Raw genomic sequence first — 114,579 nt, 5'->3', positions numbered from 1 at the left:
GCTGAGATAATTTTAAATAGAAATGTTTATAAGCACTTTTTGTGTAGAATGACCGCTTTCTCAGAAACAAACGCTTGAAGTGACCGTTGACTTTAAATGTCAGTTTCGCGCGAAATCAATGTTCAATAAAATTGTATCAGTTCGACGGTAAAAATTCGATATCTTTTGATCCATCTGTCCTATCGATAAAACCAAGATGCGTTTTAAAGGTAAAGAGAGCAGCCTACGAGGAAGGTTTTAGGGAAAAGCCCGAGGGTAAAAGTCCGATGGTAAATTTTTTTTCGGTCCCCAAAAATAATATTCTCGTCAAAATTTAGCTTGTTCGTATGATTTTTAGAGTTTCAGTGGGATTTTCGTCTTTGACGACTGGAATAATAACACTATATAGATACTTTTTTGACATGCACATTTTGTTACAGACTTACACTACAAAAATGTACTTCTATTACAGTTACCTAACGAAAGGCATCAAACATATATACGTTTGGCATTCCTTTTCTCAGATAAGTGTAGCTTCTTCCGTAGAGTTGTTGCCCTGGAAGCCATCAGGGTCTTCTAAAACTATGGTGATAAATGGTTCGCATTACTCCTGTAGTGATCCCTTTTTCAAGTTAATGTTCTATTCTGACCTATTCGACTTTTCTGCACCGTAATGATGACGACCAAATAGTAATATATATATAGAAATGCCGAATTATCTTTTAAATGAATGGTCCGAATTATACAAAAACCAGGATACGCCTAGTCTGCAATATAAAGATTTTAAATTTAATATTTGCAATGTTGCCAGACTTACATTTTTGTGATATGATATTGTATTAATATTGGAATCTTCAATATAATGGTGGTATATTATATAATAATATAATATAATATAGTGGTGTATTCTTAATAACGGAAAATATAGTGTTGTGGTCAAAAATTGTAATGCAATGTCAGAACTATTGCAAGAGGACTATAATAACCAAGAAGCCGAAACGTATCTTGAACAAGCGGCATACTTTTATTAATTGAATAATAGATATTGGGCGTCAATTAAATGTTTAGAGCAATTTGCAGAAGATGTTTGGGCATCAGATTATGTTAAGGCAATCAAAATCTTCGAAGGAATCGCTTCTTTCGAATTATCTAGCTCAACAAGAAAACACGTATCTAATGAATACTTTTTCAGATGTGCCATATGTGTTCTTTGCGCTGGTGCTAGTGTTACAAAAATAGTACTTACTTACATTTACAATTTCATGAAATGAAATGTGTAATGACAAGGTGACATAAAATATAAATTAGTTTATTTTGTTTTCATTTGCACAAGATATTCAACTGATAAAACAGTTGTTAGAATTCCATTTTGAACAACCCACCATCCCGAGGGAACAGCTCATGCAGGATCGGCAATCATAGTCAGATCATCTATTAAACATAACATTTTACAAAGTTATTCCACACCTAAAATTCAGAGCTCTTTCAATAGAGTACTAATGCACTTTCACTGCGACAATCAAGATAGCCTAGTTTTAACCTAAGTTTGGACCATATCGCCATAATAATAACATTAAGCATTAACTATAATATACAATCAACAGCCATTAAGACTATCTAACAAAAGAACAAACTGGGAACAATTTGAAAACACCATTAACCAGAATATAACGTTAGATAATTGAATAAAAGAATCTGATAAGCAGGAATTTGCAGTACAAAAGCTATCGGCTGTAATACAAAACGCTGCTTGAGAATCTACTCCTATAAGTAAAAAGGGTTATTCTGAAGACAACAATGTGTCATTACATATCAAACAAATTCTAATCGAAAAAAGGAGAGTGCATGAAAAATGGCAAAGTTCCCGAAATCCACTCGACAAGACACAGCTAAAGAGACCAACAGAAGCGAAAGAGACACAAGCTAACGTCAGCGCTAAATCAAGCTTGTAATGACACTTTCAATTTTTATATTAACAATCTAACTCCAGATGACCATTGTATATGAAGATTCCTGACAATGAAAAAGCTAATGTATTTGCAGAATATTTAGAAAATATTTTCACTTCAAATTTAGGTCAAAACATAAATGATGATGTAGTTAGCGAATATCTAGATGCACCCTGCCAACTATCACCTCCAATACAAGCATTCTCCCTCCCCCCCCCCCCATTCGAGGTTTGCAGAATATTAATTTGTACCAACTCTCACAAAGCTCCACGATACGATTTAATCGATGGGAGAATCCTAAAACGTCTACCCAATAAAGTAGTTCTCATGCTTACTTTTATTTATAATAGAATGCTGCAGGCAATAGCTGCAAGCTATTTTCCAATCCAGTGAAAATATGCTCATATTATAATGATGGAAAAGTCAGGTAAATTGCCTACCGAACCTTCTTCCTATAGTATTTCTCGATATTTAGCAGGCTATTAATAATGTCTGGTACAATGGTTTGCTATATAAATTAAAATCTTTACTGCCTAGCGATATGTACCTTATCCTAAAGTTCTATATTAACGAACGTTCGATCCAAGTAAAAATCGGTAATAATTTCTCAACCTATCGCTCAATCCAATCCGGAGTTCCTCTGGATGGTGTCCTCGGTTCCTTCCTGTACCTAATCTTTACTCCTGACTTTTGCCATTAAAACAGCCGTTTTAGTTTTAAACAAAGACCCAGACATAGCATCTGAAAAGGTGCAAAATTACTTATATACATTAGAAAATTGTTTGAAAGAATGGAAAAATTAAAGTCAATAACGAACAAGAAGACGCACTTGTCCACAGGTTAGTCTAAGCAATGCCCCCATTCCTGCTAGAGATGTTGTGAAATATCTTAAGTTACATTTGGACTGAAAGCTCACCTGGAAGCAACACATTAACGCCAAAAAAACTCAAAGTCATATTAAAACCAATATGGACTTACGGCGTAGAACTCTGGGACTGTAGCAAACATTCAAATACAACAATTGTGCAGACCTTCCAATAAAAAATACTGCGTATGATAGCTAACGCCCCTTGGTATGTGAGCAATGCAACCATCACCAATGACCTAGGAACACCAACCGTAAAAGATGTCATATGTCATACAGTGAATTATATCAGCCACCAATAGAGAAACAAAGACTGAAGAGGACTTGTCCAGAAGATCTGGTTACATAGGTAAAAAAAAAAGAAGTGTCGCTGGGCAGTACCCAAATCAAGTCAATATTGTCATTACATTAACTAATTACTCAATGTACTGTTTATGAGTAGATTGTAAATATGCAGTTAAAAATAAAGATGGTTTCCATTTTCATTTCGGAAATGGTTCTCGAAAATTGGTAATTTTAAAATTTTTAATTCGGAAATCCACAACAATTATTAAATAATATAATAAATAATTATTGATGTAAATAATTATTGAAATAAACTCATTTTAAAGTAAAATTGTGGCTTATTCCCAACAATAATAGTAAATTGCATTAAGATGCCACAAGAAAATAGCTTCAGAATAATATTAATAAGGATATAGTTTATTTTGAAGAAATTGTTTGGTAAAAGAAGTATCTGTTTTGCTTTAAACTTTCTCATTAAGTCCTCTTAAGAATTTACAGAACATTGATCCGCTCTAGATTGGATTACGGAAGCATTCTCTACATATCTGCTTCCGATACTCACCTTAAAAGTCTGAATACAATTCACAACACTTCTTTACGCATTAGTCTCGGCGCCTTTAAATCAAGTCCTTCTGAAAGTCTTTATATCGAATCTTTAGAACCTCCACTTTTTATAAGACGGCAACGTTTACGTCTTACTTCTCTAGAATTTCTGCTAGACTAAAAAAGCCAGCAATTAAACTAATTAATACTCCCCACCCTATCCCAGATAATAGTCACCCTCGAGCACATTCTCTCTCACAAATTTTAAAAACTTTGCTGAAAGACACAGATCTAAAACTCACAACTCCGTTTACTACGTCCATAATTCCCCCGTGGACCAAAAAGCTACCTACTGTCCTTACCAGCTTGAACCGATACAAAAAAGAAGAAACGCCCAGAACTCTCTTGGTACAAGCATTTAAGGAACTTATACAGACACAGCGTTATGACAAAATTCCTTACACAGATGCCTCCAAAGAAGAACAGGCCGTCGGTTGTGCTGTCAGTACCTCAAATACAACAGTAGCATCATATCGGCTTTCACCCAGATGCAGTATACACACAGCCGAACTCTATGGAATACTCAAGGCATTAGACTCGCCCATTGCTAATGAGAAATCATTAGCAATATGCTCCATACATCCCATTATACAGTGCATCCACAGTATCTGCCAACAGCAGTCAAAAAATGGTGTTTTAGTAACTATCATCTGGATACCATCCCATGTTGGTATCAATGGAAATGAGAACGCTAATCATGCAGCAAAACTGGCCTGCTCCTTAGAAAATATGGTAAACATACAACTTCACCAAGACCTAAAGGTCAGTATCAAGAACAACGTACTAAGCACTTGACAAACACACTGGAATGTGCAAAATACAAAACCACGCACAATTCAACCAACTCTTACCTCCATCACCATGCTTCAAATGAGCAGAAAAGACAATATTATTATCAGAAGGCTCAGAATAGGTCACACTCGTCAGATGGATATCTGATGTAGTCTGAAAACCATCCTCGCTATGAACATTGTAATGAGTCATTAACAGTCCAGCACATATTACTAGAATGCGTCCACTACAAACCTCAAAGAGACAACTACAACTTTCAAAATAATTTAAGTGATCTACTCGGTTCTACAAACATAGTACAGTGCCATAATTCGTTTCCTTAAAGACTGTCACCTTTACTACTTAGTGTAATTATATTAAAATGTTGTTAATGTATCCTAACTTGTATACAATCATATTGCATATGTATGTAAACATAAACATATTGTCATACACTTGTACCAGTGTCAATGGCCCATAGTTGCCGAGACACTTTAATTTAAAATAAAAATAAAAAATAAAAAAAAAACTTTCTCATTAAATAAATAATAATTAAGTGTGCAAATTTGTAGAATAACAGTCGTTATTAAAACAATCTTTTACAATTTCTGATTTATAAATTTTTTTACATATTAAATGTACTAATATTATGATCTAACATGCACAATATGTACGTAAATTTCATACTATACACAAAAATAGTTGCAAAAAATACCTTTTGATAGTACTTTACCTCCTAATGTGAAATTTACTTGCAAAAATTGACCTTCAAGAACCTTGCAGGATGTTGATATCTGGTAGTTTAATTTGTGAAAGGTTGCAAATTCTATTCCGGGGTGGGACCACCTTAAACACAACAAAAATCATATAAATAACAAACAACTGATCATAAAAATATTCTAAAGTTTTCTAACTAACAAACAAGATGGCAACCAAAGTAAGTGAATTGTTTTATGAACCACCTTTGTTTTGTGCGATAGTGTTTTAGTGAATAAATTAGATTGCAGGCGACTGATACACGAACCATAAAAAGTGTACATCGGTTTTTATTTCTTAAAATACTTATAGAGTAGTGGCTTATATTTTTTTCAATTAAAGTTAATTTGTATGACAAAAAGTTGCGCATAAAACTTTGTCGTACATCAATTAACCTAAAATCTTTTTTTTTATTCTTTTGGTTATCTTTCATAAATAACTAAATTTTTTTAAGCGAATCTTTACTGAGACGTCTTTCTGACTTTATTTAATGTCAACAAGCTGCTATAATAATTATTTTTCAACACACCGAAACTTTTATGTTTCTTAGGTACACCTTTTTCCAAACGAAACTTTGAGTATATTACGCTGTTCCGAAAGTAGATTGACACAACTGTAAAATTTTGAAAAATGACTTTATTATATTGGAGGGATGAAATCTGCATTTTCTTCTTCTTCTTCAGGTACCATCCTTGCTACGGAGGTTGGCAATCATCATAGCTATTTTAATTTTTAAGGCAGTAGCTCTAAAAAGTTGTTTTGAGCTGCATCCAAACCATTCTCTCACGTTCTTGAGCCATGACATTCGTCTTCTTCCGATGCTTCTTCTGCCATCTATCTTTCCTTGCATTATGAGTCGCAGGATGCCATACTTCTCGCCCCGCATCACATGTCCGAGATGCTGTAGCTTTCTTTTTTTAATTGTAAGTTCAACTTCCTTCTCTTTACCTATTCTTTTCAGTACTTCATTATTCGTAACTCTATCTACCCAGGAAACCCTCATAATTCTTCTATAGGTCCACATTTCAAAGGCGTTAAGTCGTCGCATTGTGTCTAAATTTAACGTCCATGATTCCACTTCAAAGTATAGTACACTGTATACGTAACATTTTGTTAGGCGTACTTTAAGAGCTAATGTTAAATCTTTGCCACATAGGACCTTTTTCATTTTTATAAAATTAGAACGTGCTTTTTCGATTCTGACTTTAATTTCTGCAGTGTAGTCATTATTTTCTGTTATAAGTGTTCCTAGGTAAGTGTACTTTTTTACTCTTTCGATCTGCTGGCCTTCTACTGTCAAGATTTCGTTAGTATTATGGTTGTTTTTACAAATTTTCATAAACTTCGTCTTTTTGATATTGAGCGAGAGTCCGTACTCCGTACTACACATTATTATTTTACTTATGAGTCTTTCCAGGTCTTGTAAACTATCGGCTATTATTACTGTATCATCTGCATTTCTGATGTTGTTAACTAAGACTCCATTTACTCTTATGCCGACTGTTTCATCTTCCAGAGTTTCTCGAATTACCTCTTCAGAATAAGCGTTAAATAATAGAGGTGATAGTATGCAGCCTTGCCTGACTCCTCTCTTTATTTCCATTTCTTCAGATGTCTCTTTTTCAATTCGTACTATTGCTCGCTGATTGTAATAAAGGTTTGTTATTAGCCTTAAATCTCTTATATCTAGGTTTTTATTTTTTAGAATTTTCATGAGCCGGTCATGTTTTACTTTATCAAACGCTTTATTGTAGTCTATAAAACAGACGTAAAGAGGACAGTTAACATCCAAACATCTCTGCGTCAGCACGTTGAAGGAGAATGGAGAATTGCATTTTCTACATATTTTTAAATCACCAAAAATGTACTTAGGAATTTCGAAATGAGAGATAATTTCGTAGAAACAATTATGACGATTTACAAATATATAGAATATGCAGTTTTTGAATAATTTTTCAACATTTTACAATTGTGTTAATATACTTCTGGTATAGCGATTACATTTGACTGCATATTTATTAAGTATAGGCTCTCACTTTTTAGAAGATCATTTTTAAATTTTTTAGTTTTCTTCTCAGATATAAGCTATTATTGATATATAATAATTGTTTATATTATTATTATATATTAACTTGAGCTAAATTAAATAATCAACATTTTATAATCTTTCAGTTTTTAGTATTAGCCGCATTGATTGCAGTAGCTAGTGCTGGTTCTTGGGATTCTGGTCTTGGCTACGCCGCGCCAGCTCTAGTTGGTCATGGATCTCACGATGCCATCTCTACCTACTCTACTGTGCAACATCATGCTCCTGCCGTACACTCATATGCTGCACACGCCCCTCTTGTCCATGCTCCAGTTGCCCATTCCTACGCAGCTCCCTTAGCTCACGCTCCAGTCGCTCACGCTTACGCTGCTCCCGTTGCTCACGTTGCTGAACCCTCTGCACCTGCCCACTACGATTTCGCATATGGTGTAAGTGACCCCCACACCGGAGATACTAAGAGCCAACACGAATCTCGTCGCGGAGATGTTGTTCACGGAAGTTACTCACTCTTGGAATCCGATGGAACCAAACGTACCGTCGACTACTCTGCTGATCCACACAGTGGATTTAACGCCGTTGTACATAAAGAACCAGCTGTACATGCTGTTGCTCCAGTTGTTGCCAAAATCGCAGCCCCAGTAGCTTACGCTGCTCCAGTAGCTCATGCCGGTTATGCTGCTCCATCAGTCCATGCCGCCTACAGTGCTCCAGTTGCCCATGCTGCTTATGCTGCTCCAGTTGCCCATGCTGCTTATGCTGCTCCAGTTGCCCACGCCGCTTATTCAGCACCGGCTGTTCATGGATACGCTAGTTCAGTTGCCCATGGTTACGCTGCTCCTTTGGTACATGGCCATCATGGTTATGCTGCTCATGCTCCAGTCCTTTCACACAACTTATGGTAATCTAAGAATCAAACAATTGTAGATTTTGTATATAACTTATTTATACTGCTTGCAATACAATAAAAGGTTGTCGAAAAATAATAATTTTCGTTATTACTTTTAGTGATACATTTCAATTATTATTATCCAATATACTAGTGTCTAATTGAATCTAATGTCTTTAGTTGGAATATACGCAACCAGTTACTTACGCATTATTCCTATAATGGACCTTAACATATAGACCGAGAAATTGAAACGTCTTAAAAACACGAAGCAGAAAACTAAAATAAAACTTAATTAAACAGGAAGAGAAAAAATTAAATTTTCACAAACCTGGCAAAAATTCTGACATAAAAAATAACTGGCCTAATGGTTTAGGAAATTATCTATTTCTGAGCTACGAAGGCTAAACATAGTATAAAGCTTCGCATGAAGATGACATTGATGACATTAAAACGGTTGGAAAGTTTACATATCTGGGACTAGAGATATATGCCAAAGGATCAGAAGATGGAGAAATACGGAAGAGAATAACGCAGGCAAACAGAGCTTATTTTGCCCTCTCACATATATTTCGGTCTAAAAATGTCCACCGAAATACAAAGATGAGAATTTATAAAACCTTAATTCGACCAATAGCATGCTATGGCAGTGAAGCATGGGTCCTGAAAGAAACCTCAAAAAGCAAACTCGACACATTCAAAAGGAAAGTACTGGGTAGAATACTAGGACCTGTGCTTCAGAAGTCGATGCAACAAGGAGCTTTATTAACTTTATAAGTAAGCATCACTGTCAGACTTCATTAGAATACAAAGATTGCAATGGACAGGGCATGTGATAAAAATGGGAGAGGATAGGCTACCAAAAAGAGCACTAAATACTAGAATGCAGGAAAAGGGACCGGCTGGAAAGCCAACAAAGCGCTGGGAAGACACAGTAAACGGCGACGCACAAGCCCTTTTAGGAGTCCGTGTATGGAGAAGATCAGCTACAGAAAAGCAAGGGTGGAGGCAAAAATAAAGGAGGCCAAGGGTCAATTTGGCCTGTGGTGCCGTAGAAGAAGAATATAAAGCTTCGAGCTAGTCTACAGTACCGCCTAGTGTACCACTTATTTTATAGCATGTCTCCACAGGGTACATAAAATTGTAAATGCTACCTCATAGGTTTTTGTTTGATTTGTAAAAAATGTGGGTTTAATATGGATTTTTAAAGATTACTTAATGTTCCAATCATTTAATAATCCTGCTAATGAGCTACTTGTTAAAGGTATTAAATTGGCATATAAAATCATTCATAAGTGCACTTTTTAGTAATTAGAACATATGAACAGCGATACAAAGACGGGATTCAAAAAAGAGTTCGGTACTAGGTAGGCTAATGTCTGGATGTTAATCAAAAGATACACGCTAGTTTCGTAGACTTTGAAAATGCTTTCGACAAGCTAGGTTGACAAAATTATCAACGAAGAAGTTCTGCGTTGATTGAATTAAAATCCTAATAATAAATACTATCAAAAAACAATTAGAGTATTGGGGCCGTGTCATGAAGAGAGAAAGATAGAGACTACGGCAAAATATATTGCAAGGAAAGATCAAAGGTGGACGGAATCCAGGCCATAGAAGGATGTCCTGGATGAGAAATTTAAGGGATTGCTTTGGCTGTACAACAAACGAGTTATTTAGAACAGCTGTAAACAAATATTGTTAGGCATAACAATTCATCACCAAGAGTGCTCAGTTTAGTTCAAATATTAGAAGTGAACTAGGTTGCTCTTTTAGTTCACTAGTTCAATAACACATAGTGACAGGAGAGATTAATTTACATATAATGAGCAAAAAGTAATATGGTTTTATCGTTTTTGCATAAGAAGTTTATTTTTGATAATGCTGATTTAAATTTAAATTAACTTTAAAAATATTTTATTACAAAATGTATTCATTTTGCTTCAAAGCTCAACATAAAATATATAAATTCGCAGCGTAGATTCACCACTCACCGTTCATGAGTCGTCGAAGATGATCTACGTAGTTCATAGTTCTTTAGTTAAATCACGCTCTCTCCCCACCCGCTCCAGCTCCAATGCTCACGTTTGTTTTGTTGTTCGTCACGTATTGACTCGAAGATTCAAACTGAACCGCTCCTGAACGATGAACGACTTGCTGAGCGGTTTAAAAAGTCAGCTCTGGCGAACTAATTCATTTAGTTCACACATCGGAGCCTGTTTTTTAATCTATGTATTTCGCTCATGAACTACACAAGCCTATAAACAAAATTAGAATAAAAAAACAGTTAATCCCAATAGGAGATAAACATAAAAAACAAGAAGATAGATTCTTTAGTATGGATTCCTGTATTATGTCTGCGCTTCCGCTCTTTGTAGCATTCTCCAGATGGATCTTATCATCACATAACCTTGCCGCCGCTCCCTTCACCAGATTGCCTTCTTGATTTATCGAGAAAAGTGTTTTTATTGTTACTTGTTTCGTCTATACTATATACATATAAACCGTCAACTGTTTTATCTTGTATAATACCCAAAGCATTTAGAGCATGTCCTCACCTCTATCAAAGCTGGGAATAGGCATATTTACAGTTTTTCTGTAACGCTTGTCTGCAATTGGCGGAAATTTTTGTTTATTTAATTGTTGTATAAAATTAGTCTGAGCATGAAGATCTTCCATCGAGTTTTCTATATTTATTCTTATATTTTCTGTCTGTGCACACCGCATGCATGAAACTTTACTTTTGAAACCTTCATAGTATACATCAAGTGTGCTGTCATCGAAAACATCTATCAAAACAACAAAATGAAAGTCAGAATAGATGAACAACTTACAGAACCTATAGTAGAAATAGGCCGCGGAATAAGACAGGGGCACTCATTGAGCCCTATGCTTTTTAATTTAATCCTGGGTGAAATCATCAAAAGTGTTAACAAAGAATGGGAAACAAAGAAATAAAAATACTCTGTTACGCAGACGACGCAATATTGATGCCCAAGATGAAAGTAGTCTGCAAAGACCTGTCCATAGATTTAACATAAAAACAAAAGGATTTAATATGGCAATCCCATCCCCTAAAACTAAAACAATAGTAATCAGCAAAGAACCAACCATCAGGGAGCTACAAATGTGATGAATAAATTGTTGGCGTTGGTATAAATAATTAAAAAATTCACTACTTACAAACTTAATGAGGTTGTATCAACGAAGATGTATTATAATGTTGATAAAATTTATCACAGTCTCTCATCTTTTTTTTAATATACAAAACCTATTTTTATGTTTAAAAATTTTAAAAATTACTGTACATCCAAAAACACTTAATTATTCTAAATACATAAATGACATTCATCATCATCATAAGTGGCTCGACAATCCGTTGTGGATCTTGGCCTGCTCACAAAGAAGTCGCCACTCCTGTCGATTCCTGGCAACTTCCCTCCATCTTCTAACCCCTAGAATCTGTAGGTCTTCTTCCACATCATCAATCCATCTCATTCGTGGTCGTCCTCTGCTTCTTGTGCCCTCTGGTTGTGAAAATGTTAATCTCTTCGTGTATTCGTGATCTGACATCCTAGCAATGTGTCCAGCCCATCTGTCTCTGCACTTTAACGAATTTCACAATATCTGGATCGGTGTATAACTGATACAGTTCAAAGTTGTATCTTCGACGCCATAGCCCATTTTCATTTACGGCCCCAAAAATCTTTCTAAGAATTTTTCTCTCAAAAATACCAAGAAGTCTTTTATCATTTTGAGATAAGATCCACGTTTCAGCCCCATATATCAAAACTGGTCTTATTAAGGTCCTGTATATATTAAGCTTTAGTGCACGTTTTATATTTTTATTATTTAAATGTCTCCGGAGGCCGTGAACAGTTCTGTTTGCTATTGCTATGCGTCTTTTTATTTCGTCGCTTGTCGTGTTTGTTGCACATAAATGACATTATTCTGACAAAATTCTTTGAAATGTCAATTGATAAATTATTGTTTGTGTTACTATTGCATTTATCTAGTAGTAACAAATAGGAGAACATTTCATTTAGATGACCAATATCACTGTTCTATGATTCATTGCATTGTTATTTTATCAAATGTAGGCCATTTCAAGAAAAAGTCTTTTGGTGATGTTACTTTCCTGTTCTACTACTTTGATGTTATTATAATCTATTTGTGAATTGAAAATACCAAATTAATAGATATATCTTTTTTAGATACCAAATTAATACGAAAAGGTACCCATTTACTGGTTGATTGGTATAGAAAACCTCTCAGTTCAGGCAGATATCTCAATTATTGGTCGTACCATAAATATTCAATGAAACTTAATTTAGTTAAAGAAATGAAAAATCGTGTCCTTAAAATCAGCGATACCGCTTTCCATACAAAAAATCTAAAAATCCTTTATAACCTATTCATTGAAAACTCATACCCAAGTATACTACTAAAGAAAATTTTGTTTAACACTCCACAAAATTTAACTAGTCATTTAAGAAACGAAGAAAATCTGTCTGTATCACAAGATAGAATTGGACCTGTAGATCCTTTACCAAACCAAACTACAATTAGATATGTATCTCTTCCATACATTAAGGACATGAGACAGAAACTAAGTAGAATTTTTTCATCAATTAATAATATCAAAATTGCACATAAAACGGTACTAACAGTTAACAAAGTTTTTTCTAAACTTAAAGACCAATCCGCACTCTTGTCTTTAACGGATGGTGTTTACTGTATACCGTGCGGATCAAGTGAACAAGTATACTATGGTCAAACATCAAGATGCCTTAAAGACCGCATTAAATCCCACAAGTCAGATAATAGACTGCATCCTGAAAAAAGTGCATTGGGTGAACATGCATTTAAAAATGGGCATCAAATAGATTATAATAACATCAAAGTAGTAGAACAGTAAAGAAACATCACCAAAAGACTTTTTCTTGAAATAGCCTACATTTGCCAAAATAACAATGCAATGAATCATAGAACAGATATTGGTCATCTAAATGAAATGTTCTCCTATTTGTTACTACTAGATAAATGCAATAGTAACACAAACAATAATTTATCAATTGACATTTAAAAGAATTTTGTCAGAATAATGCCATTTATGTATTTAGAATAATTAAGTGTTTTTGGATGTACAGTAATTTTTAAAATTTTTAAACATAAAAATAGGTTTTGTATATTAAAAAAAGATGAGAGACTGTGATAAATTTTATCAACATTATAATACATCTTCGTTGATACAACCTCATTAAGTTTGTAAGTAGTGAATTTTTTAATTAATTATACCAACGCCAACAATTTATTCATCACATTTGTAGCTCCCTGATGAAGGACATAACCAATGTCCGAAAGCTTGGAATAAAGATTTAAAAGAATACACGTTTCATTTTTATTGCTGCAAACCCAATATTTAACGTTTACTTCCTTACGTTGTCAGCAAATACTACTGGTTCATTATATATATATATATATATATATATATATATATATATATATATATATATATATATATATATATATATATAAGTAGTTAGGTATTATTGACTGACACGTTATGTAAAATAAAGTTTTATTTTGAGGTTGCAGTCATTAATAGGGCAGGAAAGTAAAACTCTTTGTTCTTTAATCAAGCTTTCGCAAAATTTATTTGCTTCTTCAGGATATGCTAAAATATGGTATCAGTAAATACAACGAAATTAGAACTAAATAGCATTGTATAAAACTAGTAAAAAAACTTACAACATGAGGTTAATCCATTAAATTTTCAAATTGGCAAAACATTAAAACTTAACTTATTTTAAAAATTATACAGTTATGTAAGTACAATATTCCAATTTAATTTAATTTTGTAAAAATTCATTTTGACATTGATTATGTTGATGTTTGATTTATGTCAGAAAGACACTCGTTTCTGTTTATTATATTTTTTTTTGTTGATAACTAGCTCTTGATTGTTATTATGGTTACGTACAAAGTGGCGCCAAATATGAATATTTAAATTTTTTGAAATTCTAATATTTACAGTCAGAAAATATTATATTAGAATATAATAAATATATAATATATAATGACTATAAATATTAGAATTTCAAAAAATTTAAATATTCATATTTGGCGCCACTTTGTACGTAACCATAATAACAATCAAGAGCTAGTTATCAACAACAAAAAATATAATAAACAGAAACGAGTGTCTTTCTGACATAAATCAAACATCAACATAATCAATGTCAAAATGAATTTTTACAAAATTAAATTAAATTCGAATATTGTACTTACATAACTGTATAATTTTTAAAATAAGTTAAGTTTTAATGTTTTGCAAATTTGAAAATTTAATGGATTAACCTCATGTTGTAAGTTTTTTTACTAGTTTTATACAATGCTATTTAGTTCTAATTTCGTTGTATTTACTGATACCATATTTTAGCATATCCTGAAGAAGCAAATAAATTTTGCGAAAGCTTGATTAAAGAACAAAGAGTTTTACTTTCCTGCCCTATTAATGACTGCAACCTCAAAATAAAACTTTATTTATATATATATATATATATATATATATATATATATATATATATATATATATATATATATATATATATATATCTTGGAAGAAAAAAAGATGTTTTTCCTCCAAGACATTGCACGATCTCACAAGACCGTCATGATGGTGAAAATTCATGAGTTGGACTTAGAATTGATTTCTCATCTAACTTCTCATTCTTCTGATTTGGTCTCCTCTACTTATTGGGTATTCTTAAATGTGAAGAGATGGGTCGTCAATAAAAAAGTCAGCTCTAACGAACAGATAATTGACGAAAGAAACACCTATTTTGCAGAGCTTCCAGTATCGTGTTATTCGGTCGGTACAAGCAAGTTGGAACATTGCTGGAATCGTTGTAATCGTTGACAAAATGTATTGATCGAAAAGGAGACTATATCAAATTTTATATATAAATAAAAGAATTTTGTAAAAAAAAGTTCTTCATTTTAAAGGAGGTTACTTCTTATACAACTCTTTATATAAAAATTTTATTTTAAAAACATCCTTGTAGCTGGAGTAAGATCCGCTAAGTAAACATAAAGTTTATTTGCAAGGAAATGTTGGTTTAAAGAAATTATTCATTTTGCGTTAAACCTTGTCATTGAATAAATCATTATCAGGAGACCAAATTTACTAAATCACATTCATATAATGTTAGTATGATTTGCTTGAGTTTCAACGGTTAAGACACCTTGTCAAATCAAAAATCATTTTGGCCTACAATGTATATGTCGAGAATATACAAATTGCCTTATCCATCAACCCCAAGAAGTTTTGGTCGTACGTAAATTCAAAAAATAAAAGTTCAAGAATTCCTGGTGTGATGAAATATAATGACATTACTACCTCCGACCCACAAAATATTGTGAATATGTTTGCAGAATTTTTCAAGAGTGTTTTTCTGTCATCAGATATTAATTTCAAGGCTAACTCTTCCTCAATCAACGCAGATTACTTAAATTTTTATCCTATTTTAGAGTCTGAGATAATTTTAGCTAGTAAGAAATTGAAAGACAAAATGACGTGTGGACCTGATAATATTCCATCCTTTTTGGTTAAGGATTGCATAGGTGCCTTAACTGTGCCACTATTAAAAATTTTTAATTTATGTCTTCTTAACAAGGAATATCCGAGTCTCTGGAAGGAGTCAAAAGTGTGCCCAATATTCAAAACTGGTGAAAAGGGTCAGGTAGAAAACTACAGACCAATTTCCATTATTTGCAATCTATCGAAAGTCTTTGAAATAGTTTTGTATAATCGTATTTACTCACGCACTCGTAATCAGCTGTCTCAATATCAACATGGTTTTGTCTCCAACCGGTCCACTGTGACAAACTTATTAATGGTCACACAATATATCTCAGCGGCCCTAGATAATAGAAGTCAAGTTGACGTCATATATACTGACTTTACGAAGGCGTTCGACAGAATTCACCACGGCGTATTACTTTCTAAATTGTGTCTCTTTGGTCTCTCTGAGGATGCCGTGACTTTTATGATGTCTTACTTGTCAAATAGAACGCAGTTTGTTGCTTATAATGGTAAAAAATCGGAACAAATCGTAAACAAATCGGAAAAGTACCTAGCTTCTTCAGGGGTTCCACAAGGTTCTAATCTAGGTCCATTATTGTTCTTGTTATTTATTAACGATCTGTGTGAATTAATTTCTGGACCATGTTTATGTTATGCCGATGATTTAAAGATTTATTCATTGATAAGTGACCTTAATGATTGTCATTTTTTGCAGAGTGAACTGAATCGTGTACATGAATGGTGTAATGCAAATCATTTGAATCTTAATGCCAATAAGTGCAAAGTAGTTAGTTACTCTAGGAAACAGTCTAATTTATACCATCCTTATATTATCAATGGCAATGAACTTGAACGTTTAAATAAAATTAAAGACCTTGGAGTTACATTTGATTATAAACTCACCTTTGTTGAACATGTAAATTTAAAGGTTAAAGAAGCACTTAAATCCTATGGATTCATAATTAGAAATAGTCGAAATCTCACTAATATTAAGGCAATTAAATTACTTTATTACACTTTTGTACGATGTAAACTGGAATATGCCTCTGTCATTTGGTCACCTTTTTATGATGTACATATCCAACTTATAGAGCAGGTGCAGCGTAAATTTTTAAAATTTTTGTCTTTCAAAATTAACGGCATATATCCCAAGAGGGGCATCAGCAATAGTGAGTTGTGTAGCGATTTGGACGTAGTATCATTAGAATCTAGACGAATTAATGCCTCCCTAATATTCCTGTACAAGCTACTACATAATCTCATTGACTGCCCTGATATTCTTCGACAAATAAATTTTAACGTTCCATCTTATCCAGTGAGAAATTCGATTACGTTCAGAAATACACAAGCTAGAACTAATCTTATGTTAAATTCTCCTCTATTTCTCATGTGCAACTATTATAATTCCTTAAGTGCTTACTGCGATATATTTCACTGCAGTTTAAAGCAGCTTACTAGGATGGCTGAGATCTACCTAGGTGATTGAGTAGTTTCTTTATGTTAAGGTAAAATACTCGAAAAATGTTTTATTTAGTTAGTACTTATGAATTATTAATATATCATTTAATTTTAGTATTGTATTTTGTCCTATAAATGGATTCTGTTGAACAATAAACGCTATTATTATTATTATTATTATTATTATTATTATGATTAGATGTATGTTAGACATATTTGTATCTTCTCGTTAATATACACAAACTGTAATTTTATATTATATACAAAAATATTTTCAAAAATATCACCTTTTAATTAACCGTTATCTGCTAAAATGAAACATACTTGCAAAAATTGACCTTCAAGAACCTTGCAGGATGTTAATATTTGGTAGTTTAATTTGTGAAAGGTTGTAAATTCTATTCCGGGGTGGGACCACCTTACACACGCAACAAAAATCATATAAATAACAAACAACTGATAATAAAAATATTCTAAAGTTTACGAACTAACAAACAAGATGGCAACCAAAGTAAGTGAATTACTAGTGCTTTATTAACAAAAAACCTTTGTTTTGTGCGATAGTGTCTTAGTGAATACATTAGGTTGTGATCAAATAATTCGCGAATCAAAAATTGTACATCGTTCCTCAGTTCTTAAAATACTTATACAGCAGTGACTTCCATTTGTCCAAGTTTAAGTTAATGTTAATGAAAAAAACTAGTACTTTACTACTAGTAGTAGTATTTGTCAATACGTTATTTACTTCAATTTTAAATTCATTGTTTATCTCTTAGAAATAGTTTTGAAAACTCTATATTATAGTCCGCTCTATTTTCTATGCAAAAACTGTATTCATACTATTTCTAATTAATTTTAACAAATCTTTAGACACATCTACCTGAGTTTACTGCATTTAAAAAAAGAAAAGTATGTTCCCACATATTAAAAATTGTTTGTTTATAAAATAAACTTTTTTACAAAAGAAACTTTAAAGAAATTTTTAGTATAATAAATTCAACTAGTTATTTTTATACTAAGAATAACTTTTTTTCATTTTGTATTATTTCTTCTCCAATCTGAGCTAATAATTAATTTATGTTACATTAAATAACTAATATTTTATTAACTTTTTCGTCCAGTTTTTAGTTTTCGCTGCATTCGCTGCAGTAGCTCATGCTGGTTCTTGGAACTCAGGTCTTGGCTACGCAGCACCAGCTCTAGTTGCTCATGGATCCCACGATGCCATCTCCACCTACTCCACTGTGCAACACCATGCTCCAGCCGTACACTCCTATGCTGCTCACGCTCCTCTCGTTCATGCTCCAGTTGCCCATTCCTACGCAGCTCCTTTGGTTCACGCTCCAGTCGCTCACGCTTACACTGCTCCAGTTGCTCATGTTCACGCTGCTCCAGTAGTCAAAACTGTCATTGCTGAACCATCTGCACCAGCCCACTACGATTTTGCATATGGCGTAAGTGACCCCCACACCGGAGATGCTAAGAGCCAACACGAATCTCGTCGCGGTGATGTTGTTCACGGAAGTTACTCACTCTTGGAATCCGACGGAACCAAACGTACCGTCGACTACACTGCTGATTCACATAATGGATTCAACGCTGTTGTACACAAAGAACCTGCCGTACATGCTGTTGCTCCAGTTGTTGCCAAAATCGCAGCTCCAGTAGCTTATGCTGCTCCAGTCGCTCATGCAGCTTACTCTGCTCCATCAGTCCATGCCTCTTATGTTGCTCCAGTTGCCCATGCCGCTTATTCTGCTCCAGTTGCCCACGCCGCTTATGCTGCACCAGCTGTTCATGGGTACTCTGGTTCAGTTGCTCATGGTTACGCTGCTCCTTTGGCCTATGGTCATCATGGTTATGCTGCTCATGCTCCAGTTCTCTCACATAACTTATGGTAATGGTGAAAAGAATGTCGTACGTCTTGTATATAACTTATTTATGATCCTTAAAATACAATAAAATGTTGTCCAAAAAAATATTTTTAAGTTATTTTTAAAATTTTTCTATTTACTTTATTATATAAGGTAAAACAGTGATTATGGCAAGCTCTAACAAACAACTTAAAGTAATAATATAATGCACTTCATTATTGAATTTTTGCGATCACTACAATAAAATTTTCTGTCTTGTTCAAACTCTCATTTTAAGAAGCCATAACATTGCTCTTCTGCCTATCGCTCTGCGGTCTACTATCTTCTGGCTCAGATTCAGTGTTAGAGTTTTCAGGTCGCGAAAGTGCGTCTAAAGCATAGTGACGCCTTAGTTAACTCAGAAATTAAAATATTTCTGATGTTAATAATGGAGTTATCCTTGTTAGCATCACATAGTTATCTCCAGGTTCTAAACTTAGTAAACGTAGTTTGCGGTTGCAGGTAATTTGTTTTTATGTGGTGTACATGTTTTTTTATTTTGTGTTTTTATTACTATATGTGAATCCCACTTGTCATTAACTTATTTTATAAACATGCAATTTCTATGTATGGTCAGGATTTTTTAACTCCTAAACGTCTGCTTAGCTGTATAATAAAATCCCAATAGACACTGAAGCCCTCCAAAAGAGCAAAAAATCCACACAAGTAACAAGAATCTGACTGTCACCAGCCGAACAGACCACACCCAAATCTCTCCTGAAAGCCGCTGTACCCCTACAGGTACAACCTCATACATCATAACCCACAACCCCTTCTAAGATACAAAATAGAAGATATCCCTATTTGCCAGCACCAAAAATTCTTACTAATCATAAAATCCAATGAGCTATTGTCAAATAATATCGCATTACTAAAAGTCTACACGTCAGACAAAATAGCCAATGTTAAAACCTTCTAATACATTAATGTTCACTAATTCCGATTAAAACTCCGCAACATCATCGATGACGACATAAACGCCATAGCCCTTCCACACAAAATCATCCACAATCCAATCCTCATATCTAAAAAGCTCCAAACAAAGTTCCATGTAGTAATGACCGGCGTGAACAAAGACCTATCTTAAACTGAAATCAAGGGCATTTTGTCCGAAATCTACTTCTCATATACCAAAATCGTCCTCATAATTGCCGGTTCCAGTAACATTCCATCCAATTTCGTATGAGTCTTCACAGGCTCATAACCCAGATTCGAACAACGTAATCACAGTGCGTCTGAAGTATTGCTCAAAATGTTGCAAACGCGGACATTTTTAAACAGAATTCACCTAAAAAAGATTATATGCGCCAATTAAATACAACACAAATTCCGTGGCAATCATCTCGCCTCTTCTCACAAATGTCCTAACTTGGAAGCTTCACACTAGTCCGCATTAAACTCAACCTGTAACTACATCCAAACAAACTCCAATACATGATCTCACCTATCTGCCGTGGCAGACGTGAGGTCCTTAATTAATTTTAAGTGTATGCTCCTTTTTGACATCTTTCCAGAAAAAAAAAAAGAAGGACGTCGCCCGTCTCTGCAACATACTTTCAGAAAAATGCACGGTCACGACATATCGATGACGATGTACAATAATACTATACATCAAACATTCATCCAAACTCGAAATTAATTCTTGTGATCCAGTCTCTAAATACAGAGCTTTAAAACTCGATTTTACTCGTCAACCATCTCATAAAATCCTAAAACACACATAACCTTGAATTCACACGTTGGAAAGTAAACAAACTCACCACATTCCCTTGGAGTCGATTCAACACACAAGGGATCGGGGAAGATAGGTTTTCTGTAGTTCGGATATTTCAAAACGATATCAGCCATAGGCGATAACCTAACCACAGCTAACCTTTACGCGTTTACTAAAGAAAGCTCTAACAATTCCGAAAGGAATCGTTTGTTTTTGTGATATGCAGTACCGGTGTTTTTATCGACTGACCACCGACCCGTTAATAGGAAGCCCATCACTAGAAGTTGACGACTAACCGCCTTCTCCTCGGATCCTGCTATGTTTTTCTTTCCAGCAAATCCCAGTCTAAACCACAATCCCATTCCTTGAAGAAACACAAGCCTGAAAGAAGGGTCTCTGGGAGGGGTATACTCCCCTCTAGAGTAAATTAAGTTAGCAATAACAGCCAGGTAAACCAGTTCTTCACTGATTCGTCCAAAGTCACCTAGTCTTTCAGTTCATTCCGCTTTGGCTCTACCCGCTTCTCATCGACTTTGCGGCTAGTTGCCATTTTACCAGCTACCTGTGGTTTTATTTCTATCAAAGAAAAGCTCCTTATCACAGTAAGCTCATTTTCAAAGCCTACGTTTATTTTTGTTGACGAAATGACAGTATCTCATCAGCCAAGATAAAAAATTTAGGGTTTTGTAATAACAGTGTAATCCGAGACTGGTAGCGGATTGTTCCGTAACGAATAATGATCGCGAGTCTTGGTCACCTAACGCTCTCATCAATTGCGAGCTTCTTTTGAATCTTTTACTTATACGAATACAGTTGTAAGTAGCACTTCTTCATTCTGATAATTTTGATTTAATTTAGTGTAGTAATGAATGGTGCTGTTCACTACATTTTGCACGTTTATGAGAGGAATAACATGGTACTCTCCTTTGATATAGTAGGCATCCATCGCATCATTGCTTTTCCTTTAATTTTTGTTTGTTTCATGTATTTATAGACTTAGAAACTTTGTATATTTAAACAGTTTATATTCTTTATGATATACCACACAGGTTATCTTCTTCTTTGGCTGTTATCTATGCTCTACACTTTTTCTTTCATTTTACAATATTTATAATGCTTGGAACCTTCTTTGCAGACATATCTACGTTGGCTTATATATCGGCAGACTGACCGTGCTATTTTGACGTTTCATATATTCGTCTGGTTTCCGTATTCTACCTTATCCTTTTTATCCTTGCTATAAGGGGGCCCCAGAAATCTGCCATTACATTAATCCACTAATCGCTTTTAAGTATTCATGAAGACTAGGATGCAATATTTTCAGTGCATTTGCTGATGTTTTTTTATCTCTGCAGCCAAGTATCTTGTGTATTAATATAAATAAAATCATCTTTGGGTTTTCATACATATCTTGCAATATTTTTGTCAGTACTTAAGTTTGAGAACACGCATTGAAATAGCACGTGCATCATTCATTAAACTTAAAAAGTTTCTTTGTTGTCGGGATATAAGGTTAGAACTACGCCTGAGAATGCTTCGATGTTACGTGTTCTTTATGGCTTGGAAGCGTGGACACTAAAACAAGTCCATCTGAATAAGTTGGCTGCCTTTGAATTTTGGTGTTACAGAAGAATACTACGAATATCATGGATTCAAAGAATGTTAAACCTGGAAGTAACTAGAAGGATAGGAAATGAGGCGGAAATAATAATAACTATCAAAAGACGAAAACTTGAGTACTTAGGACATGTGATGAGAGGGCAAAAATACGCATTATTACAACTTATTATGCAAGGCAAAATCCGAGGAAAGCGAAATGTGGGAAGATGAAGAATATCCTGGCTTAAGAACTTAAGGAATAGTTTGAATGCAGTAAAACTTTTTAGAGCGGCAGTCAACAGAATCCTTCGATAGAAGATGGAACTTAAAGAAGAAGACTTAAGTTTGCTTCTGTAGTGTGGAAATGTTATATTATTGTACTAAATCATGGAACGTTACCCATGATTCATATTTATCCATAAAGGTTGGTATTTTTACTTGACGCAATACATTTTTCCTGTCTTTTAAAACTTTTGCCTCTAATCTCTTATTTTTTCTTATGATCGACCGAACGTATTTTTCTCATTATATAAAATTTTTCTATATCCCCTTCTTCTAGCGCAACCTATTCATTCTCTAGGGTTAGTTTCATTAATATTGCGTCTATTTTTTGTAGCTCTTCTTTTAAATTACCTCGTATACCTTCATCACTTTCGTCATCTTTCAATAATTGATCCTGATTTTTATTACTCCAATTTTAATTGAAGACTTGTATAAAACTTTAATAAATACTTCTAATGACTTATTATCTTCTTTTGATGTTGAATATAGTCTCTTTTTTTATTTCTGTAATGAAACTGGACCTGGTAATCTCTGAACACTGCTAGCTTGTTCAACCTCCAAACAGTTGGAGCAGTAGACCCAAGTACTGCTGTTCCGTTTCTCTGGTGCTTAGTTGGATAAAAAGCTTGACTTGCAAGGCTTCTAGTAATTTAATTGCAGTGCTTGTTAGCCTTCTTTATTTATGTTCTTTCCTCCACACTTCAAATGTAATCGCCGATCTTTTACAGAAGTGGATAACAGCTATTTAAGTGGCTATAGGTTGTTTTCTTAAAAGTTCTAATCTTTCTTAACTTTAATGCCCTTTTGGTGTTGTTTTGTATAAAGGACCAATATATAATTCGAATGCTGTATGTTCTTCTTGTTCGACTATATGAAATAACACTTAGTCGAATGTTGTGGAGTAAATGACTTTATGGTAACTTAAAATCGGTACACTTTAAGATGACGTACACAAAAGAGTTCAACCCCAATTTAAAAGAATACAATTATAAAGCAACAATTCAACCTTTGGCCCTAGGTGCTTACATACATAAAATATTTTTTATGAAATTATTGTTATAGTATTGTAATGTATATTTAAATGATCTCGTTTTACCCACAGACATTATATGTCTGTGCGTTTCACCAGACGCGACTCTATGGCAGCAGTAAATCTATTTGTATTTCCGGCAAACTGAAAGATATTGAGACTCGTGCTACTCCCAAAGGGCTCGACCTCTTTTTCTTCTATCATACATAGGTAAATTATACGAGAGTCTTCTAAGAGGGCGAATAGACACAGTGATTGAAGAGGCGGGCTGTCACCCAGGCAGTACGGTTTCAGAAAGAACAGGAGCACGATGGATGCGCTGATGGAAGTCTTTTTGGATTTTCGCGGGGTGGGGTTAACCAAAGGTGAGCAATCCTACTGTTGCTTAACGTCCATAATGCTTTCAACAAATTAAAATGGAAAGAGGTAATGAAGGCTTTACGAGAGAGAAGGACTCCGACTATCTGTTAGAGAGGAAAATTCTGATAAAAAAAAGGGAGCTATGCTACTATGCTATGCTAGTATTGGCGCGGGACAGGGAGGACCTTATCTTTAATGCACAGCGTACGTGTGACCAAGTTGCCCAAAATGCATGGCCTAGAATTGGCTGTTGGTAAGATCCAGGCTATAGTTCTCAAGGGACCAAGGAAAAGGGACGGGATAATATTCGAATGTGCAGGAAAGAGAGTGGTTCCAAAGAAATGCGTGAGGGATTTAGGGGTGATTCTGAGTCAAAACGGAAGGTGGGGGAACACGTAAATGCGGTGACTGAAAGAGCTGCGGGGAGATCCGCCGGGTTGAGGGGATCATGCCCAACATCTGAGGGCCCAAAACTGAGAGGAGGAGGGCCCTTCATTCTGTTGTGCAATAGATCGTCCTGTACGCTGCGCCTATCTGGAGTACTACAGTTTTAGCAAAGGTGTACAGAAAGCAGCTCACCCGTGTAGATAGGAAGAGTCTATTGCGATGGGCATGTGCATACAAAACAGTCTCTACCGAGGCGTTGAGAGCTATCACCGAGTGTATTCCTATGCACGTGCTAGTGAAGAAAAGAGGAAGAATATACAAGAGAAGCAATGAAGACAACAACATAACGTTTAAAAAAAGTAAAAAAGGAGAGATCCATAATGGTGTGGCAAAAGGAATGGGATGAGATGAGAAGGATGGCGCAGAGAGCAAAGTCGCTGATTCCTAATCTGAGGATTACTTCCTGACGGAGATGCTCACAGGACATGGTTGCTTAAGGGCATACCTTTACAGATTTGGAAAGGCAAAAAAAGACAAATGCCTGTACTGTAAAATATAGGACACTGTCTCACACACTCTATTTGTGTGCGATAGATATATTGGTGAGAGGACCTTGTCTGAGAGAAAGCTAAGAAGTAGCGTGCAATCATTCACGGAACTGGTGGAGAAGATGCTAAGGTGGTTAGATCGGTCGAGAGCATTTTTGCGATATGTGAGGAGAACGCTGAAGAGAAAGGAAGAGGAAGAAAGGCGACCCGAAGAAAGGCAGGGTGCGCAAGAGCAATCAAGAAGATAAGGCAGAATGAGAAGGGGCGAGATTAAAGAGAAGAATTCAGTCGTATTGAGGGAGTGCCAGAAGGTGTGAAAATTGTGCATGAATGAGAGATGGGTGAATGTCATGCCGATGTTGCGTCCCACTCAGGGCGATCCGGCCGGTAATTCACCGCTGAGGAGGGTGTTTTTTAACAGGTAGGTCTCTGGCATTGACGGCGATGGTGTCTGAGCAACCCCTGCGCGCGGTCTAAGATATCATCGTGGCCAGAATTCGTAAAAACGAATCACATGCTATGATTTTTCTGACCCATATTCTCAAGGTGAAGCTGATTTCATCTAATTGAAAGAACTATCTTACAATAAAGTCGTTCCAGAAACTCAACTCAACAATATTCTCAATATCATTTTAAAGTCGTCTTTTAAAATGTATAATATATGTACTTGACGCAATACATTTTTCCTGTCTTTTAAAACTTTTGCCTCTAATCTCTTATTTTTTCTTATGATCGACCGAACGTATTTTTCTCAATATATAAAATTTTTCTATATCCCCTTTTTCTAGCGCAACCTATTCATTCTCTAGGGTTAGTTTCATTAATATTGCTTCTATTTTTTGTAGCTCTTCTTTTAAATTACCTCGTATATCTTCATCACTTTCGTCATCTTCCAATAATTGATCCTAATTTTTATTACCAGTGCCACAGAGGCCGGTCCTAGGACCCACGTTGTGGAACTTGGCAAATGAAGGGTTTGTGGGCAAACAATACGGACAGGGTGTAACCCCTTTCGCATTTGCAGACGACCTTAAGGCGACCCGAAGAAAGGCAGGGTGCGCAAGAGCAATCAAGAAGATAAGGCAGAATGAGAAGGGGCGAGATTGAACATGAACATTAAGAAATAGAGGGAGAGAAGAATTCAGTCGTATTGAGGAAGTGCCAGAAGGTGTGAGAATTGTGCGTGAATGAGAGATGGGTGAATGTCATGCCGATGTTGCGTACCACTCAGGGCGATCCGGCCGGTAATTCACCGCTGAGGAGGGTGTTTTTTAACAGGTAGGTCTCTGGCATTGACGGCGATGGTGTCTGAGCAACCCCTGCGCGCGGTCTCAGATATCATCGTGGCCAGGATTCGTGAAAACGAATTACATGCTATGATTTTTCTGACCCATATATGTCTGAATTGTCAATATAAATGAGTCAGATAAAATTACATTATAAGAAGAATTTTTCAACAAGTAACAAAAACAAAATTTGTTTAATTTATTGTTGTTTCGTATTTTGAGATCGATCTCCAAAGTGGATAAACTTATTTTAAACTAAAATTGTGGCTCATTACCAATACAAATAGTAACTGCTTGAAGATGTTACAAGAAAATAGCTTCAGAACAATATTTATACCTTAATATTTTTCATATAACACGTGAATAATGTAAATAAGTTTTAAATACATTGTCTGCAATAGTTCTTCACTTTGTGTTAATATATTGGTCTTCATAATTATTAAAGTGAAATAGTCTTATTAAAATCGACCTTCAAGAACCTTGCAGGATGTTGATATCTACTAGGTTAATTTGTGAAAGGTTTAAAATTCTGTTCCGGGGTGGGACCACTTAACAAAGACAACAAAAATCATATAAATAACAAAGAACTTTATTAAAAATGTATTGTGAAGTTAACGAACTAATAAACATTATGGCAGCCAAAGTAAGTGATTTGCTAGTGGTTTTTTAACAATCTTTGTTGTGCGATAGTGTGTTAGTGAAGAAATTAGTTTTAAATGAATAATACGGGAACTATATTAACGACTTATTTAATATTAACGACTTATTTTCATTCAAATTTAAAATTATTGTTTCTATAAAAGAAATACAGATTATAAATACTCATAACGAATATATTATCGAGATTATTTTGCTCTGTCTCCAGTTTCTTTTGCTGCTTCGTATGATCAGTTTCGTGAAGCATATTTCTCATTTTATTATTTCCAAAATAACATATTTTTCATGTACTAATATATTTTTCTATAAGGAAACTCTTACATATTTTATTAAATATTTACTATTTTCGGTTTGTAGGTACATTGGTTTATTTTTAAAATGCTGTATAAGTATTTTAAGTATAACATTCTTTGTTACGCGCACAGTTTGACAGGATAAAAGACATTTCTTATGTTTTTAGTATTTCTGCTATTATACAGTGCATTCATAAAGCGTGGAAACAGTCTATTAACTCATGACTTTATTATTTTCACAGTTAAAGCTGCGATAGGTCGATTTTTATTTTTGTTTTTTAACCTTTTTGGAAAAAAAAATTTTCCACCACTGCTTTAGCAGATGTGACGTCATCGATAATTTTTTTTAAATAAAAAGGGCATATTTTTATCTAAAATATTAAAAGCCCATATTTTTCTGAATACAACCGTACCAAACTCATCACATTCAAACTTCAGTATACAAAGTGTAAAGGAAACCAGTGCTCTTATTTCTTAAAATTTACATCAAAATTTATTTTACAAAGAAAATTATTAAATACGTCATTTCATATTAAAGAAAAAAAAAATAACATAATTACAACAAATGCTCGAATTGAGCTCCTTGGTTTAATTGACAGTATCCAAGATATCCAATTAATTCTTGGGTTGTGTTTGATTACATTACTGGTGTAATTTGTTGCATTTCAGTACGAATTCTCTGTTTGAGGTCTACTAAATTGGTAGGGCGGTTTACATATACCTTACTTTTTAAATAGCCCCAAATAGAAAAGTCCATGGGATTTAAATCAGGCAACTTAGCAGGCCATTCAATGTGGCCTCGTCGTCGAATCCAACGATTGCAAAAAGATGCACTTAGAAAATTTTTAACCTCTACAGCATAATGTGGACTTGCTCCATCCTGATGAAACCAAACGGTCGGATCTATTTGACCAGGATTATTGATATCTGTAAATGTTGCGGTTAAAAATGAAACTAGGTATGTTTGCAACATCTCTAAATACCTTTCACCCGTTACAGTACCGTTAAAAAAATACGGTCCTACAATGGTATTTCTAACAATCCCAGCCCATACATTTACTTTTTTGGGATATTGGGTATAAACTACCATTGTTCAATTGGGATTTTCTGCCCAATAATGACAATTTTGCCTATTAACGGTACCATTTAAACAAAAAGTGGCCTTCTCGGAAAACAACATATTATATATTTCGATTACACAATTCTTACATTATTTTGCAAAAACTCCAAAAAAACATTTTTCTTTGTAAAAACTTTTGATTAAATTGTTTTTTATCACTCATAGATTAACCGTTTACTATTTTCATTTTTTCATAATATATTGTGGCTTATTCTGTTAACAGTATTTATAGAAAGCACACAATTTAAAATTTATATATTTTGTTTTTGTTTTAGTTCATAGTCATTGCCGCATTCATTGCAGTAGCTCATGCTGGTTCTTGGAACTCAGGACTCGGCTACGCCGCACCAGCTCTAGTTGCTCATGGATCCCACGATGCTATCTCCACCTACTCCACTGTTCAACACCACGCACCTGCTTTACACTCATATGCTGCACACGCTCCCCTCGTCCATGCTCCAGTTGCCCATTCCTACGCAGCTCCCTTGGTTCACGCTCCAGTCGCTCACGCTTACGCTGCTCCCGTTGCTCACGTTGCTGAACCCTCTGCTCCAGCCCATTACGACTTCGCATATGGAGTAAGCGACCCTCATACCGGAGATGCTAAGAGCCAACACGAATCTCGTCGTGGAGATGTTGTTCACGGAAGCTACTCACTCTTGGAATCCGATGGAACCAAACGTACCGTCGACTACACTGCTGATCCACACAATGGATTCAATGCTGTTGTGCACAAAGAACCTGCCGTGCACGCTGTTGCTCCTGTTGTAGCTAAAGTTGTAGCTCCAGTTGTAGCCAAAATCGCAGCTCCGGTAGCTTACGCTTCTCCAGTAGCTCATGCCGCTTATGCAGCTCCAATTGCCCATGCCGCTTATGCTACTCCAGTTGTCCATAACACCGCTTATGCTGCACCAGCTCTTCATGGATACGCTGGTTCAGTTGCTCATGGTTACGCTGCTCCTTTGGCCTATGGTCATCACGGTTATGCTGCACATGCTCCAGTTCTCTCACACAACTTATGGTAATTGTGAGCAGAAATGATTGTAGATTTTGTATATAACTTATTTATGCTGCTTGCAATATAATAAAAATTGTTAAAAAATATATATCTTTATATGGTTTATTTGGTTTATTTTTCCTTTTTCCGATTTTTCTAAAATTCAAAATCTATTTTAACATAATTTTAGGCTTTCAGTTTGTTGATATAAAATATTGCCAAATTTCATAATTTCCCCAATATTTTTATGAATTAATGGTACTTTTAAAACATTGTTCTTGAAAATATTTTCACCCTTTCATATAATATACTTGAACTTGACAACAATTGTCAAATTATTAATGTTTTCCCCTTTGTATATCGACAATTTTAACCCTTTCGCCTGACAGGTTATTCGGTTTAACCAATTGCACTTTTATCATTTATCGAAATTCTAATGATATCATATTCCATGTATAACGTGTTAAGGAGTGCTCAATGAAAATTAGATTTTATAATTGAAAAAAAAATTAATGATTTGTGAAGAGTATTTTTATTGATGGCCGTATTTTGAGCTTTGTAGGAATATATGTTTATTTTATTTTAATTAAAGTTATTTTTAGCCATTCTTGTGTAGATGAAATTGTAAATATTACCAAAATTGTGTAGATATTGTCTTATGTCGCTTAATCGTTGTGCATTATTACTAGCCAATTTACGCTTTAGTGACAACGAAACGCGTAACAAAGAACTTCGACTGTACTCTAAACTAAACTATCACTTCTTTTAAGGAAGCTGGTATTAATGTTTCAATGAGTGGTAGTGCGGGGGGAAAAACTCTACATTGAAGAAATCGTAGTTCCACTTGAGAGCCGACTATTGTTTAGACAAGAGACAAGTTTGGAGTGAAGGTATACAGACTCTGTTTGGATGGAGGTTATACTTATAATCTACAAATTCATTGTGGAAATGACAAAACCGAAAATAGGTCAGTTTCAGATAGCGTATTGTTTTATTAATATTAACAAAATCGCATCAGCCACATTGGCTATTAGCGAAACAGTAGCAGCGAACAATAATTTGTATTACAGTTTTATGTTTGGATAGTGTTTAGAATGTTAATTGAAGTTAAGAAACTCTTTAGGTTTGAGATATCGCACTGTAGACCTAAAATATCACTTAGTCTGTTGTCTAAATTGTACAACATGCGCTTTGGCGTTAATGCTGGACATTGCTCTAACATATGTTTGATTGTTAACTTTTCTTCACAGTTGTCTCATTTTGGTTCTTGTTTATTGGAAAACACATGGCCATTAGTTAATCGCGTATGATCCAGCCGGAATCGCGTTAATATTATCTGGTCTCTCCGACTTGTTGGCCAGGGTTTTATCGATTTTTTACTATCGCTTAGCTTGACCGATTACACTTTCCACTTTTCCTCCAACATATTATGCAGCTTCTTCTGCAGCGTTGTCTGTCTCTTCATTTCCTTGAATTCCAATATAGGATGGTATCCAGAAGAATATAATATTTTATCCAATCATTTTAGCGGTACGAACGTCTTGTTTTATCATGATGACCAAAAGATTAGTTGGGTAGACATATTGGATTTACTGTACGGAACTGAGAGTCTCTCAGTATAATATAATTGGTATTATTGGATGCATTGACAGCAAGGGCGGTCTGGTATAGAGCGTATAGTTCAGCAGATTAAATGGAGTATTTTGAAGGGAGTTTGTATTTATTTGTCGATGATGGGGTTATGACTGCAGCACCAGTACCTTCATTTGATTTAGATGCATCTGTGTATATATGTGTATAATCCTTGAAGTTGTGAAGCATATCATTGAAGGCGGATTTGATTAACTGTGGGCTTCTTGAATGATTGTCGAAAGAAATGAGGCGGGTTATGCACTGAGAATTCTTTATTTGCAATGGAGGAATTGAGGACGATTGGAAGGGAAAGCAAGCTGGGAACGTGTAGTTTAATTGACCTAAGTAGCTTCTAATCCTGGCATAAAAGGGTTTGGCCGTTCTTGGTTTATTTGTGAAGAGATTTGGGAACTTTTCTGTAAAACAGTTTTGAATAGTAGAGTTTTTTGAGTTAGAATTGATTTTTGTGGCGTATGCTACACTTAAATAGAGTCTTCTCTCTTATAGGGACGGTTCACCTACTTCACAATAAATACCTTCGATTGGTGTTGTGCGAAAAGCTCCAGATATCTATATATATATATAAAAGAAAGTCGTGTTAGTTACACCACTTATAACTCAAGAACGGCAGAACAGATTTGGCTGAAAATTGGTAGGGAGATAGCTTAGAGCCAGAAGATAAACATAGGATACATCCCGTTCGACAGCGTTCCCGTGTGACCTGACATGAAACGTCAGTCACTATAAAACGTGGTATAACAAAAAAGAATCAGACTTGGAATAACAAAACGCAAATGACAGCTATGTAATTGACGTAAAATGACAGCTATGTAATGACGTATGGATGACAATTTGATATTTGTAAGAAATCAATATTAAAACTATTTCTATTAAATAAATAATTAACAAGTGGATTGAAGTGAAGTGAAGTTTAATTAATAATGCCGCGACCAAGACGATTGAATCTTTCCCGACAAAGCCGTAATTGAAGTGAAGTGAAGTTTAATTAATAATGCCGCGACCAAGACGATCGAATCTTTCCCGACAAAGCCGTAATGCAAGAAGAATACAATATACTGCAAATGAAAGGACTGAAGAAGAACAAGAAATTGCACGTGAACAGCGCCGCGATAGTATGGCTCGACTTCGTGCTTCTCAATCACAAGAGCAAAGTGTAGCAGCCCGTGAAACAGCTCGGTTGGCAATGCAGAATCGTCGAGCGAACAACAGAAGGCAACAAATAGATAATTTGCGACGCAGAACAAGATATTTAGCTGATTTGAATCGAGCAGCGTCTCGATACGATTGCAGCAATGATTACAGCTTGCATCCTAGCGTTTGCATTGGGCAAATGGACGTTGTTTGCGAGTATTGTGGTGCATTAAAGTTTTCCGGAGAAACGCCTGGATTATGCTGCCTTAATGGTAAAGTGAAATTGCCAGTGTTGACTCCGCCACATGAGCCATTGTATTCATTGCTTTGTGGCGAAACACAAGAATCAAGCCACTTTCTTGCAAATACTCGAAAATATAATAGTTGTTTCCAAATGACGTTATTTGGGGCAGACATTATCGAAGAAGGAGAATTTAATCCGACATTTAAGGTATTTATTTTTGTACTTACATAGAATGTAGTTAAAGAATAACTTACTTTATCTATTGGTATGTATTATATTTGCTAATACTGAACTCTACTCTCCCACAGAAAAAGTGTTTATAACCCAGTTAATACTGTCTGGTTTTTATTTTGTAGATACAAGGACAGATTCACCATCGAATTGGATCAATACTACCTTTCGAAGATACACAGAATAAATTTTTACAAATATATTTCATGGGCAACATGGAAGAACAACTTGATCGACGCCTAGGGATCAATGCAGGAATGAAGCGAGCAATTATTCAAGACTTGCAGTGTCTGCTTCAGTTGGTCAGGTTGTTTAAGAGTGCTTTAGAGCGCATGCCAAATGATGACTATAAAGTTGTCATCAAAGCAGATAAACGACCATCTGGAACACACGAACGCACATTTAATGCTCCAACAGTAGACGAAGTTGCCATCCTGATTGTTGGTGAACAATTGGAAAAACGCGATATTGTGCTTACACGTTGCGATACTGGGCAACTGCAACAAATATCTGAAACTCATCGATCATATGACGCATTGCAATACCCACTGATGTTTTGGCAAGGAGAAGATGGATATTATTTTAATATTAAAATGATAAATCCATTGAATGGTAAAGTATCAGTATCTTAATAATGGTTAATGTCTGTATTATTTGTCTTTGAAATGGTTAATTATCAAATTTTTAATTTCAGGTGAAGAAACTACAAAGAAAGTTAGCTCAATGAATTATTACACATATCGTTTGATGATTCGTCAAAATGCTGACAACTATTTGCTGCGGTTTCGTCGATTGTTTCAGCAGTATTGCGTTGACATGTATGTAAAAATAGAAACGGAACGTTTAATATTTATTAGGTTGAACCAAGCCAAACTGCGTTCTGAGGAGTACATCCATTTACGTGATGCAGTTAGTACTGAAGGAAATGCAGCTAATATTGGTCGATTAACTATTCTGCCGGCGACGTACATTGGTAGCCCAGTCATATGCATGAATATGCACAAGATGCAATGACATATGTTCGTCATTACGGCCGGCCAGATCTCTTTATGACTTTTACCTGTAATCCAAAATGGATAGAAATTACTCAATTGCTGCTTCCCGGACAAACATCAAATGATAGACACGACATCACAGCACGTATATTCAGGCAAAAAATTCGGTCCCTGATGAACTTTATTGTTAAATAACGCGTCTTTGGAGATACTCGATGTTGGATGTATTCAATCGAATGGCAAAAGCGAGGCCTGCCGCACGCACACATTCCTATTTGGTTAGTGGAAAGAATTCAGCCTGACCAAATAGATGATATCATATGTGCCGAGATTCCTGATCATGAAGTCGATCCAGACCTACATGATGTTGTTACTACTAATATGATTCATGGACCGTGTGGTGCCATCAATCCCCAATCACCTTGCATGGTCGATGGAAAGTGCTCTAAACGATATGAATGATTAATGTAGGTATTTAATTTTTTTTTGTATTTTTTCCAAAAAAAAAACACAATCTGCTTATTTATTGCCATTAAGGCGGAACAAAGTTCGCCGGGTCAGCTAGTTATACATAAAGAGAGATTGTGAAAACAATTAAAGTAAGTAAATAAAGTTGTAACAAAATATATTTTGTATATTTTTGCCTTTGCAAAGATCATTCGCGTAGACTCGTGCTTTCATAGGCGATTTTAGATTTTTGAAAATACAATCGGTTGCCAGTATGAAGTCAGATAGTGTTGTGTTTCGTTTAACTAATCACTTATTAGATGTTGGGCGTATCATATATTCAGATAATTTTTATATAAAGTAAAATAATATAAAGAAAAATACACATTTGGTGGAAAATTTAAAGCAAAACAGAAAACTTATTCCGAAAGAAGTGATGGGTGCTGATTTAAAGGAAAAATAGATTAATAAGATGGAGAGTAACACAGGTTTAGTAGCAACAAAGTGGGAGGACAAACGCGAAGTGTTTATGTTGAGTATAAAGCATACTTGGTATGTTTTAGGCAGACGTCGATCAAAGGGGAGAAATAGTTCAAAGGTCAGTTTGGGATGTCGACTGCAATAAGAGCAAATGATTTATAGATATATCTGAGCAACTAAAGTCCTACTCTACAGCATTACAAAAATCAGTTAAATGGTACCGTAAAATTGCGATAAAGGTTCTTCTAGAGTCTTCAGGCGTATTGTCAACGCCTATATAATTCACCAAAAGTAACCAATAGTAAAATGTCCATCACATCTTTTAAAGAAATATTGGTTTGTCAATTGGTAGATTACTCTAGAGACTAACTACTCCAGCGCAGCAGACGTCACGTATTCATGACGGCCACCATCTAGAGAAAATGCAAAGTTTGGCCAGAAGAAGATGTGTCACATCTTGTTTACATAGATTAAAACTCTCTTTTCTCGTTTCAGTTGCATTCAGTGCAATACATTCTATCATATTACTGCTTTTTAGAGGTTCGTAAATGTAATCCATAGACATTTCTACAAGTGATATATTTTTTCATTTATTTCTTAATTAGAAAAATATTTTGCCAGTTCTAAAGGACATTTATTGATCTTTTGTATACAAATCTTCAAACTAAAACAGTTCATTTGACATTTTGTTCATTTTTTGTTCTTGAAACGATACGGTTAATTTATTGCTAATTCATTCTACGAATTGATGATTCTAATATTGTTAATCAGAAATTTTACTACTTCACAGTAACTACTTTTCTCGCAAAATTGCTAAAGATATAGGTTACTGTAATTGTAAGGTAAGATCAATGACGTACAATATAAATATATTTATTATAATATGTCATTGGCTTTACCAAAATGAAATAAATTTAAAACTAAATAAGATTAAATTAAATTAAATAAAGGTACATAGAATTAAATTAAATTACATAAAAATTAAGTAAAATTAAACAAAATTAAGTAAAAGCTATACCTGTAAAAACGCTGCTATACCGTTTCTGCTTCATTTCCCATGTATAATCCCATACGAAAATGATAAAGTTTATTCTGCTCATTTTTTGAGCCCTTTGTGGTGGATGTAGAATAGTTTGTCGGATCGTGACGTATGATATATCATTGAAAAGAAGAGGGGGGGGGGATATGTTGAGACAGAAAAAACACACATTACGGCATTGCTAAGAGGACATTACCTCCTTTGTTATTGGTCCGATTAGAGCATGTGATACGTTAAATGTAAAAGAAGGATATCACGAATATATTAAGATAGAAAAAACAAGCAAGGCGACAACCAAAAGAGCGCTACAAAGTGTTAAACGTAAAATTACATACGAGATATCATAGGGCACTATAGATAAAAATAGATTTACTAGAAGACAAATTTTGATTTATTGACATAAAAAAGGTCTCTGGCTGAGTACAAAATAAACAACTGAATGAAACCTACCATGCGGCATAGAAAATGAAAGGGGAGGAAATAACGAATATATTAAGTAAGAAAAAACACGAAGCGACTACCAAAAAGTAGTATCTTTATTAATAATGAACGTATTGCGACATACGAGATATCTTAGGGTACTATGAATACAAATAGATTTACTACAAATCACATTTTGATTTATTGACTTCAAGAAGGCCTCTGGCTAAATACAAAATAAACAACTGAACGAATGCTAACATGTGACATAGCAAATCAAAGGGGAGGATATAACGAATATATTTAGATTCTATATCCACTTCTATTATTTTGAGATTTTATTATTCTGAGGAAAGTATATTCGCCAAAATATTTTATGAGTAAAAAACAATAAAAACAATGAGTAAGGAGAAAAAAACAGAAAGTACTTGGACAAAGCATATAGGAGATCGGAAAGAACGGGAAACATTGATAGAAAAAATGAAACGTTAAATGAAGTACACTGAAAAATAAAAGGAATTAATAAACTAAAGTATATCTCAGGGCCGCCGCTACCTTGTGTGCCAAGTGTGCATCGCACACAGGCAGCCAACAATAGGGGCGGCCAAAAGCAGTCCACTGATGATAATACTTTTTTAAAACGAAAATAAATACAAATAATTAAATAGTAATGTGAACTCTAATATTCCAGTCTAGAATCCAGATATCTACAAAAGCTAACATAGAAGAAGATTTCTCTAGCTCCTCCACCGAGCGAATTAGAAGAAGAAAAGTGCATTTTGAGTATGAAGGAGCTGATGAACCTATATTTATTATCTCCTAAATTGTCATATAAAATAAATTTTTATTTTAAGATTTTGGATGCTGCCATAACAGCAATTGAAGAACGGTTCCAATTACTTCAACAGTACACAGACATTTTTAGTGTAATATATGGCATAACCAAAGTTAAAAACGTTGATGAATATAAAACCAATTGTGAGAAAGTAAATCAACCCCTTACAGACGTAAACAGCTCAGAGACTGACATTAGTGCAACCGATTTATATGAAGAAATTAAAGCTATTCAACCATTTGTTTCCGCAGAAAAAATTCCTAGTGATATTCTTGAATATATTTACGAAAATAATCTTGTATCAACATTTCCCAACTTAACTATAATAGTACGTATATTCCTAACTCTACTTGTTACTGTAGCTACGGGTGAGCGGTCGATTTCAAAACTTAAGATTATTAAAAACTATTTACGATCGTCAATGAAGCAAGATAGACTTTCTGCTTTAGCAATGTTATCTATAGAACATGAAGTGTGTGCGACATTGGACATTAAAGATATTGTCAAAAAGTTTTCCGAGACGAAAGCCCGAAAAGTGCGTTTTTAGTTTTTTTATGTGTTTATGTTTCTATTTACGGTTTATTTTAATTAAATGGACGTTTAAATTAGGATATTAGGATATACATATTCTGGACGTTAGATAATGGTTATTAAATTAGGATAAAGGACGTTTAAATTAGGATATTAGGATGGGATATTAGGATATTGGGATATACATTAGGATAATATATGGACGTTGGATCATGGAGATTAGTCTAAATGTTCAAGTAAGTATTTATCTATTTGCAAATTATTATTGATATATTATACATCTGCACATTTCTTTAAATAATAGTATGTATGTCTAAAGTGTTGGAAGGGGGGCGGCAAATATTAAGTTGCACACGGGCGGCCAATACCTTAGCGGCGGCCCTGGTATATCTAATGCCTTTTATAGGGAATAAGAACAAGCTGAAAGAAAAAAAATGAAAATTAAATATTATTTTTTCCTACTACCTTCTTTAGTGGTGTTTTTTTTTTTCTCGATTTCTATATATCGAAAACTAATATTAATATTACAAATCACACAGTAGCTAATAAGTGGCTAAGGTCTTATGTTTAATGCAACAGAATCATTATCAAGATCTTTTAAATGAAATTGAAATACATTTTTTAGGTAACAAAAACAAATGCAATTAATTTGAGCGAATCTGTTAAATGTCAGTCATTGTGATATGCAATTGCACAATATAGACCAACTACCCGACGTTGATAATCAACTGGTAATGATTTTAACAAAATTACTTTCACTGGACAAGTATAGTAGGAGAGCCAGTGATAAATCTATAATATTGGGTCCATCTATAATAAGATATATGAGATTGACACGTTTTTTATATGTTATTTTGATAGATTCTTTAAAAAAGAAAATAAAAACTAGATGAATATAAGTTGCTGTAAGTATGAAATAAGTAAGAGGACAAAGTAATAAGAGAATTCGAACGAGGCAGAAAAAGCTTTCAGTTTCATAATTTGTCCTAGTATAACTTGAATTAAATTTGTCATAAGATTTTCTCTATTTATTACAGTGGCTGCACTAAGACGCGGACGGACTGCAAAACAATAAATGACCTTTTTTTAGTTTCATTTTGTGTCTCAATATTTCTTGACATAGAAAAAGATTTTAATAAAGTCTAGCACACAGGGTTACCATATAAATTTAAAAGTCATTTACCCGCTTAACTATATCTCAGCTTTAAATATTACAGTACGAGCATTAAGTTAAAGTCTATGATGAATTACATGATTACCATAAAATCATGACAGGAGTTATGATTATACTGCCAATACCTCTCTATCCGATGACCAACTAATTCTACATTTTTATCATCATGAGAATTATCTCAACATAATGCAACATTGCAAAAAATCGTGGCCCTCTATGAAAAATAAAAGAACCAAATACCCTACCGAAACTAGTCTGGACATATGGCATAGAACTACGAGGATGCAGTAAACATCCTTCATAAAATAAAAAAAAGATTAAAATGATAACAGGGCAAATGCTGGTAACAGTGAACAATTACTGAGTAAAGCTCTTCCCTTTACATTATATTAACTGGTTTGGCAGGTTGTTTTTGTGCTCTATTGGAATTTATGATACTAACTACCAGTGAATCAAAGCGCTTCTTACAAAGATAATAATGTCAACCAGACTTAATCCTATTCTTTGCAAGAAAAAAGATCCAAACCTCTTCTTTCAAATAAAAATAGGATTACCGCTAAAATAAACCAAATCAGAGATAGGGCATAATCAATATTGCTTGTAATATAAATTAGAATATCGAAATTTTGAAAACAGCGATAATTGACTTACTTAACAGGGATATTATTTCAATTTCTCTAATCATAAAAGCATTTAGGAGAGAGGAGAAAGGAAGGTTGACAAAGATGACGCTCGAAAACACAACAAATATGGTTTACGCAAATGGTCAAAAATCTTAAACTTTTCTAATAAACCAAAGCATGAGACAAGGTGACGTCTTATTGACTACACCATATCATTTAGTTTTAGAAAATATCTAAACATAAGGTAATTTCAAAAAGGTCCACTACAAACATCAAAACAGCAGTGCCTATCCTTCAAGGATGACCTGGTTCTCTTAATAAGATACCTGAAAACTGGAGAAAGCGACAAATAATAGAAGTTTTTAAATCAATGAACTAAACTAACTAAATATTTGATGATAAGTCACTGATCCAGCGAGAAACTATATGAATTCAAGGGCACGGCAAATTTTACTTATCTGGGGGGGTCAACATCAATAATAAAAATAAAAAATCGTAAGAAATATAGAGTAAAGTCAACAAAGGACGTAGAAGTTAGGAGCGTTAAAAGGCAAAATCAGAAGTACGCTCTATAGAAATCTTTATAGGATAAGTAATATTATACGGATGCGAAGTACTATATAAATGAATGGAAATAGGAAAATAAATCTTCTACTTATAATCCGTTATAAGTTTTTATTAAAGTTGGTAAAAGAGAATGGGCTACCGGTTTTGCTGTTTACAAACTTTTACAGCATCTTCGGGCCTTCAAGAAACTAAGGCTAAAATACCTGGTGTATATACACATGTATGTTAGCCTTAGTTTCTTGAGAGTCTGGAGATGCTGACAAAAGTTTGTACACAGCGAAACAGCGAAACCGGTAGCTCATTCTCTTTTACCAACTTTAATAAAAACCAATAACGGATAGTGAGTAGAAGACTAATAACATTCATGAATAAGTGCTCACACCAGCAACCCTTTCATCATCATTACTATATAAATATTCAGAAACGAAGATTAAAATATAAAGGAGAAAAATACTAGGCAAAATATATGTAGAAATCAAAGACGACGGAAAGTGCCGAAGAATAAAAAATAACGAAATAATGGAAATTGTATTCTTACAGTGACGGAACCTAGAAAAAGACAAGTACTTAGAAAACATTGGCTGATAGTAATGGAGAAATATTTAGAGAAGAAAAACGTTAAAAATTTTAACATTATGGCACAGAATAAAAGAAAATAGGAGGGAATCTCTGACTAAGCCCTAGCTAGTTTATATATTATCATATAATATATATTGTCATGATTCTATAATGCTTTGAATGTCCAAATACATTAAAAATAAAAATTTACAGAAAAAAACAAAATGTTTTATGTTTTACTATATATTTAGATAAGTAGTTTCACAGTGTAATTTAGTGATTATTTATTCGGAGAAAAAAAAAGGACAATGTTGTAATGCAAGTTAATAAAACTTTCTCTGTGTGGGTTCTAGGAATATTAATAATATTCTTTAGGCTTCTATTTATTCAATTTAGGTAGGATAAAAAAAGTCTTGGGGGGAGAAAATTGAAGAAGCGGATTAGCTAGGAATTATATAAAAATAGCGGAACAAGACCCTTTTACTCAACATCTACGTTTGCATCTACGGTTCAACCTTGAAAGCATTATCTTCTTCGCTCTTTACGCAGGTTGAACCGTAGGTGCATGACGGGGTAAAAGGTTAGTTCTAGCATCTTTCAACAGCCTCTACTAACAGGATTTGAATTTGCGATTCACCTAATGCTATCAAAGAGAAGAGTCTCTTGACTTGTTGTTACTTCGTATAGATGCCGCTGCTAGCATACCAGACTGTTATTTTAATTATAATGGCCAAATACTACACTGCATTTCATTTGAACTTTTCACACATTTGAAGTGTTCCTGATGAGGAGTTGAATATATATATATATATATATATATATATATATATATATATATATATATATATATATATATATATATATATATTGTTATGATGTGTTTTTTGTTTTGAATGATGAGCAATGAGTATTTTTAATAATATAGGGTTTTTATCGCGGTTCTCAAAGAATTAGTTTGTAAGTACTTTTTTAAATTATCTTTATTATAACTATTATGAAACACACATATATATCTAACCTAGCCAATGTAAATTTAAAATAAACTATCTTTAAATTGATACTCTTATAAAACTAATTAAATTCTATAGACAATGTAAAATTTAAACAAACTATCTTCAAAATTGAAATTGTTATAACACTAACTAAATTATATTAACAAAATTTTGTACCTTTCTTTCACTGAATGCCTAAATGAACTGTTTTCCACTATATATATTCTAATCACCACTGAATGTCTTCGTACTTCGGTTATCCTTGTTTTTGTGAAATTTCTTTTTCCAATTATCAGCTTCTACCAATTTAAGATATATTTTTCTTCACCAGCATTTATACACCACCAAGCAAACCAGCAAACAGCATTTATATTTATTCTTCTTTTCAATATACCAATATCCAATTATTATAAGTTGATTTATACTAATCTCCAACCATAATATAATTTAATTTCTTCCAATATACTTTTTTTAATCTTCAATAATTATTTGTGTATAATTATAAATGTGCATTAAATTATATGCATAATTTTTAATCTTCATTTAACTCACTATATCAAACTATTGGACTATTTGTACTTGATTCACTGACTCCAACTAACTTTCATAATAAACTGGCCTGACTTCTGACTAAAAACTGCCATCTTGAATCCAAATCACGGTTATTTATATCTTTTGGATATTCTAGAACCATCTCGTAAGATATCATGTTCCAATTTGTTCTATTACCTCTATATAGATGTTCTCGAAAAAAATATCTGTTCGATCCACCGCCATAATCATTATTTCGAGAATGTTCGACCGTAAACAATAGTCAAATTCTGCACTCTGGAGAAATCGTTAATGTTCCATTGATAATTTTGTTGACATTTAGGCTTTTCAGATCAGAATAAACATTCAAATTAGTAACTAACACTCTAATTTAATAAAATACACATTTCAAACAATATAACCCCACTTATATTCGTAAAATTCTTAAAATGACACTTAGGAATGGAGGGTATAGTGTGTTGCCTAGTCACATGGCTCACTTAAAAATATCTACAAAATCATAACTACTAAAATACAACTTTTTACAATTATTATATGCTAATTTCTTAAAATGCCCTCACATAAATAATTTTTATAAAATTCTCTAGTATATAACTTATTTAAAACAAGCAAATATCTAATATTATGTAGTATATAACTTATAAATTATTTTCTATAAACCCTAATCGTATCAGTATATATATATATATATATATATATATATATATATATATATATATATATATATATACATCTAGCGGTTAATGTAAGCTCCGTTCTAAAACGGTATTATACTAACTCCAGTAAAATATACACCGTGTATACTATTATCTGAGTAGCGCTTTATGTAGACTCCGACCAACATGTAGGATTAAGTGGACTCCACAAAAGGATAAACCATTTATGGGATCCGTATTTACCATTCTGTGTACATTTCTAAACTCCTGCGATGTTGCCAATAATTGTATTAGTAGTAGATTTTCAAATTTTACAGCAGGTACACTTTGGAACTTGAAATTTATTTAAATATCCATCAATTTAGTCATGGAGGAATTTCAGGATTATTTGGCTAATGAAGTTAAATATAAATTGTTAACCGACACATAACTTTAGTTTACTTTTTAGTTTTAATAAACAAGACGGTAATTTATATTACTTGCTTTATATATTTTCAAAAATAAAGTGTCTATTATAAACTTGGAAAAGTTAAGTTTCCATTTTTATTAATTAGTATTTTTTGTTAAAATGCATTGGCACTGAAACATTTAGTCCATAAATGTACGTACATCGGATAGAGTAATCGTGTAACAGTTTATGAAAGTAGAAGCCCCTTCGGTAGGATTATAATGTTTGTTACCCTATTTATTCAAGAAAACTGTACAACAGGAAGGTCTTTGTAATTTTTCGATTACTGTAGATTATGACATACAATATTTGTTTCATTTCGTAGTTGAATTTAAACTACAATAATTTATAAATCAATCTTTAATGACATAATTTTTTACTGTCTAATTTCAATAGGTATGTCGATTTTTAATTAAAATATTTAATGCATTAAAGTCGCGTAGAGATTTTCACTAAACATTTAATTTTAAAGATATTATTATAAAAGTCCAAAAAAAGTATAAAAGTCTAGGGAATTTAATATCCCACTATAGATTTGTTTTATAGATTATCGTAAAGCGTTCGACAGAGCCAAATGGATACACTTATGACTGATACTAAAAGAATTAGGTGTACAACAACACCTAATTTTGCTTATAACTGAACTGTTCGAATACACTACTGGACCATTTAAACTAATATTAAAAGAAAATTGAACTTCAAATGGTAGATTAGCTAACGAAATATAAGTATCTGGGAAAAATCTCTCAAACGATATTAATATTGAAAGAGACTTTAAAGAGCATCTGACACAGCATGCTAAACCGTAAGGCGCCTTAACCAAACAATATGGATATTTGAGAAAAATTATAGCTCGTTTCAGAAAGAATTGTAAATATAACATTAATCTAGATTAAGAAGAAACGCTGAAGAAAAAAACAGTAGCGGTTAGCCTAAATAAAGAAAGGCAAAAATAGATTATATTTGATGTTTTGAAAAAATCGATCCGAAAACCGTATGAAAAACATGTCATAGTATGGAGATCGTGCGCGGCGATGCCTCTGCCGTCTGCCTATATCGGAAACTTTTACTACCATTTGACTATTTGTGTACGATTTTGTGTAAGGTTAAGTGGCACACCACAAAAAGTGTTTTTATTTTCTCTTTTGTTTAATAATTAAAATGTATTGCTATACTTTTAGATGTTCCAAAAAAAACAAAGGATAATAAACATAAATTATGAGGTACAAAATTCTATTATTTTCTATGCGTAAGTTATTATAGACACATAGGCTATCACACAGTTAAAAACTATGAAACCTACGAAAAAAATACAGTAGACTATGACTACATTTGTGTTTTAGCACTATAGTAAGAACAAGATAAAAATCTAAATACCTACATAATTATATTAACGAGAAGTTAATAAAACTTTTGATAGTTATCAGTAAGAGAAAGCCCATTTCAGACTAGATTATGAAAAATGTTGTTGGTTTTACAATATCAGGTACATTTATATAATGATAGGAATACAAAAATAAAAAAACAACTTGCTTTTTCAAAACAACAATCAATCACTTCATTTTATCACAAAAACTTAAAAAAATTGCAATGTAATTGAACCCATTTTGTGAGCTATAACACTCTTATGCGCTTTAGGAGCACAACTATCAGCTAAATGTTCTTCATGTGGGAGTCCTGAGTAATAGTACTCCAACATGGTTCTCCTGTAAATTGTCAAACTTAGTCTTAGATAACAACGACAACCTTCTTAGTATTTATGTACAAGATACCGTCTACAATTATGTGATTATGTGTACGTGCCAATATTCTTTTAAAAGAGATTAATAAAATTCGCGGGTAGACACCGCGACATCGGTATGTCCCGTAGCGATAAATTTACCATTTTATTGTAATTAGCATTTAAAAATGAAATTTTCATCTTTCATACAAACATCGATAGTTTTTAGCTATGGATGTATTTGGGTCACACAATCCTGTAGCAGATTTAGTCTAAAAAGTTTTATTTTACGCACAATTAGCACATTGGCTCTGGAAATGACCTATACATATACATTATTAATTATTTCCAATCAAGATTTTTAAGCAGCTCTGCACCATTGGTTCATTTTTGTTGCTTTTTTATTTGCCCTTTCTTTTTATCGTCATCATTACATAGCGCTACAACACTGGGTGAGTCTTCGCTAACTACAACTTTTCTCCACGTTGATCGGTCTTCTATGAATCTGCAATCAAATGAAATATTAATTTTTTGAGATATCCGATTTTGTGTCCGATCTAACTTAGTCAATAAAATTAATTCTCCTGGACTTATAAGAGCTTTCTTCATTCAGTATCTGTTCCTAATCTATACGGATTTGTAGCAGTATAGTAATAAAACCTTATTTGTTTTAGTCATTCTTCATAATTCGCATCACTATATTAAAATAGGTCTGAAGTTGTTCTTTATTTCTTCAGTGGCTTTATTATTAACTGTGATTATTGATCCAATATATTTAAAGTCTTCCATACTTTAAAAAACGTAGTTTTTGACTTTAATGTTTTATCTAAATTCATTGAATTGGTCTCTTCTGTGTATTTGCTTGTATTTGGTTTTCACCTCGTTGATTTTAAGTAAAACTTTTTTCATGCTCTCTGGACTTTGTTGAAGATGTCGTTTAGGAACGGGAGAGAGTTTCCTATGAAATCTATATCATAAGCATCATTCTAGGAGCTGCTTTGTTAATTGACCGTTAATGGATTACGTGTTAAAAGGACGTTATTTCTATTTTGGCAAGCTGTTCGTTCATTTTTGATTTATTTGAATCGAGAATCTGTATTTTATTAGATCTCTGGTTTATTTATTTATATCTCTGGTGTTTTGTTTCCTGTATCGTTATTACAAGGAGTTTGCTGGATACCGAAATAGGGAATCCAGTGGTACGTACATGATCTTTTGATTACCAACATTAGAAAATTTGTCTTACTGTAAAATCGTGATGATTTTACTAGAAAATATAATGTTGTTTAATAATAATGAAGTTGTTTCGCTTTGCCTTCTCCATCGAGGTCGCAGTGAGACTGCTATCGTTATACCTTCTGGTATTTAATATTTTGCCGGTTAAGCAACAATTCCAAGAGTTATTAACTTGGTACTGATATCTCTGCTTCCCGATTTTAGCAAGCCATTAAAACTGCTACATTCATGCTTTCTATTATCCAACGACCAGCCAGACGATTATATATAATAGCCAAGGAAGGTTTTGGCAATTTAATAGGTTTTTTGTGTGTTAGAATATAATTTCTCCAAAAAAGTAAAGATTATCTATCCGCTATCCGGATTTAATCCATCGATTAAATATTAGAATACTATTGAGTAATGCTATTACATACCAGCAAAAAAAACGGTATAATAGTCAGTAACGCGAAAACCAGATAAATGTTCATTAAAAGACAAAAGAGACGATGTAGAATAGGGCATATAACGTAACAATAGACCCATATAATTTTGAAAGGTTTGAAAATTTAAATCCAGAAGTGTAATACAAACTACTAAAATCAGGATATAAAAAAACAATGTAAGTAAAACTCACAAGAAAAGCCCCAGAAATGTTTTACGACCGGGAACTAATGCTAAGGTCAAACAGGAAAATAAAGATTGGATTAAATTTTTTTGCTTAAAACTTAGCATTGCCAGCTTGTATTCTGTTATTCTCTTTTGTAGTGTTTTTGTTAAAAGTGCTCTTAAATCCCAACTATTTAGGCTGATGAACCATTTTAAAGTTGTACTGGTCTATTAAAATATTATGTCCTATTCTGTTTCGTAGTGCTCTTCTTATGATAGCCATATATTTTTTTTATTATCGTTGATTTGGAGGACCCTTTTCTGCGCTTTTTCTATTGAATGTATTAATGTTTTTTTGTTACTAATAATTATACTCGCTACTATATTAAACTCATCCTCGAAAGTCCGTATAATCTGAAGACCTTGATTATTAAACTGTGAGATTTTCTGTATTAGCTTTCAGGGCGATGCTTTTCAAAACGATCGTAAACACGATTGGAGATACGGCATCTTCCTGTTTGAGGTAACTGTACATTTGAAAGTAAGTTGACAGTTATTTCCTTAGGTATGCCTAGTTCTTCCATAGCATTTTAGTTACAATCTTATAATTATATCATATGTTTGTTTAAAATCTATAAATAACTAGCTTAATGTTTTTTTATTCCCATTTCATTTCCCATAACATTTTTCATTAAGTATATAATGTTCCTAACTTCACATTAATCTTTCCTGATTTCACATTTGTGGTTGCTGTATGTCAAAGAAGACACCATTTTCCATAGCGGGTGCTATGATTCCAATGGGATAAAGTACAACCTACATATTTATTGCCAAAATTACTTTGCTGCTGTATCGAGTACCGTTTACTGGTATATGAATTTTGTTACGAATTTATCTTGTGTGCTGAACTCTATCAAATCTTTTACCGCGAATTGAAAAGCTCCTTTATTTATAACATTTATTTTTAACGTTCTGTGGAATATTTTACGTTTATCTAAATAAGTATTTACTATAGTGTATAATAGTTGTAATTTTATTTTACTATTTGTATCTATATAGGTATAATTTATAATATATGAATTGTCTTATATTATACAAAATCATCCTATTTGTGTAAAGTGATATTTATGTGGCAATTAGTTGTAAAGTCATTAGTCTGTCCTGTCGTATCAAATTTTCCTGATAATTTTTGTAGACAAGCGGTTTAGTTTATGTAATATAATATCCCCAATTGTTCTCATAATATTTAGGTTTCAAAACAGCTGTTACCTACGCTAATTCATTCACCTTTTTAAAGCACTTTGTCCAGTTTTCTGTAAAAGCATATTTATTTTACTTGTAGATTACTCCTTGTTAAAATTAATTTCTTAGGTAAGCCTTGTTCGGCATTAGTATTCTATGGTTTCATTCTTATGATTATATCATGTGTTTGTTTAAAATCTATAAATAACTAGTTTAATGTTTAATGTTTTAACTGCCTAATAGTGAATAATTGATCAACGATTTATTAAGTTGTTCTAATTCCACACTAATGGTCTCCTATTTGATAGTTCACCTATTCACTCAATCGTTCCAGGTGTATTAGAAAAAATACTGTATATCCTAATTATTAATATATAGCTTATATATAGCTTTTACCGCTACAGTTTGTGCAGTACATTTTATCATCACTTTTGTGTATGGGTATACTTTTCAGCAAGTTGGTACTTGCTCTTACTTCTAAATTGACAGATCAGCTGTTTAACTGCCTGTACTGAACTTTCTTTTTTATTTTGCAAATATATATAAAAATTAATAAAAACCACTCTGACATACCGTTGATTGAAATATTGGATACCCTATACTATTTATTCAACGGAAATACTAAGATCACACGGGGAGAATATTATGGGTTATTTCTGGTTTGGTCAAAATTTACACTGAAATTACTAACAAGAGAGTGCTCTCACTTCCACATGTTGAAATTGATATATAGTACCAACAGATGCTAGTCATATACCACCAGCACTAATAAAATGGAAACTATCAAATTAATGTAAATTTCATTTAATTTCATTTAAGGAAACACACCTCAAAAATATTGAAAATAAATTAAAAATAGCTTAAGCGTTATAAAAGTAACAGAGCAGCAAAGCTCACAGCATGAGAATAGTGCCTCGTACTTTTATATAGAAATTTGTTGACAGACAAATATTTATTTTTTTATATACTAGGTTCTAAAAAAAGTGTACTCAAAACAAATAAATATTATCTAACAAGTGTTTTATTCCAGTTTCATATGAAAGCACCAGATATTAGATATTATAAATTTCGTCATAGGTGCAAATTTGAAATGAAAACCAAATGATAGAGCATATAGTGAAATATAAATATCTTAGCCCTCTATTGCCCGACTTTTTTGTAAACTTTTTTGTTTATAAAATGTTTTAATTTGTATATGTGCTCAAATATCCATTTACAACAACTATTAATTTTTTTAGATTTTTTAAATTTCGTTTGGGGAGAGTTTTGGGAGTGTTTACCAAAAACTAACGAATTAAGTTTTATACTTATTTATTATGCAATTCAAAAAAACAAATATTTGTAGTTGTAAAACATAAAGCAACTTTACATTTATCGCACATTACTTTAGAAGTATTACAGCATCCTGGTTTTTCGCATCTTCCCTTTTTTTCAGAAATTACTGGCCAGTGAAGGGTTTGGTCAAGCCTAACTTCCTTTGGTAGGACAATAGCAGTAGATCCTCTCCTCTGTTTTTTTACAATTTCGTTCTCAATTTCACTGAGCCTGGGACGTCCTTTGTTTTTAATCTGGTCATTGCTTGCTAACAGTACGCTACATAAGTGGTACTTAAACTGTAACAAAGGCAACTTCTTTTTAATTTCAAAGTAATTACAATCACGACAGCAAGGGTAATCACAATCACGAGGATGCAACAACCAGCTGTTAACAACAGCTAAATCCAGAAGGTGAAAAAATATTTTTAGATAACACTTTTTAGATCTTATGTCTGTTCGGTAAAAAGCAATTAGTGAATCCATAAGATCGACACCTCCAATAAATTTATTATAAAATTGCACTGAATTTGGACAGCATACAATAATTCTTGATTTTTGTTTCTTATTCCACATCTTGACTAACGAAGTAGGCTCAGAACCAACAAATGTACTAAGCAAATGAACCGGTTTATTATCGTACCACTTTAACGCTGTTTGTCTTATGCCATCTACTGTAGCGTGCTTTTCTTCTACAGTACCTCTGCTCTGTTTCTTTATATTCTTGTCATCAGAAAAATGGCAATAAGGCAATCTGTTTGGAAGAACAGTTCCCAAACATTGCAGTTCACGTTTTTCCATTTCAATCTGCAACTGAATGCTATTGAATTAGTTGTCAAAATATACTTTATAGTATTTGTTTGGTTTGACTATCTCACACAATCTTATTACTACATTACCGCTGGTGTCTACATTAGGCAAATGAAGAGGATGTTTAACAGTTCCTGTATATAATTCCCAGTTATAAACAATACCGTTGCTATCACACAAAACAAATGCCTTGTATCCCCATTTTTTGGGTTTGTTCTTCATATATTGTTTTAAAGAATGTGCCTCTTTGAATGGTATCATTTGTTCATCAATACACAATTTTTCACTCATTGGAATACTTTGAAAATTTTAAAATAGACCGTTGATGAATGGTCTAATTTTGTATAACTTATCATTATTGTTGACCATATTTTCGTTATTATTGAAATGCATTTTAGTTTTTATTTCTTCCCAGCGATTCCTAGATATAGTATCGACTATTTAAGCAACACGTGTTTCCTTCTGCCAAAATGATCTTGTCCTTGGCAAGCCATATATTGACATCAGTAGAACATATCCAATAAATTGGTTTAATTCTGCTAGTGTCATATTCAATGGTTTATTTATATTCTTTTGCAGTGCATACAAATTACTTTGTTCTACTATGTTTTCCAGCATATTGGTAGATATCATCTTTTTAAAATAATGTAGAGGGGATTCCGGTTCTAATAATTTGCATGTTGGTGAATTACCTTTCCATTCTGGAATTGGAAATACTGTTCGGAAACCACTCTTCCACTGAATGTTTTTTACGATCATTTTTGTTCAGTGTGTTTTTCTGTTTTATCGGTATCGCCCTCATCTTCATCTTGGTCCAAATCTAAATTGGTATCCTGGTCTAAATTTGCTTCGTACAAATCATCTTCATTTTCCATTTTATTTGATCCTGGATCGATTGATATCTGAGTACCTCGAAAATTCATTATCACTTTCTTATTATCTAAGCAACATATCTGTTTTTTATCACAGTACTGAAACAACACAATAAAATAAACAAATGTCAACGGTAATCAATATCTAAATGCTGATATAATGCCTCTGTATGTATTTTAAAATATATTGTACACAATTTATAACAATAAATCACGATCGAAAATACAAACTAATAAGGCAGTCATGTCCATTTGACATACTGTTAAACATTTCCATATAGGTTTTGTCATAGGTTCATCGAGTGTATTAAAATGTATAACCAAATGTTGCCTGAAATTAACAGAGGGCATACTAGAGTCGTAAATTGTTTTAAAAAAGTTTTCTGCATCAAAAACTCCTTTGTTGCCTTGAGTACACACGGGGCTATAGAGGGTTAAAATAGCTGTATTGAGCGAGGATAAGGTTATTGATGAGGAAAAAAAGACCTATCGCTGAGGAAGTGAGAAAGTAATTGGCAAACACAAAGAGCACTTTAATTAAATTAAATGAAATATGCATTACAATCTATCATGACACACATATCTTGATACACATGAAACAAGACAATTAATAAACACGTTAAGAGAATCTTAAGAAATAATAACCAAAATTTAATTTTTAGTACACAAAAGAAATAATGATAAACAGAAGATACACAAATTAAAAAAACGTTATCCCCTTATTGTACGCAAGAGAGATACCTCTAGGAAAAATCAAAACGATCGAAAATATATACCAAAACAACACAATAAAAGTAAAAGTAGAAGAAGAACTAACCGACCCTATTAAAGGTGACAATGGGATAAGACAGGGATATTACCTGAGTCCTCTATTATTCAACCTGATTATGGATGAAATAATAAAAAATAAGAATTAAAAAGGGATACCAAATGGAAGAAAAACAAATTAAAATAATCTGCTGTGCAGACGACGCAATACTACTCTTTCACAGTGAAAATGATTTACAACGTATGCTGCACCAATTTCATATAACCGCCAGAAAATTTAACATGTTAATTTCCCCAAAAGAGACAAAATGCATGGTTACAAGAGCAAATTTACTAAGATGTTAATTGGAGCTGGAAGGTCATATAATAGAACAAGTGTTAGAGCTTAAATATCTAGGCATCACATTATCTAGCTACGGAAAGCTCGAAACTAAAGTGGAAGACCCAGTGAATAGAGCAAACAGAGCCACAGGCTGCCTAAATGAAACATTATGAAGAAATAAAAATATCGGAAAAGAAACGAAAGGCAGAATTTACAAAACAGTCATCAGACCAATAATGACATACGCGGCAGAAACAAGATCTGACACAGAGATGACCAAAAAGATATGAAACAGCAGAGATGAAAACACTTAGAAAAATTGATGGTAAGACACTATGGGACAGAGCTAGAAGTACAGATATACGACGTAGACGCAAGGTGAAGAACATCAAGAAATGGAAGAGTAGAATGAAACGATCGTATAAGCCGAATGACAACAAATAAAACAATAAAGACGGCAAGAGACGGTTAACCCTTAAGAAGACGATCAGTAGGACGACCACGAAAACAATGGAAAGGCAACTTACTGGAGGCACATTGAAAAACAGACAGAGTTATGTCTATATAAAAAGAAAAAGTAGAAGAAGAAGAAGATACACAGGATAAACATTAAAATAGTTGCAAGAAAGATAAAATAAATCAGTCATATTAATGTAGAATATCAGAGGACAGAGTGTTTAGAGAAAATAATGAATGTCATATTAATGTAGAATAGCAGAGGACAGAGTATTTGTCATAGCTTTGGACAAGTGCCCAATTGAAAAAAGAACACAGATCGTTCAAAAAAGACGGAACTCTAGAAAGAAAATAGAATAGATTTAAAAAAATAAAAGCATAAACATGTCTTTTTCTACTTTTTTAATATTGAAGATACGTAAGTAGAACATTGAATTAAAATGTAACCTTTGATATTTGTGATAAACCCATCACCTGAACAGTGGCGCCGATGTATGTAGTTAAGATTGTTTACAATTATTTTAACTGTTTATTTTTTTATTATCTATATATGAGTTGTGACAGATATCACAAACTTATTTATTTTCCACAAAGAGGCTCTTTAGAACCTAAAATTATTACTATACAAATCTGATTCGACATATCTTCAAAAAGTAATACACGGCATGTAAAATTTAAATTTTTAATAAAAAGTAAAAGATTACGCATTACTTATGGGGTTTAAAAAACGAGCCTTTAGGTAGATTGAAGTACTAATAAGACCACCGCAATCGGGCATACCCCGGGTAATGATTAATTAATTAATCGGCTAATTCTTCAGTCACCCCCTTAATATGATTTTGTCAAATTGGTCCTTTTTAGAACCAACTATTCTAATAACATATATCTATAACTGTTAAGGGGGTAAATCTAAAAATCAAGAAAGTTTACTTTACTTAAACTTATCAGACATATGAGCTAAACACGAATCTGACTAATTTCTAGTACAAGAAACACATATAGGGCCTAACCTAGGGTATTTGGTATATAGCTGATCGCTGAAAACCACATTATAGATATAGACATATTATTTCTATCGGAAAAAAAGCAAAGAATAACTCAAAGTAAGAAAGGACAAAACCAGTCAGCTGAGAGAACCTTTTAACGATTTTGAGCTTGGATCCACCATCTATATATTTAATGAAAAATAATACAAATACCGACATTGAGGACCTGAGCACAAAGCTTATTACGACATCTGGACCAAAAACACTACAATGGCTTATCCAGATGATGAACAACTGTATTCAAATTAGGAGATACCCAAAGTCTAGAGACATGCCAAAGTTGTTACCTTGCTTAAACCTGGCAAAAACTCCAACGACCACAAAAACTATCGGCCAATATCTTTATTTTGTCAGCTATTCAAAGTGATGTACATCACAAATACTAAATCAAAGATGGGTACGAAAAATATCGGGTATCAGTGGTGGTATTTTTCAATCTAAATGCCGCTTACGACACCTTAACTTACAGAATATTTTTTGAAAAACTATATGGTATCCCCTTAGATAACAAACTCACTTATAATTTCTGCGTATGCCTACACAAGAGAATATTTTTTATATTACTCAATGGTAAAAATAGCAGATGAAGAACGGTCTCGCTTGGGGTAGCATAAAGGCACCTACACTGTATAACATTTACACAAACGAATGATCCATACCGGTAGATACTAAGACTTCTATTATATAGACGATACACCTATTATTGCACAATAAAAATAAACTATGAATCAATTTTTAGCCAAAACCCCTAAAAAGCTCGTGTGTGTTCCTTCAATTTCCCTAACATAGACGCCTTCACAAAACTGAACATCCAATAATGTCATGAAATTGTTGAACGTAGACTCCCTATAAATTCCTTGAAAATAGTTTGTATCGCACGGGGTCAGTCACAGATTATTGTTTAAAACTAAAAGGTAAATTGAGGACCAGAAAAAATATTGTTCGCAAGCTTGTCAGCTAAAAATGAGGTGCCCATCCTTCCGCCCTTAAAACATAGACGCTTGCACTATATGCATCTGCTGCCGAATATACCTTGTTAGAAAAATTATTATATTATTATGTTAGACATATTTATTTTGAGATAAACATTTATCGAGATATCATATGTTGTACATAAATAAGACCAGAACTAAAATAATAAAAAAGCTTTATACAAGATATCGCAGAAGATTGGATGAAATAAAATTAGTTTTTATTAATCGGATGCTTACATAAAACGTACAAAGACATACTCACGTAAACAAAATATATTACGAAATTTTTGTAATTAAAAAAAACATCGAGTTTGGCATTGAACTAATAAAATTATATTAAATAAAAGAACAACATTTTTAAAAATGCAGACAAAATAAAATTTCCTATGCAACCGAATATTACATTAAATAATAAGCCCAAATCCTTTTGTATCTATATACCTGTTTTTAAAGAACCAGTTACCTTTCAGTACGTAGTTATATCAGGTAATAAGATATCCTCTGTTACTCGGTGTAATGCGTATTAGATTACACTGTCTACGAACAGTAGATAAAAATAAGGAGCCCATATGAACCGTTCAGGGTATATGTTGAAAATATACGGTATAATCACACAGTTGCCAAACTCTCAGAGCTTACTTAAACCGATAAACGTATGGTTCAAATATACATTGAAGAAGATCTGTACGACCCCTATAATATATACACGTGAACTAAACGATATACATTTATGATACAGGGGTATTTACGGGCTCCAAAAAATTTTTATAAATTATTAAACTCTACATGTTGACGAATCGACAGAACCAATATTATGGAATGGTCAAGTGAGCTCCGTATATCGGTATCCACTTGACCACGGAGCTCAATTGAACCTGAATTTTAACATGGGCGGAGTCCACTTTATGCCGTAGATATATATATATATATATATATATATATATATATATATATATATATATATATATATATATATATATATATATATATATATTGTTCTACACGTGTTTCGAGTTATATATATATATATATATATATATATATATATATATATTTCCAAAAAAAAATGAAAAGACAATGTTGAAACAAAAATTAAATCACCGACTGACAAAATCGCAACACCCTGTACACGGTAATATTAAGTTTGTAAAATGTAAAATTTTTCTTTATTAGAAATAACAGTAAATATAAAATTATTGAGTCACTAGTAAAAAAGGAAATGAAAGAATAAAATAAAAGGTGTTTGATTTGAATACAAGCTTATTTAATTTTTTATTGATAATTTTGGGTGTATGCTTTGATTGATGCTTGATTTTTCGTTATTCCGATTATCGTGTATGGTATATTTTTTATTTGATGTTCTAAAATTATAATACTTTATATATTTTGAAAACATATAACACTTTATTGATAATTTCATAGTTTTTCTGTAAATTAATTTTCCTATTATCTACTCTTTCCTCAAGGGCAACTATAAAAGATACTTTAAAGCATATTGCCTATCATTTGACTATCGCCAGCTCTCTGTCTATAAATAATACTCGTACTAACACCTCGTCCGCTCGGTACTGTACCGGAACGCTATGTGCGATTGCAGACAATGTCACGTAACTCCGACATTGACCTAGTGATCTACACAATCTGATATTTTAATGGAAATTGGCATCATTAAACGCATTTTTTAATCCAATTAAGTTGGCTTAAAGACATTTTTTTCTAATTGTTATTAGCTAAACAAGTTGGCGTTTAAATGTACGATAGAGGTGTGGTCATAAATCATTTTGGATAGATTGAAATTTGATGTTGTAACAAGTTATTCAGATCTTTAGTAAAGAAGAATAGATTTGTGGTCATTTGTCTTTAGCTTTTTGTTTTCAGTGTATTAAGGGATGAAAAATGTGTACGCTATCATTAAATGCTAAGAACCAATAAAACAATAGTCAAATGAATTTTAAAGTGGACACCTGCTTTACATTTTGTGTCAGGAATTAAATTTTTTAACCAAATACTGGGCTACATCTACGTTACTTTAAAAAGGGCTATATGACATGTTTAAAGAGAGTTTAGAGTTTAAAGTTTATTTATTTAACTATATAACTAATACAAATACTGTTTGTAGCAAGTCAAAAAAATATATAGTATATCAAAAAGTGTAATCTACTGGACTGGGATGTGATTCTAGTATGTATAATCGTTTATAGTTACTGTTAGACCAAAGATGTTATAATATATTTTGAATATCAAAAGAAGGGTCAGATTTAATTTTAAAATTTATATTAAAATCACAGTTTGTGTGCTTTACTAGGCAAGAACGTTATGACATTCTCAAAATTCACCAAAAATAAAACAAAGTCTCCCTGACTCGATCTGTATACAGTTAAATATTGGTTTTTATTGAAGGTACATAAATTGCACAATACTCTGAACTTTTCTCTACATTATATACATTTAGATTAAGAGAAGAATACATAACATTTTCTTTTACATAAATTGCAACTTCACCTTGTTTCTTTTTTACCCTACAAAAGAAATTAGCTAATGAAAAGCCAGAAATGCTAATTAATTTTAAATTTTCTTTACTTTGCCAGTGCTCCGAAAAACATATGACATCATATAAATGTTGATCCGCAAGAAAAGCATTGATCATATTAATTTTATATGAAATACACTACAAATTAACATGAAACATGCTTACCGTACTTTGTCAAATTAATTTGTTTTGATGAAAGCTTATAGAGGCTTCTAGTTTTCTTGCTCCGTCTTCTTCATGTGCTGAAAATTTCTTTTGAAGTTAAAGCTTCTAACTGCAGCTTCTTTAGGCCTAATATAGGTCTGTAGACTTCGCCAATTTTATCGAAAGATAAAGATACCTTATATGTGGAGTATTTGTCAGTTCTATACTATTCCACGCAGTTAAAAGTAATATCGCGTTAATCGGGGTTGAGTTAATACATATTAGTGTATAATGAGTTTTATACCTTAGGCCTGTTTTAAATTTCGCTAATATAAGAATTTTAGTTTTCTGGTTAAAGGGTCAATGTCGCTGTACTTAAGACTTAAAATTTAAGTAAAACAATTTGGTTGATGGTTTTTGGTGTCTTAGATGGTTTTAAGAAAACAGCTACAGACCAATCGGCCATATAATATTTGAAAATTATATTTCTGGATTTTTTTGTATATTTATGAAATTTCTGTTAAATTATGTAAATTTGAAGCTAAAGCCACAAGTTAAGCATATTTTTCTGCTTTGCTGTTTGCCGGAATGGAAAATGGTCAGGAAATTTGCTCATATTTGTAGGCATGGAATATTGCAGTACACAGGTTAGTAGTTACGTGGATAGTCAGGTTAGTGGCAATATTCATATTGAGTCGGAGATACAGTTTCAAGTGGAATAAACTCAAAAGTGTGTTGTTTTTCTTTTTTTTTTTGTCTTCTGAGAAACAAAAACTTCCCTACCCTTCCGTTCTCATAAAATTGTTAGTATTTAGTTTTTTTTAAATGATATAAAAATTGTTTTACAGTGTTTTAAAATATATTTTAAATGTCAAAAATGTTCATTCGACGTCAACAAAGGTGATAAGTGCATATAAAAACGAGAGAGAAAATGCGAGATGTTCGGGATCCAATTGGCCTAATTGGAAACTATAATTTGAATCATGGACAGTTGTACTTGGGAAACAAATTTTTATATTTCTGTTACCACAAAATCTTCATTCTTTGTTGTAAAACTATAAAATTTATACAAACCTCCATATTTAAATACATGGGAATGTATGGGAATTCCCAATATTTTTTTAAATCCTCTAATTAAATACTTACATTCTTACACAGACAAATATGTAATAAATAAATACAACTGTCCCTTTTAGGTTAAATTTCCAAACCGATATTAAGCAGGTAAAGAGATTTGAAAACTTGTTCATAGATTTTATTGCTACCCATTTACAATTAAGCATTAGTGTTGAATTAAAATTTCTGTAGAACTGATCTAAATTCTAGTAATTAATAATAAAATTTAATAAATCAATAACTAAGAATAAAACCCGTAGCTGCAGCTGAAGAAGTCATAGACGTAGACCCCCCACAGAAACAATAAATAACATCAAACTAGAAGTTGAAAATATATTTACAGAATACCAGTATTCTCAATAACGACTCATTTACGGAGGAACATTTTTTGAAAAATGACAAAACTATCTGAATTTTGAATACTGCAAAATTAAAAATGGATGCCTAGTAATTTTTTTAAAAGCTTTAAGAAGTGCTTAAACATGCTATTAATTAGAGAATGATGATACATTGGCAACTAGAACAAGACCAAATATATTAACTATAATGGAGTTATTGATATTATGTACCGATAATAACTCTTTTCAAATAAATAATGAATTCCATAAACTAAATTTTGGGTCTAGCAATGGACTTTAGTTCATCTCCATTATCAGCCGATGTATTTATGAATGATTTTGAAACAAATATTTATTTCTAAGCAATATTTAAAACCCACGGTATGGTCGAGATATGTAGATGATGTATTTTGTGGCCTCATGGATCAGAGTTGTTGGACACATTGCTGAATGACATGAAGGATAAAGAAGAGACAATAACATTTACCATGAAAAAGGAATATAATAACACACTTCCTTTCCTGGCTGTTTTAATCTCTAAAAACGATAGTAGATATAAAACTCAGGTGTATCGAAAATCAACACACACCAACAGATATTTGAATTATAAATCAAATCACAACATTAATATAAAAAAGGGAATCATTACATCCTTATACGATAGAGCCAAAATTACTTGTTGTAACGAATATTTGTTTTAAGGGGAGAAACACTGGCTAACATCTGTTTTATTAAAAAATAATTATCCTTTATCGTTTATAAAATAAGGAATTTTCAACAATCGACCAACTAGAAAAAAACAATGAGATCCTACAGCTTACACAAGGAATAATACGAGGAAAATAACAATACCATACATAAAAGGATTTTAATAAAAACTTAAAAAAATAGGAAATGAATTCAACATTTCAACAACATTCAAAACAACAAACACGTTGAGATCTATTTTATTTAAAACTAAACCTAACAATGAACAAGAAAAAACAAAGAATTGTATTTATAGAATACCTTGTGAATGCGATCAGTTTTATTTATATTAAACCAATATTATCAAGACCAATAAGAGAGACTTAGATGGGCTGGACACATTGCTAGGATGTCAGATCACGAATACACGAAGAGATTAACATTTTCAACACCAGAGGGCACAAGAAGCAGAGGACGACCACGAATGAGATGGATTGATGATGTGGAAGAAGACCTACAGATTCTAGGGGTTAGAAGATGGAGGGAAGTTGCCAGGAATCGACAGGAGTGGAGACTTCTTTGTGAGCAGGCCAAGATCCACAACGGATTGTCGAGCCACTTATGATGATGATTATCAAGACCAATAAATGTTAGAATAAGTGAACATGAAGCTTGAAATCATGAAACTAAAAATAGAGAATTTGATTGATCTCAAATATGTAAATACTCATGGGAAAATGAACAAAGGGTTCAATGAAACGATTCATGTATATACCTAAAAGAAACAGATAGTAAAAAGAGAAAAATCATTGAAGCTGCTTTAATTACTCTCAATGAGACCAATTGTGTAGCAAATTCCTCGGCAGAATGCAGTAGGATCTAATTACCCATATTAAAAGAGGAAGTTAATAGAAGGAAAATGCCACTATTAGTAAATCAGTAACATAATGGGGGTATCATTTATATTTTTTAAGTAACATACATATAAAATCAGCGTTTGGTGTTTATTGGGAGTAAACTAAATGTAAGATCAAGTACTTACCATGTCGGTATAGTATTATGGGGGTTTTTTTTTCTGGTTTTTGCCTCATGATTTACTATGGAATCATGGAAGGATAAGCAAGATCTTTGTTTGAGAACTTTTGTTACTTAAAACGGTTCTGAAAAGGAATTTTTTATCTATGCAGTACTCACTGGATTCTTATAGATGTTGTGTAAACTTCGATATATATGTTTTCTTATCCTTTTTTCGTTAATACTTTAAGTAAAGATTTTAAAAGTACTGTCTCGTAGGCTTTTTCGAGATTTATGAAGACAAGATGAGTGCAAGATTTCTAGTCACGTGTTTCTCTATTACTTGTAGACTAAAATTAATTCTCGTCATTACAGGACCCTCCTTCCTGGAAGTGACTCTGTTTTTCTTGTTCTTGGTACTCCGCTAACCTGCTTAAAGTAAATATATGATGACTAGCAATAAATTAATTGAAAGTAGTGAATCGATGTGAAGACCTGCTATGTACTGACGCTACTCGTAACAACGCCATCTTGTGGCGCTAGTTCCGTGACGCTAGCCTCAGCATTTCACTATGGAGAAAAATGTAAAATATAACGGTAGTATAGAAGCTTCACTTCAAAAATTTCATGCAGGTAGCGCCTGTGATAGACCACGACTTAATTCCGTACAACAGTATAGGAAAGATATAACATCGTAGTAACTTGATTTTTATGGGTATTGACAAATCATGACATTTAATAGCTTGGCCATTTTTTTAAATGCAGATTTTGCTTTTTCTATACCACATTTGATTTCTAGGGAATGGTCCCGATGTTCATTGACGTTCGTTCCAAGGTAGTTGTATATTTTTATCCTCTTTATTTGTTGACTGTCTACTCTGATTCGTCCAAATTGCTGTTCCTTCTTGAATATCATCGTACATTTTATTTTCTTAATGTTTAGTGAAAGTGAAAGCCCATACCTCTGATTTACTTCTGTTATTCTATTTATTAACTCCTGGAGAGCTTCATAACTGTCAGCGAATACCACCGTGTCGTCCGCGTATCTGATGTTATTGACATATTCTCCGGTAATTTGAATTCCTGCTTTAACATCCTCTACTGATTCTTAAAAAATTTCCTTGGAGTATATATTGAAGATTCGTTATTAGTTTTGCTTTTTTGGGGCCATATCTTCTTCTTTAAGTTCCATCTTCTATCGAAGGTTGGAAATCATCATGGCTATGCGGACTCTGTTGACTGCCGCTCTAAAAAGTTCTGCACTACTGCATTCAAACCATTCCCTTAAGTTCTTAAGCCAGGATATTCTTCGTCATCCCACATTTAGCTTTCCTCGGACTTCGCCTTGCATAATAAGTTGTAATAATGCGTATTTTTGCCCTCTCATTACATGTCCTAAGTACTCAAGTTTTCGTCTTTTGATAGTTAATATTATTTCCGCCTCATTTCCTATTCTTTTAGTTACTTCCACGTTTCTTTGAATCCATGATATTTTTGTAGGATTCTTCTGTAACACCAAAATTCAAAGGCGGCCAACTTATTCAGATGAACTTGTTTTAGTGTCCATGCTTCCAAGCCATAAAGAACAGTAGAGAACACGTAACATCGAAGCATTCCCAGGCGTAGTTCTAACCTTATATCCCGACAACAAAGAAACTTTTTAAGTTTAATGAATGATGCACGTGCTATTTCAATGCGTGTCCTAATTTCTTTGGTTTGGTCTACATCTGATGTTATCCATGTTCCTAAGTATTTATAGTTATTAACACTCTCAATTGCAGTATCTTCAATAGTCAGTTGGATATTTGCATCTGCAGATTTAGTCATAATCATGCATTTAGTTTTCTTTAAATTTATCTTCAGTCCGTACAGATATCCGGGGCCATATCAGATAGTCAATAATTCATTAAAGGTTCTTCTTTGGTTGTATCCATAAACATTTATGAATTTCTTTGTGTACTTACATCTTTGTTTTTCAAAAAGGTTTCTAATATACTGCTCTCTAATTCTCCTTGAGTCAGTTACCCCATTCCATTTATTTACTCAAACAAATCTGTTAGTCGACTTAGATTTTGATTTAAAAATTATATAAAAGGTTTACTATTTTAAAAGAAACATATGTAATGAAATCCACCCGTGTCTCTTTTTTACGGTTGTATTAAATATTAATAAAACCAATCTTTAATTAGGAAGCTTAAATAGATCACAAGTATTGAATTAAATATATTATTACCCTATTATAATATACTAGTATATACACTTACTCGATATGGTCTTACATACATTTTATCCACATTATCATAATTACGCTCATATTTTTCCTTCTAAGGGCAACCGACACTGCTCTTGGCCTACTTTTTCCAGATGATCTTTAATTTATGGCGATTATTTTAGCGAGACCGCGGCGTCATTGTAAGACTCACAAAAGCCCATATTTTGGTAGTCTGGTTGTCTGCCGTCTTCAAGGCCTCGAAGAGCTAAATTATAGTGACAGGAAAGGGCAGTCCAGCCCGTACACAAAGTTAAAAAATATAAATTTTTATTACTTTGTATAGTATACAATAAAAGTTAGTAATTAAAAACAAAATTATTTTGGCATCTGTAGTTAAAATTAGAGAGAACTGAGAAATTAAAAACAAAATATAAAAAAAGTCATAGTTCTAATACATACAGAAGACCTATAACAAGTAATGGCATCGTGATCGCTCAAAACAGAAACAGAATTAGCTCAATTTATTACCGAAGTGTATGTAAAGTTAACTTAAATTAATTTTCCAATAAAAAAATCACGAATTCATGAACACTTGATGATGAACTAATAGTAATGTAAGAAAATCTTTTCACATTCAAGATAATTGCTCATGTTAGGAATATGGTGAGTATAAAAAGTTACAGTTGGACAGTTGGAAAGTTATAAATTGTCACAGAAATAAATTTCAAAATAAAAAAGTCTGTCCAAGCGCGATTACATCAAACGATTTCAATAATTACTTTACTTCAGTAGCTAAACATATTAGTTCTTTTATTTTCACAAATGAAAATGTAGCCATAGATTTTTTGAAAGATATACACTCTCCTTGCGACTCTTTATTTTTATTACTTGTTAGTGATACTGAAATCAGGAATGTTTTGCATATTGAAAAATTCACACTGCACGGATTTTTATTTTTTAAACAAAACAATATTTGTGAATACAATCGATATAGTTATTGACAAATTAATTATACTTTATAATAGTTGTTATTAAAAGTAACAAAAGTGCTTGGAGAAGATGTTGCCAACTCACTAGAAGAGATAGAGTAAGGAATACTGAAATCAGAGAGCGTATGGGCATAGACATTGACGTCCTGGAAACTATAGAATGCAAAAGGCTGAAATGGTATGGCCATGTAGAAAGGATGAATGATCAACGATGGCCAAAGAGAATGTTACAGTGGATCCCCACCAACCGCAGGAAAAAGGGAAGACCAAGAAGATCGTGGAGACAAGAAGTAAAAGGTGCAATGGAAGATAGGGGTCTATAAGTAGATGACTGGAACGATCGCAAGCGTTGGAAGCTAGGTTGCGGGAAACGGCGGCAGCTGTAATAAACTCGTTATATATATATAACAAAAGTGCTACCAGTGTCCAAAAAGGAAGCTTTAGGTGAAATTTGAAATTATCGTCCCATCTCAATCATTCCCATTTTCCGCTAAATTTTTGAGATTATTCTAAATATTCGTTTGATAGAATCTTTTAGAATAGAATAGAATTATTTATCTGAACGATTTATTTCACTACACTTTTCCTGTAAAATGTATTTGCTTCGCAGATTATACAACTCTTATTATTACTAATATTAATCAGCATAAATTAAAAATTAAAATAGAGAATGATGCCCAGAAAGGAATAAACTGGTTTTTACATAATGGGCTGAAGCTAAATGAAGAGAAAAATCAGAATTTGATTTTTAGTTCCGATTGGAAATATATCTCGAGAAATAGTGTTAAACTATTAGGAATCTTTCAAGATGATAATTTGGATCGGAGTGCTCATACAGATTGGGTAAGTTCTAGATTTGCTACAAGTATATTTTTAATACGCAACTTAGTTTATATGATTCCTAAAAGTACCCTTAGAATGTGCAACTTTGCACCATTCCGTAGCTATCTACAATACGGAGTAACTGTTTGGGGTAATTCTTGTCAATCAGATCGAATTTTTAAACTACACAAAAGAGTAGTGAGGATACTTTCAAGAGCAGAGCATGGGGGATATTGTAAAGCTTTATTTCTAGATTTAGGTATTATGCCACTACCTTCACTCTATATATGTGAGACGCTGATTAAAATTCATGCCACCAAATGGAATATAACATAAACTCCAACTTCCATGATCACGATACAAGATCTAGAGATGCTATTAGAGCACAACGTTTTAGGTTGACAAAGAACATAAAAAATCGACTGATGTTGGTTTGTATAACTTTTTGCCAGATGAAATAAACAGTCTTTACCTATTATCGTTTAAGCTTAAAATCAAATCACACCTTTTAAGACATTGTTTCTATTTAAAAACGGAGTACCTAAGTACAGCTTTTACACAATATAGTAGGATCGTTTTAGCCTGTCGCATAAGTAATAAAAGTGTCTGTTCAGATTTGCCTCAGGTAGTCAGCGGTTCTCAAATTAAAAATGTACGGTTTTCTTAATTTGATAATACGACATTAGGGATTTATTTAATGAAATAACTTTGTATTATGTTTTATAATAATTAAGTTTCATAATGTAAATTGATAAACATTGAGTATGAAATATACAGGGTCATTCACGCAACATGTTGGTTAAAAGTTTTCAAAGTTCTGGTCGTCACTGGTTTCTGCAAACTTGGTATAATGGGTTATGCAAAGCATTCTTCATTTTTTAAATATTTGCATTCTTCTAGCACTTCCGGTTGTACCGGAAGTCGCCATTAAGTTAACTCAGCGTGTACTAAACTCTATTTTTATTTAAGCATAAAAAAATTTACTAATGTTAATATTGGGTGTTCAAAATTTTGTATTATATTTTTATTTTTATATATTTTATAAATATATCTATAAAAATATATATCTATATAAAACAAAGACTTATTCCTACTTCCCACACACACCTTCCCAAACCCACCGAGGTAGGTTGTCCTCCTGCGGTACAACCAGCCCCGGCTTTCCTCCGGCCCCTGGTCTTTGGAGCCAGGTCACGACTATTTCGCGGTATTCCCCGTCAGGCAAAGGGAGATTTCGGTGTATTTACATTTAAGTGGTAGGTTAGCCCATTTGGCTTTATCACTACCGGTCAAAGCAATTGTTCGATACTTGCTTTCCCTTTTCTGCACCAAGTGCAGTCGAGAGCGAGCAAGCATCGAATCCTTTTATCCGTCATCTAATACCCAGTCATTCGTCCAGTCATGTCCTTAATCTACCTTACTTGCTAATCTAATTTTTTTGGTGTTTGCATTCAAGAGCGTCATGCGGCGTCCCTCCGGCCCTCTCCTGCATGCGGTTTTTGTTTTATTTTTTTTTGTTTTTTTTTTTGGTGGTTGGTACCCTTTTGTGTTAATTTTTCTATCTACGTCTTAATCTATGGACAGGTATCATCACTATCTGACTCGCTATCCGATTCATCTGAATCTTCATCATTACGAATAATTAAAGGTCTTACTTCATCAATAACTTGTTCTATTTCATATGACTCTAAAATTTTTTTTTCAGTATGCTCAATACATTTCCGCCATTGTTCCTTATTGACTTGGTTTAGTGCATCTTGCCAGAGTTGTAAAACGCTGGCTTTGTCGGCGGTCTTACATGCATGTTTATCATAGTAGTTTTTAGTGATGCCCTACACCAATTCAATTGGATTGTACTGGCAGTGATATGGTGGTAGTCTTAGGACCTCATGACCATATTTTAGTGCCATTTGGTCAACGACAAATTTTTTCTCAGTAATGTGTTCTTTGCACTTATTTAATAATTCACCTTTTAAAACTATATGTTCGTGTTCTATATTTTTCTCCTACAGCCACTTTCTTAAGTCTTCTTTTTTCCAGCTGCTTGTGGGAAACTTTTCCTCCTCTCTGGTGTGCCACGAAGCATTGTCTAAGACTATTAATGACGGATTTTCCAGATTTTTTAATAATTTTTCCTCAAACCAATGTTCAAAAATATCGGCGTCCATATTTCCGTGGTAATCATCAGTTTTCCGTATTTCCTGCATACAATATAATATATCTTTTGCCATTACTCGCAATAGTACTCGAATAGCATTTGGTACAATCATCTTGCCAGGATGATTTGGTATTATTTCCTTTCGCAAAAATCCATGTTTCGTCAAGAAACACAAATTGTCTGGCAAATTCGGAATTCTTGTTTTTTAAATAGTTTCTTATAAATTTCCACCTTTTTCCAACAACACTGAACAGCTCGCACAACACTTTACGATTATTGGTTTTTTTGTATCTAAAACCCATAGCTTTTAATACTTTTGATAAATTGGTCAAACCCATATCACAAAGTTCTCTGTCCTTTATTTTTTGAATAAGTGTCTTTCTTGTAACATGTTTTTTTGCTTTGTACATGTCATAAATGATATTTCTGATTGAGATTTTAATACCTTGTGGCAAGTCGAGGGTTTTCGGATGCAAACGAATCCTTTTATTTTCCTTACCTAATTCCTCCTCACTCATTTTGCGAACTCTTTGCAAGGTCCGGTCTGAAATTCCACAAGCTGCACTTGTCCTTTTTTGAACTGCCAGTACTGATGTAATTGGTCACATGTTGATTTTTTCTAAAGTAAAATAATTTTCCACTTTCAACACAATTCGACGCTCACTCGGAGATAAAAACTTATATTTAGGTGTTCTATCGTTTTCTTGTACGTTATCCATTGTCACTATTGAAAACCGGCGATCGTTGAATACTAATAACTAGAGTTTTTTTAATAAATTATCATCACAAAGCATTCAATTTGAGTTTTTTCACGATTTATAAAAAAATTGTTTTGGTAGCGCTGATTTATCCTCAAGTACTACAGCCGACCAGTAGGAGGTTCGGTACCACAAAGCAGGTAGAAAAGGGAAAGCATAACAGAGTGGCTGTAACTAGAGTCATAAATTATTTTTTGGGCGTTAATCCGAAATACGACAGGGTAAAACGACTCCACTATAGTACTAGTTTGGTCAGGGTATTTGCCTATTATGATAATAAATCATGCTTTTATATTTTTATTTAGTGTGTTTGTTGTTTCTCAAATTTTTAGTATTAAATATCTGTTTGTAATGTTTAATTTCGCAAAAATGTTATATGTATGTATATAAAGATTGTCACTATTCCTCTGAATTGTCAAAACAAAACTATTTTTGTATATTGACTAAATAAATTCTATTCTATTCTATTTAATAGAAAGATGCATCAATAATTATAAAAGGAATAGCCTTCATCCTACTTAATAAAAAAAAGTGTATTAAAAATATCAATACAATGTAGCAAGATCTGGTTACCAATCCTGAAAGAATAAGTGAGCAAAAAGAATGTACCAAACATGTAAAATGTAGTTCTCATTATAATTAATTGTGGCTTAATCCCATATAAAACATGTCACAAGAAAACAGTATCAGACCATATAGTTTTTTTTTTCATTATAGTAAAGCAATAATATTCTTCTCAATCACTGTGGAAATAAGTTCTGTTTCACTCAGTTATTGCCATAGTGGCTTACTTTTGTATACACTTTTCGTATTATAAAGCCATTAATGTTTTGCTCAAATTCCGGTACAATTTAGAATACCACGATAAACATTTATAATTTATGATTACCATCTGGAAGAACTACTTTTAATGTAAATTACGCTCAAAAGGTAATTAACGATTCGCAAAATCGTTACAAAGTTTATTTATGATACTATGGGGACATTTGGAACATATTACACTATATTAATGTTTTCAAAATAAACTTTATGTTCAGTGAGATCGAGTACGGTAATTTAAAATTTTTAAATAACACAAGATAACAAAAAAATTAATCTCAAATTCTAAATATTTTTGTCAAGGGAGTAAATTTGAGGACTTGCGTATTCTCGGTCTGTTAAACATGTAACTTGGGAAAGTATCAGGTTGTGTCTTCCCTCGTTTTAACTGGATTCGTCACAAGGCATCCAATGGAAATCGGTGGCCGCTTTCGCTACACTTTCCACTTCTCTATTGGCGTCGAATAAAACTGTTTCCATTCAGATTGCTCGTCTCGTTATCCAACGAAAAGTTTGAAAGGGAAAACCGATTTTCACAAAAGGAACAGAAAGCTTTGGTGTTTAATGCTTTTTAATGGAATTCTATAAATTGTAAATAATTTTAAAAAAGCAGATCAATATATTTATATGTTTAAAAAAATATGTATGTAGGTATAAAATAAGCCAAAATTGTACAGATGAAAACAAAAAAATATACTCGAAACGAAACAAAAAGAATGATTAGTTTATTTTAATATCTATAAGGTATATACGAGGCGTGTTTTTTAAGTAAGTACCGTTTTGGAATTAAAAAAAGACATGCAAAGATATGGCAATAATTTTATTTTGACATGAAAGCCTGTACCTTAATCTACTTTTCTACATAATTTCCGTGAATATTGAGGCACTTGTCATAACGTGGCACCAGTTTTTGAATACCCTCCTGATAAAATTCTGCCGCCTGACTTGTTAACCACTGCATCACAAATGTTTTGACTTCGTTAACCAATTTTTGGTACGCTATCGTCTTGAAGACGCTGACCGCCCAGGTGTTTCTTCGAGTGCTGGAACAAATGGTAGTCGCTGGGCGCAAGATCAGGGCTGTATGGAAGATGATCTAGAGTTTCCCATTTAAATGATTTGATAAGATCTTTGGTCTGATTAGCCACATGTGGACGCGCATTGTCATCCAGCAAAACGATACCCTTACTCAACTTGCCACGTCTTTTGTTCTGGATTGCACGACGCAAATTTTTCAATGTCTCACAATAAGACGCTGCATTGATTGTCTCATTACGAGGCAGAAACTCCACCAGCAATACTCCTTTTCTGTCCCAAAAAACTGTGCACATGATTTTCCGGCAGAAATTGTTTGCTTAAACTTCACTCTTTTGGGTGATGATGAATGTCGCCATTTCATGGATTGTTGTTTCGATTCTGGTGTGACGTAGGCCACCCACGTTTCGTCACCAGTAACAATTTGGTCTAAAAAATCTTCACCTTCACTGTGGTACCGCTCAAGGAAAGTCAATGCACTGCCTAAACGTTGGGTTTTGTGCAAATCCGTCAACATTTTTGGAACCCAACGTAAACACAATTTCCGGTAATTCAAGTTCTCGGTAACAATGCGATACAAAACACTACGAGAATACTGAGGAAAGCAGTCGGACAATGATGAAATTGTAAAGCGTCTGTTTTTTCTCACCTTTTCGTCCACTTTCTGCACCAAACTTTGATTAACGACCGAAGGACGCCCACTCCGTTCTTCATCATGCACATTTGTGCGGCCATCTTTAAATGCTCTCACCCATTTCCTTACCATTTCATCACTCATAATGTTTTGTCCGTAAACTTCAACGATCTCACGATGAATATTGATCGGTTTTACGCCTTTAGCACTAAGAAATCGTATAACAGCCCGTACTTCACAATCAGCGTGACTCACGATTGTTGGAGGCATCTTAAACACTGGAGTAAACAAGTATACAATGAAGAATCAGACTATAACGGCGTCAGTGCGTAGACAAGAGATGTAGGTAACCAGCGCTCATGCGCGGAACGCCAACCGTAGCGCTGCGGCGGCGGAATCGCAAAACGGTACTTACTTAACAAACATGCCTCGTATTTATTTAATTAAAAAAATTATATATTTATAATATTTTCTGCAAATATGGAGAATGATACGTAAAACAAATCCATTCATTATTGGAAATAGTAAAAATTCTCGATACTGTAAAGTATGTTGTTTTATTAGAGTTTCAATTTAAAAATTGATTTATCTTCTACGTTACCGATTATTGTGAGATTTATGACATGTTTTAATTAATGTTTGCAATTGGGGATGCGCCAAATCTCTGATTTTCTTTGATTACGACTAAACTATAGAGTATATAAAAAATGTTTCAAACAAAATTGATGTATAACAAAGACGTCTGTAATTTAAAATTGTTTTCGATTGTACAGGGTTAGCCAGAACAACGATATGAAATCGTTTTGTTTTTTTAAATGAAACACCCTATACCATTAAACCATTTTTGAAGGTATTTATTAAAATATAAAGAGTTTGTATACGGTTTTATAGGCGTTTTTTAAAATATTTACACTTTTATTGAAAAAAAAAAACGGTAATATTTAAAGGGCTGTGGATTAAATTTTCAAGGTAACAAAAATGTAAATAAGATGTCAAAGATTTTCTAGTAGTCTTGTCTATATTTTTAATAAAACGTTTCCTTTAACTACAATTAAGTCAAAACATCACAAACCCTGGACTACCAAAGGTATCCGCATATCAGTTAAGAATATGCGTTCACTACTGTACACCAAGAAAATTACTACCAACCTCTTTGTCACTGAATATATCTCCAAGTACAGAGAAACCTGCCTAAAACTCATCAAAATAACTAAAAAAATGTACTATCAAAATCCTCTGGGAAGCTCTAAAAATGTTGTAAGAGAAACTTGGTCCATAATAAACAATCTTCGAAATAAAACTAACACAGCTCAATCATTTTCTCTTCCGAACCTGAAAATCTAAATGAATACTTCGTTAATGTAAGTAAAAATATAACATCAACTATTTTGGTACAACAAGATTCCTCCCCAATTCCCCAATTCAAAAAAGGTCTTGAATTGATTCTTTATAAAACCAGTTAATAAATCTGCATTGATTCAAACTATCGGTAGTATCAAAAGCGAATCTTCCTGTAGTACTGATGGACTATCCATATCAATTTTCTTAAATCTCCCAAAAAATGTGTTGGAAGTCCTGGTCTGACGAATTAATGATACCTTATATTTCCAGCGTGCCTAAAGACAGCCATTATTATTCCTCTTCATAAGGGTGGTGAAAAATTGAATGTCTGCAACTGTAGACCTATTACCTTACTACTGGTCCCATCGAAAATTATTGAGAGACTTATAAAAGCCCAACTTATGTCCTTTTTCGTTGAAAACAACATTTTATCACAAAGTCAGTTCGGCTTTTTCTCCAATAAATGTACCAGTGGTGCTATGTTTTCTGTACTACATAAGGTTTACCAAGCACTAAACAATAATCTTTACACCGCCACTGTTTTTTGTGACTATGACAAAGCTTTTGATTGTATAAATTACATTTTGATAAAAAATAAAAACGGGTGTGGCAGTCCAGTGGGACTGCCGGTGGAAGTTACACTTCTATACACGCATTCGCCGTTACAAATTTATTTGAGAGTCAATCTGCACAATCATTACATATGTAATGCTATAGGTAAGACATACAACATAATAAACAACTTTTGACCTGTAGTAGGAGTATAGTAAATGAAGGATTGAATCAATATTTTGATGAAAATGTATATTTTTATTTTCATATTATGTATGAAAGGAGTTGAATGTAAAATTATTTGTTTATCATTGTTTATCATAAATCATTGTTTATTTTGTTATTAATATAATAATACAATACAAATTAAAATGCAATATTCATAATAATAATAGTAATATTATAATATTATAGTAATAATATTAATAAAAAAGTCCTCCCCGACTGGGAATCGAACCCCGGTCTCCCGCGTGACAGGACGGGGATACTGACTACTATACTACCGAGGACATGACACAAACGTATTTCAAAACTGACAGTTCTGGATCATACAGTGATTTATTGAGATTATTGTTTTGAAATACAAAAGACTAATATAATTATGAACATTTAATAAATAATACAAAACATATCACATAAATAATAATATTAATAAATATTTTATTATATATATATAATATTATATGTATATTATATCTTTATATAATATATATAATATTAAATTATATATACAAAAGGAACATTTTTATATTCGAGAGATGAAGAGAGAGAAAATATATCTTCTGTCTCTCTCTTACTCATTATCTTACATATGTAATGATTTCACAGATTCACTCCCATACAAATTTCCAACGTGGAGCGCGCGTATAGAAGTATAACTTCAAAAACTATAGACCGTTTTTTAAAGAAGCGTCTTCCTGGGTCTTTTCCAATGATTTTTTCTGACATTAATTTAAACTAATATTTACCGAGATATCCTATTTGTGTATAAGCCAAAAAATTGTTTCAAATTTAAAAAAAATTCTGATGCCTTCAGAAATAATCCGATTGTAATTCTATAAAGTGTGTTGAATAGGTAAAGTGCTCTTTTATAAGTGAAAAAATTGGCAAATTTCTACATTTTTTAGTTTTTGTTGTACAAGATTTTAAAAACATTTAAATAAAAAAAAAATTAGATTGCAAAATTATTATGCAAAATCTACTAAATCGATTTTAATAAAATTTGTTGGGCTCTTTTATTATATTATAAAGATTTTCCAGACGAACTACGAAGGTTTTTAATGCAATCTAAGTGGTTAAAACACATTGAATAAGAACAAGCTTGTTTCCTCCTTTTTTTACAAAAAAAAATCGTTTTAAAGTTATAACAGAGCTAAACACTATGGAAGCAACCACAATCAAAGTGCAAACGAGGCAAGAAGACGTCAGAGGCTTGACGACTACCTAAATGCGTTCCTTAACATAGCAGATACGTCTATAGTAACAAGAGACCTAAATGCGAGATCCCCAAATTGGAACGATCCCCCACAACTCCATACTATTGGAAATAAAAACATTGAAGGAAAACGTCACGGAAAGAAGGAGTAGAAAGAAAACAAAGTGTTCAAACTACAAAAAGCTTGTAAGCATTGGGATTAACAACGTACCAGTAATCAATAACCCACAAAAAATAAAGAAAAGAGTCCTAGATTTCCAAAATATTGTATAAGAAGCGATCAGAAATAGCACTACTGAAGTTGACATAGGCATAAACATAGGAAGGTTTAGAGACATAAACCAGAAATTAAATCATATTATAAGGGAAAATGAACAAATCAAAAAGAGGGCTAGAAGGATAGGAAACCAGGATGACAAAAACCAAACAAATCGGCTAAACAGAGAGGTGAAAACGGCGCTGCAAGAATATAGAAGCCACAACTGAAACAACCACCTCTAGGAGATAAAGGAACAAGATCCAAATATGCAACATATAGAAATTGCAAAAAATTCTCAGAAATTACAGATAGCCTATACCAGAACTACACGACGAGAATGAAATTGTCTACCCTATCGATGTAAAAGCCTGGGTGATGAGGTAACTGTCAAAATAGAATGTACACTAAATTATCACAAAGAAAAAGATATAGACTTCATCAAAACAGCCGAATAACAGAAAGAAGGGCCAAATAAACCAAATGAGATCGTCACCAAAGTACTTCTAACATAGTATTTCTAACAAATTTAACAAACGCGATACTTAGATATAGATTCTTCCCAAACTGAGAAAAAGAAACCTATGTCATCATGATCTCAAAGCCAGGAAAGAACACCACGTTCTCATAAAACTACAAGCCGATAACCTGACTTACAGTAGTCAGTAATATTGTGGAAAGAGTCATACCAAGCAGACTTCAAGCAGATACTTATTTCAGCTACTCAGTTCGGATTTAGAGCAGACCACTCCAGCAAGTAATTGGACTAACAGAGTACATAGCTGGATTTAACGATAAGCAGTTCATAGGAGCAGTCTTCCTGGACATAAGCAAAGCCTTTGATAGAGTCTGACATAAAGGACTGACATATAAAGTAAGAGGCAATGAGACAGATCTCTCCGTACTTGGGCAACCGAAGCTTCAGAGTTCCAATAGGGCAAGTCCTGACCGAACTAGGAACTCCGAAAACAATTCCATCTAATGAAAAAAAGATACTAAATACCTGGTAATCATAATAAACCAAGAATACTACCTATATACTTGCCTCAACTAACAGATGCATCTCTCGCATGGGAACATATCTGCAACACAAACAAAAAAAGGTTACAAGCGGCCCACAACAGCAGCCTACGTGAAGCAGTAAATGTACCTAGATACGAAGCTGAACTTTTTTTGTTCTTAGAACTTTAACAAGTAAGGGTGATTGACACGATAGTCGAAAAAGCTAGAGTTAGGTTCGCTGAGCTGAAAAACCACCCAAGCCCGATATTGGGGGAGATAATTAGATAAAAGGTTTTTACGACGAGTTTTATCGATGGAAGCACAAACGTACAAAGTAACAAACCCTGGCAAATAAATAAATACTAGATAAGTAGGTTTGTAGCTCTATTAACGATGATACTCATGGCACTGTGTCATGACCACTAATAAGATTTTATTTTTCTGACAGCCTTCAAAAAAATTATATAAAACTTAATAAACAGCTTCGTTTTCCAAAAAAAACCACAAAACACTAACAAAAAGGCGAAAACGGACCAATCAAAATAACAAAACCCCAAAACTCGGGCACGAAGTGCCCACATCCTCAAGCACCGAGTCAAAGACTCTCACACGACAAGCACTTAGCTGTTAATAGGGACCCTATCGCTCATTAGAGTGTTATAGGTAGACTTCGGCAAATATGCAAATAAAAATGTAGAAAATATGCGCATAAATATGCACGTGTTTATCCGAAAATATGCAAATATATACATACAAATAAAATATGCATACAAATAAATAAAAAAATCGTAAAATAGTAACAATTTTATTTAAAAAAAAAGTGTACATAACTAAATATTTCCTACTATTCATTAAGATTTACATTTATTTTAAGTAACTACATCATTTTTAAGTATGAATAAACTTATTTAGAATTATGGTAACAATAAATGACCAAGTGGTGTTCAAAATTTTCTAACAAAAACTTGTGGCTTCTGTCTGAGTACATATATGGAAAAACTTCGTTCAACATCAACTGATGTAACGGGAGCATTTTTCAAACTAACCAAAACATTTGGTTCTAAATTAATTGTTTCCGAAATATTTCCAGCTAGAACACTGACTACTTCAGAAAGAATATGGTAACCTTTATTTTTTTCCATAGTAGCTTCAAATTTTTTTAAAATATCTTTTCCAATATTACCTCTAACGTTCCGACAACATGACGCAAATTCTTCTATTAATGCTGTACTTTCGAACAATGACAGTTTTGGTGATTCTAACTGAGTAATTGTTTTTTGAACAAAACTAAAATTTGATTTTATAAATGAAAGTTCTTGTTGAAGCAAGTTACTCTGAAAAGTTTGTTTAGAATCCAAAAGAGATTGGGAACTTTCATCTGTTAACGTATCAATTATGTTCTTTATTTTAACAAAATGATCTGCATAAAAATTAGCTGCTTCTAACCATGTTCCCCATCGCGTTAAAATAGGTTGTGGTGGAAGAGGAATGTTAGGTAGCATTTCTTTATAAAGTTGAATTCTTATAGGAGATTTAAGAAATACTTTTTTGACACTGGATATCATGGTATTTACAAGAGGAAACTTTTTTCGTATTTCCTCTGCAACTCTGTTTAATCCATGCGCTACACAAGTATCATGTATTAAATCTGGGAAAAATATTTTTAAATTTTGTCCTGCTTTCACCATATAAGGAGCAGCATCCGATAAAATAAGCAGTCATTTATTAGAAGGAATAGTTGTCGGAAGAAACAAAGTTGCTAATGTTTCTTGTATAAAACGCGAAATTGTTAAAGCATTTGTTTTCTCAAGTTGCTGGCATGAAATAAGATGAGATTTTGGTAAGGTATCTTCTTTAAGAACACCAATCAATAAATGAGCAATATACTTTCCTGAGGAATCAGTGGTTTCGTCTACAGATATGTAAAAATAATTATCTGCAATTTCTTCCTTAATATTAATTAACACCGACGAGTATAGCCCGTTCACATTATTTCTTCTTAGAGACCGATCACTTGGAACATTAAGTTTGCAATATTTTTTTAGAAACGAACTAAAATTTACATTTGCTAATTTTGAAAGCGGTATGTTTGCAGACACTAATGCGCGACACAAGTCTTCATTAAAAGTTTCTTGCTCATCTAATTTTTTTGAAGTAGATTGGAAACATTTAGCCATTGAAGTTTGATGTTTTCCTCCTATTTTTCCTTTTTTTGCAATGTGTGAAGCAGTTCTCACATGTTGGTCTATCTGAAATTTCTTCTCACATGCTATCTATAAATAAAAATAAAAACCTTTATTTTAACCCAACCTTTAAAATATAAAAATATACAAGGTGTTTTTGGTTAATCAAATAACTGGTTAAAGTTATTGTTGTTATTAACTAAAAGAATTTAATTTTGTTTAATTTTAACACCCTGTATCTCGAAAAGTAAATAAGTTTGACCCCTCATTAACTATATCGTTTTGTTCAATTTTTCGAGAAGTATCTACAGTCAAACGTTGTAAGTGTCATTTGGAAACACCCTGTATGTATGAAATATTAGATATTTAATAGAAAATATTAGATACTTACAATTTTGCCACAGACTGAACAGTAGATTTTTCTCATATCCATAGACAGCTCTTTATAAGGTTTAAGCCAAGTTGAAGCACTGGTTGTTTTAGGCATTATAAAATCACAATCTTCCTTTTTGTTACGCACAACCAGTATTTACGCTTTGAATATCAAAACAAAAATGATTTACAAATCTGAGCATCAAATTAGAAATGTTTAGGTACCTAATTCAATAAACTGGGAGATTTTGGAAAATCCTTAAATTAGGAACAAAACTATTAGCCGTTTACCTGCTGTTAAGATACAATAAATTGTAGATAGATTTGGGGATTAGATCATAAAATGCAAATAAGCGAACCCTTAGCGATTATCCAATAACTGAATGCCTCAGTGACCGAGACTTTCTAAGAATGTTGAGGGCTACTTAAATTGATCTTCTTTGAAATTGTAAATGTTTTGTACCTGTAGAGATTACGTACTTAGATCATTTCTTGATTAAAATGACTACAAAATTTTATACAAGAATTGAAATAAATTGGTATGTTTAAAAATTTTCAAATACAGTATAAAAATCTGAACTTTTATGCACTTGATGCAAACTTTTATACAAATATGCCAAAATATGAAATATTTGCATAAAATATGCACAATATGCAAAATATGCAATATGCATATTTGCCGAAGTCTAGTTATAGGGGAAAAAGGGATGGTCTGGAGAATTGCAGCGCGGTGGAGTGGTTTTTGGTTTCACGAACACCCGAAAAGGGGTGTGCAAGTCTCTCAGGCTGGGTTTAATCAAATTAATATTGCTGCTGAGTTAGGTTAGTTAGGTTTGATGATTCCATGTATGAACAGTGAATACGCAGAATTTGATGAGTCCCACAAGAATAAGTTTTTACACATTTCGTTTGTTTTTTATTATAGGTCTTGTTTATGTCTTGTTTTATTTATTTAGGTTAACATATAATATTTTTTGCATAAAATACATATTACAACAAACGAATTGTATTTTTATTCATTGTGGAATAAAGGTCTGTATTGAATTTTTGCAAAAAAATCCTTTTTTTTTCTGAAAAAAAATTTGTAACATAGATCGTTGTTCGGTAGAACACTTCAATTGTCGCATTATTTTTTTGGTATCTTGTTTTCGTATAAGTTTAAATTTACCAAAGAAAAAAATAGCTTAACATCTCTTCAGCGTAATTTTATTAAATAAGTGTTTAATATATTATTTGTGCACTAGGGCAATGAGATTGATACAATTAACTTTACAGCCTCCTTGCTCGGGGGTGTCGAAATATGTTGATCAGTTCTTTGAATGATTATAAAGCAGGTCCAGGCGATCGGCCACGCCTCTACGCCGATATTTAAACTATAAAAGTAGACTTCGGAAAGCATAACGCACAGTCACATTCACATCTCACAAACATGGCTTTCAAAGTGAGTATCTTTTGAATCAGTATATACAGTGAACAATTTGTAACGAGATTTACAAGACATTTATTCGGCAAATCAATTAATCAATGCTTCAGTATAGTCGATTATGTTTGCATATATTTTTTAAATTCTGTGTCTTTTCTTCTATCTTGGTTTTAATACGAGTACAATATTATTTTACTGTAAAATTTTATAATTTTTACTTCTTTTATTTTTCTGTTGTCAATTTCAAAATATTAAAAAGTTTAAAATTATTTTTGTTTATTCTCAATACAAATATTTTACTTTTTGTTTTTCTCTCTATTTCTTTACTATTTCTAATATACTTTACATTCGTAAATGTAGTATTAAGTGTAAACTGTATTCAAAAATATTTTTTGTTTCCGTAAATCACTGTAAATTTGTTTTTACTACTTTCTTTTTATCTTCTACCACTATTTGCTTTAGACCTTTTTCTTTTTTAATTTCTCATCTTAAAATTTAATCAATTTATCCATTTCTGGAGTCTTATATTGATATATATATATATATATATATATATATATATATATATATATATATATATATATATATATATAAATATATATATATATATATCTTAGGAATAAACTTTAAGCGAACCTTTTCATTTTAAAATGTCTCTTTATATTGATAATTTTAAGTACAAAACTATAAAATGCTGTGGGTTTCAATTTGTTTAAAGTGTATTATTCTGACTAATTTATATTTAAAAATAATTCATTTGATTACATAAAGTATATTTCAATACAAGTGTCTTCGTAATTGTATTTGGGGTTTGCATTCTCAGCTCTTATAGAGGTTTGTGTCATGGCTTTCTAAGTTTTTTTTCTGCGCGATCTTCTATAGTAACCTGTTATTTATAAAACTCTATTATATTGCTTTACCCATCTGTTATCACTAGCTCTTTTATATATTTGTACAACTTTATTCTTTTCTCTTCTCTTTTGTTACTTGTTGTTTTATTGATATTCTTTATTTTTTTACTCACTTTTTTTTGTCCGTTTTTTTACTCGATAACATTTTCAGAAACATTCTATCTTTGATAGTGTAATCGGAATGGGAGTTAATTTGATCTGTGAAGAGTTGTATGATAAGATTTGGGTTGGTGCTATTTTTTTTTTGAAATTGTAATAGACTGCAATTGACTGTTAGAATTTTATAATCCAAGGTCAAGATAAAGATATATTTTTGTATTGATATAAGGGTGGAAATTGCTTCCAGTTAAGTAGGTTCATTGCATGATAAATTCTGCGGGAATATGGGAGATTGAACATTAAAGAGTCGTTAGCCATGGATATGTCTAAAATGTTATTTGTTGGAATTCTTTTATTTAGAGTTATGCTAGAAGTGTAATTAATGGTTAATAGCTGCTTACGAAGATCTAGCGTGGGTTGACCTATTTCAGCTTGTATGCGACTCTCTTAATGCCATTGCTCTATCGTGTTAGAGGTCTACCTCTAGTTCTATTTGCATCAAACCTAGGACGCTACTGCACCATGTGTTTAGTCCACTGTCGTTCATTCTGGCCAGGTGTCCCGCCCAATTGTACTTCATGTATGTTATTCCACTTCTACAGCTTCTTTGAGTTCTGTATAAATTCTTAGTTAACTCTTTATCTCTTAATGTTCATCCTAACATCGATCGTTCTATAGTTTGCTGAATGACTCTGATTTTTTCCACAGATATTTTAGTGAGTATGAAAGTTTTGCGCCATAATTCAAAATCGAAAGTACGCACTGTTCAAAAACCTTCTTTTTCGTGTATATCCAATCCTAATTTTACTCGTCTTTTATTTATTATTTAAAGAATAAAAAGAGAAGATAATAATAATTGTAACCAAATCTCTCTCTCCAATGGCGCTACAGCCCAAATCGGACCTTGGCCTCCTCCAAACTATGCCTCCAATCTTGTCGGTCCCGCACCGATCTTCTCCAGGTTCTCACGTCTAGCAAATTTTGCGCGTCCGCTGCCACTTCATCCTCCCATCTTTTCCGTGGCCTTTCTTTTGGTCTTGCGCCCTGCATTTTACTATCTAGGGCTCTTTTCGGCAATCTTTCTGTCTCCATTCTTACTACATGACCAGCCCAGCGAAGTCTCTGAAGTTTAACGAATTCTGAGATCGGTGTCTCTTTGAACAGTTGGTAGAGTTCATGGTTATACCTGGATCTCCATATTCCGTTTTCTTTAATAGGTCCAAATATCTTTCTTACGACTTTTCTTTCGAAGACTTCCAGTTTTCTTTTTGTCTCTTCTGTCATCACCCATGTGTCGCATTCATAACATACTATTGTTCTGATAATAGTTTTGTAGACCCTGATTTTCGATCTCCAGTGTGTGTTTTTGGAGCCAAACACATGATCGAGTGAAAAATAAGCTTTGTTTCCCTTTACTATTCTTCTTTGGATTTCTGGTTCTTCTGTTCCATCCAGGTTACCAATCATTACCAATTGTAACCAAATGCTTTAGGATATTATTGCTGACATTGTGCTTGGTTTAGTTATTAACTTTTTCTTTAATATCGATATAAGTTTAATGCGGTTACTTACAGACAGAAAAAAATATATTCTATTTTTTTTATTTTTTGTCTTTACTAAAATACCATATTTTATATTTTATATTCAGCAATTTAAATCTTATAAATTTAACTTTAATTTGGGAGAGGAATTCATGTTGAAGTAAATTTTTTCATTTTTTAATTAAGGTATGGTGAGAATTATCCAGAACTGTAAAATTGGAAATTGTTTATTTAGCATTTTCAGAAAGGTCAAATCATCGCTTGTAAATCTTAATAAGTGGTTAGTTTGTAATATACGAGGTGTATTCAAAAAAAAAGATCACTAGATTTTTCTCAAAAATAAATTACTTGTTCATCAATATCTATTTTCTTCTTTCTTCTCAGGTGTAATATCTTGTGTAAGAGCTTTTTCCAACCTTTACAGCACTTCTGATGTGCATTTTTTGTATGTCAAACTGTCATGTTTTTTCTGTGTGCTGTAAAAAAACAAAAGCAAGTAATGACCTGAGAACTGGCAAATATCTTGGTCAAATATGACTTGTTGTTCCCAAAATAGCATGGCATAAGTCAACTGATTTTCCGACATCTCCAGCAAAATCTCTAATGGTTTTAAGATCATTTTCCATAACAATATTTTTCACTTATTTAATGGTTTCATCAGTTGTTGACCTGAGGATTGTATGATTATCAAAATTATCTCAACCTTCTGTAAAGAGCTTGTACATGTAATAAACTGTTTTTGTTCAAAGTAAACTTACTAAATACCACAGTCAACATTTTCAAAATGGCTGTCGACATTTGTTAAAGTTTGTCATAAGTAAACAACGTATACTTTGTTTACGTTAACAGGTGGCGTAAATTTAAAAACCACATAATAAGAAGCTTTGCGCTTGTCTACAATACCGCTTACTGTTCCACTTTTTTTTTAATCATATCTTTCACTTACTTCATAAGTAATACTACTTCTATTTTTGTGTATTTTGTTTTATTTGCTGTTTGTGTTAGGAATCTCTTTTTTGTGGCAATTATTCAACATACATACTAAGAAATAATAAGTACCAATATGCCCAACTTATAGTGAAAGGAAAAATCGAGGGAAAGAGAGGCCTAGGAAGGAAAAGACTATCGTGGCTCAGAAACATCCGACAATGGACAGGGCTAAATTTTGAACAGCTAATAAGAACAGCTGAAGATAGAAAAGATTTTAAAATTGTAGTAGCCAACCTCCATTGAGGAGAGGGCACTTTAAGAAGAAGAAATTCAACATAACAATTTATTATGCAATACCGAGTTGATTGGAGAGTGGAAATCTTCTGTTCCTCCTTATTCTTCTTCGTTCGTGTAAGCATCTTCTTCGGCAATATACCTAATCAGCCTGTTTTCAATGTGCATCCAGTATAATATTATCCTAGTGCTTTTCTAGATCTCACTGATCGTCGTCCCACTGGAGAATGATCTTTAGCTGGTTTTACTACAATTTTCCTCCACTCTTTTTTTTATTTGGTCCAGTCTTAAATGTTTACTATTTTAATTATATATTTTTGTCAAGGCTACTGGCTTTATTCCTGTGTTTTCTTCATCCATTTAAAAAAAAATCGTTCTTAGAATTTTCATATTTTCGCTCTCCAGAATTCTGATCTTACTGTTTGGGGTCCGGTTTCGGTATTATAAGTACTATTGCATTATTGCACCTTAATGGCTCGTTTGACAGAACCAGCACTTTGTGTTATAAACAGTAGTGGACTTACAGAACCTTTCTGTCTTATCTCAGAGCCAACTTTTATCGGATCGATTAGTTTTTCTTCTATTTTTCTTTTATTGTACTGATTTGATACCTATATATTTTTAATTATTTTTATACTGTATGTTTGTTGTGTAAAGTAAGTAAAAGATGTTCGTCAGGATTAGCCCTGTCAAAATTGTTTTCAGGTCCACCATAGGTCTGTGTAGTCTCTTGATTAGGTTCCTCCGTATCTATCTATCTATAGCCCAAAATCTATTCATGTGTTGAATATAGGCCTCTCCCATTTGTATCCATTTGTCTCTGTCTTCTGTTTGTCTTTTCCACATTGGACCTGCGCTTTGCTCAATGTCATCTTTCCATCTCATTTGCGGTCGACCTCTTGACCTTTTTGCAGTATATGGTCTCCAGCGGCCAAATTTCTTTATTCCATCTTCCATTCTGATATCTTTCGTTATGCCGGCCCATTTCCATTTTAATTTCAATGCATGTTTGACAGCGTCTGTTGTTTGGCGTCGGTTTTGCATCTTATCCACTCGTTTCTTTTTTTATCCCTCAACGATATTCTCAACATTTGTCTTTCCATAGCTCTTTGAGTTTTCTTTATTCTATCTAAGTTGCTCTTGGTACACGTCCACGTCTGGGCACCATATATCAGAACAGGTAGGACGCATGCATTAAATATCTTCGTTCTTAATTTTAAAGGTATTTTTTGGTTTTTGATAGTAGATGAGAGTTTTCCGAATGCAGCCCACCCCATTCTTATTCTTCTGGTTATTTCTTTAGTCTGGTTACTTTTGTCTGCTCTGATAGCTTGTCCTAAGTAAATATATTCTTGGGCGTGTTCTATGTTTGTTCCACCTATGGTAATTACTGATCTCTCTTCTGTATTAGTCATTATTTTAGTTTTCTTTATATACATTTTTATTCCTTTCTCAAGTGATGTTTTTTCTAGGTCTGAAATCATTATTCGTATTTGTTCCATAGTTGTTGCGATCAGGAGTACATCATCGGCGTATCTTAGATGATTTAAATATTTCCCGTATAAATTTTATTTAATCCTTTCACGTCTTTATCTGTTACATGTATAGTTTTTGAAGAAGTTCTTCATTATTCCGAGAATAAAAAAAGTCACAAATTAGGAATTTTCTACTTTCATCCTATTTCATTATAGTTTTCTCCATATGGACCCATTTCTTTACTAGCTCTTTCTTACTTTAATCTTATATTACTATTACGACATAGTCTTCTTTTTGTAGTCTTCCTTTTAAGGTATTTTTACTTGTGAAACTATATTTAATTTTTCTTGTGAATATAGTTGTTATTTTAAGTAAGCGACAAATATTTTTCTTTGTTACAATCTTTTTACACTGCAGTTTGACGGACTTTAATTTTTTTAGCACTTATTTTAGCATTTAAGTAGTCCATTTTTAATATATGATATTACATAGTACAGCAAACAATAAAACCAAAATAATTGTGGTTAAGATATGTTTTAAAAATACTAATTATTCTTATTTTGTTCTAGTTTTTGGCATTCGCCGCTTTTGTCTCAGTCGCTCGTGCAGGAGTGATCGGAGAAGCTTACTCCTCACCATTTGCCTACGCTGCACCAGCCGTAGCTAAAGTTGCCTACTCACAAGCCCCAGCAGTCTCATATTCCAGCATTTCTGCACCTGTAGCATATGCCGCAGCACCAACTATTGCCAAGATAGCTGCTCCAGCTGTATCATATGCCGCTCCAGCTCTTTCATACGCCGCACCAGTCGCTAAAGTTGCCTACTCATCAGCTCCAGCCGTTTCTTACTCCAGTGTATCCTCACCAGTAGCCTACGCCGCTGCCCCAACCATCGCCAAAGTAGCTGCTCCAGTCTCATACGCAGCTCCAGCTCTATCCTACGCCGCTCCAGCTCTCTCTTATGCCGCTCCAGCTCTTAAAGTAGCTGCCCCAGTACATTATGCTGCCCCAGCATTGAAAGTAGCAGCTCCAGTTGCATATGCCGCTCCTGTTGCCAAAGCAGTTTACGCCGAACCATCTGCACCAGCTCACTACGATTTCGGATATGCAGTAAGCGACCCTCACACCGGAGACAGCAAAAGCCAACAAGAATCCCGTCGTGGTGATGTTGTCCAAGGTAGCTACTCCCTTATCGATTCTGATGGTACAAAACGTACCGTTGACTACACCGCCGATCCACACAACGGTTTCAATGCTGTCGTACACAGGGAACCACTTGGTGTCGCTGTTAAAGCCGTAGCTGCTCCAGTTGTAGCAAAAGTAGCCGCCCCGATCGCCTATGCTCAACCCGCGTTGAAAGTAGCTGCTCCAATCGCTTATGCCCAACCAGCTCTTAAAGTAGCTGCTCCTCTTGGATACGCATCTCCATACGCATCCCCATACGGATCTCCATACTACCACTAAATAAACATTCCGCTGGATATTGCCTTGTAAATACGATGTATTTATTTTTTAGATAATAAATTTTTACAACAAATATATTTCTATTATGTTTTAACAAATATTCCACACAATTTATATCTTGACGTAGTTATATTTATATCATATATGGATTTGCAATTATGAACGATCTTTATAAAATATACAGGTAATGATAAATAAAAAACTTCTTAGTAATTACTAGAGTTCGGGAAATATGCACTTAAAAAACCCTAAAATATGCATGTAAATATGCACAAAAAAACAGTTAAAATATGCACTAAATTATGCTTTCTATGTATTATGCATGTAATGCATATAAATAAAAAACGTAATATCCACATCATTACATTCATTTATTATTTGATTTATCATCATTCATCATCATTATCATTCCTTGTGTGTTTCTTTATGTTTCTCTAAATTTTTTAGAGAAAAACTGAGAGAATTTTTCTAGAGAATTATTTTTTGATATCACTTATTTTTCATTAATACTGCGCAAAATTTTTAATACAGTTTGTTGCTTTCCCCAAGGTGTTTAATTTTTCGGTTTAATGAATCAATAATTTCAATACTTTGGTCTAATGAAATATTTTGCTTTTCTAATCTAGTAATTGATTCAGCAATATTAAAAAATTGGTTTGGATATGTGCCAAATTACTTTTTAATAACGGTTTTTTTAAAACGTCCACACATTTTTTATAGCACCTGAGCTATCTACATCGAAACTACAAATCACGTCTCTAATTCCCTCAAAATTATCGGTTATGAAATTTACTAAATTTAACCATGTTCCCCATCTATAGTGTATATATATATATATATATATATATATATATATATATATATATATATATATAGTGTATTTTTATGTATGAGAGAGCAATAAAACAATAAATTATGTATGCAAATCCCTAAACTGTTGATACGGGTAACTCAATGAAAAACAGATATTTGTCAACAAGTTTACAGAAGTATATAGAAAAACAAGTTTAAATTGAGTATGACCACCAGGTATAAAGGTTGGAGCAGAATAGAATACAATAGTTGTGAGGGTTACTAATCCCTAAATAAGGTTGCCAGTGTCGGAGTGATGGAGGTTAACAGGTACTAATGAATTTGCAAGAAATGTAAGATGTTTATTTTATTGGTTATATATAACCAATAAAAGTTTAATAAGTACCTACCTATTTGCAAAATAAAGTTTAATTCTTTAGATAAAATAAAACGTTTTATTTTATCTGAAATGAGTGCATTCCACGAAGTAAGGGTTTCAACAATCAAACATTTAATTCTTTAATTCCAGGAATCTATGACAGTAATTGACTAGATAATTACCTTCTAAACTTATTCCACAGAAAATGTGATAGTGGGTTTTTCCATTTTGTATATAGGAAGGTCCAAGTGGCGTATTCAAAATTCTTAACAGTTCACCAAAAGTAGGTACTTCAGTTGCAAGGTGCAGTTTATTGTGTATACTAGTGTTATGGAAAATTTGGAAGTGCCGTGTAAACGCCGAAAAATTGGTCCTCTAACAGTTAATGAAAAAACATTAATATTTAATTGTTTTAAATCATTTACAGACAAACGTTTATGTGAAAGTGTTGAGTTAGTTAGCAGTACACTTGGTGTTGGGAAATCTACGATTTACAGAGTTATTAAAGAAGAGAAATGTGGTAGTTTTCAAATGCCACGTAATGCTCCAGGGAAACCAAAATTTCAAATAGAATATCATTTTAAAGAAGGACTTCGACGGAAAGTGCATGAATTCTTCTTTAGACAAGAATTTCCAACATTGGATATGGTTCTTGTCTCGGTTCGAGATGATAAGGATTACCCAGAAATGAGTCGAAGTACGTTATGGAAACTTTTAAAAGAAATAGGCTTCCGCTGGAAAAAGAATCCCAGAAAGTCTATTTTATTAGAAAGAAGCGATATTGTCATATGGAGAAGACATTTTCTAAGAACCATAAAGGAAATGAGAAACCAAAAAAGAAAAATATTTTATCTTAATGAAACATGGATCAACGAGGGTCATACACCAAATAAATTTTGGCAGGATGAAACTGTTACAAGTCAAAGGTACGCTTTTGTAAATAACTTATCTACTGGTTTAAACCCACCATCAGGAAAGGGACGCAGGCTGATAATAGTACACATTGGCAGTTCAGACGGTTTTGTTGAAGGTGGTTTATTAACTTTTAAATCAACTCGTACCGGTGACTACCATGAAGACATGAACGCTGATGTCTTTCAAGAATGGTTCGAACAAATGATAGATCTTCTTCCTAAGAACTGTGTAATAGTAACGGATAACGCAAGTTATCACTCCAGACTTATAGAAGGACTGCCCACAACCAAGTGGTTAAAAAAAGACTTGCAGAATTGGCTGAGTTCAAAAAATATTACGTACCATCCCGGATCTATAAGAAAGGAACTTTATTCGTTGTGTGCCCTTCATAAAGAAAAATTTAAAAAATACGAAATTGATGAAATTGCCAAAAATCGTGGAATGACAGTACTTAGATCCCCACCATATCATTGTGAATTAAACCCGATTGAACTGGTATGGGCACAGATAAAGAGTGAAGTTTCAAGAAAAAATACCACTTTTAAAATTCATGATGTTAAACAGTTGTTTTTGGAGGCCGTAAATAATGTAAAACCTGAAAACTGGGAAAAGGCAGTAAATCACACTATTAAAGAAGAGGAAAAAATGTGGAAGCTGGACAATATTACTGATAAAATGATCGAGCCAGTTATTATAAATCTTGGTTCTGAAAGTTCATCTTCTGAATCTGATTTGGATTTGTAACAAGTAGCTGTAAGTTTTATATTAATATTTTTATTCATCTATTTAACATACCTTAGACGGTTTTAAAAATTCTTTTTCTCTTTTGTAATTTTTAAAAATTAAAAAAAATGTGAATTTTTTAAAACCCTTTTTAATGTAGGCCAGTCAGTTCTAATATAGTGTGTGATAAAAGAGGTCACTTTTGTTTACATACACATAACACTTTATAACACTGAAATAATTCATTTATTTTTTACAATTATTCAAAGTAATTTTTCAATTAATCTTGAGCACGCCCATGGAGTGGTCGGAGCTACCAGTTAAAATTATGCTAATTACTCTCTCGTTCATAAAAATAAACTATAATTATCACCGGTTTAGGTGGTAAAGGTACATTAGGTAAACGATCTTTATACGCCTGTACTCACAGAGAAGCTTTTAAAAATATTTTTTATATTATATACAAGGGTATTTTTCAGTTGATATCGGTTGAAATAAAAAGAAGTTTTTCAGACATTCATTTACGAATCTAATATAGTAACATTGATCGTTGTTTTGCAATTCAACGGAAACTAAATATCCGGTGTTACACTCACTCCCGTTTAAACTTCCTATAACCAAATTTGCAATATACCGTACTATAACATCAGTCGTCTCGTCAACAGATATCCATATTAGATTATTCCCAATTGCAGTTTTAATCGCTTCAACAGTAAATTGCATGGTGGAATCTACATATTTTTTTCGAAGTCGTAGCAGAAGAAACCTGTGCAACATGATTATTGCAGTACTTTTTTAAAAACTGTTGGAATAATGGATTATCCAATTTTGCAATTTTAATATTGCAACCAATCAGCAAACTGCAGAGATCCCTATTAAAATTTTGTTGGCAAGAAACTTTCGTTTTATTAAAGGTTTTAAATAAAAATAGACATTTTATAATTAGAAATACAAAACAACAGTTTTACTCAGAAAATACAACAAATATTACAACAAATAGTACTTAAGCATAAATCTCGTGAAACATAAAGCATATAAATAATTGGTCCTTCTAGACAGATTAACTAATAGTAATAATAATTTATTTATTAACTAACTATTCTGGTTTCCTGGGAAGCAAATTTGTCAATAATTTTAATATTATCAGAGACATCAGGGAATAAAATTGTTTTTGACTATAATTTCTAATATTTCAGTTGGCTGTTTTTCACCTGGAAAGAAGGTCCTCAGGTGCATTGTAAAACCACTGTGATTTTTCCTTAATGAAAGCTTCACTGACATTTGAACACTGCAACTTTTTGAATAAACAAAACTTAGAAGAAGGTTTAAAAGTAAAAAAACTATTTGAATTGGTGCTTAAAGTAAGTGATAGTAGAAAACACGATATTTTTTAGCGCTATAAAAGCCGCATTGAAGAAAATGGAGAGAGATACCTTGTAATAATCATTTCTATATGCTGCCTTTCTCCTTTTGATGATAATCAAAAGTTGTCTGTCTCTTTCCATTATGGGCAATACCGTTTTGTTCGTAATTATGATCTGTCCTTGGTACTCTTAAAAAGCCACATCTCAAAAGCTTTTAGCTTTCTGTAGAAATAATTTCAATTCAATTTCATTTTAAATTCAATATTGATAATATAACATTTCTCCATCCGATATTGGATTTGTAGATTGAGTATTTGTTTACTCAAAAATGTCCTCGTGTTCAAAAAGATTGTTCTTGATGGCTCTACTCTTGATCGAATTTCCGATTCCCAATTTAGATCTTTAGTAATCCAGATTCCTAAGTATTTTGCCTATAACTCGAGAGATACTGATACAAAAAAAATTCTAGTATCGCCAACCTTTTCCATTAGAGACGGCATCTAAAGAAGCAGAATATAATATTTAAGTAAAACTTCAATACTTCAATTAAAAAATATATTTTCTAGGAAATAAATATTTACAAAATAGTTTTCTGAAACTAATTTAATGGTAGTATGAGGGTGCAGCATATCCTAGGGGAGCAGAATGAGCATAGGCAACTGGTGCTGCTACCTTAAGGGCAGGTTGAGCGTAGGCAATTGGGGCGGCAATTTTGGCTACAACTGGAGCTACAGCTTTAACGGCAACTGCGGCTGGTTCCTTGTGTACAACTGCATTGAAACCATTGTGGTCATCAGCAGTGTATTCTACGGTACGTTTGCTGCCATCGGCTTCAATAAGAGAATAGCTTCCATGTACAACATCACCGTGGCGAGATTCTTGTTGGCTTTTGCTGTCTCCGGTGTGGGGGTCACTTACGGCATATCCAAAGTCGTAGTTAGCTGGTGCTGATGGTTCTGCGATAACAGCTTTGGCAACAGGAGCGGCATAAGCTACTGGGGCAGCATAATGTACTGGGGCAGCTACTTTAAGGGCTGGGGCGGAATAATGTACTGGGGCAGCTACTTTAAGAGCTGGAGCGGCATATGAAAGAGCTGGTGCTGAGTATGCTACTGGGGCTGACACACTGGAGTAAGAAACAGCAGGAGCTTGTGAGTAGGCTACTTTAGCGACTGGTGCGGCGTAAGATAAAGTTGGTGCTGCATAAGATACAGGTGCAGCTAACTTAGCAACAGCTGGTGCTGCGTAAGCTACAGGTGATGACACACTTGAGTATGATACAGCTGGAGCGGCTGAGTAGGCTACCTTAGCTACTGCGGGAGCTGCATAAGCGAGTGGTGCAGAGTAGGCTTCTCCGATGACACCAGCACGGGCTACTGCTACCAATGCGGCAAAAGCAACAAACTGTAATAAAAATTGTATATTAATTTATATAATTCACTTTCTGCGACGCTTTATTAGTAGATTTATATCTAAATAATTATTGCTTTTAATTAAATATATTACAAGAAATTATTAACAAGAAGAAAATTAATATATAACCACGACATAGAGCAATAAAATGTAAACGAATAAAACAAAAATTGACAAAAAAACCGAAAAAATTTTAATGTTGAAATGTTTCACCTTAAAACACGTAAAGATCCAAATACATACAAAAAAATAATATAATATCAACATATGCCTATGTATTTAAGAAACTGACAAAAAAATTCATAAGAAAATTAAAAAGAAACTGCTGATAGTCTATTGGAAAACATATAACTTTGCATTAGCTCAATAGTGTAAAAAGACCAAAATTGCAACTTTCAAGATAATAAAGAAAAAGGTATTTGGTGCATATTTGTTAATTGTAATAATTTTTTTCTAATTAATTTTGAAGTATGCATTTAAGTGAACCAAGTTTAAACACCCCCAAAGTATTTTAATACATGAATACTGTTAGATATTTCTTGGAAATTAATAGAAAATTAATAAAAAATATGGAGTTGTTACAGATACATATGTTGGTTGTGCCATTTCTGAGCCAAAAGTTGAAAATAGTATTTTTTAAATGAATGAATAGGTAAAAATTGGTATTAAACATACCTATTGACAGAAGATCACTTGAACTTTTTATCAAATGTGGGGATTTTAATCCTTTCATGAAAGTCTAGAAATAAGATTGAAAATAGAACATGCAAGAAAATCTTTCGAAAAAATAAAAGACTGCTATGTGATTATCGTTTGGTCGACTCTTCTCTATGCAGTTAAAACATGGAACCTTAAAACATTAAAAAGATAATCATTAAGATTTCATGGACATCGCATAACTCAAACGAAAAAGTGCTGCATAGAATAGGCAAGAAACGAGAAATTTGCAACACAGTAAAAGTTAAAATTAGATTATAACTGAGAAATAATAACTACCAATATAATCAACTAATAGTGAAAGGAAAAATCGACGGAAAGAAAGGACTAACACAAAAAGGATTAACGTGGCTAAGAAAAATTCGACAAAGGACAAGGTTAAATTTTGAACAGCTGATAAGAACAGCAGATTGAGGAGAGCGCACTTTAAGAAGAGGAAGGAGATTTTTAAAATAATAAAAAAAATTTGATTTCAATAAACAAGGATAAAACAAAAGATAGAAGCTTATCTTTGATAACTATTATTAATAATAGCAAGAACGAAAATGAAATTTATAGAGATGTTCAAACTATTTGAAGAGAGACAAAGCAATATACATTGACATTATTTAGTATCAGAGAAAAAAGTTTATGAAAATGAAATCTAGCTTTATAGAATATATTTCCAATCACACACACACACACACAAACTTCTTTTCACAAACGTTTTTTCAAGAATATGCAAGATTTTAAGTTACTAGTTGTTACCCTAGTAACTATGGAGGTAAAATTCAAATAAATGAAAAAAATATTGCAAAATAAGGAAATTTTTGGATCTGTATAAACCATTGAAAGCAAAAACTCTTTCTAGAGCTGCAAAATTTAGACTATACTGAGTAGTGGTCCTGCTCATGGTTTTTTATGTTAGATAAATATGGATTATAAATATAAATGTCTGGTAGAGCATGTGTTAAGAAAAAATTTCACACAGGTTACTGGAATTAGAACAGGAGACAACGATTGGAGTGGTCGAAAAAAAAGCACAAAATGAAGATCTTTACGTTAGATCCAGAAGATTAAGTTGGTTAGGTTTCCTGGTAAGAATGGCAGATAGAGAATACTTTAATGATTTCTTGTTGAGTGGCGAAAGCAATAAGAAGTGAAAAATAACTAAAGAGTACCTAAAAGTGGGAAAACTTGAAGTCCCTGTTAACACAGGTTACTGGAATTAGATCAGGAGACAACGATTGGAGTGGGCGAAAAAATGCACAAAATGAAGATCTTTACGTTAGATCCAGAATATTGAGTTGGTTAGGTTTCCTGGTAAGAATGGCAGATAGAAAATACTTTAATGATTTTTTGTTGAGTGGCGAAAGCAATAAGAGGTAAAAAATAACTAAAGAGTACCTAAAAGTGGGTACCCTTGAAGTCCCTATTAGTAAGAGTCTAAAGCAAGGCTGACTGCATAGCACCTATCCTCTTCAAAATATATTTTAATCAAGAGCTCTTGTTAACCACAATACAAACAGCCAAAATCGAATACCTTGATTACATCATAAGGAACATCGAAAGATATGGGTTTAATAAATGAAAAACTGAGTACTTAGTTGTAAGAGAATAACCAGAAAGCCTACTTAAATTAAAATTGCAAATATAAAATCAACTGAAACCTTTAAATAACATTAAAGGAAGGACTGATAAAGAAATGCATTCCAGAATTGATTAAGCAAGAGCAGCTTCTAGACAGTTAAAAGGACTATTACGGATTAATAAAATAACAAAAGAAAATAAAAAAAGAAGTTATAAAACTACAGTGGAAAGAATTTGGTTGCACAGTGCCGAACTCTGGGTAATAAATCAAATTAACAAATCAAAAATTAAAACGATGGAAATGAAACTCTTGATGACGATTTTTCTGGCTCGCCAGACTTGGTAAGATAAGGAGCGAAGACATTCCTATGGAAATTCAAATTGATCTAGACATAATAGACACAATTGAAGTCAAAAGACTGAACTGGTGAGGACACCTGCGAGAATGCAAAAAAAAGTTATAGAAATAGACTCCCTGCAATAGAAGAAAACTAAGACAAGACGGTATTAAAGAGAAGATGTTGAAGATGCAATGACCGCCATAAATTTACAAACTGAAGATTGCTTCGTTAGAAAACGCTGGACATTAGGATACGAGAAACTGCGCCAGCTGTAGAACACTCACTCATTAAATAATATATTATGGATAAGAAACTGGAGAATTGTTGTTCATTTAGCAATTATCAAACAAATTAATCAATAGAAGAAAACTAGGACAAGGTGGTATTGAAGAGGAGATGTCGAAGATGCAATGGGCCCAGAAATTTACAAACTGAAGATTGCTTCGATATAAACGATGGACACTACGATGCGAGAAACTGCAGCTTGTGAGACAGCTGTAGATAACTCGCTTATTACATAATATATTATGGTTAAGAAACTGGAAAATTGTTGTCCATTTAACAATTCAAGAAGTTTATAAGTCAAGAAATGACAACAAACGAAAAACAAACCTCAAACAATATTTTAAACTTTGAATGTAAAATTGATCAAGAAATAACAATCTCAACATTACTAGGTGATACAAAGGATGCCAAAGTTATATCAAAAGTACTACAAAAAGGAATATTTATATTTCATCAAATGGTAAATATAGATATTTTTAAAAATGAAGTACTAAAATTTTTAAGATTAAAAGTATTTCATCGTTATTACCTAAAGTAGCAAAAAGTTGAATGAGATCTTCATAGAATTACATAAACTGAGCGAAAACAACTTATTTTTAAAACAAAACAAAAGATTATTTTGCAAACTAAGTGAAATAAAATAAGATACAAGATCAAGAACGATAAGAAAATTATGAAGTAAAGAATAATAGAATTCAGTTGACTCTGGATAGACTTTTTAAAAAAGCCTGAAGAAGATAAGTTGGATAAAAATAAGAGAGATATCGTATTTATAACAAATAAAGAATTTTAAATTTTATTTGCCTTTAAAAAATACAATTTGGCTACAATTTACAAAATAATTAGTACGAAATCTTGAAATTCTAAATGAGAAGAGCGCACTTAAAGAAGACAGCTAACAATTATATTAGCCTCGAGTCATCATATTTAACAGTAGTGTTAAAATGAGTATAATATTGAAAACCATATCAAGTTAATATTGTTTATAAAATCACTATAAATTCAGAGAGTAAAATTCCTAAAAAAATTGGAAAATTATATTGACTTGAGAGAAAACAACGAAAACACCAACAATTACAAGTTATTATAACATAGTAAACACAGCCAACAGACAGAATATACCCAATGTACACTTACTTTGAATGCCATGATTGACTGTTGTGAATGTGACTGTATCAGTGCATTTGCGAATTCGAATTTTTATAGTTGATCCGCTTCGGTGTAAAGGCGTGGTCTATCGGGAGGACCTGCTTTATAATTACTTACAAAGTGATCAATATATTTCGACACCCTCTACAAGAAAGCATCGACTTATTCAGATTTAAAGTTCACTTGTATATATATATATATATATATATATATATATATATTGTTATGAAATTAAAGCTCCTAAACAGTTTTTTTTATATGAATAGTATGAACATAAAACAAAATGACAATATTGAATATACCACATACATATTTAACTCAAACAATGGTATTATTGTTGTTAATTTAATAGTTGAAACTAGATTCAACAATAGGAAAGAAACTAAAAGCAAAAATAAGCAGAATTCACAGACATGTAACAAACCAATAACGACTATATTGTATCACCAGATTTAATTATTGTTTTCAAAATAATTTTATTATTATTATAATTAAAATCAGTTGGTTTATTATAAACAAATTTAGCATAATAGAAATAAGATTCTTTTAATACGTGAGTTATTATAGCCACTGAGTTATAGTTGGTTGATAAACACTTTTCAATTAAAAAAAAATATATATATAAAAAATTAAACCAAAAACAATTGTTGATCATGAAATTGATTATGATTTAAACTTAAGTTATTGTTCGTTATATATATTATATTATTTATGTAAGAGATACTTACAGAATAAGCCAATATAGCCACAACATAAAGATACAAAAAGCAAATATCAAACCACTTCGGATCGAGTGGAAATAAAAACCATAAATTTGTTTTTATGTATTTATTAATTAATTTCATTTTTTATTATAATCCAAATTCTAATATATTATACAAGTCAATAGAATCTTCAACAGTCCTAAAACAGATAAAATATTTAAGTCATTTATTCACAAAGTAAGAAGTTTCAATTTGTTAGTAAACATACAGTTAACATGGATAGAGCTCGGAAAATAAAACGTGTTAGGAGGTGAAATAGGATATAGCTCATAAATAAGAGTTCAGAATGATATAATCTTTAATGAACAGGTAATCTGAAGACAATTCTCAGTGATTCAATATCAAAAGTGCTTTCAGATAGCTTTAAAATTAAATAAAAGCAAAATAAAAGCAACTAATTCATGTTAAAATTGGTGTATGTCAAATTTGTTAGTAAAAATTTTAATATTTAAATTATCATTTGTTGTAGAAATTATATGTCAAAAGAAAGCTTAAATTCTCTAGTATTTGTTTCAATTCATTTCAAAAGTCAATATAGTTCTCAAGATTTAACAATTTATTAAAATTTAAAATATTTTTTATTTTAATCATAAATGTCAAAAATATACAAAAATCCTGTCAGATCTTTAAAAACATTGTCAAAATGCTTGGAGATCTGGTAAGCAATGAAAAATAAGAAGATAGAAAATCAATAGTTACGAAGAGGTCCAGAAAATTTTTGATTTTTCAGCAGTCACAATTTTTCAAAAGTATTTTAAAAACCTTGAAAAAGTCCTGAATTAGAACAAAGTATATTTAAATTACCTTGCCGATAAGAAAACCATCGTTTCTGATCAAATTTCAGCAGAGCCTGCAGATTAACAGTACATTTTCCGATAAGGGAATTGTTAGCAGCCATCATAAAGAGGTCAACAGTTACCAGAAAGGTAACACAGGCCTATATCATTCTAAATCATCTTTTTGTTAAAAAAAAATTAATTTGAAGTCAAATTCACAAAAATTTTATTATCGCTTTTGTAATATTAACCAAATATAATTCGCCGTTTCTTTTGCTTCCTAAAATCATTAAACAAAACAGTTAATCGATATTAAACTAAAAATTGAAGGATTATAAACCTTTGTTTTCGCTCTAAAAAGATAGTGAGTGAGGTTATAAATACTTTGACAAACAAACACGTATTAGAACAAGTATTTCTTGTTGCAACTTCACAAAGCACTAATTTCATATACTTACTTCAATATTGTATTACGTCATAAATCTAAATCCATTCATATTAGTATTAAACGGTTAAGTATTGGCTTATTTATTGGAAGAATCTTAAATAATTTTTTTTATATATTATACAAGATATCGTTGTGTAATATTTAATTGATCACTTGTGAATAATTGCACAGTAAATTAAAAATAAAACTTCTTGTGTGGTGAATTTTTTTGCTTTATATAATTTTGTATTTCTTTATCAAGCACTACAGGTCACAGAACTCGCTTGAGTTAAGAGTCTGCATGTTCTAAGACAAATAAGAAAAAAAAATTCAAATTCAAAATACAGCACGTTTCTTTCTATACTTTAGATAAACAAACGAAATTTTCTTTTATCAATAATAGAAAAGATTCACTTTGCATAAAAAAAGCAGTATCCTGTGAGATTTAGAGAATACAAGGTGAGTAGAATAAATGTTTGTCAAATTTTTTATATTTTCAGGCGTTCAATAATTTTTTTATTAAAAGCATTTCTAAATTTATCAATATTACAAATTAATCAACTTAAAAAAAAAATATTTTTATCTTCATAAAGCTAGCCGGTAAATAAGAGCAACTTGTAGTTTTCTTACATCGCATTCACATATCATAACAATATATATATATATATATATATATATATATATATATATATATATATATATATATATATATATATATATATATAATTAACTAAAAGTTTGTAAATATTTGTAAAAAAAAAGTTGTAATTAATAAAGAAATCGATACATTATATCGTCGCTGTGAAATCAAATCATCATAAATACAAAAGACGCATTTTTCAGCCAAATATTCCAAAGTTTTCATAACGTGATTTTTATTGCTAACTAAAGTTTGTTTCACACTAGAGCTAGTGGCAACAATATGGAACCTGTTAGAGGAGTTAAAAAAATTTAAAGTAATTTATTGCTTTCCCAATTTTTTAAACATATCAACATGAAACCCTTTAAGTTAAAAGAGTTTATATTTTTATCACCATCAATCTCATTAAAGCACAATACGGGGTAAGACGTAAAGAATGACATATTCATGTCTAAAATAATCTTTTGTATCTCAATTGCAGACAATTTCATAAAATAACTTTACGAAATCAGAAACTAAAATATCTTTCTAACAAATATAATGTTACGTACCAACTTTCTTTCTTATAATGCTAACAACTTTTTTAAAATAAGATGCAATTATTTTCACTTTTGGTACATTTTGTTTATATTAACCCTTTCGAGACGGTTTTTTTTAACGAGTTTTAAAAACATATTTTTGTGGTTTTTTATTTTTATATACACAAATATACCCTTTTTTAGCAAAAAATGTTAATGAAAACGTTAGGGTGTTCGTGGGGGTAGTGGTACACATATGTACCATTAGTCTTGTGTATTGGTACATATGTGTACCAACAGTCCCACATAAAAATATTATTATATACCACATAATATATTTGTATTACTTTATTACTCAAAAATACAAAACAATTACTCAAAAATACAAAATATTATTTACGGTGATATACTGCGAAACAGTTTTTACATAAAGGAATGTCACACTCTTCGCAAAGGGTTTTTGTACGTGTTTGAGTTTTATTATCAGTGCACATTTTACATCGTCTTCTTGTGCTTCCTTCAATTGGAAGATGTAATGATACACTCTCGAAACGTTTTCTTTTCATAGATATTCTTCCCTTCTTAGATAAACGTCGTATAGCAGCTATTTTTTGTCCTTCAGCTATCATTTCTTCTGCCAGAGGTACCAAAAATTGAATCAGAGGAATTTTTTTCTTATTTTTTTCATTATAAATAATCCATGAGTTTACAACTGACATCATAAGTAAGCGATGGAATACTTTTTTCCACCATTTGTTTGATTTACGATCTAAATCGTACAATCCTACCATTTGGTCTGCTAGATCAACCCCACCCATAATTTTCCTGTAGCACGCTATCATTTCTGGACAGGACACATTTACTTTCGAACCATCTCTCATGGTTTTATTGATAGATGAAACACTGTCATTATGGCAATTACTCAGCATCAAGACTTCCTTGGTGTCCTGCCATTTCACAAACATTAGTCCGTTTTCACTGCACTGAAATACGCATTCACCTCTTTGCAATTTATCTTTTATTTTTGGCAAGTTTTTTCTATTTTGGTTACAGGTCCCTATTGCTGCGTACTCTATATTTTCCAACAGACAAACCGAAGTAAAAAAACGATCAAAGCAAAAGGTTATATATCTTTCTTTTGCTGTGGAAACAAGTTTGTTCACTACACGTTCCCCAAGAGTTCCTTCTACATATTCAGTTTCGCGACCTGTGTAGATGTTGAAGTCGTAGGTATATCCAGTAAACGAGTCTGACCTAAGCCACATTTTGATTCCCCTTTTTACTGGTTTTAGCGGCATATACTGTTTGAGTGACGATCGACCTTTGAATTTCGTCATGGACTCGTCGATACTTTGAAAACTGCTGTCTTGTCGATATTTTTGAAAGGTACCTTTCAAGCATTGTACAACGTCATCAATGTAATACGTTTTTGAGGCTTCTGTTGGTTTCTTTGGTGATGCCAAATACATTTTTGACGATATAACTTTGAATCAGTCACGGGATATTGCATTTTGAATTGAAACGTTTCCCAGTGAAGGATGAGTTGACCAATAATTACTGATTTCTGGTACACGGTTGTAGCACATAACTAGCATACAACCAAGAACTATTTGAATTTCTCCTAAGTCAGTTTCTTTCAGACGAGTGTTTCTTCTTGACTGCTTACATATTTCAATCCTTTCATTAGTGCATTGAGCAATATACATATACAAAGAACGTGGAAACAACTTTTTGAAATATTAATATGGCGTCAAGTTAGATTGTATGCCAGCATCCAATGTACAGCTACGTTGATTTGAAATTTGTTTTTGACGTGACAACGTCTTAAATTAGGTTGTGGCTCGGAGTCACTCATGAAAAAGTGTAACGCCCGCTCACGTCTGTTACGATGAGTCACCGAACGAGAGAGAGGCCCGCCGGACCGGCGAATGCCTTGCGTCTCTCTCCCACTCAAACATGATCGGTCCGCTGCGCGCGCAGCACTAGAGAATTAGGCGCGTTGAATCGGTGCGTGCTTGTGTCTCTGTCTTTCTCGAGCGTTCTTGGCGTTGGAAAACCGAGACAGCGTCATAATACAAGTTCACACGTGTGGTTAAAGTATCGTCAGCTGTGTCTGTAGTGAAAATGTGGAGTGCTTAGATTCGTCATTTACAACAACTACAACAATAGAGGTAAATAATTGTACACTAATATTTCATTATCGTAAACTATGATTGATTGATTAATTGTTAGATTGACACAAAAGTTGAGAAACTGAGTTTACATGTACAATGTTTTAGTAAACAAAATATATTTCTATAGTTAAAATTTGTGCAATTCTTATTTTCATTCAATTCCTTGTTCCTATTGTGCAATTTAATAATATTCATATCAATAAATATTCTACCGAGAAAAAGACGTTGTCACGTAAAATCTTCGCCCGTAAAACCGACTTTACAGGCAACCGATTTTTGTTGATTTACGGTGTCGAATGCCTTTTCATAGTCGACAAATATTAAAGCTAGTGGTTTATTATATTCAGTGCATTTTTTCGGAGCAAAACCTTCATTTGGTGTTGACCACAACACAAAAGAACTACTAGGTGTGGCAGTTTCTTGTAAAGTTTCCTGTGTATCACGAACTTCTAACTCTGATTCTGATTCTTCATCAGAAGTTTCGTGAAAATTATCTTTGCAGTCCTCGTCTGATTACGATTCATCATCAGAAGGCTTATACATGTCATCACTACTTCCAGACTCGGAAAATGATAATTCTGCATAATATTGAAGTTCTTTCTGTGTAAGTGGCCTTTTCTTATCCATATCTAAAAATGACATGAATAAGACTAATGGTACACTTACATACCGTACTATAAGACTATTGGTACTTATTAGTACCATAGATTTTAAAAACAGTCAAATGTTTATTTTACTATAAATAAATAACAATCTAAATATACTTACTATAAAAAGACACAAAAACAAACAGTCTGTAAAATGATATAATACCATTTAACTATAATTTGTATCAAAAAACAATGTATTTATGCTGACTGTAGCAACCAACACATCTAAAACTCGCAAATTCTAGGTTAACTAAAATATTTTACGCGGCTACACGTGAACGTGACTCAAACGATGCAATGGAGAACTGACTGGTACATTTTTAAATAATATTTAACGGCAAAATATCACTTTAGGCTTGTATGCAAACATAGTGGTATACATATGTACCTGGAGTCTCGAAAGGGTTAAAGAACAAGAATTGATAGTTGGTAAAGTTCCTGTAAAAGATAATTTAGTTTCTGACTTCGTAAAGAAGAATCATCATGTTGTTTTTGCTCTGACTGTTTCATTCCTTTACGTAAACTTACTTGTAAATCGTTTAGTGCTTTTATGGTAAATAAGACGTTATAGCTCAATTCATGCACTTTGTAAGGTGTGCCAATTTGTTTTGATAGTTTTGTCCTCGTTGACCTTCAGACCAACTTCCTTGGCTCCGTTTTCGAATAGGGTGAAAACTTCTTTTGCATCTCTGGTGAATTGTGCAATTGTGTCCACGTCATCCGCAAACGCTAATAGTATTTTTGATCATTGGGCGGCAAATCCGTTTGTCAGTTGTAGTTGAGCTTTCCTTACCGCATGTTCCAGTGCAAAATTAAATAGCAGGGGGGCGAGAGGATCTCCTTGTCTAAGCCCGGTGTCAATCAGGAATTCCTCCAACATGGCGCTGCCAATTCTGATCCGCGCGGAAACGTTCTCTGTGCTCACCTGTAATAATCGTACCAGCTTTCTAGGTACTCCCATTTCTACCATGGTCTCCCACAATGCTTCTCTGCTAACAGAATCTTGTTTAAAGTCCACGAAGATTGGATGTACATCGCGGTTGAATCCCCAGTTTTTTTGTCATATTCTGACGAGTCAAAGGCTTTATGGAAATCTACAAAAGCCAGAACAAGTGTATTCGATAGTTTTTCTAATATAGTTTTAAGGCTCTCTTCCATCTGTTCCTCTGATCATTTGTTCCAAATCCGGTACGAAATCCCGCTTGCTCTATTGGCTGGTAGAAGTTTTTTCTTAAGACGATTCGTTACTATTCTTGTAAGAAGTTTGTATAAGTGACTAACAAGACTTATAGTTCTGTAGTTAATCAATAATACTTCTTCTCTTTCCTGATGTGCCTATCCGTAACGAATGTTGGCGATCATCATGGCAATCTTTATCTTATCTGCAGCAGCCGGAAAAGCTGCACAGATGTTGTATTGAACCAGATTCTGAGGTTTTTTAACCAAGATGTTCTTCTTCTTCCTGGTCCTCGCTTTCCAAATATTTTTCCTTGCAGGATAGCTTGAAGGAGAGCATATCTGGATTCATTTCGCATAATATGTCCGAAGAACTGTAACTTTCGAGATTTGATGGTGGTCAGTACCTCTCGGTTCTTATTCATTCTTCTCAGGACCTACTCATTTGTGACTCGGTTAGTCCACGGGATCTTAAGCATTCTCCGATATAGCCAGATCTCAAATGCTTCTAGTTTTCTGCACATATCTTCGTTCAAGGTCCACGATTCAACACCATAAAAAAGGACAGAGAAGACGTAGCATCGCAGCATTCTTACTTTTGTATCAAGAGACAGGTTGTGACTCTTGAAGAAGGCCCCCATCCGATTAAAGGTGGATCTAGCTTTCCCGATGCGTGCTCTAATCTCTTGGCTGTTGGTCTATTTTCTATTTATTATGGTGCTGAGGTAGTTGTAGTGCGTCACTTTTTATACAGGGGATTGGTTGACGTAGAGTTGATCTCCTGTTATTCTTTTCTTGCTAATTATCATAAGCTTTGTCTTCTTAAAGTTGATATGAGTTCATATTTTTGACTGTAATACTTGATTTTGTTCATAAGAACCTGTAGGTCTTCTAAGTTATCCGCAAATACTATAGTGTTATCTACATATCTGATGTTGTTTAGCTGGTAACCATTTAGTAGAATACCTTTTTCAGTTTCGTGGATAGCTTCGATAAATATTCTTTCAGAGTACAGATTAAAGATTAGTGGAGACAAAATACAGCCTTGCCTCACTTTGCGCATGATTTTCATATAGTCAGTGTGTTCACCTTCAACTTTGAGATTTGCTGTCTGATACCAGTAGAGACTTCTAATTATTTTCATATCTTGGTTGTTAATTTCTGTTTCTTTTAGTAGTTGCATCATCTTGGCGTGCTGTACTCGATCAAATGCTTTCTCGTAATCAACCAGACATGCTTATACGTCGAAGTTGACGTCTCTGCATATCTGGAATAAGACTTGTACTGAGAACAAGGCCCCTCTAGTACCAACAGCATTTGTGAACCCGAACTGGTTGGGGGAAATTTGACTTTCACACAGCTTGTAGATTCTCTTATGAATTATCTTTAGGAACAATTTTAAGAGATGACTCATGAGGCTTATAGTACGGTAATCTTCGCATTTTTTTTGCCAATACTACCAATAACAATAATACTAGCTCTAAAAATTAGTGAAGATCATAGACGATATTATTATGATATCGACAGAATTCTCCTATACATATAATCTATCTCGACTTCAAATTGTTTGCATGCATATTTCCTGGAAGCGTACCAGCTACAGCACAGTACAAAAGCAAGACGGTTATTATATTTTGTTGTAAAAAAAAACAGAGCATTTGCAAGAAACTATAAAAAGTTTCCCTAATTATACGAAGCTTTTTAGAAACTGCATAGAATTAAAGAAAAAAAATACTAAACTCTTTGACCAAATTTAGAGTTAGATATGAAAGCAGAGCGTAGTGTTAAATATTTTCCATAAGACTAATAATGTGATATCTAATGTTTCATATGAAATAAACCCACAAAGCAGCGTTTATGAGTCGGCTAACTCCGTTGTGGGGCGAACTAAGTAGTTTCACTGATGCAGACCGGATGCAGTCGGTCCCAAGCACCGATAAAAGACGAAGAATGGAGGAGGAACACCCAGAGTTCGGGTTATCTGGCTGACAGCACCTTGTAAGCACTCCTTGCCTAGAGTTACAGATGAATACACCATGACAATTACAACGAATAAAAAGAATATTCGAAATGGCGAAATTGGCGGAAATGACAATGTAGCTTTTAGGCGTAATGCTGGTTCCATTTCTCCAAATTGTATGAGGACTTTCTTTTGTGTTACAACACACTTTATCTACTATTTTTGCTCTGAACATACCTTTTTTTCTCATCTTTTAACATGTGTTTCGCTTTATTTCCTCGATGTCCATTACAAGCAACTTGTTCGTGTTACTGTTAGTTCTTTATTTAGCGTAAGATATCCCAATAGACCAATTCCAGGTAATTCAACAATTCAAAGGATTTTAAAAAATTTGAAAATACCGGTATCCTGATTCCTAATTATATTTGTAAAAACAATATTGCTTTGGTACAAAGAAATTTGGAAAATAAAACCAGATCAATGTATTAATAGCAATAGTTGAAAATCCTTATAAAATTTTGAAAAGAAATAAATTTCATGTGTATAAATTTCAATGCCATCAATAAATTAGAGGGGGAGATGCAGAGAGACGAGCGGAATTTTGTTATGAAATTTTAGAGAGGGCTAATGCAGACAGACAATTTTTAAAAACCAACCAAATATTCAAAATTATAGGATTGGGTCGACAAGAAAGCCTAAGAATATTATTAAAAACAATACCCAACATCTTCAAAAAATAAATGTCTCCTTAGGAATATTATTGGATCATTTTTTCATGAGCAAAATTTGTATTCAAAAAAGTTTTTGGACTTACTGAGTTGACTTACTGAAGAGATTTTACTGAGACTTAACTCCACATGAAGAAGAAATTGGTTTGAAATAGATAGGTGCCCTTCCAACATGGAAGTACCAGATTTCTTTCTCTTTTGCCGGCAATTGAGAAAATTCTAAATATATTCGACGGACTAAAAGCACATTTCCTTTCCCAAGATAACTGTCCACGTGCAATGCGAGATTTTTTTGAAAGTGAAACGGGTAAGTTATATTTTTGGTTTGGGCATGGACAATTAAACAATTTTAACAAGACTCTACTACTCATGGAAAAAAGTGAAGCAAGTGCGACTGACATTATTTTGGAATTAAGAAGATTGAAATCTAATCTTCAAGAACGCATGGACAGCAATTTTGTACCACAGAAGAGCGAAACAATTATTATTAAAGAATCTTGGTAGTAACTAGGATATTGATAAATTTCAAACAGAAGTAACTGATTTTTACCGACGATGTATTTCATACATTGAATTGTGGGAAGACAGTTTCTGAGGAGCCGACATTTTCGAATGGATTGGACTGAATCACGTATTAAAATGGGACGAAATCGAGGGATCTACTGAAATTTTAAACAAAATACACGGTTCGGACGATCGACAAAATATTAATACTGACAACCTTTTTTGACGAGCTGTCACTTACGAAAGTTTTTATAGCATCAAAGAATGATGAATGAAATTCCACGACGATAGAAATTTATTATTTAGACAAATGGGTTCTACTATTTAAACATTTTCATGAACAACACATCGATACACCCAACCTGGTAAAAATGGTGCAATATATTTTGTGCTTACCAGGCACCTCCGCTCCTTTAGAGCGTATCTTCTCGATAATTAAACATATTTGGTCGGACGATAGAAGCCGTATGTTGGAGTCTACCGTATAAGCATTACTATACTGTAAATTAAACTTTAATATGACATGTAATGATTTTTACGAAAAAATAAAAAAAAATAACATTTTATTAAAAAAAGTACATACAAGCGAGAAGTATGAATGGTACAAAAAAAGGTATTTTATTAATGAAAATTTTTGGCAACAGCTTAATTGTTTTTTTTATACTTTACCCTATCCATCATTTACTGTCCCGGTTAAGAGTTTCATAATTATGGTAAGCCTAAGATAGTTCTTGAACTTATGTCATAGGATTAAAAAAAAACGATCATTTAAACTTTTTGGTTCATAAATTGCGACCCATCAATTTTAATCAGAGCTTTAATCATAATATAAGTTATGATCCACAATAATTCTGACCTTTTAAATAGAGTTTTTTTATGTAGTAATGAAGGTCGTTTCTCTAACTGAATCGTTAATTGTCATAACTGTCATTATTGGTCAGTGAAAAATCCTCACTTTTTAACAGAATCTCGATTTCAAACTAGATATATGGTGGGAAATATTTTTTGGGCCTTTAATGAATCCATATTTTTTAACACAAATAAAAATGCGAAAAAAAAAAACAATTTTAACAAAAAAAAGTCAAGTCAAGTAAGCTTAAGTCAAATAATTTCAAAATGTACAATTAAATTGTATGCAATATGATTAATGTAATGTACTCAGTTAAGGCAAAAACAGCAATAATGTTTTGTTCAGGCAATAGTGCGATATTTTAATAGACCAATTCCAGGTTATACAAAAATTCAAAGGATTTTTAACAGGTTTTAACATTAATTGAATGCTTCAATATTTGTACATTTTTGGCAGAATAAATTTTGGATTTTAGATGCTCCCAGATAAAAATCGTTTGGAGCTCTCGGAAGCCACTTAATTCTACAATTAGGTCCAATCAAATAATTATTAAAACTGTTCTTAAGGAATTACTTAACCTCCAGGCTATTGTGAGCAAGGCATCCATCTATTTCAAACCAATTTCTTCTTCATCTGGAGTTAAGTCTTAGTAAAATCTCTTCTTGTAGTAAGTCCAAAAACTTTTTTGAATACAAATTTTCCTCATGAAAAAATGATCCAATAATATTCTTAAGGAGACATTTAGTTTTCGAAGATGTTGGGTATTGTTTTCAATAATGTTCTCAGGCTTTCTTGTCGACCCAATCCTATAATTTTGAATATTTGGTTTTTTAAAAATTGTCTGTCTGCATTAGCCCTCTCTAAAATTTCATAACAAAATTCCGCTCGTCTCTCTGCATCTCCCCCTCTAATTTATTGATGGCATTGAAATTTATACACATGAAATCTATTTCTTTTCAAAATTTTATAAGGATTTTCAACTATTGCTATTAATACATTGATCTGGTTTTATTTTCCAAATTTCTTTGTACCAAAGCAATATTATTTTTACAAATATAATTAGGAATCAGGATACCAGTATTTTCAAATTTTTTAAAATCCTTTGAATTGTTGAATTACCTGGAATTGGTCTATTGGGATATCTTACGCTAAATAAAGAACTAACAGTAACACGAACAAGTTGCTTGTAATCAACATCGAGGAAATAAAGTGAAACACATGTTAACAGATGAGAAAAAAAGGTATGTTCAGAGCAAAAATTGTAGATAAAGTGTGTTGCAACACAAAAGAAAGTCCTCATACAATTTGGAGGAATGTAACCAGCATTACGCCTAAAAGCCACACTGTCATTTTCGCCAATTTCGCCATTTCGAATATTCTTTTTATTCGTTGTAATTGTCATGGTGTGTTTATCTGTAACTCTAGACAAGGAGTGCTTACAAGGTGCTTCTTCTTTTTATTAGTACTGTAAATAAGTTTAACCAACTATATGATTTGAAGTAAACATAAATAACTGGTATATTGATTAAATATTTAAATGGATCTTGTGATATAATTTTATGAATAATATTGGCATACATTTTACAAGAACTAAATCAATTTAGTGTAATAATTAAAAAGAATTGTATCAGAAACTCAAAAGATGAATTTACAAAATTCAAACTTTTAAGTCAGCATTTGGTAATAAGATTTATAAATAAGTAACCTTTTTATTGGTATGGAATTTATTAAGACAAGGAAAAGTTTAAAATATAATAAAACAAATTTATATTTTTATGTCAAAAATTATATTGTCTAAAAAATAAATATTTACAAAAGGGTTTATAAAACCACAATTAGTGATAGAATGGAGATGCAGCATATCCTAAAGGAGCAGAATGAGCATAGGCAACTGGTGCTGCTATCTTAAGGGCTGGTTGAGCGTAGGCAACTGGAGCTGCTACTTTGAGGGCTGGTTGAGCGTAGGCAATTGGGGCGGCAATTTTGGCTACAACTGGTGCTACTGCTTTAACGGCAACTGCGGCTGGTTCCTTGTGTACAACTGCATTGAAACCATTGTGCGCATCAGCGGTGTATTCTACGGTACGTTTGCTGCCATCGGCTTCAATGAGAGAATAGCTTCCATGTACAACATCACCGTGGCGAGATTCTTGTTGGCTTTTGCTGTCTCCAGTATGGGGATCACTTACGGCGTATCCAAAATCGTAGTTAGCTGGTGCTGATGGTTCTGCAAGGATAGCTTTGGCAACTGGAGCGGCATAAGCTACTGGGGCAGCTACTTTAAGGGCTGGGGCGGCATAATGTACTGGGGCAGCTACTTTAAGAGCTGGGGCGGCATAAGAAAGAGTTGGAGCGGAGTATGCTACTGGGGCTGACACACTGGAGTAGGAGACAGCAGGTGCTTGTGAGTAGGCTACTTTAGCGACTGGTGCAGCGTAAGATAAAGCTGGTGCAGCATAAGATACAGGTGCAGCGAATTTAGCAATAGCTGGTGCTGCGTAGGATACAGGTGCTGATATTTTTAGGATTTTTCACTGACCAATAATGACAGTTATGACAATTAACGATTCAGTTAGAGAAACGACCTTCATTACTACATAAAAAAACTCTATTTAAAAGGTCAGAATTATTGTGGATCATAACTTATATTATGATTAAAGCTCTGATTAAAATTGATGGGTCGCAATTTATGAACCAAAAAGTTTAAATGATCGTTTTTTTTTAATCCTATGACATAAGTTCAAGAACTATCTTAGGCTTACCATAATTATGAAACTCTTAACCGGGACAGTAAATGATGGATAGGGTAAAGTATAAAAAAAACAATTAAGCTGTTGCCAAAAATTTTCATTAATAAAATACCTTTTTTTGTACCATTCATACTTCTCGCTTGTATGTACTTTTTTTAATAAAATGTTATTTTTTTTTATTTTTTCGTAAAAATCATTACATGTCATATTAAAGTTTAATTTACAGTATAGTAATGCTTATACGGTAGACTCCAACATACGGCTTCTATCGTCCGACCAAATATGTTTAATTATCGAGAAGATACGCTCTAAAGGAGCGGAGGTGCCTGGTAAGCACAAAATATATTGCACCATTTTTACCAGGTTGGGTGTATCGATGTGTTGTTCATGAAAATGTTTAAATAGTAGAACCCATTTGTCTAAATAATAAATTTCTATCGTCGTGGAATTTCATTCATCATTCTTTGATGCTATAAAAACTTTCGTAAGTGACAGCTCGTCAAAAAAGGTTGTCAGTATTAATATTTTGTCGATCGTCCGAACCGTGTATTTTGTTTAAAATTTCAGTAGATCCCTCGATTTCGTCCCATTTTAATACGTGATTCAGTCCAATCCATTCGAAAATGTCGGCTCCTCAGAAACTGTCTTCCCACAATTCAATGTATGAAATACATCGTCGGTAAAAATCAGTTACTTCTGTTTGAAATTTATCAATATCCTAGTTACTACCAAGATTCTTTAATAATAATTGTTTCGCTCTTCTGTGGTACAAAATTGCTGTCCATGCGTTCTTGAAGATTAGATTTCAATCTTCTTAATTCCAAAATAATGTCAGTCGCACTTGCTTCACTTTTTTCCATGAGTAGTAGAGTCTTGTTAAAATTGTTTAATTGTCCATGCCCAAACCAAAAATATAACTTACCCGTTTCACTTTCAAAAAAATCTCGCATTGCACGTGGACAGTTATCTTGGGAAAGGAAATGTGCTTTTAGTCCGTCGAATATATTTAGAATTTTCTCAATTGCCGGCAAAAGAGAAAGAAATCTGGTACTTCCATGTTGGAGTAGGTTTTTATATTCCACATCTACACATTCATTAAATTCCTTCAACTGAGTTACTCGAACTGTGTAGATATGAAAATGTTTATATATTTTGACAACTAGTGCTTCAATTTCGATTGGTAAGCCCATCCACAGCATTTAGAAGTGCATTGTGTACAATATGTGCACCGCATCCCATTTCTACAATATCTACACCGAGTTCTTGTTTAAGTCTTCTGTAAACATTATTTTGTCCTCTTCTATGCACACCTCCAAAATTTCTATTACAATTGTCGCCACAAAATGCAGCTACTTTTTTTGTAACGTCATGACTAATGTGGAAATTATATTTTGAGTCAATATTTCCGATGTCTCACTCTGAACGACTCAAAATTCAATAGTTTCACATGTACACCTTTTAATAGTAAAAAGTATCTAACAATAATCGGTGCCTATTTGACGTTCTTTTTATTTGCGATGTCGTTAGTAACACTTATGAAAAAAGCCTTCTGTAAGTCGGTGTGTAACTCTGTCAAAGACAAAGGAGCCAACACATTTAAAATGATTGCTTCACATTTGGTTCTTGCAACCCCAAATTTTGATTCAAACAATTTTGAAATCAATTTCGACGTACAATCACACGTTTTAAAGCTTATATTATGCATTGCCGTGTGATATGCGGATATGGCGTCTTTAGTTGCAATGATTAAATGGTTTTGAATAGGATCATAATTTAAAAAAAAATGATAGAAGAAGTACCTGCAATTGCCGTTACACCAGTCTTGTGTTGCACAATTCAATACTCGATCGACTGCCAAGACGATTCCTGACGTCTTCATCTACATTACTCCCCCATCGCTTTCTCAATCTTCCAATAGGTCTCTTTCTCTGCATGCTTACATTCAACAATTTTTCGGAAGCCTGTTTTATGCCATTCTAAATACATGGCCTGCCCATGGAAGTCGCTGTAGGTGGTGTCAATGCATCGTCAATATTATTCTTTGTGATGTTGACTCCTAAATAGATAAAGCTATCTACTTTTTCAAACTGTCAACTGTCAGGTAGGGTCGACTGGTTCTCTCCGATCGACTTTGTTCTAGGATTTTTTCTATCTTTGACCGACCATTGCTTTGGTTCTGCTCATGATACTTATGTCATTTTTACATGCTGCTAGTTGAACTGATTTATTGATAAGTGTGTTGTTTCTACCTTCTGATGAATTTCTAACTATATTCCTGTGCTAAAATAAACAGTGTCATTACCGACCTATCCACTGTTTTAATTCTTGTATTATTGGCCCAGACTTTGCTTAAGACCTGTTTAACCATGAATAAATGGTCGGTGGTTGATCTTCCTACCTTGCCTGATATTCTCCGATGATCTTCTCTGCTAAAGGTTGTAATGTATGGTTAAGTATGCTGATAAATATTTTAAATCCAAATTTTATAGCACAGCAAGGTTATTCCCCTATAGTTTTGACAGAGGAGTTTATCGCCGTTTTTATGGATTAGGCAGATGATAATCGTATTCTTTTGGCCTATTCTCTTGTTTCCATTTTGCGTGTTTGACCTCATATGTCCTTTTCGTTATTTCCCTTCCTTTCAACTTCAACAAGCGATACTTTTTTGATTACACACTTTATCAGCTATTCGCCTTTCAAATGTATTTTTTTTGTGTTTTTAATTACCATTATTATTTTTATATTTTGTCTTGTCAAATATATTCTATGTGTTTTATTTCATTCTTTAATTGCCACCTTATACTCATTATCAAACCATTGGTCATCTTTCCTTTATTAAGTTCCTATCATCGATTTTGCTGTAGTTAATGTGGTTCTACTTATTAGGTTTCACTGGTCTTCTAATAATCTCTCTTAATTTTCTTCTTTTTTGTTTAACAATAAAAATAGAAGAATTTTTTTTTATTTATGGTACTCCTAAATAGCTTTATGTTTTTCTAATAGGGAGTAATGGAATTATATTAATTTTATTTTGTTAATCTTATTCTCTAAAGAACTACTTTTATTTACTAAAGTATTTTTTCATCGTATAATTTAATAATAAAAATTGTATTGATGCTCATTTACTCAAGGAGTCAAAATATGGCGACCAATTTGTAATTATCTTAAAACTGGTCCTGCTGGTAGACCACGCCTCCACCGCGGTGTATCTAGTATAAAATTCGAATTCGCAAATGCATTACACACAGTCACAATCACAATCAGAAAACATGGCATTCAAAGTAAGTTATCCATCATATTAATCATCGAGTTAATAATTTAATCTGGTATTGCTACATATACCTATTCGAATTTTGTTTTATTTAATTCTCTACAAATCCTTTGCACTTTTCGCACGAAATTTAGTCACGAAATATATTTTGTAAAATATATTTTGATAATGATCTAATTAATTTTTCATTTAGTTAAATATTAGAACGATTTAATGTTGAACTAGATTTTTTAATAAATTATTGAAAACAAATAAATCAGCTTATTTTAATACGACATTATTAATCTCTGTTTTTTTTACATTTAGTGACGTATCTGGTTTATCTCTATTTCAAAATTTTAAAAGGTTTTGCTTCATATTCGTTAAAAATATATACAGGTTTTTCTATAAAAATCTTGGACAGAAAAATTAACTATTTAATTATGTTAATAGCTTTTACAGAAAAATATTAAAATAAAATTATTATTTCAGTTTATTGTCTTTGCCGCATTAGTAGCAGTCGCCCGTGCTGGCGTTTTTGGTGAAGCCTACTCCGCGCCACTCGCCTATTCAGCTCCAGCAGTAGCTAAGGTAGCCTACTCAGCCGCTCCAGCTGTATCATATTCAAGTGTATCAGCACCCATATCCTACGCAACACCAGCTATTGCTAAATTCGCTGCACCTGTATCTTATGCTGCACCAGCTTTATCTTACGCCGCACCAGTCGCTAAAGTAGCCTACTCACAAGCACCTGCTGTCTCCTACTCCAGTGTGTCAGCCCCAGTAGCATACTCCGCTCCAGCTCTCTCTTATGCCGCTCCAGCTCTTAAAGTAGCTGCCCCAGTACATTATGCCGCCCCAGCCCTTAAAGTAGCTGCCCCAGTAGCTTATGCCGCTCCAGTTGCCAAAGCTATCCTTGCAGAACCATCAGCACCAGCTAACTACGATTTCGGATACGCCGTAAGTGATCCCCATACTGGAGACAGCAAAAGCCAACAAGAATCTCGCCACGGTGATGTTGTACATGGAAGCTATTCTCTTATTGAAGCCGACGGTAGCAAACGTACCGTAGAATACACCGCTGATGCGCACAATGGTTTCAATGCAGTTGTACACAAGGAACCAGCCGCAGTTGCCGTTAAAGCAGTAGCACCAGTTGTAGCCAAAATTGCCGCCCCGATTGCCTACGCTCAACCAGCCCTCAAAGTAGCAGCTCCAGTTGCCTACGCTCAACCAGCCCTTAAGATAGCAGCACCAGTTGCCTATGCTCATTCTGCTCCTTTAGGATATGCTGCATCTCCATTCTATCACTAATTGTGGTTTTATAAACCCTTTTGTAAATATTTATTTTTTAGACAATATAATTTTTGACATAAAAATATAAATTTGTTTTATTATATTTTAAACTTTTCCTTGTCTTAATAAATTCCATACCAATAAAAAGTTACTTATTTATATATCTTATTACCAAATGCTGACTTAAAAGTTTGAATTTTGTAAATTGATCTTTTGAGTTTCTGATACAATCCTTTTTAATTATTACACTAAATTGATTTAGTTCTTGTAAAATGTATGCCAATATTATTCATAAAATTATATTACAATATCCATGTAAATATTTAATCACTATATCAGATATTTATGTTTACTTCACATCATATAGTTGGTTAAACTTATTTACAGTACTAATAAAAAAGAAGAAAAACTGTCACACTTTAACCTACAACTACTTTAACAATGTCAATTTTACCTCTCAAAAATTTATTAGACAACAAAAAACTCACAGTGCTGTTTGTTCTAAATAAATAATCTCAATAAATTAATACCCATTTTCAAAATATACCTCTTGAATAAATATAAATAACTTTGAAATAATATAACAAATCACATTTAATTCTCAACAAACAATTTACACAATACCTACATTCCTAGTTAAGTTGTTAATATATTTTCCCACAATGTTATTTCTCTTTATTTGTTATTAGTTGCAGTAAACCAGATAATCACCTGTCACCAGTTTACCATAATAGTTTTTTAACTATGTTTTCTCAAACATTTAATAATAATCCTTGTATCGGTATGTAAGTTTTATTTATTTATTTAATTTCAATTTTACTAGATTCTTTTTTCACTTAAATTTTTAGTTTGTTTTATTTAATCAATTTTAAAGTCATATTTCACAATTACACGCGTATAATATTGGCATAATTGCTATATATTCTGTAGCAGACAGCATCCTAATACGGGTTATTACATTTTCATCATTTAGTTAACCATGTACCGTTGACCTAAAGATGCATAGCAAATTATAGTATGCGAAACCGGTCGTTGGTGGTAGAATAAATTGATTGTAAGTAAGTCTTATTCTTATTTCGTTTAACCTATTAAAAAAATTACTTTTTTTCCACCCATGTGCTTATCTGTTACTTTTATTTCGTCTGTTTTTTAAATGAAGCTTACTCTTTTACTTAGCTTCAAGTTTCTTTTGTTGTTTAACCCCTAGTTGTACAAACGATCTGTTTCTTATTATGATGTTGGCAATCACATCAACTCATTTTATTCTATTGATTTCATCCCAGAATAGATCAATTGATGTTAGACCAATCTATTTGTTAAACATAGTCAGCTAGTATATACGTTTATCTCCAGAGTATTTCGTTCTTTTTCTTCTTTACCTAAGATTAACTGTAAAAGTCTCATTACGCATAATGTGGGCCAAAGAATTTATTGTAATGCGTATACTAATGTTTTATTAAACTTTTTCTAGGGCTATTTTATAGGTGAATTGAGTAGGTACCTTAAAAACTATTCCAGTCAATCCAAGTCAAGACAAAAGAGCAAGATTGATTATCAGGCCTGATTTCGTAAAAAGAACTATTATGAAAACAATCACAACCTCGGGACAGGACATAAAATTGAAAAAAAGAATACCGAA

General features: G+C 32.9%; 6 protein-coding genes across 6 annotated transcripts in view; 4 read left to right on the top strand and 2 right to left on the bottom strand.

The window, feature by feature from the left end:
- The first annotated feature begins 5,348 nt into the window (after positions 1 to 5,348).
- On the top strand, positions 5,349 to 84,903 carry LOC140443028 (uncharacterized). The gene is made up of 9 exons (XM_072534056.1): positions 5,349 to 5,389; positions 7,381 to 8,155; positions 25,943 to 25,994; positions 32,032 to 32,608; positions 32,758 to 33,244; positions 33,327 to 33,541; positions 36,868 to 37,111; positions 78,079 to 78,134; positions 83,937 to 84,903. The coding sequence occupies exons 1-9, from the start codon at positions 5,378 to 5,380 to the stop codon at positions 84,828 to 84,830; spliced, it is 3,312 nt and encodes a 1,103-aa protein (XP_072390157.1). The 5' UTR covers positions 5,349 to 5,377; the 3' UTR covers positions 84,831 to 84,903.
- On the top strand, positions 17,662 to 19,176 carry LOC140443169 (uncharacterized). Its single transcript, XM_072534266.1, has 2 exons — positions 17,662 to 17,698; positions 18,309 to 19,176. Exons 1-2 carry the CDS (start codon positions 17,687 to 17,689, stop codon positions 19,086 to 19,088), a joined length of 792 nt encoding a protein of 263 aa, XP_072390367.1. The 5' UTR covers positions 17,662 to 17,686; the 3' UTR covers positions 19,089 to 19,176.
- Positions 26,893 to 29,497, top strand: LOC140443167 (uncharacterized). The gene is made up of 2 exons (XM_072534263.1): positions 26,893 to 26,949; positions 28,652 to 29,497. Exons 1-2 carry the CDS (start codon positions 26,905 to 26,907, stop codon positions 29,399 to 29,401), a joined length of 795 nt encoding a protein of 264 aa, XP_072390364.1. The 5' UTR covers positions 26,893 to 26,904; the 3' UTR covers positions 29,402 to 29,497.
- Positions 84,904 to 89,544: 4,641 nt separating the features above from the next.
- Positions 89,545 to 94,550, bottom strand: LOC140443166 (uncharacterized). Its single transcript, XM_072534262.1, has 2 exons — positions 94,466 to 94,550; positions 89,545 to 90,407 (listed from the first exon to the last, which is right to left on the bottom strand). The coding sequence occupies exons 1-2, from the start codon at positions 94,475 to 94,477 to the stop codon at positions 89,607 to 89,609; spliced, it is 813 nt and encodes a 270-aa protein (XP_072390363.1). The 5' UTR covers positions 94,478 to 94,550; the 3' UTR covers positions 89,545 to 89,606.
- A 12,862-nt stretch (positions 94,551 to 107,412) lies between these two features.
- Positions 107,413 to 114,579, bottom strand: part of LOC140443026 (uncharacterized) — a 20,923-nt gene continuing 13,756 nt past the window's right edge. Inside the window, exons 3-4 of the mRNA XM_072534054.1 lie at positions 109,317 to 109,517; positions 107,413 to 108,162 (exon numbers count right to left, since the gene is read on the bottom strand). Coding sequence (XP_072390155.1) covers positions 107,480 to 108,162; positions 109,317 to 109,517 — 884 coding nt within the window. The 3' untranslated portion in view covers positions 107,413 to 107,479. The remainder of the gene's footprint in view (positions 108,163 to 109,316; positions 109,518 to 114,579) is intronic.
- On the top strand, positions 111,629 to 113,025 carry LOC140443165 (uncharacterized). The gene is made up of 2 exons (XM_072534261.1): positions 111,629 to 111,675; positions 112,137 to 113,025. Exons 1-2 carry the CDS (start codon positions 111,664 to 111,666, stop codon positions 112,956 to 112,958), a joined length of 834 nt encoding a protein of 277 aa, XP_072390362.1. The 5' UTR covers positions 111,629 to 111,663; the 3' UTR covers positions 112,959 to 113,025.

The sequence above is a fragment of the Diabrotica undecimpunctata genome, chromosome 6, assembly GCF_040954645.1.
Source record: "Diabrotica undecimpunctata isolate CICGRU chromosome 6, icDiaUnde3, whole genome shotgun sequence".
NCBI lineage: Eukaryota > Metazoa > Arthropoda > Insecta > Coleoptera > Chrysomelidae > Diabrotica > Diabrotica undecimpunctata.
This window is presented reverse-complemented; position numbering and strand designations above follow the sequence as displayed.

What these genes read in the sequence shown, in the direction of transcription:
- LOC140443028 (XM_072534056.1), top strand. An exon ending in CCTTTCACACAACTTATGGT is followed by an intron (nt 8,156 to 25,942) that starts AATCTAAGAATC and finishes TTTTATTACCAG; the next exon opens with TGCCACAGAGGCCGGTCCTA. An exon ending in AATGATAAATCCATTGAATG is followed by an intron (nt 33,245 to 33,326) that starts GTAAAGTATCAG and finishes TTTTAATTTCAG; the next exon opens with GTGAAGAAACTACAAAGAAA.
- LOC140443167 (XM_072534263.1), top strand. Translation starts at nt 26,905, where the DNA reads ATGTATTGTGAAGTTAACGAACTAATAAACATTATGGCAGCCAAA. An exon ending in TAAACATTATGGCAGCCAAA is followed by an intron (nt 26,950 to 28,651) that starts GTAAGTGATTTG and finishes TTTTTGTTTTAG; the next exon opens with TTCATAGTCATTGCCGCATT.